Below are 144,179 nucleotides of genomic sequence, written 5' to 3'. Positions count from 1 at the left end.
CTGCAAAGTGCCTGGAATACACATCAGATCTAATAATACCTCCCCCTCCCTCCCCCCCCCCCCAAAAAAAAAAATGCAATAATACTAAACCTGATATGAGTAACATCTTCCCTTTACATACAAGTGTAGATCCTGTTTAATAGGCATTTGCCACATGACATGGACAATTCTTTTTACAGCGCAGCCAATTTTTGCAAGACACATCCTACAGTACCACCCGTCCTGCACGTGCAGCATTCTGCTTGCATCAGATACCTAACCTGTGGCTGTGACCAAGCCATGGCGGTGTATTTTTACACCTTACACCAGCTCAATACACAGACACAGACACATACACACTTACACATGCAAATGCCATACATCCTATCACCCACACAGACATAACTCTGACATAAGCACATTTCATGTGTCAACAACAGACAGTGAAGATGAGTGATGAATACCAGTCTTTGTATGGTCCATTCCATCGGATTCTCTCGATTTCCGACCTCAAAAAGCTGAAAAAAAGTTTACTTTTCAACATCAGGGAGATTCCACAGACCAACACCAAGGATATATTTGTGTCTTTGTCTTTGTGTCTGGCAATTCGTACATCAGGGAGGACAGTTTGGTCTCAAGTCAAGACATAAAGAGATCTCTGAAATCTTAGACGAAAACTCCAGGAGGATACCGGACAGAGATCACTGAAATCTTTCTTGAAGCCTCCAGCAGAATAAGGGACAGAGATCACTGAAATCTTTCTTGAAGCCTCTAGCAGAAAAAGGGACACAGATTGCTGAAATCTTCCAGGAAGAGTCCAGCAGAATAAAGGACAGAGATTGCTGAAATCTTCTAGAAAGCCTCCAACAGACTAAGGGACAGAGACCACTGAAATCTTCCAGGAAGCCTCCAGCAGACTAAGGGACAAAGATCACTTGAAACAGAATAAGGGAGACTTGGCAGCTCTGAGCTCAGCAAAATATTTCCATCATCTTCAAACAAGATGAAGTGGATCTGTACATGGTTCGCAAGAGAGGGTCAGTACATCTGGTTCTAGTCTGCAGGCCCCTAGCTAAGGCACTTTTTTTTTTTTTAATCCTTACTGCCTAGTTACGCATAGTCATAAGGGACTTGCTCATTTGCTTCTGTGTGCTTCCTGAGATGCATGTAAAATACATCCAAACACTCACACAAAACAGTGTATCCCACTTCTAAATGTGTATAACTTGTAGTTGTCACTCTGGCGTGGAGAATCTACGTGTGGCTGGGAGAATGGAATCATCTTCAGAAGACTTGACTTTCTCAGCTGTTACACAACATTGGTAGTTAACCAGTTACAAGTTCATATCGTTCTTTAGAAACTTTGTTGAAACTGCATTTCTCTGTAACAGCATACAATAAAACTTTACTTCAACACAAGTTTACAGTTCTACACCGTAGCCTATTGCATTTACTTTTTTGTTTGTTTGTTTTTACTTCATCCCTTGGAATTTTAACCTGATAGGCGGGTGCAAAATAAGTGCACAAATTACTATATTTCATGCAACATAATCTGTAAACTAATATTCAGCATCTGGTTGAGAATTCATTTGTTGAGTCTTTGAATATCAACACTGTATTTTTTTCTATGGTCCACAACAATGAACAACATGAATCACATACTTTGCCCCACAAAAGAGTGGTACAGCTATAAAAGCATGGCTGATTATTCAGACATCGAAAACGACTGCTCTGATGGGGTATTTGAAAGACATGCACGACCCACCAACATTAAAAAATGACAACACATCCAGCCACATCATAAAGGTCTTTTACAATTCAACATATATTGTTGGGTGGCAATGATACACAATTCTCTTTCTCAAAAAAGCAACAACAACCGGTAATTACATTTCTTTGACAGAAAGAAGAGAGACCTGACAGAGAAGTAAACAAGATCCTGCAAAGCATTTTGTGCTAGAAAAAAATCTGCAGTACACATGTAATGGTAAAAGACTTTGAAAATGATAATTATCACGTATTAATACCCGGTAATCACGGATCCTCTCACTTTGCAGCCGGTGTACAGGCAGTTTTAAATTTGGAAAACTTACACACTTTTACTGCTGACTCATTAAAAAAGAAACAGTAGTAATAACAATCGTACATTGTACTGGGGTGGCACAGAAATCTGTTTCCAATCTCGGAAACTTCTGTGAAGAGTTAGCAAACATACCACTCTTTCACTGCAAGCAATGTCCTCTGTTTTCTGCACATGAAGTATTCTAGAGAAAGTACGCATACCACTACATTCTGACAAAGTGGAGAAATACGTGTACTTCCACCATTTCACATATCAAGGCAGTCAACGCAATTATTATCCTTCTTTTCTGTCTTTCCAACCATTCCCATTAAACTTCTTTGAAAAACTTTCTTATATTTTTTTTTGTGCCCCACCCTCTCCCTTGCTCCACCCTCTCATCACTTCTTCTCCGGAATGTTTTGACAGAGATCAAACATCCCAGCAAAAGAAATGGTTCGTTCTCTTTGCGATGTGTGGCCAAAGAGCAGAGGGCGGACCTAGCTGAGCAGAGTCAATGCACCATTCTCAGAGATGCACTTCAGCAAACAAACTCAGCATCAATGAATGCAAATTTCACAACTGCACATCCAGTACTCAACACTAGGGTAAAATACCCGCCTTCATCTAAAACTGACACTTTTGTTTCGAGTGAAACCATTGTATGATGATGGATGTATCACCATGTGAGACAAGAGGGAAGGCAGAATCAAAGCAGAGCAATGTATTCTTGGGTTTTTTTCTCTTCAGAAAATATCTTGGACTCTTGTAGCAGCATAGACATTTTTCTTGCCCCACAGGCCAAAGTTTTGTCTCTGTGTCTTAGTGTTCTTCAAACCACAACATATAAGAACCAACATGGTCCTGGGTTTTGCACTCAAGTTGATTCGACAAGTGCCACGAAGCTATCTGCTCAGCATTATAAAATAGGCATTACAGAAATTCTTGTTAGGTGAGGGGGGCTCACAAATTAACAGCTTTCAGCTCACGATGTCCCAAGGAAGCATATTGTTTGCAATGGGCCAAAAGGGACCAAACTGGAATTCACAGCTCATGGGGAACGAAAGCGGAATTCATCACTCCCTTTTGACACCCTCTCACATGCATATTTTGTTCCGATCAGAGCAAGCAATCGGTCATCGATGGAATACATTCACACAAATTCAGATTCAATACCATTTCAGGTAGTCATACAAAACAGTCACACATTGACCTGAGTTACATGTAATTCATTCATCAAGATCATGGGTGCCGAATCCTATCCCAATGACCACATCTGGGTCGTAGGCTGGAGGCTGCTTGCCAGCCAGGGGGTGGGTATCCCCGGGCCTAGAGATGGGAATATTGTCTGTCGGCGTGGAAACACCACTCCCCGTGGAGTTGGACGCATAATCGCTGCTGCACTCGGACGGCGACGGGACGTGCTCGGCCTTGGATTGCTCCGTGTCCTTCTCGCGCCTCTTCACTATCAGTCGGAGGTTCTCGTTCTTCCGATCGACGATCCCACCTTTGCGGGACTCGGTCTCCGGAGGATCACTCATCCCACTGTCCTCCCTGTCCTTGTCCACTTCCTCCTGGTCTCGCGGCACGGGATCAATTTTCGGTTGTTCGGAGACTTCATGCAATCCCTTTCGCAAACTGCCGGCCTCTCTTGGGGAGCTGTGGCCACTCTCTCCCTCATTGGCGACCACTGTGCTCTCGCTGTCGTCTGTCACGTTTCCCGCTCCCTTGCCATCCTCGCTGCTGCTGCTCCCGCACTCGTCGGTCGTGCTGTCGCTCCGCACGGTGCCCTCTTGCTGCACGCTGTCTGTCTCATCCGACGCGCTCGACGCTGCAGCATGGGCAGAATATAAACTCTCGCTATCTACACTTCCCGCCACACTCGGCTCTCGTATACTGCTAGCGTCACTTTGTTCGCAGTCTATAGTTTCGTCGCCTTCGGCGACGGCAGCGCGCCAAGATTCAGCACGCAGGTCGATGTCAGGCATCTCAGTCTCTGACCTGTCCGATACGTCATCGACATCTGCTGTCACAACGATGCCCGATGACACTGAAGATGTTGTGCTTGCATCTGGTGCTATTGCACTATGAGCTATTTTAATGCTCGCTGCAGCATCCTCAAAGTCTTGCTGTATGATTGTAAGGGAACAAGGGAAATAAAAACAAGTTAATCCACACACTTGAACCCACACAGGGAAGCATTTGCTTGCTCTTCCTGAGCACCTAGTCTGTTTCACAATATCAGGATATATCTGTCCTTTTACCAGTGCACAAACTTAAATCACAACTCATGCTTACCAGTACAATTCAAAGGATGTTCTTGGAAACCAGAAAATTTCCTTTATTCTTGCCCAATAGAGCAAATTAAATTTAGAATGAATTGAAATGAAAAACCAATATTAAACTAAAACTTCAATCAAACCCTGCAAATGAATTTGATATCACATATGAAATTCAGATTTAAATTTACACTAAAAACTGAAACTGAAAGTGATCTTGAAATAAAATCTAGAACTAACACTGCAATTGAATTAATATTGATGTTGACAATTAAAATCATATTGAAATTTTAAAAAAAAAATGGAAATGAAATTGAAATTGTTTCCCCCTTATCTCACCAGCTTGGCTTGTAGCTTGCGCAGGGCCTCCCCAACTTCCAGAGTGGTGGACGGGGGTGAGAGATTGAAGGAGGCGAACTGGTTGAAGATGGTCGATGAATGCTTCAGCGGTTTGCTCTGGGAAGGATCAAGGGTTTGGTGGGGGAAAGGGCGGAGAAGTTACACTTACGACAACATTTTATAGGAAAGGCTGGCAGAGGATTACAAAATGCCTGTTACAACTTCTGATGCCAGTGCACTTTCCCCACATCTCTCACAAGTATCAACAGTAATAACGTGGCAAATTATCTACAAATCACATAATTGTGGTTCATAAAAGCACAATTATGTTGATAATAATGATCACCGTTATGATGATAGAAATAAAACAAGAGACATTCATCACCATGATCACCTTTTATCAGAAATGATGAATATACATCAAAACCCTGAATTTGTCAATACCACTGGTACAGCAATTCACACCACAAGCCATATGTAAATTTATGCATTTAACAGGATATTAAAACATTGCAATTTCAGGCTATCCTCAATGTAAATCTTTAGTGAGACAAATACCCATCAAGGGAGTCAAGGCTACCTGTGTTTTACAAAGCTTTATGAAGCGTAACTCAAGCACAACTTTCTCAATCTACACATAGGCATGTAACTGATGCACAAGAGGTATTGGAGCATGCAGAATCCAGTCAATAAAGCTGCACCTTCATGCTCATAATCCACAAGTTGGTGATATGCCCCAATTCGTGTCCATGAATTCATGAACTGTATATGTCATATAGCAAATCAAAGTGTTTGTGAATCAGGACTTCCCGACTATTTCATGAGTGGTTAAATCTATGATCGTGGAGTACAACAAGAAATTGAGATTGGCCTGTGTGCACACAGCAAATACCAAGACTTAAGGCCTACTAAATTGTATGATCAAGTACATTGTTCATGTACTGCATACTGCACATCCAGTACATGTACATGTACGTGTTTATGTCACATTCACGTTGGGATCACAGCCAAGATTTTTGTGTGCTGTGAAATTCCAGAGTAGCACCAAATTCTCCATATTTGCACAAATAAAAAATGTGCAAAATATATGCCATTTACAGTACATTTGGTTACGACTTGTTTCTTGTGGTGGCAATGGCGGCAAAACTAATGTCTGTTTCAATAATGGCATACTTGATGTCTCATCCAATGTTCGATTACTTTATGTTTATCTGACAAGTGTTATTCATGCCCCCCCCCCCCATTTTTTTTTTTTTGGTCAATTCACAATCATCGTCTACACTGCCAGGGGTGTGAGAGTCCTTGCACTGTTGCAGAAAAAAAGTCTGAAAAATCTGAAACATATGGAAAAAAGTCTGAAATGCCTTAAACTATAAACATTTCAGTGCATCTGAACTGCAAAAAAACTGAAACTGGGGGTTTGGGGAAGAGCTGAAAAAACCCCGAGATAAGGTTAATATCTGAGCTCTCACAGCCTTGCACTGCTTACACTGCTTCAACGGAGGATATCAGAGCAGAAAAGAGGGTGCAAAAAAAAAAAAAAAGAAATCACAGCTTTTCTCACCATCCATGATTTTCTCTTCCCCTTCTTCTTCTTGGTCGCCGCCTGAAAGACATCGTCGTCGTCATCTGACTTCTTGCGAAGGATGGTGAACGCCCCCTCCTCATCCCTGAAGGAAGCTCTTCGGCTCAGTGATGAGCCTTTTTGTCGGGGAAAATATTCAAATGGACAAAATAAAATAATGATAAGTACAATGTACTTTAATAGATAGAACACAAGTTCACCTTAATATTCATGTAGATTGAGTGAATGCAGCAATATCAGTAGAAAGTGAAAGTTTTGAGGAAAATAGGACAATCTGTTCAAAAGTTATGCATATTTTCAGTTTCAGTACCACCACTGCTGGATGAGAAGACTATACAGCAGTTTTGATTTCACAAGCATAGAGCAATAAAAAGAAAATATAAAGCAAATTCAATGTACTTTCACTTTTCTCACATAATAAAAGAGCACTTGACTTGCCTCTTTCAGAAGGTAATAGTGCTAATGTTACCGATGAGCATACACTTTTTGATGCACATAATATTCGCTGTCCGGTGCTTTTTGTGGTTCTTTAACCCGTTGAGGACGAGTCCTGAGTATACTCGGGCAAGTGTCCATGGGAAATTGTAGCAAAATCAGTCCGTCCTCAACGGGTTAATGTACCCCAGTGGGTAGCAAATGAATTGGGCCACCCATAAATTCCCCCGATACTAGGTCTTTTATGTGACATCTTTTATAAAATGAGACCCTGGTGTGCAGAGGTCTCGATGGAAGTGAGATTGGAAACCAACAAGACCCGCGTGCCATTTCATAAATGATATTAGGATGGCAACTCTTGCAGGAATGGCAACTTCCAATCACAACAGCCAATCAGGAAGCTGGATTCTTGCCGGTACTCTGACAATTGTCATTCCAGCAAGAGTTGCAATCATATCAACTTTTTATGAAATGGGACCCAGGGGATGCCCGGGATGCTTACCCGAGGACAGGGAGGGCACGGGGCTGGCCCCACTCTGGGGGCTTCCCCCGTCCGAGGACCCGTGCCCCTCCCCCTTCGGCAGGAGCTTGCTGAGGTAGGCTATGAGACATTCGATCTGCTGGCGCTCTGACGAGAACGGCTCGCGGGTGACCTCATACTCAAACCTAGAACACACCACAAACGCAAATATAGACGGACACATACATCACAGAGAATAGATACACACATTAGCAGAAAGTTAATGCCGAGAGAGAAAATTTATAATGCATCTTTTCTTGACACTAGCCTCTTTGCATACAATGAGCATGTGCATGTAATGACTAGCAGGGAAATAACAAGCTTTTAGAAGTAGTCAGATGAAATGTTTTGCTATTTAAGAATCATGGCAAAGGGAAAACATAATTGAAGAACATAGAGAAATTTGTGGTTTTTTAATGCATTATGTAAACTCTTTATGTCTAGGTATACCTATTTGTTATAAGAGCAAATGGTCTAATTTGAAATACATTGTGTAGATTAAACCTTGCTGCATGGACTTTCTTTGGAACTTCATGCTCCATTAAACTAATCTGAAAATAACACCTGAAAAATTTTGTGGAGAAAAGGACATATGTGATAAAATACCTGTCTCCAAGGTAATAAACAAAAAATGAAGTTTACTGGATCTGGCCAAGCAAGTAAAAAAAACAAACAAACAAACAAACAAAAAGCCCTTTATAGAACATGAATCAAATCTGATAGCTTAGAATTACTCTGTGAACTTAACACTGAAACAAATCATTACTGGCATAAGACTGGACAGAGTCAAGATGACACAATTTCATATTTGTATGTACAACACACTGCAATGAAGGTCAATCTTTCAGGTTCATAGTTCAGGAAACATAAGCTTGGATCAACTCTGCCAGGCCACAACATCAGGAACAACTGGAAATCTAATATCTGACATAGGATTAGACATTGTTATCTGACCAATTGCAAACTTCAAACGAATTCAAATTGGCAAAACATCACCTGGAGCCTTTGACAGTATGGTATAAAATCATCCTTAATCAACCCTTCCCTTCCCCCAATCCTTGTGATGGGGTGCTGGTCTCCGCCCCTTTGCTTACCATTCTCGTCTGTGATTGGCCTCCTGGGATCTCCGCTCCTCCTCCTTTCGCCTCTCATTCTCCTCCCGCTGGAGTTCGACGAACTCCTTGTAGTCGCGGCTCTGGGCCTGGAACTCGGCGTTCATCTGGCGCCGCATCTCGTAGAGGTTGTCAATTTCTACAATATTGAAAGGAAGATGGGCGCAGTCCCCATCAGGATTGCACATCGATAAGATTTTATATAAATATCTATCCTTCTTCTCTATTCTCCACTTTTTTTTTGTCATCTACTCTTTTTTCCTTCTTCTTCTGCTCTTCCTTTTCTTTCTTTGAATTGTTGTAATCATGATCATTACAGCAGTAGCATCATTATTTGCTTGTCTTTACTATCATTAGTATAAAGATAATTATCAGTCAAAGTCTTATTGTTATAATTACTATTTGCCAAGGTTTCTTTTTCCAAATATTTACAGCTTCCTGCATAGTCTCATTTCATGTCTTTTCATCATTTTTTTTTGTCACTGTTTTGTTTCTTTTTCAACCAAAGACCCCCAAACCATTCAATCACATCCCTTTCACACTACAAGTTATCCTAAACATACATCCCTCATCCCTCCCATCTCCATGGTAACCAACCATACCTTTCTTAAGCCTCCTCTGCATAGTCTCATTCAATGCTTTTTTTTCACCAGCTTTTGCTGTCAGCATTTTGCCTCTAAAGTCCATTTCAACCAAAGATGCCAAATCTCTCTATGACATCAATTTCAAACTAATTCCAAGTTATCTCAAACATATATTCCTCATCCCTCCCATCTCCATAGCAACAAGCCACACCTTTTTTGAGCCTCTTCTTCTCATTCACCAGCTCCCGGGACCGCGCCCGTGCCTCGTCCTCCCTGCTGTGGAGGCTCTGAAGCTTCTTCCTGATCTCATCCTCTTTGGTCTTCAGCTCTGTGACTTTCTTGAAGTAAATCTTTTTGTTGAGGTAAAGAGGAAAAAAAAAAAACTAGATATATCGCTACGGCTACTGATATGCCTCCGCCATAATGCATGGTTCTCCTAATAGGTCTATAGTACAATGTCTTGACAATGTGTGATGACAGTTTCACACAATTGGCAAAATATTAAAATGACAGGTTTGACACAAATGTGCTGAATGTTCACTTTCCTAGAACTAGGTTCAATTGGATGAATGATTAAAATGTCAGAGAGCAGGTATTTGGGGAACTGATGATTTTTACTTGACTTTTGACCCTTTTATAAGTTTATGCATTTAGTAATTTTCAAGGTATTGAGAAAAAGTATAATTTCAGTATCAAATGGGAAAACAGCATTATCTAAACCTGGTCTTTGACCTTTGACCTCACAGTTCCACAGAGAATCACTGTTTGGTAGAACATGCATAAATATGTAAGTTTCACGATGATACCTTGAGTTACTTTCGAGATATGGAGGAAAAAGTGCAATTTAGCACTTTCACTTTACCTTTGACCCTTTGACCTTTGACCTTTTGGCAAGAAACTTCCCCAAAAATATATATTGGGTAATACAAGCCATACATCAAGTTTAAAAAAAAAAAAAAAAAACCTTCCGGCATATTGCATTTTAAGGAAAGTAGTGATATTTTGAGGAGTTGACCTTGAACTTTGACCCCCTGACCTTTGACCCATGACCCCAACTTCCCTGAATAATCACTGCCCATCGGTACAAGCATATATACTAAGTTCCATGAAGATACCTTGAACCATTTGCGAGATATGGAGAAAAACATGAAATTTCAATTTTTTTTTTCACAAAATAACCTGTGACCTTTGACCTTTGACCCCGTGACCCTAAAATCCACACAAAGTATTATCCCCCAAGGATATACCCTCATACCAAGTTTGATGTAAAACCACCACACGGTTCTTGAGATATCGACAAAAACAAAACGGGACGGACGGACGTACGGACGTACGGACGGACGGACGGACGGACGGACGGACGGACGGACGGACGGACGGACGGACGGACGGACGGACGGACGACCCGAAAACATAATGCCTCCGGCCACTTCGTTGCGGAGGCATAAAAACATAGACAGGAAAAAAAGAAGAAATTGATTTACAAAATTTGATTTCACACTGAAGAATTCATAGCCTTTTTGACACTTCATTCATGGAATAAAAATGTCCGTCTGTCTGAGTGGCTAATCATGGAAATGTTCTCATCTTTGTGCACTGGCAAAATTAAAGAATATTTTGGAAATTTTCAGCAAAATTGCAAACACTTGATGCATATTAAATGCAGGTGTATGGAATATGGAATATATTTTCAAAATTCAGTCATATCAAAATAAAGAAAATTCATGAATACAAAATGTAAAAATCTGCTGTCAAATTAAAAAAAAAGTGCACATTTACACTAAATAGTCCCACTCACTGAAATTGATGTTGGTTGTATATAACATTGTTTTCTAAGATTCTTTTGTATTTTGTTCTTTGTTATCACATTGTACATCTTTTGCTGGTCATGCAATACTGAATCAACGCATATCAACTATTCAGATGTTGCTGGATAAGTTACTTTCTACAGCTCTGTATCCATACATGAAACACCAACTTTTACTGAACTTCACATGACAAACTTTTAGGCTACAGACAATTAATCCATACAAACACTATAACGTGTCTGTAGAGGTCAGGCTTTTTCTCTTCTTTTTTTTTCAGTGTACCAGTACCCGACATCTCTGGTCGCTTATGAAAGCTCATCAATTCCTGTACGACTCCAAGTCAGACCAATTGTCGTGACAATTCCAGACAAAGATCAATAATGACGAATGAAATGAATGCTTGACTTCTTTGGAAGGGCACTCATGCAGGGAAATAGATATCACAGACATGCCAGCTATGCAAAATATTCACCTCTGCATTAGTGAAACCAGGGGGGTGTTTCATCAACGTTTGTCAGCGCTGACAGTTGTCGGCGCTGACCAATTTCAGCAAAATCCTTGGTTTTGATTGGCTGAGATGCTCTGGTCACTGACTGGTACTATGGTGATTCAAGTTGTCAGCGCCGACAAACGTTGATGAAACACCCCCCCCCCCCCCCCCCCCCCCCGACGTCTGTCATTTTGAAGGTCGCATCTACAGCTTGCCTATGATGTGGCTGTACACATTCGATATCAACCAACCAACAGATCAATCAATCAAGAAATTAATCAATCAACCAATCAATCAACCAATTTGCCTGCCAATTAATAAATAAATCAATAATCTAAGCAATCAGTCGATCAACATGTCCCGGCAGATCATGCTGGCGGACATGTAATGACTTATGTAGGCCTACCTCCCGACATAAATCATTTGTCACTGTTCAAATATTTGCTCCATTTTACATTCTCTACATTTTTTGTTTGCTTTCTACACCTCTGCACATAGTGTGGGTTGGTGTAAACCCAAGGTCAATAACTTTCAATGAACCTTCACTTTACACATTGTCCATGACGAGCTGCAAACTTACACAAACAAAGTTCTATGACAATGTCACTTCCCTCCTCAACCCCCCCACCCACCTCTACCACAGCATTGATCAATGTTTTGCTTCATAACACCTCAGTTCACAAACACACACATACACACACACACATTGACACATACACAAACATAACACACAAACACACACACATATTGACACATACACAACATATCACACAAACACACACACACACGTGAACACTCATGCTGAGAGAGCGCCAGAAAGGAATTTCACGCTTTTATGGGATTGTGCAAACTACAGTGTACTTGTATGCGATCCCCCCCCCCCCACATGATGTCTTTAATATCATGTGACATTTTCTTTCACAGTGCCTGCAGACATAAAGATATGTTGCATTCAAGGACACAATATGTAAGGAACCCACTTTTAGCTACAATACGAGGAAAATACAATCTTGAAAAGTTGTCATTCAACGTCAAAAGCTATTTGTCGTGGGACAGGGTGTCACACTGCAACTCACTGTGGAGTCATTATAACGACTGATTTTCTTTCCTTCTGTCCTATATTGCACACATGCCTACAGCGCGTCGTACCTCTTTTTCAACATCATCTCGACGTGACCTTTTAGCAGCTCTGTACCAAGGCAGGGCTTAGATTGATTCCCTGTCTTCATGGGAAACACACATTTAAAACCCCCTAAGCACTATTTATCCCAACCTTGCCTTGCTACCAGCTGCATCTGAAAGTAAAGACATTCTCTAATATTCTCAGAACTGGTTCACATCATATGAAATTAATGAATTTTGCTGACTGTGTTGTGTAATGATCAAATACATGACAAAAAAAAAAATGCAGCATTCGAAATTTTAGAGTTGTTTATCTTGTTACTCTCAAGAGATATAAATATTTATGAACAAATATTACCATGATACAAATAGACTGTTTACAAACTGGTTTGTTTATTCTTATACTGCTGTTAAGGGGAAAACTTTGGTTAAAAAAAAAAAAAAAAAAAACATTGTTGATGGCAGATATTCACAATTTTCTTGAAACACAGGCCTGCCACAAAACAAAAAATGTACTGTGAACATATAAAGGCAAAGACCTCCTTAGTCATGAATATCATAAAGGCATAAATAAGTGAAGTTAGTTAACTGTAACAAATAACTGAAATATCTATGAAACAAAAAAAGACAGCTTAATGGCAGGTATTCACAATTTTCTTAAAACATACGTCTGCAGTAGGAAAAAAAAAGTGTATATTGGGAAAATTTAAAGGCAAAAAAAACCCCCAAAAACACCTCCTAATCATAAGTATCATAGAGGCCTATTAACAGTTGAAGTTAGTTCATTGTGACTCCTAATTGAAATATCTATGAAACAAACAAAAAAAGACAGCTTGCCACATCTACCATGTACTACCACATGAAATGCTGCGGTTGCCAGTGTTGTATGTGAGCCAATATACCCCCCCCCCCCCAATCTACTTTTCTTTTCTTTTTTGTGGGGGGGGGGGGGATATAAAGTAGACACCTGCCTTCAGGAAGATGGAATATGGGGGGGGGGGGGATTAACTGGGAGAGATATCCAAAGTTTCAGTCAAACTACAGGAAATATCATGACAGCCGGCATTTTCCTGCTGCTGTTCACCATGCTAATCTGGAGCTAAAATGCAGCACGTGGGTGCTCTTTCCAATGCCCGTTACACCAAGGAGGTGTGAGAGAACTCCTTGGTTACACCATTCTGGTGGAAACTGTCAAGGTTTGACTGTGAAAGGGGCTGCTCATTATATTTCCCTGTCAACTTCCTCCTCATCCTCCCACACCCACACAACATTTCTTCTTCCTTTTTTCCTTGTTTGTTTGTTTGTTTTCCGCTGCGTTTCACTCGGTTCCATGACACATTTGATTCTGCGACATTTGCTCCCATGAAATATCTGCATTCTATGAAAGCCAAACATAAATTCTACCCACAAACATGACCCTAACCCTAACCTTCATCCTCACATCAAACTAAAGCTAAAACTCTACCACAACCCTAACGCTAAATTACTGGAGAAAATAAGACCAGAGCAATTGCCACAGGAGCAAATGTTGTGCCACACATTCACTCATACATGGAAGTACATTGTAGATGCTGTTTTGAAATCTAGTAGTGCACATGCTCACGATACTTGAAAAGTAAGTGCGACAGAAGTTTTGCATCATATTCAAATTGTTTGATCGGATGTGCTGATATCATGCATGATGTACAGACTTTACTTTCTTGCTTCAATACAATAGTACGTTGGACTCTCATAAAGTAAAATACAAGTGGATTCAAGCTGCACGGCATTGATTTGACATGTGAATTGACAATCAATGGCTTCACAGTCTCGTGGGGGCAGACTCACATGGCACAGTCAGACATAGCCAAACACACATACATGTAGTATGCCAACAACAGGTTCACTAGATCCGGCCGAGGGGTGGCTTTCTCATTATACGTGTATGTAGACGCCATGACCTGTCAAATGAGTTACTGTCATTCATTGTGACGTTTGCAAAGCTATCTCACCACAGCATTTCTAAATGCCATTGACTTCACACAGTGTATTGTAGTTGCAAATGGGGAATGACGAAGTCGAAAGGCCTGATGCACAATGCATTCATAATACATGCCTGCTTATTGCTAAGCCAGGCAAAGCTGCACACAAAAGCTTTGCAATAACAGCAGTGAGTCATGAATAACTACAGTATGTACTGCCCATTATAAACTGCACATACCAACAGAATACAAGATACATTCGAAAATCATAAACGTGGTTCACATTGAATATGGGTGTGGCGGCATACCAATCTACACGTGTACCTTTTCTTTAGGCTCTTGACACAAATTTGCTCTGATGAGCATAAAGTCTTTAGACTAAAGCAGTGTGAATGGTTTGTACACAGATTATGAAGAACAAACAATTTAAATAGGCAAAAGCCTGGAAGAAAACCTAGCTATGATCATACAAGCGGTATGTTTTCATATCTGTTGTTTTTGTTTTCTTAGTTACTCTTGTTTATACTTGTTCTTTACAACTTTCATATGAAAATATTTCTCATATCCCAAAAGGGGTTGACAGAAGTACATTTATAAGTACAGTTCAAGTTCATAAAGTTCAAATTTTACACCCATGAGGGAATGCAGCACTCTGTCCCCAAGACAAGGAATACATTAACCCTCAAGGCACCAACACTTAATTGTTTATTTGTATACTGCCAGCATGCATGGCATTCGTGTTGCCTGTGGTGATGACAGACCTAAACCAACGCCTATACATCCTTGCTTAACCCATTGAGGAAGGGTTGATTTTGCTACAACACATATTTTCCATAGACACCTGCCCGAGTATACTCGGGACTCGTCCTCAACGGGTTAAACCAGGAAGTTCTGCTCCCTGTTTGTGCCCTTGGACCTCTTTGTGCCACCCTGGAGGGGGGAGTCCCATCAGTAGCATTCCACGTAGCTAGCTCTGTTGTGCAATTTGTCAGAGCTCTTGGGGTGTGCAGGGGCTTCCCTGCTGAAGATGGGAACAAGGACAAAGTTGTGTCTCAACACAGGCTTTACAGTCAAATGCGATTTACCTTGTCTTAGAAGGAAAACGATTCTTAAAGGGAAAACACAAACATCACACTTGTAAGCCTATGCCTGAAGAATTGTCGATTTTTGCTCTAAAATGTGCATTTATGCATTTACCTTGTAAATGTGTGAAAGAACGGCACAACAACATGACTTAAGGAGGGTAAAGACGAAAATGCAAAATATTAACCAAAAAGTTTCACCGGAAGTCTAAGAGCATACCCCTATCATGGTTGCTACGCCTGCAAGTTTCAATGATTGCTAATCCATAATCGACAAATTGGGCCGCATTATTATCCGCTGATCTTCTGAACTAGAGTGAAGCTGGTGTAGCTTGTTGGAAAGTATGACTGCTATAAAGGCACGATCGATCATCAGGTAACACGCTACCTACCCGCTATTGAATGGGGAGGATGCTTCAGGAATAAAACGTTGAGTGGATACGATCAAAATCATTTTACACTTTTGATCTAACATTACCAGCCTCCAAAACAATCCTTTTTAAATTTACACAACTTACAGATGATAAGAATTGAAGAAACTTTCTCAACGTTTGTCTCGTCTTGCCCAAACTTTGTCCAGTTGGATGTGAGGTGGTTGCGATGAATGAATGAAGCGGGTTCTTTTACGTGCATGAGTTGTTACTCTCTCATACACGGGACCTCCATTTTATGTCCTATCCGAGGGACAAGTGTGTTAAAGGCAAGTGTGACTAATGTAGTATGCAGAGTTAATACTGAGAAGCTGAAAACTGCACATGGCTGTTATGGAGTTTATAATGTTTGTTTCAATAGTGTGAATCAATTGGAACTGGGTCATGATATTACTATGGGTACGTATTAAAGGTTTTGTGCTAAGCCATTGGTCCAAAGAAAGTCTACTTGAGCAAGCCTTATATTGCAATTCTACATGTATCTTTTCCCCTATTCAGATGGAAAATGAACAAACAAACAAACAAACAAACCATGGAGCTACACTATGCAACAATTGTTTCTGCATTGTGCAGTGCATCACTGCAAGAAGGTCAGAACTATGGGAGAAGAAAATCTGGGAACCCATACAAAGATTTCACATGACCAGTTTATATTTCCAAGGTTATACATGAAAAAAATCTGAATAAAGCATTAAGGATTATCTTTGACCTTTGACCACTCTGACACTATTAAACGGAACCACGACACTCTCGACCGGCAGAAATTAGATTCACAGCCATGGGTGGGAAACCTCTCATAAAGTTCAACGATGGAACAGTGCCGACGACCAACGCAACACCCCTTTAAATCCTGAATCAGGCTGCATCTCCAGTTGTGGTCAGAGTGGCAGTGAATGGCACAAAACTGGTTCCTGTCTGTTCCGTAATTTTATCCGGCACTCAATGTTCTGACCCCAGCCGCTGCCTGGGCGGAATTAACAAAAGACTGAAAGAACATGCAAGATGTGAGCAGCACTTTTTTTTTGGGGGGGGGGGGGGGAGGCGGGCTGATTCTGCATCTAGAACACATGTATACCACTGGTCATGTGACATGTGCAAAACAATGCAACCATATTCTCTCGAAAAGCTACTGTATTTGCAGTTGACATCTGTTGAGCTCCGAGGTGTTGTATAAAACAAATAGTGCATGGTTTTTAATACTCATGTACTGGAACATGATTTTGCAATCGGTAAAGGATGAGGCGCACTATTCAACTTAGCTTCACCTTGTTAAATAGAGCACCTCTATCTTTCATCTCATGCAAAATCTTATAAATCAAATTCAATTCATGGTCTTATGTATTCAATCACCTTTACAGCCTTACCAGCTCAATTGCCACAATTTGACAAAGCAATGTAACAAATACACAAGCAATACAATGATGTAAAAAGTGATTTTCATGTAGATATGATATCAAATAATTGTTCTAGCATTACATTAGCAGTGTACTTTACTTGTATGTATATTGAATCATAAAACCTTACAGGGACAGATATGTTTACAGTAAAAATAACTTTATTTAACAAAATTACAACTACAGAAATAATGACACACTTTAATCAAGCACATGTACTTGAGAGGAGAGAAAATAAGGCTTGACATGCAAAATAGACTGGTTAAGTGCTACTTTTGAAGTGTTTCCGTTCTGTGTGGCTTTTATGAAAATTATTCAAAAAGAAATCGCAGCAGAGGAACTGAATCAAAATATTCTTCACGAGGGAAAGTGGAACCGTTGGGACAAACTTTCAATACTTGGCGGTGTACAGGATGTCTTGCCATTCAGAAAAACCCACAATGAATTGCCAGTAATGAGAATATCAAGATGTGTGATGTGGAAGTGTCACACAGAACAAATTGCCTCAAAAAATGTAATCATATATAAAATATGCAAATTGAGGTCAATATTGAGAACACTTCACATGAAATCATTTGCTACAAATGATATCACAAAAGGCAAAAACTTACATTTCTGTTTGTTTGTTTGTTTGTTTGTTTTGTTTTGTTTTGTTTTGTTTTGTTTTGTTTTCACAGGCAAAGTTTTAGTGGATGCAGGAAAAGTGAAATATGAAACAACTAAAAAATCTGTGATACATTACTTTCATTACACAATTTTTCCAGATGATGTAATTTGAAAACTTATTCACATCAATGGAAGTCAACATAGGCAACTTGATGTTGGGGGGACCATTTACCACTGCAAAAAGAGATTGAGCGTATTCCTGCCTTGCCAGTCTTGTTAAGTGATGAAGTACTGTTGCGATAAATCTGTTCTTGGTTCAGGATAACCTTCTGCTGGAGAAATTAATTACTATGTGTGTAGATTGTGGTTCTTTGTGTGTATGTGTGTGTATTTCTGGTGCCCTAGCATCATTAAATACATGGACAGAGCAGACGAACAAACATGTATGAAGCCACTAAAGATAGACATGTCAGTTGGAGGGGAAAGGACCCAAGGGTTAATTTGCGCATGAATCCTAACGAGGCACAGGGTCGGTTTCCGTATGTGGCGGTGGAGAAAGATAAACAAATCTGTCGCAGCCGAACTGCGCCCCTGGATCCAGAGTGGAGTGGCTGCGACCGACAGCGATTTGGGCCCAAAATGAATTTGATGGTCAGACTAATTTGCTGCATACAGGCAATTATCGCAGACAGTATTGACGGCATCATTCTATACACTTGCCTGTTTAATACAGAATGAAAGCTGTAATAGGAAGAAGGGACATCACACACATTTTCTGCGCCCCTTGTACCACACTTACAAGCGTCCTTTCAGATTTACAGAAATTCATGATCAACTAGGCATTTTTTTCTTCTTTTGCTTTGTTTTTCTATGAGGGAAGAAATCATCTCATTGCATTACTGGGGTAATCACTAGCCAGAGTACACCATTACCACATGAAAGAAAATATGGAGAACTGCTAGTCTAATACTTGTACCTTGACATTATCATTAATCCAGTCCCCTTGGTGTCCGCGTTCTCTAGTAGCACAACATGGCTGTGTCATAAAACATCTTCTAAGAGTCTACTGATTACAAGTCTGCCTTTACTTGTCAGCAAACACATTATCATCTCCAAAATCAATTGCCATAATCGCATCTAAAAATCATACAGCATGTGCATGTCCTCATGGGAGGGGGGGGGGGGGGATGTTCAGCTGTATGCCAGAAATGAGGCTTTTATACCAGGGAACTGTCGCAAAATAAAGCACTGCGTAATAGAAATGGGATTTATTTTCTCCTGAGGTTGCCACATAAGTCTGCAAGAAATTTAAGATTTTGTAAACATTATACTTCACTGGAAAAAAAAAACAACAACAAAAACAAACGAACAACGAACAAACAAACATTAACTGAGGATGTGCTTAAAAGTAGACAAGAGCATACTAAAAATTGCTCAGTGTAATTTTCTTTGTCATATGGCACAATATGGCACTATATGGCATAATAGGTCTGGTTGATACCGTCTGCTGACTATTGCTAGTCACCTAGTTGGGGGGGGGGGGGGGAACCATGAGGAGTCAGCATCATTCATTCACCCAATTTTCTTGCATGGATAGGTACCGGTAATAAGGTGGATCACTTCACCAGGTTAGCACCCTGCTATTTGCGATAGATGAATGAAGTGGAAATTCAAATGTACCCGAGTCAGGAGTATTTCACATTGGACCTCCATTTAATGTCCTATTCTAGAGACACAGTGTTTTTGCATCTTACCCCCATTCCACCCCCACCCCCAACAAAAAATGATAATAATAATAAAATGTGTGCAGCCATTTATTACCATATATCATTTTAACATTTACGATTTGTAGTAAAATAAAACTGTGTGACATTGTACACCTTATACAAGTGTAATCAGCTGCATGATATTGCTGGTAGTTACACACACAAAAACACACACACAAAAACACACACAAAAAAACACAAACAAGCACACGCGCATACATAACACACACAAACAAAAGCATACAACATTCATAGAGCCCTTTAACCACAAAGGACTAAGGTTACCTGTAATTCATACATTTAAAGACTGAATGCCATCATGACACATGTGATCAAATGGACCATATCCTCGCCTGAATTAATTGTATGTGGGTCAGCTGGCTTTCACACACCACCAATCAAATTCCATGAAGGTTGTTAAACGCCACACAAATGTCAAGGGGACGGGAACCATTAGGCATTCAACAGGGGAGAACTGTGGTCATGGGTGACTTAGATCTGGATTTTGGGTGTTTACAAAGGGGACGGATGGTTTGAGGCTGAAAGGTCCATGTCTACAATCCATAATAGATTTATAATTTCCTGTCTACTAGATACCTCAAACCACGAGGTTCTGCACTACCACCTATCAAATAACACTGAAAATTTAAAGCCTAAACATTTGATGCATGTATGAGACATACACAGTGTAGAAGATATAAAACAATTTGTGCACCTTTTGTCTCTGGGCAATGGACAAAAATAAAAACTTTCCCACCAATCTAGCTGCGAACATTCAATATCTATAAGGATTGGATGACTGGGAGGGTTCCATGACATTTGCTCCTGGGACAATCGCTCCCATGAAATATCTGCACGCTAAGCCAAACATAAATTCTACCCACAAACACTGAACCCTAACCATAATCCTAATCCTCGAATCAAACTAAACCTAGAACTCTATCACAACCCTACACTGACCCCAAGTCCTTGGAGAAAATAAGACTGGAGCAATCGTTGCAGGAGCAAACGTTGTGTAATCCACATGGAGTGATGCAGTCTGTGTGGCTGTGACCATTGAAATACTGTGTTAATAGGAATGGTATAGTACTGGTGGAGATGAGGATTGTGCTTTTAACTTTTTACGAGATACCAAAAAACCACTTATGAAGTAGTACAGAGCATAACATTCATAACATATTCATAACATTAGATGAAATTCAGTTTTGGAATGGCTGAGACATCCAAAAACAAAGTAAAACAAAGCTATCCTGATAAAAGGTGGGTCCCACCTTTTATTCGGATCGCTCTGTTTGCATATCTAAGCCATTTCAAAACCAATTTTCATCAAATAAACGTTGAATTCCTCTTAGAATTACATGCTCTTTCATATTTCATAAGTAGTTTCCCATTATCTCACCCAAAAATTTTCAAAATCTGAAGTTAGGTCTCAACCAAAACTAACGGTCCTTTAAAGACTGAATCACAGTTGAAGAATGAAAACTGCCTAGCAAACACAACATTTCTTGGCCTAGCAAAACTCGGCTTGTGAGCAATCCACCTCACACACCAATCAGACTCCAACACAGGGGAGCACGGAGCACTGTGCCACTTCCAACAAGGTCTCAACAGGTTAAGTTTCAATCCTCACAAAACAAATCTCAAGAGAGAGAAAGAAATTAAAAAAAGAGTTAATTCTTACATTTCTCTGCTTCTTCATGTCCTCCCTCTTCCTCTTGTCCGTCTCAATCTCCACTCTCTTCGTCTGGTACACCCTGGGATGAACAGAAACAGATATGTCTGTAAGTCTGTTATCAGAACTAAACCATTATTTGTACAGAGATGCTCTACACTACATAGAAGGAGCTTTTAAATACAATGCTAGATAATTCAAGCAGAAGAGTTTTTGAAAAAAAAAGATTTCACTACAGTGAATATCATCAACAAAACTTCATCGGGTCCTATTCAAGAGCAGAAAAAACCAACAAAGAAGAAAAGAAAGTTATGGATATATGAAAGTTCATATTTCAAATGTTTTTTCATGAACAAGAAAATCAGGCAAATTCACATATCACGCAAATTTAGTGCCAAAAGCGCCTGAGTCTTCAGTTTGCTTGCTCTATTAAAAGTCTCCATCAATTTCTTGATAACAAAAAAAATCTTAAGGTGTGATAAAATCCTTCAAATCCATTCTAGAGTTGAAAAAAGGTAAACACTTTGAATATGGGAGCACCATTTGCTTTAATCATTCACAAATTATTTCATATTTTCTACATAGTGAATGGCTTAATGGTTGCCTATAAAGAAGTTACAAGAAGGCCTGTTATCATAAGTTCAAAAACTCCTGCACTGTCCCAAAACCTCCACATGAATACTATGGGTTCACTTGCTGTCCTCAGGGCTTTAGTTTAAAATCAAAATCATACAAATACAGAAGCATTTGATGGATTTCCTACAAATTTAAAAAAAAGCCACATGGCATGTTAGAGACAGTAGCACATTTTATCTGCCGTCCTTTCATTTTTGTAATTCAATAATCAGGGTGGGAAAAAAATGACTACTGTATATGCCATATAATTCGAAAGTCTAAATTTTCGCGAATCGGGACTTCACGACAATTTCGCGAGTGGTTAAATTCGCGATCGTGGAGTCTTGTACTGAACAGAGAAATCTATACGTGTACGTCACATTCACATTGGCATTAGAGTCAATATTTTCGCGTGTTTTTAATTTCGCGAATAGCAGCTGACTCGCGAAATTCGCGAAAATAAAAACCTCGCGAAATATTTGGCATATAAAGCATAATGTTCACTCACACGACTTCCTTCTTGGAGCGCTTCAGGTTGGAGATCTCCTTCACGATGCGCGTCTCCTCGCGCAGCGTGAAACTGCGATTCTGGAGCTGGTACTCCAGCTTGCGGATGGCGTCGTCCACCGCCTTCTCCGTCTTGTAGTGGAGGTTGGCCTTGATGCGAGAGAGGGCGTCATTCTGGGAGGATGGACCAGGAGGAGATGGAGGAGGACAAAGGAACGATCGAAAATTTGAATAAACATTGACAGTGATTACATAATGGGAGAGAGTAAGAGATCAGAAAAGTATTGATGAGAGAAGGCTGGGGAAGAGATAGACAGAGTGTGTAACATGAGGATGAAAGAGACAAAGAAAGGAGAGAAAATGAAGAGGAAGAGAGGAGGAAGAGGAGAATTCAGTTCCAAAGTACCAGTTTGACTTTAAGAGTTGTGGTTGTTAATTCCTCACTAAACACTGGCATAATTTGTAATGTCATTTCAGAACAATTACCATGTTTTAGAAATTTACAAAAGAATGTAAAAGATTTTTTTTTTCTTGGACATTACTGTACTACTAAAGCTTAGACAGCACACAAAATTATAGAAGTTTCCATACAGCTCACTAAGCGGAGGGAAATGCAAGGTATGATGGAAAGAACAGAATTTCTTGATGAAATTCCATCTGTACGGATTCATTTGTCTAAAAATGACAAGAAAATCCGTTCAAAAGTTATAAATTTTTTAAGTTTTTGTGCAGTAACCGCTGGATGAAAAGACTACTGCAGCATATGATGTCACATGCATACAATGTACAACAATATAAGGAATATATAAAGAGAATTTCACAAAATTTCATCTTTTGAAAAAAGTACACATTCCCTTGACTCATTACCGACATATGTTATGGGTAACATTATTCCCCCTGCCTCTAGAAAGAGGCAAGTCAAGTGCTCTTTTATTATGCAAAAAAAAGTGAAAATATGTTGAATTTTCTTTACATTTTCTTTATACTGTTGTACGCATATGACATCACAAGCTGTAGTAGTCTCCCTATCCCGCGGTTCCAACACAAAAATTTTAAAAATTCATAACTTTTCCATCAATTGTCCAATTTTCCTCAAACTTTCACTGATGTGTTCTATTAATTTGCTGCATTCTCTTAATCCTTATGTTTATGAAGGTGAACTTGTCCTTTAACCCCTTTTGCACCAGTGACTTTTGGACAGTGGGCACAGCGGTAAAGAGGTTTTCTGTGGCAATTGCCACTCAAAACGCACAGGGCAGATGAGAATGTTCCCTCACATTTCTAGTGATGACCTCGCTGATCTTGTGGATGTGGTCGTCGTATTCCTTCCTTTTAACGATGGTTTGCTCCTTCTGCTCCCGGATTATGTTCTGGTCCCGCATCAACCGGTCCCTCTCCTCCATCTCGGCTGACACCACATCCTGGCTGGACTTTACTAGCGATTTCTGTTCACAGAATTTTACAAACACACACAGAAATGACAAATAGATAAATGAATTAATTAATAATAAATATAGTATGTATCACTACTGGAAATACACAGCATCAACCAGGAGAGTTGAGTCCCTTCACCCTTACCATGCACTTTTGTGACAGTCAAAAACAGCCTTCATTCAAAATGATGAATTATGATGATGATGATGAAACAGCATTTATGTAGCGCCATTTATCTGTAGAAACATTCAAAGGCGCCCAGCTCCCACAAAGTGTCACACATCATTCACAAAGTTGCTGGAAAAGATTTAGTTAGTCTTCAGTTCAGACTTAAAGGTATTGAGGCTGTTGCAATTTCGAAGCTGGACTGGTAGAGAGTTCCACAGACGTGGCGCAACAGAAGAGAAGGCTCTATCCCCATACATTTTTAGGCAGGTTTTGGGAACATGGAGAGTCTGCTGCTTAATATTATAAATACTGGTCAAAGAAGTGACATGACATATTCACACACACACACACACACACACATGCATGCACACACTAATACTTCTGACAGTATTAGAAACATTGCCCATAAAGAATTCAATAAAGGCCTAACAACAAAAACGGAGAACTTCTGCATATATGACAGCTCCTTGTAACATGCTTCCAAGAAGATCGTGAGAGGGGTTTAAGTATTAATGAAGTATTAGGAACTTCAGATGTAAACTTGTACCTAATACATGAAATAAACAAGAATCAAGAAGAGTCACAATTTAGAGTCACAATCAGAACTACAATGCTACTCTCACAGTCAGAGTAACAGTAAAGAGTCTCAGTAAGAGTCATGGACCCATACAGGGTCAAAGTCATGTTCAGAGTCATGCGCATAGTCAGAGTCAAACTGACAGTCAGAGTAAGAGTTACAGCCAACTTTGACTCATGGTCAGAGTCAGGTCCAGACTAACTATCAGTCGAGTCAAAGGCAGAGACAAATTCACTAAGTCAGAGCAACAATTATAGGCATCTACCTTGACAGAGAGAATCATGTTTCAAAACGCGTTTGGAATAGTGTTTGCGAACATGGTTTGAAACGCTATTCTGGGGTTGCCGTGTTTATCTATAACCATCATACAGTCGCAATTTGGGTGTTGTCACTGCGCAGCTACTTTGCGCCATTCGACCCAGGAAGTAAAGGTCAACTGTGTTCCAGCAAACATGACTCATCAGTCATACAAAAATACTGTAAAACATGATATATTTGCGGCCTTTTTCGTGGCATGAAATTTTTGCGAATTGCCACTGGCATTCAATGCATATACACTGTAGTGGAGACAAGAAATTTCACATGCATTTTAATTTAGCGAATCTTGGCGGTTGCGAATTTGCGAAATTAAAATGCATGCGAACATTCCTCATTTTACAGTAATGGGTAGAGAGCACAACCGGGAACAGCTGGGATTTGACCTTGAGATATAAACACGTTTCAAAACGTCATTGCATTTATCTACTCACAGAGCGGTGATCGTGGTCTCAAACGCGTTTCAAAATGCCACTTCTAAATGCGTTTAAAAACATGGTTGTGTTTATCTAACCCCTGAAAATGCCTCAAACGTGTTTAGGATCGTGATTCTGCTTCAAATTTTTTTTAGATAAATGCAGCCATAGACAAAGCAATCTTCCCACCTCCCTGAACAAAGAAAAACAACAGGGTCGCAGTCAGAGTCAGATCCCAGATTCATGTACATGCAGTCAATAGTAAGTCACAAGCTCAGTCATACTCAAAATCTGGTTGATGATGTATGTAGCTCTTACATTGTACAGTCAAACCTGTCTATAGCGGCCACCCAAGGGATACAGGGAAAGTGGCCGTTATAGACAGGTGGCCACTATAGACAGGTAACATGTATCATCGTTGTATACATCTATATATACTTACATGTACATGTACATGTATGTGTGTACGTATGCACCTGTGTGTATCATGCATAGAACAATGCCGGTGTTTATGAAATTGTTGCACAGTACATGTAGCATGTGCACAGTCACGAAGAATGCTTAACACTAGTGCCTTATTGTGACTGAACAAGGGATGAATGCAACGGTGGCGATCACTGAACGTTGCCCAGGAATGACTGGCACGGCTAACAAGCAGAAAAACACGCTGAATTATCAGCTCGGCTACGGCTCCATCGGGGTTTTGGCCGCTATAGACAGGTTAAAATCTACCGCGGGAAACAAAATTTGTGGCCGCTGGCCGCGTTAGACAGGTGGCCGCTATACACAGGGTCTTTAACATTGCTTTTCTCTCGGGGGGATTTTTCAGTGGCCGCTATAGAGAGGTGGCCGCTATAGAGAGGTGGCCGCTAAGGCAGGTTTGACTGTACATGTATACTAGTTCTTACTAGCTCAGCCTCCTTGGAGCTGATCTGTTCCGTCAGCATCTGAATCTCTCTCTCATGCTGCTTGCGGTTGGGCTGCCGTACCATCTTCCTCTTGGCCCCATCTGGGCAGGGGGGAAAAAAAATTACAAGAGAAATCTTGATAATTAAATAAATTTACAATACATTACATGATTAATGCAAAGTTTAGAGTAGAAGCTCATCTGTCTTGGTACTTCCTCTGATAACAGTCTCAAACTTTTCATCTAAACACACACAACAAACACAGGTATTAACTCATCAATCAGAGATACAAGTGAGTTATAAGTCTTTGTTGAGTCAGAAAAAACTGTACATTACACATTCAAAACTTTTACATCATTCAGTTTTATTCAGAGATGCATTTTCACTTGCAAACAAATACAAGGAATTGAAGATGATTTTGCATCAACAGCCACTCATAACATAACATATATACTTTCTCGCTATATCGATTCCAGATATGAGAGTTTATCTTGTTCAAGTGCTTAAAATCCTCGTTCAAATAGTTTATCAATTCCTCTGAAAACAGAAAGAGTTGGTTATTTGTCACACATGTACAGGAGAGGAAACAGTGTAGAATGACAATACATCAATATCTTTCTGTGTTTTCTTTTTGTTTCTCATGCAAAGTTTTACAGAATAGCCAGACCAGGATGTCAGCTATGTGACAAACAAATAAAGTACATACATATAAATATGTACTTCAAACATTATACACTGAAGGAACAAGTACTTTCACTTTTAATCAGACCGTTGCAAATGAAACAGAAATGGAACAGTGGTAGGATCTACAGACTCACAACTTCATTTGCTCAAATAAACTTGAAGAATGCTCTTAAAGGACAAGTTCACCTTCATAAACATAAGGATTGAGAGAATGTAGCAATATTAGTAGAACACATCATTGAAAGTTTGAGGAAAATCAGACAATCCGTTCAAAAATTATGCATTTTTGAAGTTCTTGTGCAGTCACCGCTGGATGAGAAGACTACTGCAGCGTATGATGTCACACGAGTACAACAATATAAGGAAAATATAAAGAGAATTTCACAAAATTTCATCTTTTGAAAGAAGTACACATTCCCTTGACTTGTTACTGACGTATGTTATGGGTAATATTATTCCCCCTGCCTTTAGAAAAAGGCAAGTCAAGTGCTCTTTTACTATGCAAAAAAAGTGAAAATATGTTGAATTTTCTTTACATTTTCTTTATAGTGTTATACGCATATGACATCACAAGCTGTAGTAGTCTCCTCATCCAGCAGTTCCAACACAAAAATTGTAAAAATTCATAACTTTTGCATCGATTGTCTAATTTTCCTCAAACTTTCACTGATGTGTCCTACTATTAATTGCTGCATTCTCTCAATCCTTATGTTTATGAAGGTGAACTTTTCCTTTAAAATGCAGGACAACATTTTATGCCAAAGTGATCAATGATAAGTAAATCTGCTAAAAACATGTGGTATGAACTGTTATCACAAATGTTGGCCTACAATTTATTGCAAAATGCATGGTAGTACAGAACAAAATTGCACTTGTGGAAACTTACACTGTACTTTTTCCCAAATACTACTAGTCTTGTCCATACCTACTATGAGCTTGTGCATTCAAATCTACACTGAGCCTACAAACACCAAAAACTAAACACCAGTTTACCAATGGTGATGGCACGGTTTAAAGACTAGTACTGTATTTAACAGTTCGGGCTGAAGTCATGTGGTCGTAAAAGGCATTTTGTGGGCTACTCAGGAAATGAAGCAAGACTGTGTGGGATCTGTCTGTCTGTCTGTCTGTCTCTCTCTCTTTCTCGCTATTGTCACACACATTTGAGACACTGACACTTTAGAAAAGAGGAACTTCCTACAAATACCAGTATACAGTGTATGTACCGCATTCATGCACATTATGGTGCTCTCACCTCTATTGGTAGCAAATTACTTTCATTTAAATGCATGCACAGAACAGATCCCTCTAAACTTGTTTACAAAAGCATTAAAAGTGCATTGCCAAACCATGCTGAAGTTCGACTTCAAATCCACGGAATATCAAAAGATAGAATGCAAGAAGTATCATCAGAAATATTGCAGTTGCTGGAGTACATGATGACTTTTGAGTGCTGCATGGATGCATTGACTGCTTGTTTGTTGTTGTTGTTATTGGTTTTTTTTGGGTGGTTTTGTTTTGTTTGTTTGTTTGTTTTGTTTTTTACTGTCAGCCAGTCATTAAAGAATGCAATGACCTGGTGTCAAATCAGCACTCACTGTCAAACAATGCTGGGTGCATATAGCTCAAATACCGGTAGACACTATCAGACGTCTACTATGGTACTACATTGTACTCAGACCTACTGTCAAGCTCATCAGGTTTCAGGTTTCCGGAAATATATCCTCTAGACCGGGCGCAGACAGTAAGCAATGTTTAATACATGTAATCATTGTTAAATACACACAATGTGAACAACAGTTTTATTATATAGTTTCAAGAATAAACCATCTACTTGTACAGTTATGGTTTATTGAGAAAAATAGTGATATCTCCCTATGGAGCTTTATTGCATTTTTTTTTAAAGATGGTAAGATGTTTTGTGATACAAACTGTACAACTGACCTACACATCTGACAACTCGCACATTTTTTAAATCACTGCTCCCAATGGTAAACGATACCTTTTTATTAACTACATGTACCACCACTATAAACCTACATACTGTTGTATGGTACATTGTACGTTCATTCTGCACCTTAGTGAACTGTAAGTCTCGATGAAAAATTATGAATTTTTACCCATTACCTTCCCTTCCCCCCCCCCCCCAAAAAAAAAAAAAAAAAATACAAACACAAGAATGACACAGTTAATTAGTAACTATGACAAAAACAAATATCAGTGAAATAAATTTGCAGTGTGATGGGACACAAATAATCATGGTTGCAAAAGTAAAGTTAGCTTCCACTTGTTCAAATATTTGATCGAATTGATTTTGGGCTTTCGCTCTTTGGAAAACTCTGCAGTTGCACACTGCAACGCTACAGGAGCTTCACAAATCGCAATTTGTGCCTGATCTGCCAAATTGCCAGCATACAAACCATGTAATAAACGTCATGTGCATGCAACGCAAAATGATCAAGGGCCTGTGTGATGCTAAAACAACAGCTCCGTGTGCTCAAAACTCGAACTTTGACATAATTAAGACTGGCAACGGCTTGGCTGGACCGAAGTTACACGTCTCCTAAGATAGTCTACATGTCAGACCTCCGGGAATATTTTCCAGCATTGGTGGTTTACAAACCTAGCACGATACTCAGCCTGAACAACATATACAGCTGTATGAAAGCATGATAAAAAAAGGAGGTACAGCACATGAACTGAAGCTACTCTCTGACATAAACAGGAAAATATTGAATGACTAGTTACTACCATCATGTATTGATAAAACTGGCAAACCATATGTAAAATGTTATCCACACTGCTGCTCTTGAATAGCTTGAACCATTTGCAAGCAAACACATTACATTGCTTGCCTATACATCAAAACTTATAATGCATAAAATATGAGATTTCACTCTGATCACAAAAGAAGGATCTCTTCGTAACTATGCTTCTGTTTCTCAGAAATTTGGGCTACAGCACCATTTCCGTTGCCCCGGCTTGATAATTTCAAGAGATGAACAGTGAGCACAGATAAACGGTACCTTGATCCATCTCAATATTGCGTGGCTGCAGATTGCCCCTGTACTCTATGGTAATTGGTACTTCTGCATTATGATTGAGGGATGTACAGACAGTGTGTAAAAACCAGCGACTATCTAAAACGTAATTCCTGTTTGCCTGTGCTGGTGTCATTGAGATCTGGGTCTCTAAAACCCACAACAAAGCCAGGGAAGGCTCTGCCACTTTGTGCAAATAGCCTTACTATCAGACTCTACACAATATAAAGGACCTACAGCTATACATTGATACTTTGTATGTCGTCTGTTGAGAAAGAGAAGGGCATTATAAGTTGTCTTGAACACTATGGGTTCAGTGGCAACTTAACGCCCTTATCATTCTCAACCAACGATACTACATTTCAGCTCTTACTGCAGGTTCGGAATATCACTTTGTTTGGTATGGTGAAAGGGTTTAATTTATGATAATTTCCCTTTACAGAGACAGATCAGGGAGGTGGAACACCTCCCTGGACAGATGGAAAATATCTCACATTACACTGTAGTTTTACAAATGGTTGTCCTTCTAATGATGTTCCTTTGTAATAGTCAAGGAAAGCTTGCATATATAAATAAAACTTTATACAGATACATTTGTAGTTGGAGATATCAAGGCATGTGGTACATGTATTGCTTCTTCAGCTGGTAATTTCATAAAAATAAGCTGCATGCAGAGAATAAAAATCCTGCAGTGATTTATTCCACTTTCCAGGAAAATAGGTCATACCATATGTTTGTACACTACTACAATCACACCCTGGCCGATATCCCTCCCTGTCAACGGCCCCGTTAATGATCGCCCTGACACTTACAGTACTTGAATATGACACCATTCTGAACAGGGTTCGAAATTGGCAATAGTCCGCTGGCCATTGGCCACCCAAAATCAAATCGGACTAGCTAAAAATCATAAAATTCTGAAGTTACTAGTCCGTCTGGCTAGCCAAAATATTGCGTCAGTGTCAAAATTGATTCTAAGTAGTCCGCCTGGCTAGTTGAAAAAAAAATTAAGTGCGACCCCTGCTGAAGCAAATAATTTTCACACAACAATAGATATATCATGTACTCTTAAATGAATCCCACAAGGATTGGAACAATCATCCCCCAGCATTCCCACTGATTCACACTGATCAGATACTACTAGCCATCCCCTTTAAAGGCTCTTACATTTGTGCTTCACCTGACTTGCGAAGAAAGATTGACACAAACGAGAAATAAAGAAGGGAGAAGGAAAGCAGGAGGAAAGAAGGGAGGCATTCTTAATGGACACTTTTGGGCCTCTGTGTATTGCAAACATATGCTGTTGGTTTTGTTTTGTTTTTTTAAGCTCAAAGCTGTGCTCCTCTCCTTGGCCATAAGCATACTCTGCAATTTCTCAGCTTTTCCCTGCTTATGTACTGTTCGTATAGTAAAAATACACAACACACCGTGGCATTGCATGCACCATGTCAAATTACAGTGTATACAGGGGAGCTCTGCAAAAAAACTAAACAACCCCCCCCCCCCAAAAAAAAAAAAAACATAAACAAAACAAAAACAAAAACTCAAGCAGGTTTTAGCTGTGTCTCAATAAATACAAAATAAGAGAAAATCTACATATAATTAATACAGTACATAGTACATAGTTCTTGCATCACAGGTTTACTTCCATGAAATTACAGGGCAATATTGGAATAATTTTACTTCTCAAGTTTGATTAGCAGTTTTGATCAATGGGAAAATACTTTCAACAAAGTTCTATACAATCCTACAAGTGTACACATGTACACACTGTATTAACATCCTGCTACACCCAAGAAATATTGTATAGCAGTCATATTTAAATGCATAGCAAATTGCAATGCGATACCAGGAAAATCATTCCCTGAAGGATAAAATGCATATTTACAATATACATTCATATCTTAAAACTGCACTTTCCTCGGGCCCAATTCTTTCAGATCACTTTCACAGGGTTAGCGGAGGAAATCCGCATCGATGTGGACCTTGTCAGCAGACGCTGACTTCCCTTTAAGATTCCTCGTAATATTCGGCTTCCTCCATTCTGGCTGACAGCCAGGATGTGACGAACACGAATCGAAGACCGGATTCTGAAATGTCCGGAACACAGCGTATCGCCGAATTCAGAGTGCACACAGTCCCTGGCCACAACCTACAAACACAATTAAATCATCTTTTTTTTCTTTTCTTTTCTTTTCTTTTCTTTTCTTTTCTTTTTTTTTTTTTTTTTGGTGGGGGTAGGGAGAAACTCTTTTGACATGTTCATCACTTCAATCATGTGACACAGATATTACAGGAACTTTCAATATTAAAGTTTTTTTTTTTTTTTTTTAAATACAGGTCTGCATATGCTACAGTGTATGTATGGATAAAAAGACAACATTATACTTGATTGCCATCTTAGTATTCTAATAAATACAGCCAGTATGAGGGCAACATATCACAATATATACCAAATGAAGGAAAAGTTTTGTCAAATCTTGCCTTTTAAAAACAAGTTACACATTTTCCAATCATTGCTGCCAGCCTGAAACATTAACAGGATGTAATGTCACTCTCTGATAAAATAAATTGTCCCCTTAACCTAATTTCCTGTAACTTACACAGACTATAAAAGCATTCAAAGTTCTTGTTACCTTGAGGAGTTATATGGCTTGCCCTCAATGTCAAATACTGTTTACGACTACACAATATTTCTACCCATACACTTTTACTGCTTTCTAAAAGCAAACATCAACAGATCACAACCAATATCAACCATTGAAATAATTTGACACACTCAACAGAAATTGAAAAATAAAAACAACAACAATTTTGCCCCTGGCACCTTGCGATCAAGATAACTGCAAGAATTTTAAAATCAGCCACAGTACGTTTTATAGCTAATTTTGTTCTTAGGGGGCCTTATACATTGTAGCTGCCATCTTTTTGTGAGCCCATACATGTATGTGTGTGTGTGTGTGTGTCTGTGTGTCTGTGTGTGTGTGTGTGTGTCTGTGTGTGTGTGTGTGTGTGTGTCTGTGTGTGTGTAGCATACAGACATTGTACATGTCCATGTGTACATGTTCTACTTTTGGGTACCGTATACCGGGTCTTGTTCCCTTCTGTTTGATGTATTTGTTCTCCTTTTTTTTTTCTTCTTCTTCTTTTTTACAAAATTCTTTCTTTTTCATTCGTAATATTGACAATAACAGTTAAATAAAATAAATTTGTGTTATCTTGTCATGAATTAATTTGTATATTGTTTATATGAAAAAGAAAGAAAAATAACAGATTGATAATTCAAACAAAAAATACCAGACACATTCGCAGCATGAAACTTTCACAAATTGCCACTGGCATTCAATGCATTGTGTAAAAAAAAAAAAAAAAGAAGAAGACTTTCATGTGCATTTTACTTTCACATGTCCTGGCTCCTTGCAAAATTTGTGCATGCAAAAATTTCTGCTTTTACATTTAATATTCTTTGTGCTCTTGTTGACTAATCTGCAGAACCCAATGGCTTGCTACACAGTGGACAATATTCTTACCATGTATTATATTCGCCTCTCCATTAACCATCGATGCATTGATTGTGATACATGTATCTCCTGTGATGTTGTAAAAGTTCCAACAGCAGCGGATGTGGAGAGAAAGACTTTATAAAACAGGTTTCAGTTTTGTTCTTGCTACTTTGTTTTTTCATAATGGCTTTGTCAAAGGGCAGATAAGAATGGAATATTTCACACTGAAGTCACAAGACATGTGATGTACAATACCTTTAAAGTCAAAGGTGACAATACTACTATCAGAAAAGTTTAAACAAAATATTAGTACAAGTCTGTACATGGGCATACAATTTACATGTGTACACGTTGTACACACATATACAAACAAACACACACACATACACATTCACACTGCATGACATTGTATATGTACACAGGCATACAAGTACTTTACAAACTTTGTACAACATTTGTAATGGGTACTACATTTGTACATACGTGCATATCACACTTATGATCTACAACTACTGGTTCATAATATATCATCATCATCATCATTAACTAAAATGCACAATGTGCCATTGAGGAATAAAGGACAAAAGATTTTTTTATCATTGGTACACAAAAAAAAATATATGAAAATATCCCCTCTCAAGTGATTCTAAAAGACGAGGCGAGGTACTTTCCCATTTTCACTTGCTGGTGCCCAGTCAATTTGCCATTATTATTTGTTTGTTTGTTTTTTTCCTGCTTGACACTATATTCTCATCAGCAAAAATTCCCTTCTTTTTTGTTGTTCTTTTTCTTTGGGGGGGGGGGGGTGCGTCACATGTCTCTACCTGTGCTGGCATGAGAGTTGGAGAAATGGTTGCTTTCCTTTACTTTCTATGTCTGTTTGTAGGGGTTTTTGTGACCAATTACAAACACAAAATTACGGGAAGTAGCCCGAATGGTTTCTTCATGCTTGTTTGTCGTTGGGTGTTGTTGTTGTTTGTTTTTTTCTACAGCATAAATGGTCCATTAAAAGAACAAATACATTTTATATTTAAGAAAAGGTTTTTGCTGATAATATGAATGGGCCTCCAGTCTGGAAACAGCCCAGAGAAGTGGAGTGTTGACAAGCCCGGGAAGAGATTCTTAGAAGTCCCAGCACCCAAGCACATGTCGTGGAATTTATCATGCCTTGGTAGTCTGCTAAATGCCTTGAGCAGGGTATAAATCAATCTAAGAAAGTATGATATTTCTTTAATTCAGGCACCACAATCATTCAAGAAGAAAAAAATGCGTTTGTGTGCTTATTAAAACAAGTAGGGCCTGTTGCAAAGCAAGCTGGCGGCCTTTTCTGCAGCATGAAATTTTCGCAAACTGCCACTGGCAGTTGATGCATAGGTCCCTATGGGGTAGACAAAAACTTTCGTGTGCATTTTAATTTTGCGAATTTCACAGGACAGCCAAGATTTCTGATTTTACACTGCATGTAGTCATACTAGGTGTTACAAAAAACATTTCACACTTTTGATCCTTACTAGTTCAAAAGCTACTGTAAAAGTGGATATTTTCGCGCGACTAATTTTTCGCGCTTGGCCGGGTGAGAAGAGTTTCGCATGTTTTTTATTCCGCGGAATCAAGACATCACGCACAGAAACATATGGCAAGCAAAAATATTCACGTGCTTTTATTTACGCGCTAGTTTCTGGTTGAGCGAAATGCGCAAAAATTTCCACTTTTACAGTACCGTATATCAGATAACACCGACATTGATATGAGTAATAGCTGAATAGTGCACAATTTTGTTGGAGGTAATCTAAAAATGAAAGCGTGACATGGTATTCATGTCTATTGTTCAGAGTCATTGTAACTCACATACACATCATTGGTTCTTGTGTACAGTTCACTTTTGTACAGAAGGCTCAAATTTGACCAAAATCTGGAACTTAAAGCTCTTTAAAATCAATCATGGATTTAAGGAAAAAAAATCACTATCACTATTAATGATCAAAAGTTGATTTTTTTTTTTTTCTAGTGTATTCTGTAGCAGCGGGGGGGGGGGGGGATGACAAACTTGCTGCAATTCTGAGAAGATCCTTGACAACTCACCTCTGGACAAGCATGCCTGCATTACCCGGGGTATTCTCTTTTTTTCCCCCCTCTGTATCAGTACACATTGTAGGACGATTTGTGTGTCTTGTGTTGACTGTTACTGACATGCCAACCTCATTGTTGGCTCTTCTACATAGTGATTTTATTAGACTGTACTCTTACAACATGTCTAAGAATAGCTGCATTGCTAGGCATGATCTCATTTTTCCAGTACTAGTATCCACTACTCATTCAACTATACATACAGTACATACAGTTTGTACATTTCAACACATCACACTGATGCACAGTTTTTCGACCTTACATCAACTCTATACTGTATGTTTCAATCGACTTTCACAGAAACAGAGTCTAGAGCTTTTACGAAAAAAGCACTCAAAGTGGATCCAACCATACTGTATCATACCAGACTGGTTCACATTGGTAGCATTTTTACCACAGCTGTACATAGCATTGTGCAGAGATAGCGCAAGGTCTCACAAGTTGAGTGCAGAACTTGTATCAGAGGGATTACACATTGTGTAGGAACAGGGTCAATCACTTCCCGCACCAGCGTCGTTGAAACATAGAAACAAATATTTGTATTGTATGTGCTACGCACGCTCTTCTCATGTCAACGTCAACTACGGATACAGTCCTCTTTTGGACCTGTTTCTTAAACTCAAGCGTTCTCTGCTGCTGTACAGGTACAATAAACTCTTGGACCACATCTGAAGTACATGTATACAGTGTAGGTCCCCTACTAGACTGTTTCACCATTGTTCGGTTTGCTTTTAAAGGAGTCTTCAAGCGCTCCTCTGGTACGAATAAAGTACAGTAAGATACGCTTTGAAAGAGCACTCAAATGCAGCCTAGGACATCTTTAGACAGATCCATATTACCGGTATTAGTACGTTACATCTGTACATTGTACAGGTAAATACAGAAAACATGGTTGCAAAATCACTGGACACAATAAGAACTGCAAGGTAGCCATCTTTGTCAAGTGAAAGGGACATTAAGGAATCCAATTTTTTCTTTAATTTGAATATGAAAAAAATTAATTTCCTTGTGCTTCACAAAATATGCTCATGGTGACCACAAATTTACCTCTATGAGCACTTTAAACTCAATTCATCAGTCTTAATATTTTGTCTCTTTTTTGCTACATACACATCACAATGTTCATAATTATATTCTGTATTCTAATTTAACTTATCTATCTTGTATCAATGCACAATTGTGTTCTATAAATCAGTGATTTTACCATGATACTGGAAAATACAGTTTGCATCTGGCCTTTTTTACGATCAGTGGTGTAACTTTTGTACTCAGAGGGTCAAAATTTCAAACAAAATATTTTTTCATTATTCTGTTTGATTCCTGTTGGAAAGTATTCAAATTTTTGAAAAAATAACATTTCAGACCTTAAAGCTGAAGAGTTATTGGTGTAATTTAAGGAAAACCCTGGCACCTGAAGTAAATTTAAGCAAAATTTTGTTTTCATGAATTGCACCATAATGACAAAACTGTGTAGTCAAACTTCACCATGCAAAGTTTATATGGTTAACAACAATATATAGTTTGTGAATCAAAACTATTTGGGGGTTGAATATAAAGTGAATTAAAAAAAAAAATACATGAGATTTACAAATTGTTGGTAAAAATACCAATTGACATGCAATTTTAAAGATTTTAACTATTTATTGGAGGGCAAGCCAGGTCAAACTCTATACTATAACAAGTCTTTAAGAAGGGCTACCTTCCTATGTAGGTTAAATGAAATTCCAATCATTTCTTTAAATCTTGGATTTTTCACACATGGATGTTTCGGAGGTGACAGTTAACATAATAGAATGTTTCGGAGGTGACATTAATATTAACACTCAGTTTTTCTGAGAATAAGTGACAATAACACAAAACTTCTTCTTTTTATCAATGTTTTTGATAATCATAACTCGAGAACAAGAAATTAACTCCTGTTTCAAGCAGATAAACCACACAGAACAAGTGTTTTTTTACACTTCATTAATTAGCATGGGCACCGGTAGTTTGCCTTCCATTTGGACGAAGGTTGTAAGCTAAATATTGTAATCTGAAGAAACATGGCATTCCATTTTCTACCTTAAATTGAGATGAGGGTGTGAGATCATTTTAGTAATGTTTCTTTGCTCTCAGAACATTTTATTCCACAACACCAGGGAAGAATCACTTCGTTTCGGAGGTGACATTCAATGTTAACATTGTGTTGAAATATTCATTTACAGTAAGAATATGACAGACATATTTAAAGCTAGATATTGTAACCTGAAGAAACATGGCATTCCATTTTCTACCTTAAATTGAAATGAGTGTGTAAGATCATTTTAGTAATGTTTCTTTGCTCTCAGAACATTTTATTCCACAACACCAGGGAAGAATAACTTTGTTTCGGAGGTGACATTCAATGTTAACATTGTGTTCAAGTATTCATATAGTATGTCCCCCCCCCCCAAAAAAAAAAAAAAAAAATACAATTAGACTTTTGCATTGATAGCACCCAATATGATTAAATCAGCTAAAATCTACTTTGGGGTCTTAAATTATAACATCTTAGCTCTATTTTGCAGAAAGCCCCAGTCAATTTGGTTAAGTGGTCTCAAAGAAATGTGGATTGTTATAAAGGATGTCAAGAGTCTGATTCTTCCAAGTTTAGCACTTGGATGCTCTTGGAACTGCATATTAATGTGTAAACACAATATACAGAACTTGGAGGGAAGGGATTCCTGACATGCTCTACAAAAATCCTCATTTGTCTTTGACCTCTGAAGCAAATTGAATGGGGTTTTCTGTAAGGTGTGGGCAATGAGTTATAGTTTCAATCCCTCAAATTGTATTTTAGATTGATTCACCATCTTTAAAGTTATCGTTGCGGAGGGTACCATTGTAATTTTTTGGTGGGGACATAGGTTATGAATGCCAAAAGCAAAAATTCTTATTTAACTTGTATTATGTTTTTGTTTGCACATAGTATTATAAATAGATTAATTCAAGGATGTTCATGAATTCTTCATCATTCTTGATAGCCACCATACAAATGTTATAATACTGGTGAAAGGTATTTGGTTCATCTGGGATAAATTTTCTATATACCAGATTCATTTAAACTGTTGACATTACTAAAATATATTTTATGTTCTTTCTGAATTGCTTGAAAATTACCAGCAAATCATATATATTAGTCACTTTTGAGAGTAAAAAGTATAAGATAAGAAAAAATCATTTTATTGTTTTGGAGGTGACACAACACAGAGACAACCCAACTTCTCAGGTGTTAACTAATACAATTGTGAACATTCATGTCTTTCCTCATGGCTGTAATTTTCAAATATAAGCTCTTTCTTTCAGTTCTTACTTGTTATTTTGTTTAGTTATTCTCTTTCATGATAGTGGATACCAGCTCATATTCTGTTTTAGATTGTAATTCATACTAATCTTTAGCAAGTTTTTACAGTTTGGTTAAGACAACAGTTTGTGTTTCCCAGCTGAAGAGAGCAGCATAATGCTTTTGTGTGAACTTATGGGGAAAATTTTTTTTTAGTTCAGTAATTTTACCCATCAACTTCACAGAAGGTCCCGGACACAAACTGGTCTCAAATAACCCTATAAGGGACCAAAAAAGGACAAGTTCACCTCAATAGACACGAGGGTTGAGTAAATACAGCAATATTAGTAAAACACATCAGTGAGAGTTTAAGGAAAATAAGGCAATCCGTTCCAGAGTTATGAATTTTTGAAGTTTCTGCTCAGTCAAAGCTGAATGAGAAGACTTCTATAGCTTGTGGTGTCACACATGTACAAGGATGATAGAGAAAGTATCAAGAAAATTCAACATATTTTCACTTTTCTTGCATAACAAAAGAACACATGACTTCTCTCTTTTGGAAGGCAGGGTGAATAATATTGCCCTAACATACACCAGTAGCAAGTTGAAGAAATGTGCACTTTTTTCAAAAAGTAAAGTTTTGTGAAATTCACTTATATTTTCTTTATATCGTTGTATGCATGTGACATCATACATTGTCGTAGTTGTCTCATCCAGCAGTGATTGCATAGATATTCAAAAAAAAAAAAAAAACACATAACTTTTGAATGGATTGTCCAATTTCCCAAACTTTCAATGATGTGTTCTACTAATGTTGTTGCATTCACTCAATCCACATATGTATATATGAAGGTGGACTTGTCCTTCAAGAAACCATTTTCTTTTCCTTGAAATTCCAGTACTTCAAGCCAAATTCTAAGATAAAACATAATAACAAAACAAGGTAAACACGTCATCAAAATTATATTGAGATAGAACTACAAATCTTGTTTTTGGATCTTTCCCTTTCCAGTCCTGGGGACTTGTTCCTCTGTTCACTTTAGTTGTCAGATAACTTCAATAATATTTAAAAATACAATGTCATAAACAGTTGGTTCAACTTGGAAAATGTAATAATTATTGTCATATCAAAAAAAAAAAATCACATAATTTTGTTTATGATTACCACGTTGTACATGGAAAAACAACAACTAAGAATTCAAGAACAAGTTGTGCACCAGCTATAGGCATGTGGCCTTTTTGTGGAGTTTGATTATTTTATGATTTTTTTAAGATTGTGGACTAGGGTATGCATGAACTGCCACATGTATCACTTTGGTATCAAGGGAATTCTGGTGAGCTAGGTATACAAAAGTCACTTCTACTGTGATGATTTTGTAGATATTAAATGTATTTGAAAATGTTAATAGATAGTGAAAAGGAACTGAAGTCTTGCCTTTCACTATCACATAACAATATGGTGTTAACAAACAATGTCACCTCCGAAACACAAGAAAAAGCAACCTACATGGAAAGCTGTGATTGGTAAATCTTCACAACTAAATTGCTTAAATTGGAAATCAAGTTTCTAAGATGAAAGCATCTATATGTTTACTTGACTAAAGCAGGAGAATTGATCTTGATTACAATATTATATTTACAACAGATGGGTGTATTTTGTGCATTCTCTTTGTTAAAAAAGTGAAAAAATGTAAATTTGCACTAAAACGTACAGTATAGTAATAAAAATAAGAGTGAGAGTGTGTTAGTTGATTTCTCCACTTTGAGACTTATGTTACTAAAATAAATGAAACCATTGGTGTACATGATATGGTTTCTCTTCAATAGAAATGAGCAAAAACTCTTGTTAACAGTGTTTTGTCACCTCCGAAACAGTAATTCTTAGTGTTTATCAGATCTTTTATTAATCTCTAGAAAATTCTCACTTCCTGTTGCCATATTACTATTTTCATCCAAAAGAGATTCCTGTCAATTGGACAGAATCAAACAAAATTGCTTTGTCTTCGAGAAATTATCAAATATAATACGCTTGTTGTTTCGGAGGTGACAATTGTTTCGGAGGTGACAAGTGTTAACGGAAAATTGTAAATTGCTCCGAAATGAAAACAACAGGCTATATTTCTACTACCTTCCTTCTTAGATGATGTGAGGGGATATGTTACATTTTTGTAAATGTAATGTATAACTGATGTCAAGAATAAAAAAATCAAATACATAAATCTGTTGTCTCGGAGGTGACAGAAATGTTAACGGAAAAGTTGCATAAATTTATAAACACTCACCAAAAAATGATAAGCTATTTGAATCAAATAATCTTTGGATCGAAGTTAAGTCAGACTGATTACTATTCTGTTTTGATGGAAATTAGCAAAGTTGAATTTTATAATTGTGAGCAAGAGCTAACTCAAAAGAGGGGTTAACTGTTAACGGAAAATGTCACCTCCGAAACATAAAGTTTGGACAATTTCAGTCTTTAAAGAAGACAAAGCAGAACCTGGTAAACATAATAGTTCTTAAGTTTGGATACCTGTCTATCACCACAACAACAAAAATAATGAAAAGGAATAAACAATTTAATATGCTAGGTCTGACAAAAAAACCATGTCAGAGTGCATACACCAAAAGTGTTGGATTTCAAGCATGTAAATGCATGCCACATCTGAAAGAAAAAGAGAGGAAAGTTCATTAAGGTACCCAAGGTAGACACTGTGGGTGGTAAGTTTATGAGAAAAAATAATGCATATCTGTCTGTGTATAAGAAAGTTATACACCAATTAGTGCCAAAACCGTGTTTTACACCACTGATTGTAAAAATGGCCATCTACAATGTACATGGACATGCATTGTACATATTTGTACATTATCTCTGAAACCTCAATTTTGATTTTCATGAATATATCACTAACAAGGCAAAGGCACAAATATCAAAAACAATGTACATGGACGTACATTATCTATGAAACCTCAATTTTGATTTTCATGGATATTACTAACAAGGCAAAGGCACAAATATTGAAAGCACCATTTTCAGAAGGGCATGAAATATTTCCCTGCTCTGCAAAAGCTCCTGATGTACTTTGGATATTAACCATTTTAGTAACTGAAGATTCTGTACATAATGGCCTTTTGTTCCCTGGAAGGTACAGCAATATTACTCTCATTTTGACAATTTTCTATGATGTATTTATTGTAAACTCACATTTTTATTTTTTGTCTCTAAGTTATGTTTATTTGAAAGCCTATTAAGACTTTACCAAGAGAATGGTGTGTCACAGAAATAATTCTGACACACTGTACTTTTGTTGACCTTTGACCTCTTTAAAATGACATTTATATTCTATCCTATATGACAACAGGTAACAAAATGATAAAGCATAAAACTGATTTTTTTTTTTTAAAAAACGGGCAATTTCGGGCGGTTTAGGAAGTAATAAGACAAGCAGTTACGGGTGTTTCAGTTACTAATGGCGTAACAATCCATGAGTATATGATGCAGTTTTAATATAGACTATATGTGAAACTGAACTTGAAAGTGCATAATAGCAATGTTGAATTTCTTATTTGCAGAGGTTCTGTAGTTTGCACACTGCACATGCCCTAATGCCGAGATTTCTTCTCACAACAACAGTATTTTGTCTTTATACCATGACACAGAACATCAGAACAAAAAGAAAGAACAAGATATTGTTGTTGTTTTTTTAAGTTCATACACAGTATGAACGCAGGCAGTGCTAGTCAAGATTAGTGCTGGTATCATCAATACAAAGTGAACTTTCCCTTCTTCATAAAATGGTTTTTCATACTCATTTCATAATACATGTAACTATCAAAAGAAAAACATGCGTACAAGATGAAATAAATAGTATTCAAATCCCTCAATTCAATCATTTTATTACATTGAAGAATCATTCTGATAGCAAAGTGGCATTACAGTACAGCCTCCTTTCATGTGACATTTCCTAAAATGTTGCATCTAAAATCTACAATTGCTTTGCCGCAAGCAATTCAATCATGAAGAAAGTCACTGCTTAATCTTTCATGCAATGACTTTTAGCAATATGAGTGCTTGACTTAGTAGTTCTTCACTGCTTCACGATTTCTAAGAAATTATTTGAATCCATTTTTTTTTAAAGTGTAGATTATGCTGATCAAAATAAATAACAATGCAATGTAGTGCATACTTTCTGCACTTGTAAATCCAGTCTCCATGGAAATGCAAGCATTGTACTCAAGTGGGGGGGTGTGGAGAAAAAATAAACCTACATCGTACCATGGAACTGCACACTCTTGTATGTTTAAACACTCTGAGATAGCAACAAATTCTTTTTAAGGTAAAAGGAGATAACATATTTATTACAAGAAATCAAACGATATACATGATTTTCCACACCTACCTTGCACACACATAAGACAGGTGAAACTATCAAGCGATTTCTGAGCATTTGGTCTCATATTGGCGTATCAGGACACAAAATGTGTTTTTTTCTTTGCAACATCATTTAGTAACCCCGCAGAACAGAAATAGCCAATTTTGACTGCCACAGGCACCCGAGTATCCGATCTATACCAACGCTCACTTTCAAATGTTTTGGTCCTTAGATTAGCCGTCTCACTTCTTTCAAAAATAGAGAAAAGAAATAACGCAAGCAGCCAGTCGTAACAAGCTGCCTCTTGTCCCACTCTCATATCCTGGGGAATCTTGGCACTGAAGATGGCCATTTACTGGATAGAGACTTGCTGATCTTACAAAACTTGCAAAGATTTGGTGTATTATATCACCGAGATGAACACCAGTGCCGACCTAGATGTTATGAATTGCATAATTATTTACACAATAAATTTTGTAAGAGTGAAATTTGAGTGAAGGATTACAATGCGTACATAAACACATGAAGATTTTACGTAGTGTATCAAGTACAAACGTACATGACATGTTCTTTTGGCAAGAGTTGATCTGCGAGATGACTGGTACATTGCATTGTTATGATTGATGGGGGGGGCACAGCAGGGTGGAGTTAAAGGGAAGATAAACCCCAAGAACAATGTGGATTGAGTGAAAGCAGCAACATTAGTAGAACACATCAGTGAAAGTTTGAAGAAAATCGGACAATCGATGCAAAAGTTATGAATTTTTAAAGTTATGGTGTTGGAACCGCTGGATGAGGAGACTACTAGAGGTTATGACGTATGAGTGGACTACAATATCAAGAAAATATAAAGAAAATACTACAAAAATCCATTTTTCATGAAAATTACAAATTCCATCAACTTGATATTGACATATGTTAAGGGTAGCAATTATTCCCCCTGCTTTCTGAAAGCGGTTGGTCCACTGCTCTTTCATAATTCCAGAAAAGTGAATTTTTGTTGAATATCCTTTATATTTTCTTTGTATTGTTGTCCACTCATACGTCATATCCTCTAGTAGTCTCCTCATCCAGCGGTTCCAACACCAAAACTTTAAAAATTCATAACTTTTGCATCGATTGTCCGATTTTTCTCGAACTTTCACTGATGTGTTCTACTAATGTTGCTGCTTTCACTCAATCCACATTCCTCTTTGGGTTTACCTTCCCTTTAAATATTCGGTTCAGCATACTGTAAAACGAGGAATGTTCAGGGGCATTTTAATTTCGCATACTTCAAGAGCGGCGAGATTCGCGATATAAAATGCACACAAAAATTCTTGTCTACACTATATGCACTGAATGCCAGAGGCACTTCGCGAAAATGTTATGCCGTGAAAATATCATGAAACTGTGTATGTACTATAGAAATATGTCCACCATGATTGAATCCTTGTGAATTTGTTTTATCGAGATAATTATGTTGTGTCGTCATATAATCCATGCATACTTCTCAAACCCTTCCCCCTACCTCTTTCTTTGTTTTGTTGTTGTTGTTGTTGTTGTTGCTGCTGCTGTTGTTGTTTGTGTACCATTGTGGTTTCACATGAGAACCCTGTCTAGATGTAAAATGATCTTTCTCTGGCTGGGAGCCTACCAAGTTTGTGTAAGGGTTGCAGCCAAATCTTTGTCTGGGGCCGTTCTTACTGCATGAGATTGGAACATTAAAAAACAAAACAAAACAAAACAAAACCAAAAAAACTGCTGTGGTTGAGCTTTCTAAACACACAGCAAGATACACTACAATGTGAGATGCATTGCAAGGCTTTTCGCCACGGTATTAATGCACATTTGGCTCTGCAATCTTTCATGATGATACTATGGATACAGTTGTAAACAGTATGAACACCTGCACTGTGGTTGGGAAGAGGAATCTACTGTACAACATGACATATTCGTGGCACGAAATTTTCGCGAATTGGAGCCGACGGCCTTTTTCATAGAAAATTTTTGCAAATAACTGCCACTGGCCTTCAATGCATATAGTGTAGACAAGAAATTTCGCGAATCTTGGCGCTCGCGAAATTCGCGAAATTAAAATGCACGCGAACATTCCTCATCTTACGTTAATCCTCGAGTGGAAGTCAGTTGACAAAATTCACATTGCAAAATACCACCTATTTACAAACAAACTACGCAGGAATTTTCTTCAAATTTCACAATGTTTTGGGTGGCTTTTCGCACAGTTGCTATAGTATGTTGCACATATTCCCGATCTGCTCACATCCCAATTTTTCACGCAAAAAGTGGCCAAAGTTGAGCCCTCTTGCTGTGAAGGATGATGTTCACTATGACGTGTCCTCTGTAACTAGCACAATGTTTAGAGTGGCTTTTTTGATCAATTGCATTCTCAAAAGAAAGGCAGCACTACAGAACAGCCAGCTATACAATGTACTCTTCAAAATGCATGTTTGTTCTTAATATCATAATGTCCAACTACATGTAGCCCTTTCCAGTCCTCATCCCATGGGTTTTATTCACTATTTCAGGTTGAGTAAATCCCTGTAGCTTATGTGTATGTAGGTACACATGTTAATGCACTTGCAAAACACAAGTTTGCATATTATTTCAATGACCTTGACAACAGACTTCACTTCTACCTTTTTGGTCACAAAACTTCCCTTGTGCCATGAACAAAAACAACAACAAAAGCCAACAAACAAACCAGCCATACACAAATGAACCCAACTATTGAAGGTCATTCGCTACTTGATTGGCACAACTGATACTCTGCTCTAGTTTCTTATACAGTTGTATGACAAAGTCACCAGAAAGGCATTGAAGCACAGAATGTCCACACAATTTCACACGTATACACATGTACACTGCAGATGTACAATGTAGGCCTACAGCTGTACATGTACAGTGTACATTGTATACAGTACCAAGGAATTATGAAGTAACAAGTCCCCCCCCCCCCCCCCAAATCTGGCTCATTGTTGTGTGTTTTTGACGACAGAGCAGCATCAATCACTTTTTCATGGGGTTTTTGGTTGTTGTTTGTTTTTTTTGAGGACCTTGAAGCAATTATTGTACTACAGGTAGTACATTACAGTGGCACTTGAGGTAGGGAACAGGATATGAACAGTGAACACAGCGACCTATAAATCACGCACCGACTCTATCAGCAGCACCAATGTTCAGTCACTGCACTCTTGAACGTGATCCCCTATGATGCACTTTTAACCCCATATACATTGTAGCATGTGTGCTTTCTGTGCCGATTGGCACAGAAAACACCATAGCATTGAACACACTGTCTAAAGTCCCTGACACAAAAGACTCGTCAGTCACAGGTGGCCATCATCAACAGCCAAGGGGCATAATACTGTATCCAAGGAGGCAGTCCTGCCTATAAATGTCACGGATGGTACAAACCAAGACCTTTGTATTATGAAACAATATTAGCATAACGTTGAGGATTTAAAGCACCGCACACATAGTCATAATGTCAGACATCACAACAAACATATACTGTAATATAACATGTGCACTCATATTCTATTTGGTAACATCTATACAAAACTATGACATGCACACACAAAGTGGGTTTACGTGGCATAATAATATTTTATAAGGTCATCTATTCATGCCTATAGAAATGTTGAATGATTTTAAATTACATTCAAAGATAAAACTGGTTCATATCATACAACTGTACATTGTGCTTCTATTATGCCTACTTTAGTATTATCTGGATGAATGTTAGCACTATTAAATAAAATAGGTCTACTCAGTACATATCCAAAGTGTGTACCATACAATGCAAGTCAGCCATGGGCAGAAGTACAACTTTGTACCTGTACATACACATGTACAAGTACAATACAGCACTGGTCTCTTTTGGCTACCAAGTGACAATACAAATACATTGTATTGTTTGTTCAAATTACAACATTAAAATACATACAGTGTATTAGTACACAATGTAGACAATATCCTGTATCAGGTACCATACTGTATACGCCATATATTTCGAGAGTCTAAATTTTTGCGAATCGGGAATTCCTGACGATTTCGCGAGTGATTAAATTCGTGATCATGGAGTCCTGTACTGAACGGAGAAGTGTACACGCGTACATCACATTCACATCGGAATCAGAGTCAATATTTTCGCGTGTCTTTATTTTCGCGATTAGAACCTGACTCATGAAATTCGCAAAAATAAAAATCTCACGAAATATTTGGCGTATACAGTACATGTAGCACTGACAGCAATTAAATTGTAGATTGGACCCACAGCACAATTACTTGTTATATTGTGCATGTATGAACTACCGGTATTGGTAAATAACCATTGACAGCATGGTACGATGTATCATACAATGTGCACATGTAGCAATTACATGTACAACTGAAGGGGTTCATCGATTTGCAGCATTGTTATTACCAAATTTTAATGCAAAGAGGTCAGTATGTTGTACATTCCCGTTTACGCACACTTGACAGCTTGTCAACCATGCTGGATACACATGTCATACATACAGTACATACAGTTTCTTCTTCAGGAAGATTCAACTGGAAAGGTGTTTTGAAAAGAAGCAGTGAAACATTACACAATGGTTCAGTGAGAAAAGAGCTCCACCCAGAATGCGATCTCACATTGTCATTTGTAAACATTTGCTTGTCATTTAAGATACCATGGAAGTTTGTGATCTTGCATGCAACATGTTACAGCTGTGCTGCTTGTTTGTCTGGTATTGCAAAAAATATGACTTATTCTTCAGGAATTCAACTTTCTTTATCTACAGGAAAAGCAGATACAACTATACCGGTATGTTGTACACTGTATGTACCCTCCTGTGTACATGTAGGGCCCTAGATTGTAAAGATGAATGCAGTACATACACACTGCAAAGTACATAACTCATGACATTTGCACACAGTGCCATATCATGTACACAAAGTGAACAAAGATTGCCCTGTACAAAAATGTACATGCGTCACCACACCAGTAGTCACATGTCCACTACTGTTATTTCAACAATGTCTGTCAGAATGCAAACCCTACCAAGGTCTGGAGAATGATATACAGCCATACAGTTGGTCTATAGTAGAGTGCTTCATATTTGACAGAATTATTTTTTGCGGAATTCCAAATATTTTGCCACTCATGCAGTGCTCTCAATTTTGTTAATTTTCTAGACACTTCTGCAATCTTCTCTCCCCCACCCCAAAAACAACAACAACAACAACAACACAACAACAACAACAACACTATACACAGTACTTCCTTTGCGGTTCAATCAATAAGCCATTCAAAATTTTAAAAAAATTAAAAAACTCCTTGTGTCAAGGACATTCGCTACCATTACCAGTATTTTTTCCCCTTTTGAAAAAGACATATGTACATGTACAAGATGGCCATACTTGACCGACCCTTGACCTCTAGTAAGCTAATCCAGACAAACTTGACTATTAAAAATGAGTTAAGTAGCAGAGAAGGAAAGATCCCCCCCCCCCCCACCACCACCCATAGCAGAGTCATTACCATGGATACACTTGTACATTGTACAGAGACCTTGGTCCATGGTGGTACCAAGCTGACATCTCTCTTCTTTGTTTATTGGCAAATTAATCACTGTCCAAAAAAAAAAAAAATTATCTTCAGGTGTCTCCTCTACAAATTTGGTACTGCAGATGGGCCCTACGATAATTATACTATTATTGCATCATTACGCTGTACTGAATACTGGACCCTGGGAAGTAGCAGCCCACATAGGGAGATCTGCAACTGCACATCGGCAACAGTGTTGTTTCCGGGCAGAGTGTCCCAAGTAGCACCCCCTCCCCAGCAGCATAACAATAGCACAGTGGGGTGGTGTTATGACCTCATTTCAATAGGGCCACGTGTCCTTACCTCTTCTCACCCTCAGAAGTCCATCCTCCCTTCTTTTTGTCCCTTTGTCTAGCTGCCCGTACAGATTACACCATCCAGCTCAACCCTGATGCAATAACCTGTCCACTTTACAGTACACAGGGCTGTATGGCATTTTGGGTGAGCCTGGACTACTGGTAGTCTCTTCAATCAGACCCTTTAAGCAAATAAAAACAATCAGTACACTTGTACATTTCCACTGGATAAAGGGAGAGTCTGATGTACTCACAGGTATTATAATGAGGTTAAGGCCTTGCTGGAATAATCTGCTATTCATTAGGGATACAGTGTATACAATAAATGACCTGTGTAATCTGTATTAAGAGCTAGACATTGTCATATTTTGATGCATCACTGCATCAGATGTTCTCGAGATTAATATTGTTCATCATAATTGTTATCACCATCCTTTGTCTGTTTCGTTTTCCATCTGAGAAGATGGCTGGATAGCCCATCCTGCACACTTGTAGCTGGTTTTCCATGGGGTCTAGCATATATGTGAGGCAGAACCACAAGTTATACAATGAATTGAGTGAAGAGGGATAACGTGCATGTTGTGACCCTCTCACACACGGGACCTCCATATTTTTTTTTTTATTAATATTTATTATTTATTTTTTTTTAGCCCTATAGATCCAAAGGACAGTGTTTTAGCCTCTTATGTATTAGAGGGGGCGGTATGATTACACACAACACTGCTTGGCTACATAATAATAATAATAATAATAATAATAATAATAATAATAATAATAATAATAATAATAATAATAATAATAATAATAATAATAATACAGGGTACTTATAATGCACCAGTTCCACATAGTTAACGTGCTCAAGGCGCAGTAGAAGAAGCTACATGTGCAATGTAGACTTGGGAATTGAACCCAGGTCCTTTGGATCAGGAGGCAGACATGCTATCAACTGAGCCAAATCACCACCCTAAATTTAATCTGATAATATACAGTACCTAATGTACATGTATGCATTTGACTTAAAGTACATGTACCCAGTACAATCCAGTAAGAGGAGGGTATACATACACATAGCTACCCATATGCACCGTTAATTTATAAAACTATATCTAAATGAACAATTTGAAGTCAACCTGGTGTATACAATGTATGCAATCACATCAATCAATGCTCTTGGTTGTCTTTTACTCATACAGGTGTATAACATAAAAACAGGTGCTCTACCCACAGGCTGTAATTCTAGACTATTTTGTGGTAGAGAAAGGAAAGTGATGTACACCTACATTTGTACTGTATGCCATCAATTATGAGCACCGGTATATCAATTATCACAACTGCTGGTAGACCACTCTCCGTACAGAGAACATACTTTTGCAAATTCATTGAATCAACAATTACAGAAACCAGGGTTATCCAATCCAACAGAAGCAATGCTCCACTTGCAGTGCCTAATTGATTACAATCCCCAAATCTGACATTACTTTTAAAATGTACAATGCACAAATATACAGGCTATAGTCCTATATCATTCAGTGTGTGTAAAAATATCACTGCATGAATGATGTGAAATTACACTACTTTGTACATGATATGTGACAATTGTACATATGAGAATACATGTACACACGTACTACATTCATACACTGTTGTACAGTACATTGTAGGCGTACCTGTACAGCTGTAGTACAGTGTAAGGTTGAAAATATGCTCAAATGTAAGGACCTTCTACAATTTGTACTACTATTACCAAGATAAATCACTCAAGTTGAGTGATTTAATGAAATGAAAATGAAAGTTCATGCCCACCCTACATGCATACATGTACATGCAGAATTGATCTTTTAATTTTAATTACTCATGCTGCACATGTCGTATGCATGTCATGGCTGACCAAATAACATTTAACTTTCTATGATGTACTCAACTGGCACAGTGTGCAAATATTGTACAGTGAACATAGCAGGCACAATCACACACACTGAAAAAGAATGATTCAAAGCAAGCTTTTTGCGCTCTGTTCACACATGTCCAGGAAAAGAAAAACTGCACCGGTTCACGAAGACAAAGCGCAACCCAAATCGCGCCGGTTCAAGCAAAGCCAAACTGTGCATGCCTGAGTCTTGGCATCTGACCTGACTTTGAATGATATGACTGTCCTGCGGGTGCGACTTAAAAAACTTCAATCCCCAACACAGTATAATTTGTTCGTTAAGACTGCAGTACTCTACACCGTGTTTCAAATAACACATACAGTATACAGAGCTTGTACATGTGATCATTATATTAAAATGTATGTACATGTAACTCTGTCCTAAACATTCTGTTGTACAATGATTTACATCCTGGATACTGTAGTACAACTTACATTGTAAGTGTGCAGACATTGATATCAAGCTCGTTAACTTGGATGGGTCTAAAACCATCCAGGCACAAGACTAGGAGTTTGCACACACACACACACACACACACACACACACACACATAGGGTACAAATGTACCGAGGTACGCATCTGCACAGCCCATTTGCTCCTGTAGCACAGTTACCAGTATTTGATGAAAATATACCAAGCACTGACGTGTTGAAGACAATCCACTCTCTCTCTCTCTCCCTCTTGATTGATCTCTCCTACATGTATCTTTGCTGTTGCTTGATTCAAATTTGCCTGCATTACTGTGAAAGCACAAATTTCCGCAGTACATGTACATTCATTTTCACATATTTCGTGCAAGTTTAGCTAGCACAAACTCAAAAAACCAGCGGAAATATCTTCACAATTTTCTCTGCACATGAGGGGCAGGTTGACAATTGCACAGCACAAATTCACGAACCTGCAAATATGTTTTTGAGCTGCTCAGCGCAAAAAAAAAAAAAAATCGAACGTCATTCTCTTCTTAGCAAAAACAAATTATATCACGCAAAAATATTGGTGTTTACAGTATTTTGATGTAGATCTGAGCGCAGTATCAGGTTCAAGATTTTCACAGATGAACAAAATTAACTGACCGATACAACTTGAGTTCATAATATTACTCTCTAGCCTAGCAAATTCTTTGAGTGTCCCTTAAAGTACAGAACAAATCATAGAGTTTTGTTCTCAAAATATCATCTGTATTTTACACAAACTGTACACTATAAATGGTACATTTCTCCAGCTCCGCTAGGACTTCGAATAGAACACAGACAAAGCAAGATATTAGCGTAGTCACAACACAGCTATCAAAAATAAGAGCATCTTGCAACAGTGTGGTCTGCATATGTAGACAGGAGACAGAACACTGCAAATGTAGACTGTATATCTCACACAACACTTACATTTGTACTGCATAGATAATGCAGAAATCCTACACTACATGGTCCCACCCATGCATGTACAGTATGTGTGTGTACTTTATTTGTCAGCCTCCAGATAGAATGTTCTGACCAGAAAGATTCATTTGTAGAAATTTCAACATCGACCAAGCCTAACTATCTAGCAATACCATCCAGGTAAGTCACCTTTACCAATGATTACCATATAACAGTCAGTATACAATGGGCATCATTTTTACTGCACATTTATACTGCACGATAAACAAAAAATAAAATGTATTTTTTCTACTGCATACGGTGAACTGATATGACAATGATGGCCAATATTATGTCTCTTTTGCACTGTGTGAACTCCCTGAATGAAATGAGACTGAATACAATGCAGTTACTGCTACAATTCACTTTATTATATTTTGGCATGAGATTTGTTCAGTCATACGATGTACTGTACATGTATGAGAATAATATGATTTATTGAAGTTTGCAACGGTATTGTGAACTTGGAAAATGTACAAAACTAGTATAAATACAAAATTTGTATGATTACATTCACAGCCACTTGTGATACCAAACACCATAATCTAACCTCTGACACTGTCACGGGCAAAGATGATGAATGAACCGTGACATTCTCTGTCCCCAAAAATGATCCATTTATGTGAGTTGGCCTTATTACCCTGGACATGCTTGTAAATTGTATTGTATACAAGTCACCACTCAGCTACAGTGTACGGCAGTAGAAAGAGTACAATATTGTACAGGCTCACCACTGTTCAACAGCTGACTTCTGTACATTTGTATCAAAAAAAAAAGGAGACAATAGAGTCTTGCTAATACAAATAATGGGAGACAAGAGCTTAGAGCAGTGTACAAGACACTACATGTAGGCCCTACCTGTACAAGCTACATCCCTACACAGCAGCCAGTGCAAGTTCATGTATTTTAATATGGCTTCACCGACATCAACTGTTCCAAGCTTTTCAAAACAAAAGATGAGAAAGTTTATCTTCAGGGCCACAACTTCACGATCCAGAAACATGCACGCGCACGTCTGAACATCACGAAAAACAACTTCACTCACAGGGTAGTAATAGGATCTCATCACTCGAACATGCTACCAAAGTCAGCTGTGGAAGCTTGTAAGGGGAATAGTAGATCGATTATGTAGAACAATTACGATAGTAGATCGATTATGTAGAATGATCACGATCACGATTGGTGGAGATCGATGTAAGAAAAAGGAGAGGGGGAACGACGATGTAACAACGAAGAGGTAAAGCTTGTGTGCCGTGTCGGCAAAAGTAAAAGAGAACAGATTGCATATTCCTGGTGTCGATATCAGTCATTCTGTGTGTTGTCTAACGAACCCTTCTACATTTGGCGCTGCGAGCAGGGTCAAAATACGTCATCATCTGTACTTACTGTAGTGTAGACCCTAGTAGTGTTATGAATTTTGAAGACATTCTATTAGCATGATCAGTACTAATACTACCTATTCTTTATACCAATCACTGTAAATTCTGAGACTCTACACCCAGTATGACCAATTTATGGGGAGGGTGAGATCACTGACCCGCGAACATCCCCCCCCCCCCCCGTAACTATACACAGCCCTGTCGCTGTACACAAGTGTAAGTCGCGACAGGGCTGTACGGTGTGGACACTCCGTAATCTCTGTATTCGGGGCGCCGACGCGATTTTGAATTTACTGCACCATATTTGTTACTATTAAAGACTACATAAGGTGAAAACTTTATCTATTTAGCTACCGTTTTCAGCTATTGATATTGATATACTCATTTTATAACTTACCAAAAATTGCACCTTTTTTAATCCTGTACGCCGCAGAAATCGTAGAAATTGCAGAAATGATTCGAAATGTCGGCGCAGCACTGGGCAAAGAGGGCGCTGTCGACTTCGCGGGCGTACAAACTCTAGCAGCGCAATTTGCATCGTTCAAAGCTGGGAAAGGTTTATTTTGAATGGCCCCGCGATGATCACAGCATTCCAGTGTATGTTGCGTGAGGGCTCACTATGGACTGAAATACCATGCTCATAGTCCAAGTATCTCAATTCACGTGAGTGATTCGTAAAATGTGTGAAAAGAATGTAGAAATTGTCAATAGTTTTGTTGTTGTGTGGCCGTGTTCGAGGGGTTTAGTAGACATGTGTATGCGGTTCCGTAGATATGTGTATCACACACCGTCAGACCCCGTGCTAGCTTAGCGCACTGATCTGGTCGGGCTACCCCCCCCCCCCCACCCCCTGTAAATAAAACGCACACACACATAGAACATTACAATCAGTGTATGCTAATCTATATGACACAAAATAGGTATTCTGTAATTTGCCCGCACTCTATTACATCTGAATATGTCAAGACCAATACTCATGCAAAATATGCACACAATCATCAGTGATCATAATCATGAACTCAGCGACGCCGCGCTGTCGACTGTCGTTTTGAACCGCCTGTCACTTTCCATAGTAAAATATTACTGTGACTGTGAGTATCAAGTATCAGGTTCATCTGTTCAGTGTAAATTTCGCTCTTTTGTTTGCTTGCCTTATATAAGCCTTGCGACACGACAGTGACTCCAACAATGGCTCTAGCCTACTCAAATAATTAGCTACACGTACCTGAATGCTCGAAAACACGACGTAGTTTACCGTCTTCGTCGCTGGACTCGCTAGATGCTGCGGCAGCAGCTGGCTCAGCCATAGTTGATTACTGCCCAGTCGCCACGCCTGTAACTTCCAGTGGCTGTGGTCGCAGGAAACTAACCGCTAGCTGCTCCCCAGTGAAACCCCCTCGCTCGTCCGGTGCAAACACCCAGTCCCGCGTTGCTTTGAACAACCTTCTCAGTATCGACAAATACTGTGTTTTCTCTCGCCGTAAAGGCATCCATGCGTGTATAAATCCTTCTATGTACCCATGAGCTCTTTCCTATCTGTTGTCAATCTTAACATTCCTAATACGTTCCATAACGATGGATGGTTGTTTCAGCCAGATACAAACTCGAAGTTCTCGTCGTCTTTCCAATGGCTGTAAACTGATACCCGTCAACCGACCGCGACGTGCGTTTTGGGTACAGGTTATGCACAGTGGAATTATGCACTGTGCAGGGCTCATTCACTCATTGTGTGCACGGCCGGCCGCCGGTGACCCGGGCCCGGCATTTCCATATCCGGGTTTCAGCGGTGTTTTTATGGTACATGGTATGGTGTATGTACGGCGTTCGGATATCACCGATCGCCGTTCTCGGATCCGATGTACGATGTCACGCGCGCTTGTTTGTTTGTTTGTTGTTGTTGTTTTTTTTTTTTTCTCCACTTGTTACATTGGTACGCCGTGTGTGCTGCCGTCATTCTTTTCCTCAACGAGTTTGCGTGAGTGTGGGATACACAGTTTGCTTTACGGGTTAAATTAAAGAACTCGTTACGCCCAGAAGTCAGTCACGTGAAATAATATACTTTGAGTACTTACTCGTAGTACGCGCTCGTCGTCGCATGCGTGAGTACTCTATGTACTTTGTCAAATCGTGAATTCGGACGTATCAACAGACAGGCTGAGGCCGGAGGGGGGGCACTTGCCCCCCCCCCCCCCCCCCCAGTGCCGTATATTAAGAGAGTCTGGCCAACTCATAAATTGGACGCCATGTCGTTACCCATCGTACAGTGCGCTTATGGTTTTAGCGTGTGCGCTTGGAGGGTTAAGTGTGTACGCGCAGGCGTCCCAAAGGCACGGTGTTGCCACAGAACTCTTAGAGTTCTGTGGGTGTTGCTTGACTTTTCTTTCTCTTGCCCAGAGAGGGAGAGAGAGAGAGAGAGGGGGGGGGAGGGGGGGGGGGAGAGAAAGGGGGTAGGTTGAGGGAGGGACATTCTTTCATTCCATCCATGTTGAACAAAGCCAACAAATCAATCATTTTTACACATTCAAATAGACACAAGCACACAGGTATACCGTATAAATAATAGGGAAGCTGTCTAAAGGACATAATTCCTGAATATAAAAAATGATGAATTATTGCTGTGAAAATAAAAGAAGAATTCACAGTAAGTCGTATCGTAAACTTTCACTAGACTGTATGCTATGTATATTGTATTTAGCAAGTTGTCCAGGGAACAAGAATATTGTATAACAACATGATGTATTATATAAATTTACAATTCTAGCTGTGCAGAGGATAGACGAATTCCACAGTTATTACTGTTTCCCACGTAAATACATTGTAATCATCAATTACCATAGTCCCATATATGTATGAAACTGACATGAAGGCCGATTAGTATGTAATTCAAAAGGAATACACCTATGTACAATGTACAACATGAAAAAGTGACGTCACCGATATTAAGGTATATGTAAAATGATCTAAAATTGTTTAAAAATAATATCTAAAAAAAGACATGTTGAACGAAAGCACAAGTACTTTACCTGGATAACATAATATGAGGGATATCCTCAGTGACATCTGTACCAAATATAAAAAAAAAAACCACACAAATAAAGATGTCCTAATGGCGACCGGTATTCCTCCGCCATATTACATTGTTCTCTTAGCAGGTGTAGAGTACGTCTTGACAATGTTACACGACAGTTTCACATAGTTGGCAGAAAAAATGGCAAATTTGTCATTAAATTTAATGCGTCGAATGTTTACTTTCCTTGAACTAGGTATGAATGGATGTCTTTTATTGTTTAAGAGAGCAAGTATTAAGGAATTTGAGCATTTTTACTTTTGCTTACTTCTTCTCACTACTTTTTACTTACTACTATTTTCATGGCAATACTTTCAACGGTTATTTTAAAAGTATATAGAAAATTCTGTCATTTTAGAATTGCACCTACCTTTGACCATCATGGCCAAAATCTTTCCCTATCACGCGTCATTGTGTAGTAATGATGGCATGCAAATACGTGTACCATATTTGGTTTTAAGTTTGTGAATTGGGTAATTTCCAAGGTATTTAGGAACTGCATGGGTAATAGTATTTCCACAATCAATAGAGAGTAGAATTTTAATATTACATTTTACCTGACATTGATCCTTGACCCTTACCCCCCTCCCATACCCCCCCCCAAAAAAAAAATAAATAAATAAAATAAAATCACGAGAAAATCACGGTCCTATAAGCCCTATAAGCTAAAAACAAAACTTCGTCCACTCACACAAGCATACATGTCAAGTTTCATTACCTCAAACGGTGTCCACAATATTGATTGCGATATGAAGGACAGACGGAAGGACGGACGGACGACCAAAACAAATGCCTCAGGCGACACTTTCGTATGTTATGGCGGAGACATACAAATGTGAATCAAAACTTGGATAGTCTGAAAGACACCGCGAGGAATCCAAAGAAAACGAATCAGATATATTTTTCCCGTCGCACTCTGATTTCCCGCTTTTTCCTTTGTTTAAGATCTGTCGGAAAGCGGTGCATCATTACACTAAGAGCCAGGTCGGTTCGCGCAACGCCATGCTGCGCAGGAAGGCATGACTAATCTTCAGTTTATGGCAATAAGATATCAAAATATCTTTCGTGTTGTACCTTCTATATACTTAAATAAAGTTGACAACCTTACGGCAATGACATATCCCCACTGCACCATCACTGATATTCAGGGGAAGTCCCCAAGGCAAGCAATATTAGCGCGTAGCTGCGCGTAATGAACAATGGGCACTGCGTATGAACTCTGCTCGCGCCCGCGTGATTGACTTTGGTAACAACATGGCGCCTGTAGGTCACGGGACCAGCTTTTGACCAATCACAGGCTTCAAAACACCTAAGCCGAAAACCGAGTTGGCCAGACTCTCTTAATATACGGCACTGCCCCCCCCCCCCCCCCCCATTGGCACTAACCTTTTTTTCTTTTTTTACAAGTGCCCCCTGTAGTAGGGCAGATATGTAACAAAAATTGGTCGAAATGCTCACATCCGGCGGAAAGTATGAAATTTTGCATATAGGGGTAGTTTGGGGCGCTGATTTCAAATATTGCCGGATCCAAGAGTTCTGACCACGGGGTCGGCCGCCATTTTGAATTCCAATATGGCCGCCATCACAAAACAAATCCAAAGATCCCTATCTTCAGTTCTGAATGACCAGTGGCACCAAAATTCGGCACACATGAGCGTTTTGACATATTGAATTTGATGACAGATTCGGAGTGTCTGACAAACATCGAATGGCCGCCATTTTGAATTCCAATATGGTCGCCTCGACGAAATATTCAAAATTCCTATCTCGATTTCTAAGTGGTGAGTGACCCTGAAATTAGGTGTAAACAAGTATTTTAACACAGTGAGTTAAAATAATAACTGATGTGATGTGTCTGACAAACGCAATGCCTGCTATTTTGAATTCCAATGTGGCTACGAAGACAAACATCACGACTAACATTCACGGGCATGTCAAAAAGTGCAGCAAAAAGGAAGCATAATGCACCTTTCACTGACGTCACAATGTAAATACATCAGCGCGCACTCTATCAGTTACAAACGCGCGCTCAATCAGGTAGCCTAATTTACAAACCCGAAATAGAGATTTTCAACACTCCAACATGGCAAATATGTATAAAAATTCAAATTGGCTGCCGTGCAGCTTGTCAGACAAATCAAAGAAGTCTGTTATTGAAGTCATCATATCACCATGCTTTTATATATCAAATTCCAATGGCTAATGTCATTAAGAACTGAAGATAGGGATCTTTGACGGCGGCCATATTGGAATTCAAAATGGCGGCCGACCCCGTGCTCAGATCTCTTGGATCCGGCAATTTTTGAAATCAGCGCCTCAAAATACCCCTATATGCAAAATTTCATACTTTCCGCCGGATGTGAGCATCTTTTTCACATATCTGCCCCACTACTGTAACAAAATTAATAAAGACAAAAATGAACAATAATGGCAAGCACTTTTCTTGTCTAAAAGTTGTCAATTTCATAACTGAAAATGTGAAATTTCGCTCCTACGGGGCGAAAATCAAAACACGCTATACATAATCTATACACTAATATTTACTGAGTATAAAAATTTCAGGGCCGGCGGAGCGTTTTCAAAAGTGTGGGGGCCCACTTCCGGGTTTCATGAGCTGACAAGCAAAAAAAAAAAAAAAAAAAGGGGGGGGGGAGGTCCTCATTTCCGGGTTTCTTCAGCTGACAAGCAAAAAAAAAAAAAAAAAAAAAAAAAAGCCCCCCACGGTTCCGCTGGCCATGAATTTAGTGTGTAGGTGGGAGCCTCGCGTCCTCGAGTGTGCCCCTTGAAACATACCTTTAGTAAACCTTACATTTTCCCTTTCTTCTATGCTTTTTGGCGATATCAGAATAATTGTTATTACTCGAACAATGCGATCACGTTTAAGCTTTTAGTGAATACATTTCAGACGAATGGCAAAGTGAAAGTGGCTCGCTCGCTCTGCCCGTTATAGTAAAATGAACAGTTTTCGTAAGTTATGATCACAGGCCTTTGCAGTGATTTTTTTTAAACTATGTTTAATTCCCTAGAAATTTGAATTAAAATGTTCAGTAAACGCAACTTTAATACTCTGTTTTTACAAAAGTCCCTACCGTGATGCCCCCCTCCCACACCCTCCTCCACTTGGTCGCTTCGCTTCCTCGCCGAGGATCTCACAACGCCACATAATGCGCCCCGTCGAGATTTTGCCCCCCCAAACCAGGGTCCCGTTGCATAAAACTTTTTTAGCAACCTTAAAAAATTCAAGTTGGGATTTGCCCAACCTGAATTTTTTAAGGTTGCTAACATAAGAATGTAAAATCCGTTGCATAAAAACTCTGGTTGGGTGCTTCCAACCGGAATTTTGTGATTTCAACCGGAAAAAAAATCCGGTTGGAGTTTTATGCAACGGGCCCAAGAAGTGTTCCGGCGCGCTTGACGAGGTGGCTGTGGCGGCAGGCCCCTGGGAGCTTGGGGTGTTGAGGGTTCTGCAGCACCCCTGACTTTTGGGAATGGGGATGCTACACACCCCAGTGAAAGATAACAGTTGGGGTGCGGAAGCTCCGAAGAAAATCATGATTTCTGTGGGAAAGCACCCCAACTTAGTTTTTGTGCAGGCCCTACATGTTATTCTTGTAATGTTGTCCTCAATCACAATGTGTTCATCATGCACCGTAATCTATATGGGCATATTGAAGTAGGGCCTATGGGTAAATATCAAAATATTTAGATATCTGTAATTTTGGTGATTATGTGGACGGGATAGCAGACGCTCTTCCTCAAAATAGTTAAGCATCACTTTTTCTTTAGATTTGACTATCATCTTTGTTTCACAATTGGATGAATGATCAAATCGAGCAACAACTAAAGAATTAAGTTTGTTTACGATTCTTTCTTTTGTTTGCTAATTAAATTTATTTTGTGTCTTTGATGATCGGGGCTTACAAATACCGATGCCGCCGTCTTGCTGAGCGATCTGAAGATTCATTTTAACAATATATTGGCTATTTGCTTGTGTGTCAGATTAGTGCCCGGGCATGCCCAGTCGAGTAAGCCCTATTAATCATGTTCATTTTTATTTCATTTTTTTTCCTTGCACAATTTCTATTCGCGCATCCCTCTATCTTTAGCATACGCATGACCTGTCTTAGGGATATCGAAAAGTAATCACTATCACAAATCTTTAAGGCGGCTTTTAATTTAGCACATTATGTGCAGATGGAACGTGGCTTTAAAGGAAATAAGACAGTATATTGCACGGCCGGCGCCACGTTTAGGTTGGGGGGTTATGGGGGGAGGGGGCAGTTTACATTTCTGGTGACACTTCCGGGTTTCATCAGCTAACAATAAAAGATAAAAAAAAACTAACTAACAAAAAGCCCTCGGCACAGCCTAACTTTCTGGTGTAACTTTCGGTTTCTTCAGCTGAAAATAACATATGAAGCAAAAAAAAAAAGTAGGGGGGCAAAACTGGTTAGACCCTATATTATTCCCAAAAAGTAGGGGACCCCGAGCCCCCCCCCCCCCCCCCCAAGTTCCGCCGGCCGTGAGTTGTGACTCCATTCTCTTGAACCTCCTTGGCGATACAGGTAATTTAATTGAAGGTGAGCACCGTCTATAACCTCCATGCATAGAAGATACCCATGCAGCGAAGATGCACTTGCGGAAGAGCTATACAGATCATGATGTGGCCATTCATATTTTTCTTTAACTCTCATTTTTCTTTTTCTTTCAAACATGATATAGTCAACTCACATTTCTCTCGAGTATCTGTATTGTACTGTAAGTTTGTATCACGCCGTTGAATTTCAATTCTATAACAAGGAAAAGTAGAAATTACGCGGTGCGTAATATATGTCCCCGCCGGAAGTAGCATTTTGTAGCAAAATGTACAATATAGGTCAAAAATAAAGGTCAAAGATCAAAGAAGTCAAAGGTCAAAATTCTGTGTAGAAGTTTTGAAGCCCTCACCTAGTGCCATCACATAAAGCAAACGGAATCGAAATTGGGTTAGAAATGACGAAGGAGTAGCATTTTGTAGCCAATGTACAATATAGGTCAAAAATCAAGGTCAAAGGTCAAAGAAGTCAAAGGTCAAAATTCTGTGCAGAAGTTTTGAAGCCCTCACCTAGTGCCATCACATAAAGCAAACGGAATCGAAATCGGGTTAGAAATGGCGGAGTAGCATTTTGTAGCCAATGTACAATATAGGTCAAAAATCAAGGTCAAAGGTCAAAGAAGTCAAAGGTCAAAATTCTGTGTAGAAGTTTTGAAGCCCTCACCTAGTGCCATCACATAAAGCAAACGGAATCGAAATCGGGTTAGAAATGGCGAAGGAGTAGCATTTTGTAGCCAATGTACAATATAGGTCAAAAATCAAGGTCAAAGGTGTTACGACCAAAATCACTCTGAGAATGATCGCACAAAAGAAACAATCAACTAATGTTCAGGCGGTTTATTAACAGTGATATTGTGGGTACAGACTCGTAATCGGTTTTCACATTAGTACAATAATGATCAATAAAACAATTATAAATCGGTAGTGAAATAACTTACAGCCAAATTTGAAAGCAAGTAATCCTTTGATAGTGTCCAGATACGATGTTCGATGCACCGATGAATGATCCTTGACGCACCGATGAATGGTTCCTCCGACGTAACTCCAAAGGCACTGGTTGCAATAATCCACTTTATAAATCCAGGGTAAAGCCCACGATAAACAAGGTGTATGTCCACGGCGAAACGTGCAAAATCCAAACGTTATGACGACCACGTCCAGTTGATGCGTTGAATGATGATTCACTTTATAATGTCCAGCAAAGAAACCAGCCCGTCAACAGCTTTGCCGTAATAATGTCCGTTGACACTAAAATATGGAGTCTATCTCCAACGTAGGCAAATTAATTCTCTGCAGGCAAAATGTCAGCAGGCAAAATGTCTCCCAGGCCTTATCTCCACAAACACAGTTTGTATAGCAGGTCAGTAGGTAACACAGGACTGACTATAACAAGTCGCTTCAGAGCCAGAAGTGACGTAACTCTCAGAGCAGAGGTGTTGGGTACTCTGCCTACCTCAGAATTTCTCCGGCTTATATATTCATTCACCCCTTTCTAGTACATTCTGTAATTTTCTCCAACCTGGGGCTACATACCTGAACATACTAGCAAGTCCAAATTCCAGGAATCCTGGATGACTCACTGCCTAATATGTGCATAACATCATTACCAAAATTAACTACCAATCACATTGGGCTACAAGGGCAGTGCCTCACTCAGCCAGCACTTCCTAGAATTTTCTGGAATGGGTGAAATCATTCTAGATTGAATGAGCTATAATGTATTTCCTGTCACATGCATACAATCATGTACTGTAGCTACATTGTATACCATGTAGAAAATTCTCCACTGATCTGGTCAGCCTGTGAGTGTACTATATCTATATCATATAGAATGTTCTCCATTAATCTGGTCACCCTGTGTACATACACATTAAAACAACCATGCATACAGCCATGATACATGTACATAACTACTTGTGTGTACATTTGTGACAAAGGTCAAAGAAGTCAAAGGTCAAAATTCTGTGTAGAAGTTTGGAAGCCCTCACCTATAGTGCCATCACATAAAGCAAACGGAATCGAAATCGGGTTAGAAATGGCGAAGGAGTAGCATTTTGTAGCCAATGTACAATATAGGTCAAAAATCAAGGTCAAAGGTCAAAGAAGTCAAAGGTCAAAATTCTGTGTAGAAGTTTTGAAGCCCTCACCTATGCCATCACATATAGCAAACGGAATCGAAATCGGGTTAGAAATGGCGAAGGAGTAGCATTTTGTAGCAAAATGTACAATATAGGTCAAAGGTCAAGGTCAAATGTCACAACTGAAATTCTGTGTAGAAGTTTCAAAGCTCCCATGTAGTGCTATCATATAAAGCAAACAGAATCAAAATTGGCTCGTAAATGACAGAGAAGTAGCAAATTGAAGATTTTGATCACACACGGACGAACACACGGACGCACGGACACACACAAATACGGAGCCCGTTTCATAGTCCCCTGCTCGAACTCGTTCGGCGGGGACAATAATAATGCAATATAGCTCCCTTGTGTGGAGGAGAGATACCCATACTACACCATTCCGCTCTTAGATAATTTGATTACTAAATGACAAATCATAAACACTTTCATTTAGTTGGTTCTAAAATTTCGTCCTTAACCTTCTTATCGCCTTTTCGATTGAAAACTTTCCAAACATTCCTCCCAATGTTCTTTCCTGATGTGAGAGGCGATAGGCCCCTCTAACACCCTCCAGTGCTTGGTTAGTGCACATGGATGATGCGCTTGTATTGGATTTCAAATAGGTTGATCACTGTTGATGAGGAATCATAAAATTATAATGGCACTTATGTACATTTATAGCGTGTCTCGATCTATACCACATGTTTTCACGCGTATTGTAAAGGTTGATACTGAACATTGCTGAAAGTTGTTATGGACGTATGTCCTCTCAGGTTGAGCGGAAAGTCTGACACTTATACGAACACAAATCTAGAACTGAAAATTTCATTATGCCCCCTTAAAAAAAAAATCAAGAAAAGACGGATTTTTAAAATGACCGCCAAGAAGTGCAGAAAACCCTCAACACTCAATCCTTCACGTTTCAGATTCTTTCCTATATATTAACCTATATTCTCCTCTCTACTCAATATTAATTGTCTATAATACAACGCGGCCATGCACTATTGAAATTGAAGAGGAAATCCATCCAAAAAATTGAATAAATTTCAAAACAAAGAGAAAAATATTCAAAACAATACAAAAATGACAAAAATCGGATTAGAAATAGGAAGATATGAAATTTTGAAATGTCACATTTTTTTTTCGGAAAACATTTCTTGACCATCAATCCTTTTTTTGAATATTCAAATCAGTGAGTTGACAATGTCATGCTCTCACAATTTCTTATCAATTTCATATACTCTCAAAAAAAAATCGAGTGAAATTTTTCACTCTTGAAAGAGTGAATACAAAAAAGAGTGAATTTAGAGTGAAATTGGAGTGAATTTTGAGTGAAAATGTTCATTTTCACTCGTTTTAGAGTGACGTCAGGGATCACTCCAAAATCTTCGAGTGATCCCTGAGGTCGCTCCAAAATGAGTGAAAATGAACATTTTCACTCGAAATTCACTCCAATTTCACTTTAAATTCACTCTTTTTTGTATTCACTCCTTCAAGAGTTAATTTTTTTCACTCGATTTTTTTTAGAGAGTACAGAAATGACAAAAATCTCATATTTCAGCTTTATCATCTTAAAAAAAAATAGTCAAAACCACTCCAAGTAAAAAAGAACAAAATAATCTTAAGTAATATCAGTATCTTGGTATGGTAACATGCTTGTATTATTCTTGTATTAGCTAAAAATAACATTTTTCTGGATTTCATATAAAACATGCATGCATGCAAAAATTGTGAGGGTATGACATCATCAATTCATTTGAATATTCATTAGGACTGGTCAAGAAAATAATGTTCGAAAGAATGTGACGTTTCAAAATGTCATATTTCCCTTATTCTTATCCGATCTTTTTTTTATTGTTCTATACATTGGGAATATTTTTCTCTCTCTCTTTTGAAGTTTATTTATTTTTGGGATGGATTTCTATAAAAACCACAGCTAGGTCGACATGCAATGATAACGACCCCACGTTCATCACTCGATACAAGAGCGGATCCAGTAATTCTGTAAAAGGGGGGGGGGGCGCAAAGCAGTTTATATTTCTGGTGCCGCTTCCGGGCTTAATCAGCTGACGGCAATGAAAAAAAAAAAAAACTTTCATTGGTTTTATTTAAAAAGGCAAAACAAAATGAAAAAGCAGTTTATATTTTTGGTGCCGCTTCCGGGCTTAATCAGCTGACGGCAACGAAAAAAAAAAAAAAAACTTTCATTGGTTTTATTTAAAAAGGCAAAACAAAATGAAAGTGGGTGCCTCACTTTTTAACACAATACATAAATACAGTTTGCCAGCCGATGAAGAGCGGGAACGTTTTTTTGTTTTTGTTTGTTTGTTTGTTTGTTTGTTTTTTGTTTTTTGTTTTTTGTTTTTTTTTTCTTGTAAGCTGATAAAACCCGGAAGTGGCACTAGAAATACAAAGTGGGCCCCTTCCCCCACATCCACCCCCCCCCCCCCGCATCCACACGTAGCACGCACTTTTTACAAAACGTGGCACCGGCCATGAGAAAGTAAAATTGCTTCAATACACGACCATTATCCTCCATTATCCTCAATAAAACCAATGCAGGCAACACAACAATAATGTATATAGGCCTATTATATAACCTCACGCATGTTCATTATCACCACACATTTTCGCCCAATGTGATGGTAAAATAATTATTATGTTACAGTAATATACAAGCCAAAACCACGTAATAACGAGAACATAATTATCGACAAAGAAAAAGAATTTATTGTCAAAAAAAAAAATTAAGTACGACTGGTATATCTGTATACGATTTTAGTTATAAAACATGGGAATTTCCATCTATATAGCCTTCACAGTCGGTTTTCCATGTTTTATTTCATATTCGAAGAAGTCATTTTCGTCAAATTTGCTCAGGCATCAAAATATCATTCAAAATTGTTTTTCCTCGTTCAAATTGATTTATATAATTGATATGGCACCACATTTCGCAATTTGACATTCTAATTCACTGAATGAGCATACATTTTGACAATGGTTATTCAACTTCGTCTCCATCGCAGGGCCGGCGGAGCGTTTTCAAAAGTGGGGTAGGGGCACTTCAGGGTTTCATGAGCTAACAAGCAAAAAAAAAAAAAAAAAAAAAAAAAAAGGTCCTCAGCTCATCTCTCCCCTTCCACTTCCAGGTTTCTTCAGCTGACAAGCAAAAAAAAAGGGGGTCTTCTTCAGCGGAAAAACATCACCTAACCACGCTAACACTTCAAGATCCATCTCTTTTTAGTGCCACTTACGCGTACTTCCGGGTTAAAAAAAGTGGGGATGCCCAAAGTGATGACACCTTATGTATTCCTTTGTATGGTGCACAAAAAGGGCCCCCACCCCCCCCCCCCCCCTTCCGCCTGCCATATACATCGGTCGCCAGCTCTTTCTTATAACGCACATGAAATGGGCAAATAAGTTCATAAAAGAAGCATTGTGGGACAGTATACAATGTCCTTTATAAAGTACTAGACCTATACTCTTGTACTGCGTGTTAAATTGAATGTCAAAATTATGTCTATAGTGTTATACACCATTAATGACTCATACAACATGATGATGCAAATAAGTATATGTAATATGAAGATCGTAAAGCAGTATCGATGACCATAGAATTGAAATAAAGATGTCATATGAATATCATAAAACAAAACTATATAGAATTAGAAATTTGTCAAAGCTGAAAAATCCGTTTCATTTGTGATCGGGAGCAATATTGGCCATACATGCAATTTCTGATATTTTTGTCATCAGAACACATGTATTCAAGCTTGAAATCTTGCATGCAGACGATAAAGAGATAACGAGTAACAAGTCAAATGTTAACAAGGACATAATTATATTCAAGTGACTTTTTCACGATAATGTCGCCATGACATTGAATACTAAAAGTAATTATAATTTTCGATATAGAATGTAATAAGCTATACAACATTACTGAAATTTGGGTACATTGGTGAAGGATAGAGAGATACGCTCGGGAACTTGAAATCTGATGACGTCATAATAAAATTTCGTATTTTTCATCCATACGGGAATTTGATAACTTTAAATCACTTTGCAAGACTTGTAAACCTAGCGAAGTTGACAAGGCCTACCACTCATTAGATTTCTGACTACGTTTTTAGGGTTTCCTTCCGTCCTAAAAAATGATCTTGCTATCATAATATACAGCAAGTTTAAACTTTGGATTTTTTCTGTACATCTTTTGCACTGTGTATATCGACATTGACGCATGCACGCAAGAAATTTCAAATTTGACGGGCCCGTATTGAGATTTGCAGAAAATATTTTCAATGAAATTGGGAACAGATTCCATGAAAAGGAAAAAAAGATGCTGAACAGAAACGTAAATACCTTGTAAGTGCAAAATAAATGACGCGCGAGCGGACGTGCGCGCGCAAACTTTGAAACGTATCTAATCATAATAGTGCCAAATGGATTTCTAGCTCTATATTTTTGAAGCATTTTGAAATTTTTACCCGCGTACGCCGCGTACGTTCACTTCATGGCATCAAAATATCGAAATTATAGACCATTTCTATACACACACACACAAAAAAAAAAAAATGCATCTCCCAATTTTCATTGAAAAATAACATTTAGAAATGGAGCTATAAAGTTTTGTTTCATAAAAATTAATGACGTCATACTGACGTCACGGTTGAGTGATTACTCGGAAAAAATGTCAACAGCATATCAAGCAAATCATGAAAGCCATAATCAGTGATGACATGACGAAATGAGAATTTTATTGAAGTTTACCTAAGCGTGTTTGGCAAAAGAAGAAATGGATGTTCAGATAAACAAAAAACAAAAAATGCTGATCATAGATGAACTATAAGATTCAGAGTGAAATTAAAATTTTAACAGTTAATGATTAGCTGAACAATCACTCCTGAATAATATTCATAAGTATAGTTCTATACGTGCACTACGAAATTGAATGCTCAACATAATTGTGAAAATCGCTTTCTCAAAAACGAAATTGAAAGTGCTTTTTAGTGCTTAACAGCCCATAGCACTAATTCAATCCACAAACTTGGGAATCCATGCCCAATATCTAATATTCAATGCTTACATCCGAATTTGAACTTGTGACCACAGATTTGTGTGCAAAACTGCCAAACTGGGCTTGACACGCAATTTAAGTTCTCTTTATATAAGTGATATTGTGGCAGCAAGAATCATGATAAACAGCAGTTGCGCAATATTTCACTTTTCACATTAATTCAGAGATAATATTCACCGAACCAAACTCAATGATAAAACTCTTCTCAAAGAGGCATGTATTTTACTAACTTCGATGCTAAAAAAGCAAAATAGGGCCTTTTAATCAGCAGAACACAGCATTATAGTTGGGTGATGACGCTGGTTTCGAGCCCGAACCTTATTTTTTCTGAGATCACTGGATGGCCCCAGGTAACGTTGTCCGCCAAAACGGAAATTTCGGAGGTGAAATTGTAAAAACGTATAATGGCTTTATACTCTATAAAATTCAATGGTTCTGAATCCGAGTCTGGAATTATTGCCTGTGGCATCACTGAGAACTTTTAAAGGGCAAGTACATCTTCATAAACATGTGGATTGAGAGACTGCAGTAACATTAGTAGAACACATTGGTGAAAGTTTGAATAAAATCGGACAATCCGTTCAAAAGTTATGAATTTTTAAAGTTTTAGTTCCGGGATCGCTGGATGTGAAGACTACTATAGCTTGTGATGTTATACAATGTGGAGAACGATATGGAGAAAATACAGAACTCACTCCTTTGACTGCAGTGGCAATCTTGTAGTTAATTTTTCTTCATCTGTCCGTGACCTTGGTGTGCTTTTGGACAGTCACCTCAACATGAACAGTCACATAAACAACATTTGCCGTCGCGAATCCTTCGCTTTGAGCAAAATAGGGAAAATTCGTAGTTATCTCAGTAAATCCATTATACTGAAATAGTGGTCCACGCTCTTGTCTCATCAATCTTGGACTGTTGCAACAGTCTCCTCATTGGTCTGCCGGACAAACAGGTCTCCAAACTTCAAAGAATTCAAAATTCCGCTGCCCGCCTTGTTACACTTGCCAAGAAACGTGAACACAAAACACATAACCCCAATCCTTCAAAATTTGCACTGGCTTCCAATAAGGTATCGCATCATCCAACACAAGATTCTCCTCGTCACTTTCAAAGCGCTATCACATGGAACAGCCCCGCACTACATTACAGAACTCATAACCCCATACAAGCCTTATGTCTCCGATCCTCTGCTCGAAACTTATTTGTCGTAGCCACTATGCGAACAAAGTCTTCGGAAAGGGTTTTTTTCTTTTGTCGCACCCACTTTATGGAATTCTCTGCCAGACCCACTGAGAAGTCAGATGCCAACAGACAATTTCAAGCAAAAACTCAAAAATTATCTGTACAAAGCAGCCTATGATTGTTAAATTTGAAGTCATTAATGCAGTTGTCTCAGTACTACTGGCAACTCTAATATATTGTGCTTAGTAATTTGTAATTTCTGTTATATTTTGTATTATGGTATAATTTGTTTGTTTGTTTGTTTGTTTGTAAAGCGCATTGAAATTCTTTTCAAGTTTGAAATGCGCTATATAAGAATTTGTTATTATTTGTTATATCCAAACACTCAGTAATGTCACCCATAGGATGTATACCTCTATCGAAAAGGCTGAGCTTCTTTGAGAGAGGAAATTCTGAAAATAGAATTATAATGAAAAAAAAGACATGAAAATTTCTGTAAAAATGGCATGCAGTCATGCAGGATAATGGTTTTTAAGTTGTATCAGTAGCAGTTAGTTAAGTGTATTATGATTGCCTTTCACGCCAGACCACCATAATGGATGAGTTCTTTTTTTAAAGATATATCCCAGAGCGAGATTCTCCGATGAATTTTTATTCGTTTGTTTTCTTTTTACTTTATTATTATCATTATTATTATATATATATATATATATATATATATATATATATATATACATATATAATCGTTTGTTTGGGGTTTGGGTTTTTTAATTTTTTGTTTTTTGTTTTGTTTTGTTTTGTTTTTAGCTGGCCAGTGATGATTATACTTATATACTGCGTAGAGTGTATTAGTATTCTATCTCTAGAATCTACGTTTTTCAATCTGCAATCAGATTAGAAAACAACATTTTCTTATGTGTTTTTCTTTTCTTTTTTTCATGCTACCATCATAAATGCTGCTGGTACAGACCGTGTACATGATGTGCATCATATCACCATCATCGGTTGCTCTTTATTCATCCGCATTAAAATAAAACTTTTCTAGGATAAGGATTTCCAACAATTTTTGTTTTGCATATATATTTCTTTACATAAGAATTAGGTTGGGACATAAAAACATGTCCAGGATTCAGCACCATCAATATAATGAAATGTAACTATTTTCTTGACGATGTAGGAATTTCAGAGTGGTAGACCGCAGCACAGTGCATTTCGAAAAGTATGTTTGGGCGGGAAACAAATTAGGGACGCCATCTTGCGCGTCGGTCATCAAAAATCGTTTGCCGGATGTGGATTTCAACGCGAAAAACCGATGAAAGGAGCTGATTTAGGTCGGTGGAATGTTTTGCGGTCCACTGGAGAGCGTGGAATTTTGAATCTGAGCTCAATCCTTCAAAGAATGTAAGTTTCTATCAAATCTGGAGTACTGAAGGCGTACAAAAGAGCTTTTTCAGGGATATTTATTTCTCCGATCCGTGCGAGAGCTCGACCGACTGCGGTGGTCTCTCGTACAAAACTGCACAGGGTGTTGTGTGCATGCAGTAGCAGGGTTCGTACCCTTCTGATTGCGTGTGGGGCTACGGTGGATCGCTTTTCGTGTTTGGACGTGTTGTAGCTAGCCGTGTGTTGTGTGCAGTGCTGCAATATGCGTGTGTGGGGATAGCGTCTGTGTGATGGCGCCGTTGCTTCTTTTCCTTGGTCGAAGAAGCAAGGCTTAAAACAGTTATAAATTCAGCATTTTCTTTTCATTAATAGGCTTGAGGAATAGATCAAGTCTTAATGTAATTCTTGATAATCATGATATACAACTGTAGGGGCCGTCATGGGAAAGTTTAATTTGTTTAAAGAAGGAATGTGGCCTTAATCAGTGGGATTTACCTGGGCTGTCTCGGCCATCCACTCACTGCTGTGAGTGTGTGACTGTTTGTAAAACAGGGTCTGCAATTATATTACGTTTGCAAGAGAATCTACAACACTAACAGTTAGCAATCGGGATTCTAATTTGAATTGAGTGCCAATACGGCAATAGAATAGCCATAAAGTGGGTGCGACAAAAGAAAAAACCCGGACCCCAAAAACCCTTTCCCCATAAGACTTTGTTCGCATGGTGGGTACGACAAGTAAGTTTCGAGCAGAGGATCAGAGACATCTAGAAGGCTTGTCTGCTTCAGATTCTGTCAATCAAGGACAAAGACAGGAAAAAATAAATCAGACTCTTCTGAGTTCTGTCTTGGAAAGTATGTCTGTCATGTGCTGGCTCGGCGTAGACATCTTAGGACACGATGCATGGATTTCGCAGAGAATGATAGGTCTAACTCGTTAGGGTAAAACTCCCAGTAATCGGTCATGATCGCCTTTAACTATACACAGCCCAGTCGCTGTACATGGTACGTCGCGACAGGGCTGTACGAGTGCGACCACCAACCACTAGGAGAGCGACGTAATCGTATCACGATAGCTTTGACTTTTGATACTTACGATCATTTTTGTCACCTCAAACTCATCGAGTATACTCTTCAATATTTACTCTACATCTGATGCTATCAGTATTCAAATGTACGTAATGAAACTTAACCGAAATTGATCATCATATCCAGCATGTCCACACCGTACACAATCTTTTACGCCAGGCCAAGTTTAGATATCGGGTGGTCACGTGATGTGAATGCCCTTTCAAAAGGTCGCGCTGTCGACCGTGCTGCTACACTCAAGCAGCGTACGCACGGTTACTAGTATACAGCTATAAACTGTACTGGGCTTGGCGGCGGCTGGCGTCTGGTCGGGCGAGGAACATTGAGCTCCATACCACGGTTATTGTGTAGCAGACGCCAAGGTTTGTTCGACACTTTCAACGCACACGCGCTCGCTCAGGAGCACATCCGGTCACGCATGCGCATAAGTCAAGGCGCCATTTTGAATCCTGCAACGACGAAGCCCGACGGTCAGGAATTGCGCCAGAAAGTGTCATTTATTTGTTCCACGGACTTATCGCAAGTGGTCTCCATGGACCCAGTGTGGCGAACTATTCTTCTGTAATAGAAACATGCATTTAACGTGAGTAAAGTATTCTGTTTAAAGGAGAAAAGATGTATGTTCCTAAGTTTTGTAGTTGTGTTGAGGTTCCTCACTTCGAGGCTGCATGCAGTGCTCGTCAGACGCTGTTTTCGCGTAGCGTAACAGTGTCTGGTCGGGCTAGATCGCCCCAGAATATGGTCAAGGCGATCAGAATTCAGTCAGGCAATATGTGCATTTATTCTCAATGCGTATTCAAGGCTGCTGAAAAATGTGCTGCGCCACACCTTGTCGGCGCAAAATTGCATCGTGGATGTTGTGACACCCGTTGGTGACCAACTTTTGGCAAGTCGGTGCTTGTAAATTGCATTCAACCTTTTGTGGTCTCCTGTAGACCCTACATTTAGTCACTGCATCAGCACGTACGGAGATTTTGTGTGTTTCTTTTGCATTTTTGCGGATACCATCACACTCTGCTCTGAAAGGAATGGTATTGGTACAGTATTGGTGGAGATGAAAATTGGGCTTTAACTTTTTTGCAAGATACCAAGAAAACGCATTTGAAATAATACAGAGCATACCATTTTAAGAGGAATTCAAAGTTTATTTGATGAAAATCAGGTTTGGAATAGCAGAAACATCAAAAAAACAAAGTAAAACAAAATGATCGTTGGACGTAATATTAATAAAAAATGTGGGTCCCACACTTTATTAGAATCGCTCTGTTTTGGATACATGTAACATTGTACAATGTATCTCGGCCATTTCAAAATCAATTTTCATCAAGTAAACATTGAAATCCTCATAGAATTACATGCTCTTTCATATTTCATAAGAGGTTTCTCACTATCTGACTTAAAAATGACAAAAACCTGAAGTTCCAGTTAAGTCTCAACCAAACTATATGCCCTTTAAAAGTGTATTAATTGATGAAAATCAGTTTTGAAATGGCTGAGATATCCCAAAACAAAGCAAAGCAAAACAAAGTGGTCCTTGTAAATGGTGGGTCCCGCCTTTTATTACATGTAGGACCGCTTTGTTTGGGTCTAGACTTTTCTATGTATGACACACTTTGTCTCAGAATCTGCATTGTACATGTATGTCAGCAGCCTGACATTAGTCCATCAAACTTCACAGGGAAAAGTATATGTGGTGTTCAACTAGTATTATCAAACTTGGTGGACTTGTGCTAAAATTAAGAGTTGTCACGTGTTTTCTGTGAAGTTAAGCCTGTAAAACAAAAATGCTATTGGTTAAGACATCACTAGGTCATTTTGCAAGGTGCATTTTCCCCCCATCATATCACCACCCTTTGCCATTATGTCTTTTGTACTACAACTGAAATTTCTCGAGGAATAGTTATTGCCGGTGCAGAGAATTTTATGAATATTTGTTTGGAGAATTAAGTTGAACTCTCATTCTCTCACTCTTTGATTTGATATTTAGTACCGGTATGTGCTTTCTTTTCTGTATTGTCATTTACTGATCAATACATAGTATGAAGTTTTTGATGTCTTTGGGTTTTAAAAATGAAATTGAATGGAAAGGTAAATGAATGCAACTTCGCTGTATTATCCAACACATTTTGTATGAGACTATTTCTAATTCTCATGAATTACAACCATGAATTTATACCAGTACTGATTACAGCCACATTGTGTACAGACACTGCATCAGTTGGTATCACCTACAATATGTACATTGTAATATTCATCTTTACGTCATTGTAGCATGTGCTAGTCAGATTGTTATTACCTCCGCCAAGGAAGGAGGTTATGTTTTCGTTACCGTTGGTTTGTGTGTTCGTTCGTTTGTTTGTTTGTCCGTGTGCAAAATAACTCAAAAAGTAGTTAGCGGATTGGGATGAAACTTGCAGGAAAGGTTGAGAATGACACAAGTAACAAACGATTAACTTTTGGTAGTGATCCGAGAATTTTTTTGGAATTTATGAAGGATTTTTGATATTTTGGCAGGTAGGGTCAATGAACTTGGGAGTTCAGGTTGCGCGTATTTGAGGTTTGCATGCGCGCACTAAAGTGCGTGCTCTAGTTTCTGCTAGGGTGAGGCGCGCTGTGCAGCCGAGGGTTTATGACATAACAAAGGCGTCTATATTGGGAAATCGGGCGACTTTCAGCACACAATGCTATCTATAGTACGTATGGGTGGAAATCACTGATATCTCTATGGAAGAACAAGATCAGTGGTGGAAATGAGCTGCATGCTTGGCAGGAGGTCTGCGCTCTCAGAGTGCTTCTCTAGTTTGTTATTTTTCATGCAGCCATACTTGATCCGAATGTCTCTTATTACATGTATATTGGAATACATTTTGTAGTCTATATTTTTGTATTTACTATACTTTTTCTCTTTTCTTGTCCTCTTTTCTCACTCTCAGTTTTACATAATTTGAAATGTGAATGATTCTGTTTGCCATTAAAGTTTTTTCTCATTTTCTTCCAGCACGCCGAACACACGCATTCGGATTCTCTAAAGGGATAAAGAAAGTCTGCAGTATTTTGAAGCTGAGTAAGGCGGAAAGGAGACACCATGTTTTACGCACACTTTGTGCTCAGTAAGAAGGGCCCCTTGGCCAAAATCTGGTTGGCGGCCCACTGGGACAAGAAGCTGACCAAGGCCCACGTCTTTGAGACTAATGTGTCATCATGTGTTGACAGCATCATTCATCCAAAGGTAAGGCCAGTTTTAGTCCTGTACCAGTGAAATAAGGAAGGATCAATCATGTACTGTAATATTCTTATCCCCCAATAGGTAAAAAGACAGTGACAGTATCATTTGAAAAGCTCTTGTACACTCTAGTGTTTATCCATACATTTTGGTATAACAAGTTTTACTTTTTTTTTTTTTTATGAACCACCAGAACATTGTCTTTAAATGCGATTCCCAAAATTGAGTGGCACTGGATTTCTTGCTCAGTTGTTCACACATGGTGACCTCACTTTACTCTGTGTGGAATCTGAACTACTTCAGAATGCTTAGCTTACATTTGTTTTAATTCTTTCAAAACACTCATTGTACGACTTGTGTGTAGCTGACCCTCTTCCCAATTGCGCCCCTGACATTACTCCATTGTTACTCTCTGTTCCAGGTCAAAATGGCACTCAGGACATCTGGGCACTTGCTTCTCGGCGTCGTCAGAATTCACAGCCGAAAAGCGAAGTACCTGCTGGCAGATTGCAATGAGGCGTTCGTTAAAATCAAGATGGCCTTCAGGTAGGCTCCTAGTCAATTAAGTGAATGACTTTACAGCAGTGTAGGCTCAGGATAAGGGGAGAATGCTTACATCATGTATGGTATCTCCAAACAAAATATACAATTTAGTCCTTGGCAGTTTCTTACACTGTATATGCCATGTATTTCGCAAGTCTAAATTTTCGCGAATCGGGAATTCCCAATGTTTTCACGAGTGGTTGAATTCGCGATCGTGGAGTCCTGTACTAAAAGGAGAAGTTAACACGCATACATCACATTCACATAGGGATTAGAGTCAATATTTTTGCGTGTCTTTAATTTCATGAAATATTCCGCATACTGGTATACAGTATACAATTTACAGTTTCTTATGTACTAGTATAACTTCCATATTTTACAGTAAGTCTAGATTTTTCATATCTTTGTGGTTTGCTTTTTTACTATTCATACTAACGGAATTCTTCAAAGATGCACAGGTCTGTGTCATGTAATCATTCCTGAAAGCTTTGAAAGATTTCAAATGGTTTACATTTGCTTTACTATTCTAGAGATAAACACATCGAATGTAATAATGAGTCAATGTTCATCAATTTCAGTTGTTTATTATTGCTTGATATTGAAACTTATGAGACAGTGTACATTCTTTACACAGGACGGTATTTCTTAAAAATATCAAAGTTGCCTTTGTTAATAATCCAGATTTTCAATGTCAAGCACTGCTCCGTGCTAACTTTATTTTCTGTCATTCAATCCGAGTGTGACATACATACAGCTGTATAATGTAAGTACTTTTTCAAACATAATGTTAATTTCTCTCTTGAAAGAGATTCCAGAATGAAGACTAAATATGCCAATACAAAATGATCAATCAACTCTTCCCATTCCTGTCTAATTGAAGGTGTGATATTTGCTTTGAACTGATGAAATGTATCAAAAATATGATTTTCATGGCTGGATCTTAATGTTGACCAATCTGGAGCATCACTCCAGTGTGGTTGTTGGACCTTGCCAAAGTCATTGCGTCTGTTGTGGATGCGCAAATTGTGTATTGAGTGATTTTGTGATTGCTCTGCTAGGCCCGGTGTTGTGGATCTACCAGAGGAGAACCGAGAGGCTGCCTTCACTGCCATCACATTGCCAGAGGTCTTTCACGACTTCGACACAGCTGTCCCAGATCTCAAGTGAGTGGCCACTCCTTTCCAATATTACTCAACCACATCAATCTATGACGATTAGAAGCAAATGTCCTTCCCAGGGTTACTCAACCACATCTATGACGATCAAAAGCGAATTTACATTGGAAAATATTTGTTTCTCTACTTTTCTTTCTGTTCAGAGATCAAAGTGTTGAATAGTTGTGCACTCATTTTTGCATCTTTCATATTTTCAAAGCAGAGAAGACTGTAGCTAGCACCTTGTCAGTAGGTTACTACTGTTTGTTATTGCACAGCAACATTCTTGGCTTCACTGTAGTGTGATGGTTTCATACTAGCAAAAAGGGACATCATGAAATAAGTGTGTCTGAGTGTCTGAAAATTTTCTTGTTACTCCCCATCCAAGAAGTACCCCAGTGAACTGTCTTCTTTCCTGGTTTCTTGCAGTGACGCCGAGGTTCAGAAGCAGTTTGCCCTGAATCAGAGCCGAGTGGAGGAGATCACAATGAAGGAAGACTTGGGCAATATCACTCTCACACAAGACGATGCATTTGGTAAGTCTGTCAGTTCATCCAAGCCTCAGCTTTCAATATGGCAATTAATCATATTATTTCTTAAAATCGAACCCCCCCCCCGTGTGAATTCAGATACTGATTTAGTAGTCGCGTTTCTTATTTTTAGTAGTCACTTTCACTGTTGCTTGTCCTTTTGGAAAGTGTGGACCGTGCGTGACATAAGTACAGTCAAACCTGCTTCAGCAGTGCTCTTGGTATGCATTTAAAGACCACAAAGTTGATCTCTGTCAGAACAGTCCATTTCTAGTTGGAAAGGAGTATAAAGACCAACTATCTTCTAATTGCTTTCTTTTCTCTTTCCCTTGGCTAGTTTCCAACATACTAGTATTTGACAGTGATGAGAAATTGATATAAATTATTTTTTTCTTCTTTGTTATTCCACAGTTACCAATAAGGGTAATTATCTTGTGGAGAGAATTCAATGCAATTTAATTCAATTCACATTAATTCAATATGTTGTGATATAACTCTTCCTCTGGCAGGTGACATAACATTCGACGACCGCGAGATGATGAGGGATGGTCCCCACATCGACGATTCCCTCTACAAGCGGTCAGACGAGTCCACCATGCTGAGCGACATCGGAACCCGGAAGGATGCCACCATCGACAACACGCTGGACAAGTCGATGGACCTCGGACTGGACGAACCGATCAGAGACGACGGCTTCGGTGCAGAAATGGGAATGGGGAGTGGTATACTAGGTAAGACTTTGTGGGAGTACAGATTGTTGCAACTGATTTGGAAAATTGCCCCACATTGACGTAACGAAGCGCTGGATTGATCAGTGTTTAGTAGTAGCTATGACAGAAGGAATTTTATATTCGAGCAGGATTCAAACCTACAATTGTATGACCTCCTGATTATGTCGATGTGGGGCAATTTGTCAGTCAGTTGTAATAAAACAACTTGATGCAAGAATTTCATCAATTTGAATACAAATTGTTGTGGAGAATATCAGTTCCAAAGAAGAGAAGCATCACTTTGTAAATGTGATCTGATGAACATCCATTCATTCCAGTTTTTCTATGTAGGAATTGGGAAGTGATGTTCTATATAAGACATTATGAAAATATAAATTGTTGTTCGGGATATCTATACAGTACCAAAGTAGAGTAGCATCATTGTGTATTTGTGATCTAGCAAATGTTCATTCATTTCAACTTTTAGAAATTGGAATGATGAAATGATATTCTATGTAGATTGGAATATCAATACCAAAAAAGAGAAGCATCATTGTAAAAGTCTGGTGAATGTCCATTTATTTCAAGTTTTCAAAGTAAAAATGGGTAAGCGGTATTTTGGATTTGTGGGAATACATACTGTTGCCGGGAAAATTAGTACTAAATTGAGAAGCATCAGTTTGAAAATGTGTCCTGATGAATGTCAATTCATTTCAACTTTTCAAAGTAGGTAGAGATGGGAAATGGTATTCTCTGTTAGCCTTTGTGGAAAACATATTGTTGAAAACATCTATGCCAAAGTAGAATCATATCCTATGCGTGTTCTGTTTCTGCAGGGGGAGAGTTCATGGGGCCAGAGGATGGGCTCTTTGACGAGCAGCCAGAGATCCAGGCAGGCGAGGTGTCCATGGGAGGCCACGCCTCAGGGGAGAGCACTCCAGAGAGACCCACCGAACCAGAGAAGGAAGGTAAAACCGCCCTCAAAACATGAACCGTACAGTGCACCCTGTACATTACACCCAGCACTGTTTTAGGTTGCTCCATTGAGAGATGATTTTGTGTGTGTATGTGTTTGTGTGTGCGTGTGTGTGTGTGTGTGTGTGTGCCTAGCTGTTACTGGAATTGAAGAAAAAAAAAAATGTTGATACCTGTGCTAAGGCCATTCCATCATTCATTTGTCCAGTATGTGCTGGAACAAACTCTTAACCCTAAAAAGACTGGGGGGGGGGGGGGGGGGCCTAAAAGGCCCCCCCCCTCGACATTTCGCGCGATTACTCAGCAACAATGCTCTCGCGGCGATGCTCTATGACTTTTTTCTTTCGAGTTTCCCGCACATTTTGACGCCAAATTTGTGACGCCCGGGGGTACGGTTCTGAAGTTACATAACTTTTTGTACATGCACGTGAGACCGAAAATGGCTCAAAAATGTGATTTTGTGTACAAAGTCAATACAAATTGAGTTTTATCACATGGTTCATATAAATATGTTTATTTTTACTCTCAATGGCTAAAATCAATTTGTTTTAGTAGTATTATGCTTCAAAAAGGGTCTGCCACAAATTTTGCTGAAAAAAAACAACAAAAACCAAAACGTCATAAAAACAAAGAAATACATAAGAAATTCATAAAACAATAAAATAAATAAGAAATTACTTTTGATACCGAATTTTTTTTCAAGTGCATTTGCTAAGAATGCCACAAAGAATATCTAGACCAAAAATGAACACTTATGGAGCTTTATTTACTGATTTAGATCAAAAAGTCTGATTTCTTGCATAAATTAGCATAATTAATCAAAATAAAATAAAAGAAGACTATTTTGGAAAATTTAAATATACGATCTTGTAGATTACATCGCACACTACCATTGTGCAAATTTCCGCGGTGATCGCGCGATCCACGGCCGAGATCTTAAGGGGGGGCCCTTTAGGCCCCCCCCCCCCCCCCAGTCTTTCGAGCTACCAAAATAGCCGAGTCTTTTTAGGGTTAAAGGAAGTATCTGCACTGTTTTCCAACATGTGTCCTGTCGTTTTTGCCCTCAGCCCCAGCGCCGCCAACGGGGGAGCAGGTTGAGCAAGCCCTGGCAGACCAAACCACCCTGGTGCAGAACGAAGAGGATGCCTTTGCCTTGGAACCCATCGATATCTCAGGTGTGTGAGCACAGCCTTTATGTCATTAAAGCCAAAACATAGTTCTCAAATGCCAGCAGAACTGATTTACCATATTGCTGTAAAATGTATGCTTATGCATAAGAAATGTGTGAAATATTAGCCAAAATGGTTTACCAAAAGTCCACAATTTGAGAACTAACCCCATCATGGATGCCATATAATTTTTCATAATCAGTTATTGGTAATCAACAAATTCAGCCACTGTGATAGCCATCGATCTTCCATGCTAGAGCGAATCACATGCAGCTAGTTGGAATATACAATTGCAATGGCATGGCCGATCATCACATTACGTTCCATCTTCCTACATTGCTGAATGCAGAGCTAACGGGGAGGGCTCTGCCAGAATAAAAGTCGTGTACTGCAATCAAAACAAAAATATTCTACACTTTTGATCTCAAAATATTTCAAAACAACTCGTTATCCTGGCAATTTGTGTCAGCCAGGCGAGTTCCTCCGCAGACCCTGTCGATGTTTTGGAAGCAAATTCCAATTGGTGGAAGATGAATTTTGAGCCCTTCCGACAAATATGTTTGGGCTTCCAGCTGTCCTTATTGAAAGCTGAAATCATGATTGCAATGGAACTCTGCAATGATGGTAATGTACACAGAATTCACCTGTGCACACAGTGATGTGCTTACATTCTGTCTCTATCTCTCCTCATCTTCACCTCTTGTGTGCAGCCGGAGTGAAGGAGACAAGGCAGAGGCGGAAGCGGAAGCTGATCGTCGACGAGATCAAGGAGCTGGCCGGCGACGTCATCAAGTCACAACTCAAAGACACCTCGGACATTGTCTCAACCCTCGACCTTGCCCCGCCCACCAAGAAGCTGATGCTGTGGAAGGAGACCGGAGGGGCGGAGAAACTCTTCAGCCTGCCCGGCAGGCAACACACGTCAATAGTAATCCTTCAGGTGAGTCCAGCGAAGAAAGAACTTGTTTCCTGAATTTGCTGCAGTTTAGCAGTAGACTTCCTTGCCACTTTTCATTTGGTTTGTGATGGCAGAGGTCGGCAGACATGCATTGTTGTATGTATGTTGTGTCACCTGTGTCTATTGAATGGCGTCTGGTCTTGTGTGAAAATGCTGTTTCTAGCGAAAATCTGTAGCTGTCGAGCAGCTTGAATAGTTCCTTAACATAACTATAACCCAAATCCTTATCCTCAAATAAAACGACCTAAAACCCTATCACAACCCTTTCTCTAACCCTAAGTCCTTGGAGAAAATAAGACCTGAACAATTACTTGGAGGAGCCAATGTCATGTCACCCTTTTCAATCACTTGTATGGAGTACAATTAGTAAAACTAGCCACAGAAATATAACTATGAAATTATACATGATCATAAAGAAAGCAAAGAAGATCCTGCAAAAAGATTTTCTTTGATGGTTGGTTTGAGTTTATGTTCAAATTTCAAGGAAGTCATGTAGGATTAATTATTTCATTCTTCCTCATTTGTCACGAGACACCTCCTCATCTTCTCTGTCACTCCCTTTTCTCCCAAAACAGATATACAGGCGGAACCTGACAGCAGACATTCCCAAGGACCTGAAGATCGTCAGGGACGAAGACTTTGAGCCAGAGGAACCAGAGGTGCAGCGCAGGGCAGAACCACCCAGGGACTGTAAGTGTGATAGGCTTGAATGGCTTTTGGGTTGATCAGTTGGAAACCAACTAAACACCCTTGAAGATTAAAAATTGGGAACACTATAGCATGAGACAAGTCCAGTAATTATTTAACTTCACTGTCATACTCACACTGTTAAGACAGTTCTTTGTCTCCCCACCCACCCCCACACACCCTTGCCCATACACAATACACAAATTCATAATATGTAGAATTGTGGGTCAGAAGTACATATGCACAAAGAATATCTCAAGTGAAAGGCCTCTTTTAAAACAAACTAAGTGATTTATCTTTACATGGGTGAGGGACTTTATTTCAGCTTTGTAGTATGATTACTCTTGATATGTTTGTTCGACCTTGTTTCAATGCATATGAGCTGTTCAGACATTGTAAGGAACTTGGGTTTGGATAGATAGATATGAGAAGAATATGTGAAGTTGCAGTCAGTTCTCAAAACTGTGTCCAAATGATTACCAACTATATTGAGTTGCAGTCATACTCGTAGTGCATAGTCTTATAACCGGCTTTGCAACGCACGTCTACTCTTTGACAGTCACTACCGAGATCTCGAGAGACCAGACGTCGCTGGCCATCGATGAACCCTCACGGATCGAGGACCAGCCCAGCACTTCGGCGCCCACTCCTTCCAACAACCCCATCCCGATGTCGAGACGGTCGTCGTCGTCGGACGGCGGGGACTTTGGGCTCTTCCAGGACAACTACGACGACGACTACGACATCCCATCAGTCCAGCCCCAGTCGGTGGGACCTCAGGAGGCATTCCAGGAGCCAGAGGAGGAGGAGGAAGAGGTGAGGGCTGATGACAGATGTTCAGATATGTTAACCCTATCTCTGTCACGGGCCGATTAAATCGGCCCAAAAACTGCAATAGAAATGCTTCGGCCGATATTATCGGCCCTATTTTGATTGACAGATTACTTCAAAGGCTATGACACTACCACTCTATAAACTCATTTGTGATTGGCTGACAGTGTAAGGAAACGATTTCCAGCGTGAAAAAAGCTTCCCCACCTTTAACCAATCAGGACAGCTTTCTCAAAGTCCAAGAAATTGTGGTGGCCCCGCCCATGTTCATTTGCATTCAGACTGCAATGTTTTGTGTACAGTTGTGCCATGTGTGGAGAACTTACACGAATCTGTATATGTGGGACTGTAATAGAGATCGCCGCGAGCGATGAAAAGATCGTACACGTGGGTCAATTTTCATCTATTTTATCCAAGTCAAAATAGTAAAACATGAAGTGAAAACATTCAGATTAGGGATTTCAACATCTCTGAATTCTGTGAAGGGGTATAGTCTCAGTAATATCGGCCTCATAAATGATCTGAAGAATAGATGAACACTGCACATTCGGTGCAGCAGTTGCAACTGTTTACTCAGCACTAACAGCAGTGCAATGGGTCTCTAGTTAGCCGGGGCCAGCGGGGCAGGTGTAGGGAGCAAAAGGGTTACAGTAGCTTCCTGCTGGCGGCCTGAAGCTGTACAGTCTTGATGTTGGGGTATGTTTGACTGTTTATTATTATTACATGATGAAACCGTCACTATGCGAAACTTCAGTTCAATGCATGTTTATCATAAAGAAAATGACTGCTGTGATAGTTAATTCTGTTTCAATAAGGAAAGTGCAGAAAGTCATAGACTAGCATAGATGATCAACTGGAAGGCATGGACACTCCAACGTCTGAATATTTTCAATAACATTTTTTATCCTTAGGTTATCTTATCATTATGGCATTATTATAGGACAAGATTAATATAAATTTGAAAGAAAAAAGCACAATTCAATTTATATGTTCAGCTTGACAAGATACAAACACGAATTGTCTACTTTCAGGCCAACATCAGTCACAAAATCAGAAATTACACAATATGTGTGAAATCTAGGTTGTAATTGCCACAGACTTTTGTTCATAAAATGAAAAGTACTGATGCTACTGATGAAAAAATCATACCATCTGAAAGCTGAATAAATTCTCTACAACATCTATGAGACCTTTTTGTGATTCAAGCTCATGTTGTATGGAAAAATGAGGTGGTAACATGTAGAAATAAGTCTGCATTGATAATTATGTGACATAAGAGGGCGTCCTACTTAAAATTGAAGTGCGCCCTCACTCAGATTATTATGGAAAATGAAAGTTTAGACCATAAGCTTTCAAATGATGTATAACATGACACATTTATGTCAATAATAATAATCAGAAATGGCCATCAACAATCTTGTGTCTGTGCACTGCAAAATGTCTGAGCAGTCTGGCTACGGCGTATGTGACAGATATAGGGTTAATTGTTACTTTTTCGTGGTATTTTCACCGTTTTAAGATTTTTTTTTTGGGGGGGGGGGGGGTGACAAAAATACTGCAGGTTTCATGGAAAGTACTGTTTTCCTACCCAAGATTGACTTACTACAAGAGAGGTAAAAATACTGTTTTTTTTTTTCCACCGAAATTCACCTTTTCAATCCTCAGAACACTGCAAAGCTGTTTCCAAGGTTAACTTCAGTGGAAGTTGATGACACTTGTATTACGGTGGTGACCAACAGTCATGGGGATGTTGATGAACAAATTGTTATTGTTGCACATTTTATATGATTATCCTATGTTTGCAGCACAAGCCTCTATCAGATGTTTGCAATTGCAGAATTGATATTATCTCTATTGCCATGTTTAAATACCAGCACATGCTGTCAAAGAGGAATTCCTGACAATTTTCATAATTTCATGTCATGTAGTACAGAAATCAATAGTGCCATGTATAGATCAGTGCAATTTATTGTAGTCCTTGAGCAGAGAAACCAATACTCTGAAAAAAAAACTAATACAGATTTTTCTGTGAAAGTTAAATTACAGTTAAATCACATCACTGCATTGCAAAATTTCATTGTGTGGTTGAGTAGTCATAGCATTGTAATTTGCTACGACATCATGGATGACTTCTCCCTGGGATGTACCCATATTGTTCATGGTTTGTCCCGTTTTCTCAATGAATGTGCATCATCTCCACTGTGTTTTCTTCTTACCTTTTCCTTCCTTCAGCTGAAAGAAGGCGAAGACCAGGCCGAGCATGAAGAAAGGAAACTGAACAAGAGGGCACACAACATGCTGCTTGCCATCAACAACAGACTTCAGACGTCATCAGATGTCTCATTCAAGGTGAGCTACTTTTCCAGAGGGTTGTGTCTCCAGCTGAAAGGGCTTTGGCCTCTCAGAAGCTGCAAAAAATCTGCATGTGGCGTCCACATTGACTTAATAATAGTTTGGGATTGTTGAGCATCAGACTTCATAACCCCCCCCCCCCCCGGAATACTTTTCTTTTCCTGTTTGTGTCATATTCGAATTACACAGGCCATTTGTGGATATGTATTGTTAAATGGCTGATCTGGTTACTGTGTGTGGTGTAAATGTCCAATTGCTTGCATAACAAATAAAGCAGAAGTTTGGTAACGAGTCTGAGTGTCACACACTGCAGAGCTGCTAAGTCTCCCTGATCCTGCAGAAGGCTTCCTGGAAAAAAAAAATCTATATCTTATGTATAGATAAGAGAATATCAAAATCTCAGATTTTGGCATTCTTTTGCCCATTGAAATGCGTGTATTAACCCTAGCTAGGTTCGGGGTGGGGAGGTTTTTGTGGGTGATGGACTTGGGCAAGGTTGACTGTATGTTGTCTTTATGCCAAGAGAATGGCAAGAGAGAGATCAGTGATTTTGACCCCTTTTGACTCCTGTATCCCCTCTGCAGCATGACCTTACGGCGAGGCTGAACAGGAAGCAAGCGGCGGCCAAGTTCTACACGCTCCTCGTCCTGAAGAAGCAGCAGGCAGTGGACGTCTTCCAGAACGTCACCTACGCAGACATCACCATCACCAGGGGTCCCATGATGGAGACCGTCATGTAACACCCCACCACAGCGTTGCGAAGACGTTCCTGTTGTGAAAAAAAACTTTATCCGTTAAAAAGGCAGCCATTGTGTATGGAACTACTGCAAGACTCCATTTCCAGTCACAGACAGCAAAATAGTCTTTATTTGTGGTTCAGTGTTTTTGTCACCATTATCAAAGCGAGGCTCGAACAATATGATGCATTTGCTCCAAACCATTTCAAGCTGTGCTTTGGCTGCAGCTTATTCCTAAGGAGTCAGTGTAGGTGACGAGACAAAGACGTCTCGTTCCTCTGCTGGGAGTATTACCGTGCTGCCTGTAGATTTCAAGACTACAGTTTCTGTGAACCTCGTGTTATGCTTATTTGTCACTGCAAGTGTGCACTGATTTCAAACAGTAGACATCTCAAAGCTGGAATGCTCTTGTTTTGTGCAGCTCGGCATGAAGATTGTCATGTCCCATTTGAAGAATAGGTGCTCCTGTCTGCCAAAAATAGGTTTGAAGGTCTTGAGAAAGGAAATTACGTTCTGGGGTAGGTGGGGGGAGGTGGGAGAACTACCTGACTTCTAAATACATTGCAAACCCTGCCACTTCATGGAAAATTCAAGGAATCCCAGAAATTGGTTCCACTTTCCTTGAACAGTGCGTTTCTGCCCAGCAATCCCAGGAGGATTAACTACTCGTGTCTTTCCCATGGAAAGTTCATCACCATGTACTGTGGAGGATGGAAATTTGCCATTTTTCCCCCCAATTATACCATGAGATTTAACTGTAGTGGCATCCTATTTATCGAGATTCAGATAGCACTCGTTTTGATCTCAAAGCTTCTGTGTTTTCTTTCATGGAATATTGTGTATTTCTGCTTGGTATGGGTATTGTTGCTGTTGGCACACAAAATATTTGGGTTATCACAGCAGCAGAGACAGATGAAGTCTGTAGATGGTCTAGTTAGAGTCCACAGAGTTGGTGTAGTGCCTCCAGGTAATATGATAGTTGTAAAAATAGAAAGATATAAGAAAATTACCAGAGGACTCTTTTTCAATGTATTTCCTCAGCAGAAAAACAAAAACAAAAAACAATCTCATATGAATATATTTTCTAAATTGTACAGAATGCTTTTAAATAGACAGAATGCCTTTAAATTATAAATTTTTAGCACCACATGTACAGACAAATAACAGTGTGAAGAGAATTTACAAATGGTATTCTTTATGTAGTGAAGATCACATATAAAAGCAGGCAAGATAGGTTTACATAAAGGGGAACATTAAGGAGTTGAAAATTAAATGCTTTGTGCATTCATTGTGTTGATACCGATGGTCATGCTGGGGTTTGGTTTTTGTTTGCAAGGAAGACAATTTGGCAAATATTCATTTCAACAGTATTTTTAGAGTTTTTTTCAGAGTTCTCTGATTGGTATGTTTCCAGTAGTGAGGGAGGAGGGTGGAGAAATGTGGAATTTATGACATTGCAGTTCCTTGACTGACAGGATAGATAAGAAACTTTACAGTGCCGTCAATGAGCCAAACAGATGCACACTTGACTGGGCCAGTGCTGTATATAGAGAGTCTGGCCGTCTCGCTTTTCGGCTCAAGAGTTTTGAACCTTGTGATTGGTCAAAACTGGTCCCATGACTTGTAGAGCCATGTCGTTTCCAAAGTGCGCTCATACGCAGTGCCCATTGTTCACTGCACCTTATTTGGCTTGGTCATATTGGTACATCTGAGTACACACGCTAACCCTCTTACACGTAATATGCGCGGTAACGACATGGCATCCAATGTAGTAGTTGGCCAGACTCTCTTTATATACGGCATTGGACTGGGCTACTTGGCTTGATGATCAGAAAAGTTGGACTGGCTTCACGTTTTCCGTCACAATGTGTATTAGTGTACGTGTGTGGACAGGATATGATTATGTCCAAGTGTTGTGTGTAGCGAACAACCGCAGGACTTTGCCACTCAATACATGATAGTTCATGCAGAGAACTTCAACAGCCGTATTGTCATGGTCACCAACCTTCACACAATACAAGAGATATTTTCTGGAGACTGTTCACTACTGCAAGGTGTACAAGCAAGATTGTATAGTAGTCGGCTAAGTACCTCTAGTGCAACAATCTTTGTTGGTGCTGCTACAGTGGAACCTCGTTATGCAGAGGTCGTATGTAACAAAACCCTCATTTAACAAGGTCATTTTTCAAGTCCCAGCTCTTCAAATTTCTGTGCTTTTGTACTCTGACATACTTCAGTTGTGAGAAATCTGATATATACCTATGACAGGAAATTGTCATAGGTTGTAGGCCCTCGTGATAGCAAGGTAGTAGTGTAGACTCTTCAGGGAGCTGCTGATAATGGATGAACTCTTACCCCACAGGATGCAGACCGTCCAAAATAAGTCTTCTGTTCTCCCAAGTGACACAATTGTGAGAGCCTCGAACCTTTCTTCATTTCTTTTTTGACAGAGAGGTTTACATGATTGTTGCTCATTCAGATTGCCCCTCACACAGTGACGTGCTTAACATAAAAAATGACGTCAACTTTGCCGATTCACAGTGTGAAGACGTGATAAAATGAGGCAACAAAAATCACCTACCGTTGTAAATACCTAGAGATTAGATGTTCGAGTTGGTAAATCTCTTTTTGGAGTACAAGGTACTCTTCTAGTCTCTTTCTTTGTCATGCCTTTTTTCGTGAACTTGCATATTTTGGTATTTTACCCATTGCCTTTCGTTCCACACTTAGTCGCCTCCTCTGTTATTAGCAGTCTCAGAGTTCGCTTGTGGATGAATTGTCTTCGCTTGAGTTGTGGGATAGCCAAACTGTGTGCTCCGTACTAGACACTTTTTGTTTTCATATGACCTGCCAGTACTTCCGCGCCTTTAATCAAGCGCTCTTCCGTTAATAAGGTGATGCCTTGACGAGGCTTGACTTTACACCTTAACTTTGATGGGACACAAAACAAGAAAAGCCAGAAATGCTGGCTAGCCAACATTCCGAACCTCAAGTATTTTACTTTATTTGTTTGTTTTATAAAATCTTTTCAAAGTTGTATTTTCTGAACAAAGGCGAGAAGATGAAGGAATGCGTATGATTTAGGCCTGTACACCTAATAAAGTGCAAGTGTCTGGTGCTTGGCTGTCCCGTATGGCTTTTCAAAGTCCCCTGGTCTGCTGTTAAAAGGTGCATATCGCCCTCTACAATGACAATATTTCAAAGTACAATGTAACTGTCATGGGCTGTGGCCTTTGTACAGCCAATAAGCATGAAAAGTGAGAAATTTACCAATAACAAGTCGACAATCAGGGCCTCATTTCATAAAAGTTGATACGATAGCAACAGTTGTCATGGTAACAAGAATCCAACTTTCTGAGTGGCTGTTGCTATTGGAAGTTGCCATTTCCAGCAAGAGTTGCTATCCTAACATCTTTTATGAAACGGGGGCTCAGAACTCTCGTGCCCATCACAGAGACAGCTCACACTGAGAGGCAGTACCTCTGGCAGGTCAGTGTATTAGACATTTATGTCTGAAGTGGTGTAACAGTAAATTCTAGTGTCAAATGATATTTGTCTTGTTTGTTTTGTTGTTGTTTTTTCATAGAATGGACTTTAACTTGAAGCATGGGATGATCTTTTCTTCTTTTTTTTTTGGGGGGGGGGGGGGTCGATTTCAAGCATACATATTTGAAAACAAAGCTCTGTGAATTTGTGTAGTCGATTCAAATGTAATCATTTTTCCACTTGATTCACCATTTTGTACGGAGTTATATTATCAAATGCGGCTATATTATGTTCTTGTTACACCTGTGCCGTTACACAGCACCCTCTCAATATGGTTCAATCTTTGAGTTGTCATTTGCAAATATTGATATTCCAATGCAATTCACTTATTTGCAGTATTTGGCATGGCATTTCGAGGATTTCAGTAGATCTATCTCAGTTTGCAATCAGTTACAAAACAACAGAGTTCCTAAATAGACTAGAATCTTTATTGGGGGCAGGGTATATAAATCAAACCTACAGAAAATTTCTTGGACACACTAGTTCTTTCCTGACTTGTCACGGTTGTTTTGTAGCATGGTGATCTTCTTAAAATGATGTAAATATTATTTTGTACAGAAAGACAATTACTTGTACTATGGTTTGGTAACTAAATGTTTGTTGCCAAACCACCAGAGTTAGCACATTTTTAAAAGACACTTTGCTTTCTCTCTTTTCTCTTTTTAAATAGGCCTGTCCTACTTTTGTTCTCTGTGTTTGAATGTTTATTGAAATCTAAATCTGTACAAAGTTGTAAGTAAATAAATATGGAAAACAAAATAAAGGTATTCCAGGTTTGGATTACAATTTATATTCATGCTGTTTTGTCTTCAGCGTTATTTGTATTTGCTTTGCTGTTTGATTGATTGATTGTCTGTTTCTTTGTTTGTTTGTTTGTTTGTTGGGTTTTTTTAGCTCACCTGAGTCTCAAGTGAGCTATTGCCATCACTCTTTGTTCGGCATTCGGTGTGCATCGTGTGTAAACTTTTTACATTTTTCATCTTCTTGAAAACCCCCTGACAGATTTTCACTTAACTTGGCAGGTAGCATTCCGTGGGGGATAGGATCTCAATTGTTCAAATGGGCACCATGCTCCCCATTGGAACCCCAGGGGGCCCAAACCTCCCAAATCAAGGAATACTGTATTCCAAAATATTCTTCTGTAGAAGCAGATGTGATAGAGCTTCAATTTTTTTGTTTTTGTTTTTCAAACTTCAAAGTCAAACTTTGTAAATACAGTGTACATGGCGGGTAATTTTACTGGTGTGATGGAATATGCAAATGGACACCATGCCCCCAGCTCTCAACCTGCCTGCCACCCCCCAAGTTTGTAATGTTTTCAGGTGAGAGTCTGCAAAGAATTGTGCGGGAGGTGAACTTGCGATATTCAGGTGAGCGCGAGACCCGGTGGTCTATTGACAATTACCTTTGATTTTTCTGTGCTGATCTCCATGCCCATAGGTACTTGCTCTTGTGACAAGTGTATGTGAGGTCTTGGAGTTCCATGTTACAGCCTCCCATACCAAAATTTAATTGTCTCTTCCTTGTGTCATTATCAACTTTTCCTGCAAATTTCATCCAAATCTGTTTGCAACTTCTCAAGTTACATGTATTTTGCACTCGAACAAACAAACCAACGCCGATGAAATTGTAACCTCTTGGCAGAGGTAAAAATGCACTTCACACTACCTTATAAAAAGCAAGTTAACCAAAGTATGTGTGGATTGAGTGAATGCAGAAGTTACACATTTTTAAAGTTTCAGTGCGGCTAGCGCGGGATGGAAAGATTACAAACAGTTTGTATTGTCACTGCATCACAATGATATGAAGAAAATATCAACAGAATTCAACATACATGTATTTTTATATTTTCTAGCAAAATGAAAGAGCACCTGACCCTCTTTCAGAAAATAGAGGGAGTAATTATGTGTTAGTCAGTTGGATATGTCTATTTTTCATTTAAAGAAAAATATGTGGAATTCTTTATACAGTCTGTATCTTCTTTATATCTTCTTATATTGTCTTGCAGTGATGTCACAAACTGTTGGTGTCATGGGTATTAATGAAACTTCTAAAATTCATAACTTGCGAACAGAGAGATTTTTCCTCAAATTTCACTGATGTGTTACTACAGTGCACTCCCATTCTAATGAACATGGTTACTGTATAACTAAATTCTGGTTACAACAAAAGAAGTTCAGGCCGCAACATTTTCAGCTCTATGTTCTTCATTGTTTACTTGTTCGGTTTAAAACGAAATTTCGATATTAATAAAAGAAAACTGCCCGTCCCGAGGACTTCGTTATAACGGGAGTCCACTGTAATATTGCTGCATTCACTCAATCCACACTTCTATTTGTGTTAACTTGTCATCTGATACAGTGCACACTCAACATCACAAGATCATGAAGTAAAGTATGCTAATGTTTAAAATTACATATGTGAACGGACAGAAGCCAACCAAATCATTCATACAGACGGATTAAAGAAAAGAAAATCACCTTTTTTCATTTTTCCTGCTTTTCACAATGCATATATTTTTATTTTTATTTTTTGTCCATATATATATACAACAGACACTACTTACAAATCTTCAAAGACGCTACCTTTCGGGAAGTTACACAAGGCAGGCCATGCATTGTACAGACAGCGCTCTAAAACAAGCAACAGGCACAGTCATACTGAACAGCCTAAAAACTTTGACCAGACCTATCTGCTTTTCCTTGAAAACTACCACAAGCCCAAAAGTCCACAATGATGGTGTTTATGAATGTTTACACAGCCTGTAGTCTCCTACTGTATAACTAGAAACATTTGATGCATGAAATTTGGGCGACGGCCTATTTCGTGGCATGAAACTATTGCGAATTGGACGCACTGTGTCGACATCACTGCTGCGTGCATTTTGCTTTCGCGAAATTTTGGCACCTTGCAAACTTGGCAAAAGTTTCATGCACATGAAAATTTCTGGTTTTACAATACACTGCACATTTCATTATCAAACCTACCAACTTGGGGGGGGGGGGGGGTAATTAAGACAAAATTTATTTTGCTTACAGTATTCCAAAGAAACATGAAACACAACATAGTCCACCAGGAGTGTATATTAATACCATTATATCGACAAGGTGCAAATGTAATAAAGACAAACTTGGGGGACTCTTGATAGTAAAAATTCCAAGAAAGTTGCCCACTAAAATTACCGTATCTTGTCGCAAGACATTCATTGATACCAAATCACATGTGCCTACAATTGTATACCCTGCTTTGCATGATAGCAGACAGTATTTTTGACTTGGTTGGAATTACTTATCAATCGTCACTTATCTTATTTGTGTGTGTGTATGGGTGGGGGGGGGGGGCATGATCAAGTCCACTCATTCAATTTGCCTGAAAGGAAAAATATCTCACTAGTGGATTTAGATTACCACATTGAACTCTTCAAGTGTAAAAAAATAAATTCAATCTATTGATAAAATGTGGCAATATGTAAATATCTGATTTTGTAATCTTATAAAAAGAAAAGAAAATATACTGTACAACATCAAAGCAATTATAATTTGATAAGAATCTTAATCTGACTTATGGTAATATTGAATCCAATTCCAAGAAGGAAACGAGAAAAAATGACATGGTTTTGTGCATGGAGAGTGGTACAAGGGTGTTTGTTGAGCATATACTACAATCTTCATGAAGAAACCACTTGCTCTAAAAGCCAATGGAATGAACACCATTCAGTTCAATCCAACCATACAGTCAAGCCCTTAAACAGAAAGCAGAATTGTCTTTTGGGAGGTTTTGCCAGCTTTAGACACATCCCCTGAAAGTTGATAAGTACTGGGGCTGTACACAGGAACACATACTCTTGCAACTTCACAGTTACAGTATGATACTCTTTTTGTTACCATGCAACAAGCCAGTTGGCAATTAGCTCATGTGCACATTTTCCAAATGATCTTTCGTTAATCTCAGTTGGTTATGCACTTCACTTGTTTTCAAAGCGACATAATACTTCAGCTTGCCAGACATAATGATGTATGGAATTCATGTTCAAACAAATATTGAACTTGCGTGAACCAGGTGACCAGAATGGCTCGTCAATTAACATTTATATGAAGCATTCATTTCTCTATTGTGTATGGAATGCATTTGCATTTCATTTCTATTATTACTGCCAAAAATTAAACTTTATTAAAATAATACTAATAATAATAATAATAATAATCTTTGCTATTATTAGGAGGATGTACTGGAAAACATCAATTACTGTAAAAGTGGAAATTTTCGCGGTGTTGAAATTTTCGAGCATTTCGCGCAACCAGAAACTAGCGTGAAAATAAAATCACGCGAATATTTTTGCTTGCCATACGTTCCTGTGCGTGATGTCTTGATTCCGCGGAATTAAAAACACGCGAAACTCTTCTGACCCGGCCTAGCGCGAAAAATTAGTCGCGCGAAAATATCCACTTTTACAGTAGAAGAATTCATGAATACTCTTTAGGACTCCCTACATCACAGACATTTATCTCAGTAAATTCAAAATTAACATACCAATTGTCAAAAATAACCTTTTTTTTTTGCTCATGCACAAAGTGGAACTACAAACTGGCTTACAAGCTGTTGTCTCTACCATTCCAGCCATGTACATTATTTGCTGCATTAAAAATGGCACATTATGACACTCTACAACCAGACATTGGTTAAAATGGCACCATTTTTGGACAATCAATATCGAAGGAGTTCAATGCACTCTAAGGGCTAAATACCGACTAGAAAATACCAATGCAATATTATTGACAAGCTTCCTGTATATCACACGCACAATGCATTGCAATGAGGACACACAATCCTAACTCGCTACACAGCTAAAACAAGCAGACAAATCAAATATACAGACTGGAAAGATTCCCGTCCTCGGTCATTTAAAGTTTTGTGCAAGTCAGGTTGTGTGGGCAACTGTGTCATGAATGAATGCCAAGACAAAGTATTTTCCCTCTTTGTGGACTTAATCATACAAGCACAAGGAAAAACTAGAAAATTAGCATAAATGCTCCCTTTGCTTTCACTTGATTCCTATTTCCCTAGCCCTATTCGTCACTACCCCCAAAGCAAAGGGGGGGGGGATGTGAATCCAACTGAAATGATACATAAATATCTAAAATCTAGTACATGTACATACTACTGAATTGCACCCACCAGTTCAGGTAGACTGATCATTCCTTGAATACATTATCCCATGCATTTTCTCCTTCATTTATTTTTTCTCCTCAGATGAGCAAAGTGAGATGTGCAGTTTTTAAAATCATATAGACTAGTCCGAGTGAGGTAATGCAGGCATTATAGGAGGGAAGACAAACAGGAAGAAAGAAACAAAAAGAACTAAATAAGTCACTAATTTCTGATCACATGGAGCATTGTAGCGTTAGAAGACAGTATTTACGACAATAGCATACTTGCTAAGAACAAAGTCACACACTGCAGTTTAACCAGCTGTCTGGCGTGCAGCATCACACTACACTGGACAATTATCATTTTTATCATGGAGAAGCGTGGAGGCTAAAGGACGGAAAACAGAGAGAAATATCTTTTGACGAAGACACTGATCCCAGCGGAAAATCATAAATCCATTGCAGCAAGAAAGAAAATGTGTCTTCCCTTACTGTCGATGATAGTAACATAAACGCAAGAAGCATAAATGAAAGAAATCAATCTTGATGTTCTGAAACGAAGCAATAAATCTCAAAGAGAAACTGTGACAATATCATATCAATCCTTGGCCAAAAAGCACAAGGGGATTAGCTTCCAGTGAACAATATGTAGCGTTTACGGCTTGTTCGCTCTGTTGTGCGATCCACTACGCTCACCAAGACTGGGCCATTAGTAGCTAATGGTGTAATTTTTGTTTACTTGTATCAGTATTTGCGTCAAAACTGAAATCTAGGTCTGAATCATGGAGTAATCGTCGTGATCGCATCGGATCTTGACGTCAGTCGTGGCAAACTGCGTTGATCGTAGACAATTTTTTAACTGTCCAAAACTTTTTATGCTCAGTTATTGCCACAACTGACTTTAAAATCTGATAAGCTCTGATACGATCCTCACGATTACTCCTTGAGTCAGACCATGATTCCAACAGCAATGTAGAATGTAATGGAAATTCCATGGTCAAACACTAGTGGTCGATCATGACGTGCGTAGCATATCGCACAACAGTGGGAACAAGCAAAAACAACTTTCTGCTTCTCAAGTAACACACACGCGAAATGTGATGCAAGGAACAGAATTCAGGGCATACCCGAGGCAGAGAACCCTGCAAAGAAAGTCAGACACAGGTATGATTGCAAAAATCAAAAAGGTTTCAGAAGAGAATTACCATCTGAGGATATACGAACGAGTTTTCCACACGACAGAGAAGCCTGTAAGCTGACGTTAAACTCCAGACATGCAGCTGCGTCATTATGAATCAACGCACCAAATAATAATACCCATAGCAAAATAAATGAGACCACTAAAAGCAACTTCACAGATGTAATTTCACTGCGTCCTACTAAACATCCACACCCATTTCCAAAGCTTTACACAGAATTGATTGAATTGGTATATTATTGATTGCTATCATTGAAATATGTTTGTTACAGATCCAGCTATGATACATTTCTGCAAATAGCCATTCAACACATGGGGGGAAACAAAAAACAATTTTTGCTGTAGGTTTCATTATCACCATTCTTGTTACATGTGGTACAAGAACCAATTAACAACTCTGCAACTCTACCTTAATGTGGTAGACAAGTTTGATTTTCAATTTTTTTTTTTTAAGCAATAGTCCTATAAATGTACAGTCTACCAATGTAGTACATTATCACCAATGGTACAACGGAAGCCTATGTATAATGTAGCAAAACATGACTATGCCAAATTACCCTGGAATCTCATCAGTAATGCCAAGTTTCCCCCAGCACACAGGCAACTAGTCTGTCCTCTAAATGAGCCAATGGACAAGAGGTAAGTTTGACAAAACAAGTGGGAAAGGAATCAACTGGTTCTTTTTTTGGCACACCTCTCGCTCTTGAAGATAATTAAAAAGACATAGCAGAGATTCCCCTTACAGAAACAAGTCACTGACCAGCATATTGGCATATAAACAATACAAAAGGAAAGAGAGAGAGAGAGAGAAAGAGAGAGATCTACTCACAATTTTTACATCTCACATTGATCAACAATGCTCTAGAGATGACATTTACACTACAACTATGCAGATTTGGTCTGATGGTAAAAAAAAAAAAAAAATTCTTTAGATTCCTTTGCAATAACTTTCTACACTATTGGCACTGGTTCGAGCCATCTTCCTCTTCCGAATATGCCGACACTTTCTTCTTGACTGAAGATGTTTGACATGTTCTAAAGAAGAATTTACGTGACAACAGCAAATTGCACTGAGATATGTGGCAATTGTGTAAATACAGTGTCACCAATTCAATGTGTACATTTTACAAATATCAAAGCTTGTTGAGTAGACATGTTCAGGAAAACAACAGATGCACCATATCCACAGAGGGAGAAAGCAATGGTCACCAATGCAATCACAAAACGCCAAGATGTACACAAAATAATTTCAGCATAGTTGACTAAAGAACCATGATTTTGAAGCTTTGTACATAGATGTACATAAATGTACATCTCGGCATGGACTGCGAATCTTTCCCCTCGAGTTCTTTGTGCGGGTCTCCCAGCCAGCTGAACCGCCTACCACTGGGCGCCGCCCCTGTAATCGAAGTCCTTCCCCCTCCTGTGCGGAGGTGGCACGTCACGGGGCCTGCCCCGCGGGTCGGGCATACCACCCCTCCTCTTCCTGTGGGGAAACATCCCACCGCCCTGCCTGCGCTCATCACGGTGATACTCCTCAAAGTCCCTCCTGGCGTCGTAGGGCCCCCATCCTTCCGGATCCCGCCTGCGACGGGGGTCCTGCCTCGCCTCATCCCTGCCCCATGGCCCCCGCTCATCTCTTCTGTCGTGGCCCATGGGTTCCCCCCGCCCCCACTGTTCTTCGCGCCTCTCTTGCCGGCCCCAGTGCCTTCTGTCGTCCACGTCGCCACCATGGAAGCGGTCCTGCCGGTGATCGTAATCTGTCCTGGCATCAAAGTCCTGTCCCATTTCCCACTCATCTCGAGGATTGAACGGATGTTTCCTGTCTTTGTCAGGCTCCCTTGGCTGATTCTGTGGGGCAGACGATGGACGGTCCTTGTTGCCAGGTTCGCCGTGGTCGTCGTCATACTTCCAGCCTTCAACCCCCGGTGGAGGAGGCTCCAGCTTGCGCTTCTTTGTGACTGGGACAGCTGGAGCCGGCGGGCCTACCGGTCCCGCTGGATGGAAGGGATGGCGGAGGGGCCCTTCTGGATGAGGGGCATGGTGCTTGGCAATGTCCTGGGGATGACCCTTGGGCCCTGGAAACATGAAAGATTGAGATGGATCTGGGTGAAGTGGAGCCCCCGGGGGCTGGTGAGGGAGTTCTGGACGGTGGCTGGGATCATGACTACCAGGTCTTGCGGCCTGTTGGTGCTGAGGCCAATGGTGAGTGGGATGCTGATGTTGCTGCTCCTGGGGTGGTACCTCATGGTGTGGCTGGTACTGACTATGTGGACCTGCATCCCACGTCCCTTGCAACTCCATCTGAGAGCTGCCTGTTACCTCTGGTCTTGCAACAATGAGTGGTTGATTTGGCTGGGACTGTGGTAAGTTTTCTGGCACAACATCTTGCCTGTCCTTGTTCTCCTGTGTTCCAGTTTGCCCCATTTTCCACATCATTGCATCTACAGCAAATTGGGGCAATTCTGGCGGTGGAAGAAGGGGTGGTGCTTGGGGTGTACTGACCGAGCCCTTCGGCACCTCTTGACCTTCTGCCAATGGTGCACTGACGAGGCCACTGGATGAGTCGTCCTTTGGTGTCATGGTGCTGGAATCAGCCGGTGCAAGTCTCACATCGGGGGATGTGCCCGCATCATCGGCGCTCTCCTCAGCATCACTCTTCTTACCAGCAGCCTTGTTGATCTCCGACTGGAGAGACTCAATCTGCCGGTCCAGGAGTGCCTTCTTGGCCTCCTCCACCTGCTTGGTGAGCTGGATCAGCAGCTGCTGCTGCTCCGACAGCCCCGTCTGTTCGCTGAACGCACTGAGCAGATTCTGTGAGGCGTCGGCTGCCACGCTTGCAATGTCACTGGCACGCACATCGCTCTTCTGCGGCTCTGCAGTATCGGTGACTGACGACTGCGCAGGTTCATCCTTGCTGATGGTCACCTCCAAACCCGGGATTGCGGCAGCAGTGGTAGCTGGCGGTTCTGCAGGCTCAGGTATCACAGCAGAGGGGGGCATGCTGCGCCCCGCACTCCAATCGTCCGCAGGATCCGATGGGTCATAGGGAGCCTCCCGCTCCTCAATTGTGGGGGAGTATGGCTCCTCCAGTTCAACCTCGAGTTGTTTGGGGTCTGCATTGGCATACTGCGCCACGATTGGATCGACCAGCTGGGTGTCGGGAACATACACCTCTTTGGTGCGCAGGGGAACCTGCGACTCTTTGTCCTTTATGATGTCCGATATCTCGCGGATGTTCGGCAGGGCCATACTGAACGATGACAAGGTGTTGGCCGGGGGCTGGATCTCCCTCGCGGGCTGGGGCTTCTTCTGTGGAATGTGCTGAGTTGGTGGTTCCTGTTGCTGCCGTCCGCTGGGCTTGGTCACACTCTCCTCGTCCAGGCTGAGCGATCGGGGAGGTTTGTCCTTATGTCGGACAACGATGCCCAGTAGGAGGTGAGGTCGGGACGGAGGCAAACCTGAGTAAGAAATATCGAATTCCAGCAACTGCAGTTAGGATTCGACTCATGCAACGAAGTATTGAACAAAGACAAAAGATGACTTGGTCATGAGTGCATACCTGCCAACCTTAAAATTCAGTAAATAGGAATAACAGAGAGAAAATGATACCCAAAATAGGAATTTGTACTCATCTCGAATACATCACTATTAGCAGAGTAAATAATAAAGACAGCACAAATGAAACTTCTTCTTTTCTATGAAATAAAAATGTTCCTATCAAATGGGAACACCTGGTTGGTATGCTAGTGAGACAAATATTGTCTTGAAACAACAAGATTTATATAGTTCTGCAAGGCATAATATTAAATTAAAAATTAAAATTGAATCAAAATTACAACATAATCATTGCTATTTGGCTGGGCTAATCACATACCAACTTTTGGCATCTATTGCGTTATTGCATTGCCATTTTGAATCCCTGTTGACAAAGACTTGTGTTTAAACTGATATTAAAGTAGCAGAAAAAGTGTAATGAATGTATCCATACATACTCTACAAGCAGACACTTTCACGAAACAGATATTTTCACAAATTGCTACTTGTCAGAAATTTTTTCGTGTTGTTAATTTGGCAGTTGCGGGTATCTGTTATTTGATCAGTACTTGTTACTTCATCTTTCACAAAATAAATTGTAAATAGGAATGGGTAACAAGTGGCAAAATGCTAGTAAAGCCTCCTGAATGTTTTCACCTAGTGATTCCCTGTACATGAACAAGTAGTATGCTCTGCATTTGAAGTACTGTACTAGCTTGTTGTTTAATACACCCTACATATCGCTACATTATGGCCCAGGCAGCATGCTGGATCTACAGTAGTCACTAGTGAAACAAGATCCAAAGCTGGCATGGCTTGATTTGTTTAATTTTTAGCGAAGATATTTTCATGTGTTGTTTTTGTGCATTTTCATAATTGCGAATTGTTATTTTCACAAAATTCACAAAAGTAAAACCATTTCAGCTTGTATACGTAGTAATACGGGGCCCTGAAGGCAAACATCATGCTCACCTGGTCCATGAAATGGCAAGATGTGGGATGGCACTTTGTCCGTAGACGGGAGGGCCAGCAGGTAGAAGTCCTTCACGTGGCTGCGGTTTTTGCCGATGACACCGATCCGCTGCCGCGTGTAGAAGTAGTCGAAGAGGGAGAAGTATGCCTCCTCTTCATCCCCCTGCCACACGTGGAAGCGCATGACGGTCATCTCGGTCGACTGCGACTGCTTGAGTTTGCCGAAGTAGTCCCAGACCACAGGGTATGGTATGCGGCCACAGACCTCCAGGGTGTCTTGCAAGTCCTTTGGAAGAGGTTGCAAAGAAAGGACGAGATTTACATTGTATATCCGCTCCCTGCCATTCTCCGTTCATCCATCAAAGTTTTCATCGTTGTAGCTTGCTTATGAGTCTGGACTAATTTTATGTGGAAAGAATAATGGTTGGATTTTTTTTTTTTTTTTTTTTTTGGGGGGGGGGGGGCAGGGTCATAATAAATTCACTGGAAATCTATAGACTTGTTTCATTGTTAGAATTTTGCATAGCTGCAGAATAATGTCTCCCAACATCATGTATGAAATCTTACAACAGTAAAACTCAGTTTGTAAAAAAAAACAAAAAAAAAACAAAAAAAAAAAACTAAATCCATGTCGTCGAACATACACTCGCCATTTCTACTGCGAAAAACGGTTGGAATTCTTCTTCTTTTTTTTTTTTCTTTTTTTTTTGGGGGGGGGTCCTAAGAAATTCACTGAAAATTTAAAGCATTGTTTCCCCTCTATCATAAAGATGTTTATCTGGAAAAAAGGTCTGAACTGCCTACCTCTACACTGCACCAGCTAACGAAAGGAATGTAATTTTCAGGGTTTCAAAAGGGACACAAGAACTATCAAACAAACTTACCAGGGGGATGGTGTGGGCTGGACCTGAGACATGATGTGCCACAGCCACAAACTTGGCCACCTCGTGCATGAAGATGAAGCCCCTCCAGGCCGGGGTCGATGGGGTCGCAGCCGAGGACGACGACCTCTTGACCTGCGCAGGTTGCGTCGGCTTTTCTCGGCCCGGCTTTGGCAGGGTGCGGACGGTGGGCGTGGGGCTTCCCGGTGGCGTTCTGATCATGTTCAATGATCACAAACAATAAAATGTTTAAATCATAATAAAAGGTGATTCCATTTCACATTGAACGGCTTTGGCAGGGTGCGGACGGTGGGCGTGGGGCTTCCCGGTGGCGTTCTGATCATGTTCAATGATCACAAACAATAAAATGATTAAATCATAATAAAAGATGATTCCATTTCACACTGAATGACTGCTAATCAATTGTTCTTTTTTTTTTCCTCACTTCTACCACGGCAAATTAATCATGTAGCGAGGAGAAGAGCTGTTTAACACCAAATCAATAAAACAAATAACTAATAGGATCACAGAAATTACTTTTATCTAGACTGCTACAAGAATTTTTTTTTTTTAATGCATCCAATAAATAGTTCTGCATCTCCATATTCAGCAGTAGCCTTCAAGTAACTCAGTGAACAGACCCCCACTGCCCCTACACACATGTTGTGGGGGTACAGGTGTGTGGAAATCTGATTTTCTTTGCCACATTCAGATCACTCCTGTATCACTCCACACAGCAACTTAATCACCATGTAGACATATATATCATCCATTTGCCTAAACTCGTGCAAAAGGGCGGGGGAAGAATATACACAGCTTCCTTTATTGGGCGACGGTGGATACTGCATGGGAGTTTTAGGTCCTAATGACTTGTACCCCAAAATGAGAAATGTCCAGTAATGTTACCTGGCCTCATCTTTAGGTGCCCTGATGATCACTGTATTCTCATCGTCGTCATCGTCGTCGTCGTCATCGACACCCTCTGCTGCCCCACTCACTGTCTCCATGAGGTCGTCGTAGAGCTCCTCGTTCACCGACTTCGGCCGGTACTTCTTCTCGTCCGCTTCCTCTCCGAAGAACTTCACCGGCTTCTCTCCCGTGTGCGGCTCCTCATCAAACTCTTCGGACACCCTAGAGGTCAGCTTTGGGGTGTTCCTCACGATGGCCTTCTTCTTGGATGCCTTCTCCTCCCTCGGAGCAGGGATCTTTCCTGGAAGATGGAACATTAAGGTGCAAGGCAAGAACTTCGTAAGAGAGTCAGAGGGACCAAAGCAAAGAAAAAGCCAGGTATGCGCAATTATTTTGAAGAAGTCCACACACAGTCACATGAAATGGAAAGCAAAAGTTGCTCACAGAACACGCAAGAGTTTGATAATAGAAACATAAAGGTAAGTCAAAGTAACAAAAGAAAGGCCTTTTACAAGGAAAAGCACCTCCATTGATAGCCAATCATAGATAAGAGATAAATATTACACATACGACAGTGGCGGATCCACAGGGGGGGCGCACCGGGCACGCGCCCCCTCTTCAATTTTTGTCAAAACAAAACAACTAAAAAGAAAAAAATGAGGGGGCATGTGCGCTCCCCTCCCCTCCCTCAATTTTGTAAAGGCGTCTTCCCTTTACGGAATTCCCGGATCCACCCTGTATAATTACCAGCTTCCTCCTGTGTGTAAGAATATCTATTGAGGGGACTTTACAATGGTGATTTAAGTTGTCTTGACACAATCCTAATGCAGAAAATGAGGAACAGGGGGACAGCGTGTTCTCACCTGTACAGATTTTGCAATTGAGATCAAAGAGATGGGCCTTGTGTTGGTCCGTGGTATCCACGAGCATGGTGGTAGGGGTGGGTGGGGAAGTGGGCGTGGTCGGTGAGGTGGGGTCAGCACTGTGGAGCCCAGTGGGGGTGGTTGGCGTTGTGGGCATCGCTCTTGTGGGACTCCTCAGCTCGCCGAGTGGGGGCGACTTTTCGTTTTTCGCAGCCTCTGCATCAATTTCCACGTGGGGCTGTGAAGGAAATTCAGAGTTCAACATCCAGTTAGTGTGCACCTGCTTTAGTACAAAATCACAGGACGGGTCAAACATTGAGCCACGCTGTTGAGAACGAGTTGATATATTGTTTGAAGTTTGGAAATAATTAGCATTTTGAGGTATGAGTTTTCTTCAATTTGTCTGCCCCCTGTACAAATGACACTTGTAAGATCGCAACTGCTGATTTACATTATTAAACAAACATGTTGGAAAAAAAGAATCAAAGGGAATTGAACCTGTCATCTACTGCTGTCTGGCAGCGACACTACCACCAGGCTATCCCTGCTTGCCGGCAGTGACACGCTGAACTTAAGAAATGAGCAGACAAATATAATATATAACAATTTGAGATACAAGATTTTGTTACCCCAGGGACGATAGGGCTTTCTCCCCCAAGAAGTACTGTAAATGCAGAAATTTTTGCATGCATTTCAATTTTCGTGAAGATTTTGCGAGAGCCAAGATTTGCAAAATCAAAATTCACACAAAAGTTCTCGTTCACACTATAATACATTGAATGCCAATGGCAAATTGCAAAAAAGTCATGCCACAAGAAAAACCACATGCTCCAACTCGCGAAACTTTCATGCCACAAGTATTTCTTGCTTTACAGTGTGAGTGTTACGGCTTTGTTTGCCACGATTGGCAGAGGGCTCACCACCAAATCTCCCAGCGTCTCCTCCCCAAGCTCCACCTCTCCTTTGTGGGTCTTCTTGACAAATGTCATCGGCATCGACTTCTTCTCCTTCTCCGTCTGCACTATCATGTCCAGCTCCTGGTGGGTAGAGGAGAGAAAAGGGGGAGGGGGTAAAGAATTGCAGACTTTTACAGAATTGATCCTTCCTTTTCTATTTTTGACAATGACAAAAATGGTGAATATCTATGGTCTATTAGCATAGAATGCCAAACTGGTCGGTTGACAGTTACAAATGCCTTTACTGTTAACGGTGGGGTTTCTACCATGAGCGTGAAAATATATTTTTAATTTTAATTCACTTAATTGATGAAAGCAAAATAATCATGCATTTATGAATTTTGAATGAATGTACAATTTGCATTGAAATTGCACATGAATTCACATTTTTGAGCAATTATGCTTGGACATGTTTGTACGTATTTATGTGTAACTTTAAAACCGTGTGTCAGGGTATCACAAATTTGGTGTCAAAAGACACGAAAAACCCGAGATAGAAAAAGTCTTGAAACATTGTGGCTATAGCCTTGGGCAGTGGCGACATATCACACGGAAAATTGAAGGGGGGGGGGGAAGGGGTGCTCCCAGGCCACCCTGGGTTCGACAATAGAAACAGGTGTCTCGCACACGTGCAGAACACCATTTTCTGCCAAATTAGCATCATTTTAGCGTTCGTGTCACAGATCTACGGTTGTGTAAAGCTCGGTAATGCCTCCAGTGACACTAAATGGCGGAGGCATTAAAAAACACAAACAAACCCTACCACTAATATATTTAATGCTTCCATGTTTACATAACCCTGTATGATTACACGAGGATGTACATGTATGTCACACAATAGGCATACAAACAAAGCATTACATACGCAGCCCATTTAATGAGATGATGAGACACCCATCACTATCTCTCTCTCTCTCTCTCTCTAGGCACTCACATTCTTGGCCTCCTGCTCCCTCCACTTCATGAGCTCCTTGGAGGCCAGCTGATCCGACGACATCCGCACCAGATTCCTCGGCGAGATCTCCCCCTTTAAGATGTGTCGAAACAGACCCTGGAAAATGAGAAAGAGAAAGCGGGGGATTGGAGAGCATTAGGTGATGACATCACAGTCAGAGTTCCGCCTACCCGTGGCAAAGGTCATCCAAGTTCCGTTCTTTGTCATATGACCACCTGGAAAGTGTATAGGAATAATGTCTCAACCATAGCGATGCCATTTAGGGAGAAGTAGTTGCATATGTAATGTTTGATAACGTATGCTGCACATTGTGCAATATGAGTGGGGAAAACCAAAGTGTTGGCAAGGTCTGAGTCACAATGAAGAGAAAAGAATGCAAAATCATTTTGAATTCATCTCCATGCACCGTCTCCTGAAGTGGAAAGTAAATGGTGCACTCAAAACACACTTTCGCAAGTTTTAAAAGACCAATTTGAGAGAACCACTTCCATCCGAGTTCAATTACTTTCTTGAAAGTTATACAGACACAGGAATCCCTATACAGGATGCTACAAAGTTTCACAAATGTGCTATGCAGCATTATTTAACACTAAATAGCACATCAAGCAGAGACCAAAGTTCAACAAAACGGTATAGTATCAAACTTTCCTCCACTGGAGGAACGATTACTGACTCAGAGGAGGAAGAGAATGAAAACGAGAGTAAAGCAGGAGAAGAAGATGAAGAACGAGAAGTTAAAAGTCGTCATAGCGACAAAACGAACAGTACTCGGTCGTTCCTACCAAATTCTTGGTGTCCTTGATGTTGAAGATGAGGGTGCGGTACTTGGCCTTGTACTTGGCCCCCGTGTCGTTGAAGAGCTTGTAGAGCTCAAACTCGATCTGCTTGGCCACTTTCTTGACCTCGTCTGCTGTCACTCCCTTCACATCTGGCGCCTTCTTCACCCTGTCATATCACAAGAGGTTTTATACTCTGAATTATTCACATCACTCTTCATGTTTTTCCTCCACAAAAACGAACTTTCCTTCTGTTTCCAGTGTACAGTTCCCACAGAGTGAATTTTCACGCGTGGGATGGAACGAGATTTTTCATGAGGTGAGAGTTGAGACGCCCTATTCAGTGGGGTACAACAGCCTCACGCCAAAGCTGCAACACAGTTATCAATCCACTAAAAGTCTCCACTGCCTAAATTGTAATTTGACCACTGATTATCCGTCTGAATGCACTGTAAACTCTTTAGTGTTACACATTCGCATGCCCACCTCAGTCAAAGGCTTGCCAACTTCATCACATATTTCACTCAAATGAACAGCCACACACAATGGGATCGATAGATGGCAATATGGGACAGAACATCGAAAGCATCAGCTACAGCTTTGTAAATACAAGTGACATCATAGCAAAGTTTGCAACTCGAATATAATTTTTGCTGTACTGCATTTCTAGCATGAACACTTCAATAGAAAGTTACATAGCTTTGAAAACAATGTCTTCCAAAAGTACTCACGCATTGCGGGTTCAGAATGATGTGACATATAGGGGTATACATCATGGCACAAAGAGAGTTTATTACCTCCGCCAAGGGAGGAGGTTATGTTTTCATCACCATTTGTTGGTTTGTTTGTCCATGTGCAAAATAACTCAAAAAGTAGTGAATGGATTTGGGTGAAACTTACAGGAAAGGTTGAAAATGACACAAGCAACAGATGATTGAATTTTGGTAGTGATCCGAGAATTTTTTGGGAATTTATGAAGGATTTTTGATATTTTGACAGGTAGGGGCAATGAACTTGGGAGTGCAAGTTGTGCGTATTTGAGGTTTGCATGCACGCACTATAGTGCGTACTCCAGTTTCTGCACGAGCGAGGCGCCGGGCAGCTGGAAGTTGATGATGTAACAAAATGTTTCTATATTGGGAAAGTGGGCTACTTTCAGCATGCACATATGAGTGGAAATCACTGATCTTGAGGAAGAACAAGATCAGTGGTAGATAAACCTACTTGGTGGAGGTCTGCGCTCTCAGAGTGTTTTTCTAGTTATTAAAATTGATGAAAAGTGAATTCTTTGCAAAGATGGAGATCAAGGGAGGCTCAACCTCTCACCTGGTGAGGAGAACTTCCAGCAGGGTGCGCTTGACGTTGACCCTCACGCTCTCCGAGGTCTGCTCGGCCAGCTTGCTGCTCTCCGCCTGGAGCCGCGCCCTCTCCTCCCGCTCCTTCTTCTCCCTCTCCCGCCGCTCCTTGTCCTCTTTCCTCCTCCTCTCCTCCTCCTTCCGCCTCCGCTCCTCTTCTTCCTTCTTCTCCTCCTCCCGCCTCCGTCTCATCTCCTCGATCCGCTGCCGGTCCCGCTCCCGCTCCTGGGCCAGCTCCTCCTCCCTCCGCTTCATCTCCAGGAGTTGCCGCACCTGGGAAACGGACATCACCGCAATGATAAGCAGATGCTCAAATGTGGCATCTTAAAGGTAAAATTTACATCCTGTTGCATGGTTTCATGCCTGCTTTCCCCATTTTCTCACCAGAATTTCAATAATTGAGACAGTTTAAAGGAGACCTCCGGATGATTTTCAAATTTTTACATTTGAACATATATAAATTAGCTATACTGGGTACAGAGTTTCAGGATTTATAATGATTGGGATGAAAAATAAGAATGTTTTCGAAGTTTATAACAAACGGCAATGAACAAGGATGATGACATGGCAGCCTCACCATAAGAATGCATGAGATGTGGCTCAAGGAAGCAGCACAAAAGGAGAAGGCATGCATAGATTACACACAGGTGAGCTTGCAAGCATACGGTATTGAAATGGAATGACACTGCTACATTTCTGAGATATGTGAGGCTCCTATGTCATCATCTTTGTTCAGTGTAATTTGTTTAAGGTTTTTGAAAGTACTGTTTCTCTGCTCAAGAACCACAATAAATTCTACAAATCTATACATGAAGCTGTTGATTTATGTACTACATGATGTGAAATTATGAAAATCGTCCGGAATGCCCCTTTAATGTGCAGGACATCTAAAAAAAATTAATGCAAAAAAAAAAAAAAAAAAGATCGACCAATTTGATGAAAAACGGATATAGAACCTTTTGCAAAGGAACTCTTCACATATACATACTATATAAAACACTATTGCCTAATGTATAAAAGTAGGGTGGTGGAGCAAGTAACCCACTTTACTATAGAGATTGTACTGGCAGAAAGCTGGAGTATACTAGTTTTCATGCCAACACATGTAAAGTGATGGAGCAGCTAGCCCATTTTACTGTAGTTTGTAGAACCAGAAAGCTGGAATCTATTCATTGCCAAGATACAATAGCTGTGGGTACACAATGTATTCAGTATGACCATGCAGCCAGGAAGATGAATGAATCTATGAAACAAAGGTGGTAGATCGTGCCTAGCTTGGAGGTTGAATGAGTTTATGAAACAAAGGAGGTACTGCCACCTTACTTGAATAGTGGATTTAGTGGCAATGACTGGACAGTGACTTAAAGGTGGAAAACCACATTAAAGTGGCTTGTACTGTTTTATGTTCCTTTGACGTTTACCACCTTTGTGATGTCATACAAGATCCAGAGTGCAGCATAGGTGTAATATGATTTGTATTACGTCTCTTTCTCAATCTCCCTCTCTATCTCCCTTCTGCTCTTTCTCTCTCTCTCTTACCATTCATGGTCAGTTTTTTTACAAAGTTTATCTACAAAGTGTCTCTGAGAAGGATTAGACAAGAAAGATTGGGCATGATACAAGAGATGAGTATTATGGGATAGTAGGAGCAGGAGAGTATACATTATATATTGAGGTTGATACATTGTACTTCAGGTCGCAGTCTCTCTAACCAAGCCCTGTGAAGTAGAAGGACGTGTTCCTGTTTCTCTGAGACCAAGCTGCTACATTTGAATACTTTTAGTGGAGGAAACCCAGCTTTTTGCATTTACATGAAGCTCTATCCTTGCAAAACTAAATCATGTCTACCATACATCAGTTCAGATTTGACCAGATGCTTTTAATGATATTTCATGGATGCTTTGCTGTACATTCTGAGCCATATCTCTTATGTTGGTTGATCTGAGGAGTCGAATGACTACTTAGTACTTTGTGGACCAGACTTGCAGCCTTCAGAATTTGCAGCAAGCCTGAAAATAAGTTTTATCTGGACAGGGACCCCTCCCCCCCCCCCCCCCCCCAACTGTGGGTCAACTTGACTCAGACATGTCTCTGGGCCCCGTTTCATAAAAAGTTGATATGATAACAACTCTTGCTGGAATGTCAATTGTCATAGTAATGACAAGAATGCAGCTTCCTGATTAGCTGTTGCTAAGGGAAGTTGTCATTCCAGCAAGAGTTGACATCCAAACATCTTTTATGAAACGGGGCCCTGGTCATCGTTCATGGACTCTCCTCACTTCATGAACCGAGCGCTCCAACAAGATTTGCCAGTAAGCATGCTGTAACCTCATTCAGCTGCAAGGACTGTTCACTTGAGTGCACTTTGCGCAAATATTGAATTGTAGAGACCCAATCCCCTTTCACTAAATATCAGAGTGGAATTTATGTAAGTACATTCTTACCTCTGACCATTATTTGTATAATTGATCTTTTTATTTCTTATGATGCAAGGAGAGCGAACTGGTCTCTCCAATGCTATATAAAATGATCATAATTCCAATGCTTGAATTCACATAAATCTCAACATCAAGGTGATCAATGTAATTCGATGTGTGCTGCATTGTCTTTGTCACTGCTTTGACACCCACATATTTGATTTGTTTAATAGTGATGTTTTCGGTGATTTATATCCATTTTGATGAAATTATGTCTTCTGGATGAGAATGAGCCACCCCGACATGTGACTTCCATTCTTTACATCCCTTACATAAATTGGTACTAAGATGATAAGATTGTTTAGACTCATGTTTAAACTACTGACCGACTCATCCACACTTCTAATATTCTGATGATGATAAACACATTCTTACCTTCTCCCGTCTTTCTTTCTGCCGCTTCTCAAGGCTCTCGCTGCTCGGCGTAGCCCCGTCCTTGTTGGGGCTCGTTATCTGCTTGGTGCTAACCTTCTTCTCCGAGTCGGAGGCAGACGATGTACGGCTGCGGTCGCTGTCGAGCGACGCTCGGCGCCCGTCTGGCTTGTGCTTGGAGGATCCCTTCGCTGTGTATTGAAATTTGCAGAATGACGCAAGTGTCAACACCATTGATCTGAGAACCTGCAAGAAACACTGCCAATGCTAGGGTTGTGTCTTGTGAGACAGTCGCCAGAAAGCACAGCACACTGAATGAGTCAAGAGAATCCTTATGCCTCGAGAGCATCTCTGCAATGTTAAACCTGGCATCACGAAATAACACTTCAGACTGTTCAGAAGCCCCCAGTAGCTTTACTGAGACTTCAGAATCAACAACTCCTGTGTTTGCTTTGAGAAGTCAATTTACTACCAAGGCAATTTAGAAGCAGAATGTATTCATAGGATATGTTAATTCCACCTGGCCCTATAACAATTTATTTTTTTAAACAAATGTATAATAATCAAATAATGGTCACAGAATTAAACAGATCAGATGCGCATAAAGCAAATGGACCAGCACGATATCACCCTACCACACTTCAGGCTTCATCATACAGATTACGAAAATGATAAAATAACTGTCAGAAGGGATACTGATGACTTGCAAAATCTGATGCAAAGTCTATGGGAGAACAGTGCACTAGCACGCTAGCACCAACCACCAACGCCATACCTGAATAGAAGGCCGAGGCGGTGTATCCATGCTTGATGTTGGGCCGCAGCACTTCATACGTCGGATGTCTCCCCAGCCAGTAGGGGAGCTCCTCGTAGGTGGGGGCGGTCAGTCCGGTCCGGAGACGTCCAGTGTGCCTCTCGATGACCGAGATCCTGTCATCCTCTCTCGGTTTGGTGGACTGATGGACAAAAAATATGACAGACATTTAAAGTATGAAACAACAAGCAGTTTATTCACAGTTTTACACCAACTAAGTACAGGCAGAATCTGATAAAAATGTATCACAAAAAGTCCTATGCTACTGTAATGAAGTCAAAAGAAAAACTCCACAGAAGTGTGCCAATACCAAAACAATTAGCATATGAATAGAGGTGTTTGTTTCCTAGTTTCTTCCCTTTGTAGTTTGCACTACAAAATCTGACATAAAGAAACCTGGGCAGTGTTTGCAAGATAAAACTGGATAAAGAATCTGCTTTCTTGAGCCCTGCACTATTGTAAAAAAACTCATCACAATGCCTTCATGTTTCGCAACAAGTAAATCTGTTTCATTTTTGTCTTCTGGAATTATCATCTATTTTTGAATGACCTCAGCTGAAGACTAGTAGGGTGTTACCTCTGTATTCTCCAATGCAATTCTGTCTGAAAAATATACTCTGTTTTTTAATCACTGGCTCACAATAATATCTCAATGGGGACTTTGAAAGCACCATTGTCTTCACTGCTTCTTAACTGACAATTATGTTTCCTAAACAGTGAAGTCACATGAATTTCTCACCACTGATGACACAGAGGACGCCCCAGCGGAATCCCGTCGACCCTTGATCCCCATGGCCCGCTCCCGCTCCGCATTCAGCAGCCTCATGGACTCCTTGGCATGCTTGACGATACAGCCAGGACTGCAGTACACGGAGCCCGACCGCGCCCAGTTGTCGCACCCGGTCCCGATGCAGTGCTGCTTGGGGGGCGGCGGCCGGAAGAACTTTAGCCGCTTCTTCTTGCTTGGAGCAGGGCCCTCCTCTTCTTCCTCCTCCTCCCCCTCATCCTTCTTCTTCTTCTCTTCCTTTTCCCCTTCCCTCTTCTTTCCACTTTTCGGGGTTTCCTGTCAAATATGGCAGACTAACAGCTGAGCACCAATGCATCATCAACACAACTATACCATTAAGTAACTCCACTTTGCATTACAAGTTATCTTTGCATCACAATGTTCATGTACTGTATACGCTATAATTTTCGCATACATAAATTTTCGCGAATTGCTGCTGTCACACATTTTCGTGAGTGGTTAAATTTGTGATTGGGGGACCAGAGAAAATATGAAGTGGCAAAGAAAGTGTGAATTTTCAACTTACTCGCAAATAAGAATGATACTAGTTATACACTGCATGAAAAAAACTTACCAAACTCTGCGAACTAGTAAGTTAGAATTCAACATTTTTGAAGTGGTTAAGTCCATCACGCTAGATTTCTGACGAGTGGTACGAGGGGTTGCGATAATGGATTGGCTCTACAGTATTCGTAAGTAGATGTGGACTAGCCCGACCACCCCAGACGCTGTTAATACGCTGTGCTGTGCGAATGCTACTTACAGCGACTGGGCCACCCCAGACGCTGTTAATACGCTGTCCTGTGCGAATGCTACTTACAGCGACTGGGCTGTGTATACTAGTTAGTAGTTAGACGTGGACGTGCTATATGTACGTAAACAAGCTTAGCCAGTATGGTCTGTTCGGTAAGCCTTGACATGGCATACTAGTACTGAAATGTTTGTATCATCAAGGCAAGGGATTCATTTTGGAAGGTAATATTTTCGCGTGTTGTTAATTTTGCGAATAGCTCCCGACTCGCGAAATTCGCGAAAATAAAACCCACGCGAAATATATAGCGTATACAGTAACTGGGGATATTTTCCATGAAGCAAAAACATAAATCCATTTGAAGAGAGCTTCCTTCAAACCAGAAAGATTCAGCAGCACTTTACATTGTACGTGTTTACTAATGATTGAAGTAGCTGAAGTACCGATGACCCCCAAAGTTTAAAATGCACTCAACTACTTTAGTATACAAACAATGCCATATATGTCATTCTTTCTCTTTCACATGCATTCCCCTTTTCCAAAGGCTCGGAATAAATTCTCTTCTAGTTTAGTTCACAGCTCTGCATACTTTCTTTTCTGCCATGGCACAAAGGGACAAACTTCATGAAAATGAAAACCTGCTATAAACAGCACTATCATAATTGATATATTACTACTATCATTGCTAACATGCTAAAATTCAGATCTTCTGCTACAGAAGAATCACTTTCCCTATAAATGATTGCATGTTACTATTTTTAATCTATGATTCAATTACCTCTGCTCCTTTCTTGGCACTTGCATCGCTCTTTCTCTTGGAGCCAACCTTCTCCCTCTTCTTTTCTTCCACTTCCTTTTGCCCTTTCTCTTTCTCCTTCTCGCTCTCCACCTCTCCCTTCTCCTTCTTCTTCTTCTTCTCCTCCTGGCTCTTGGTCTTCTCCTTGTCCTTTGGCGTCTCTTCTTTCGGCACCTCTGCCTCTTGCTTCTTCTTTGTCTCTTCTTTCGTCTTCGCTTCTTGGTCCGGCCCTTTCTTTGCTGCTTCTGTAAACGAGACAGAATTACCATTAATCCTCCTTGAAATCATCTACTGGTGGAAAGGACCATTTAGACATTATCTTTTTTTGCCATGCAATATCTGTTCTTCTTCTTTCTTTTTTTTTTAATTTCGTCAACCATTTAAACAACTCGATCATCACATGTTCACAAATTCATATTTATCACAGAATTGTGGATCTTGGTGCATCCAATACTGTACAGACATAAAAACTTAGTCTTTAATGACAGACGGTTCATTGTGAAGAGTCAGGTGATGTACCTTTGGGGTGGGGAGGCATAAAAACTTGGGTCTGCATTGATAGATTGATCATGAGGGGTTGGGTGACGGGGGGGGGGGGGGGGGACGTGTAAATGATGTCGGTTTATATTGACAGGGGGTTATCTTGAGTTGGGTGACATGGGAGGGGCAGAAGGCGTACATATTTGGCCTTCAATGACGGGTGGTGGTTTAATTGTGAAGAGTTGGGTGACATGGTGGGGTCAAATAATCTTGGTTTTTATTGGTGTGTGTGTGTGGGGAGGGGGGGAGGGGTATATTTTGATGAGTTGGGTGACATACCTTTACAGTTTGGGCACACCCAGCTCAGGTCCTCCTGTTCCATCCGTTTGCCTTCCTTCTTGGAGATGTTGACGCATTTCCCGTGGAACCAGTCCTCACACTTGTCACAGCAAATCATGAACCTGGACAGTTGTGGGCAGAATTTTGATATAATGACTGCTAAACTGTCGCTAACTTTCGTATGACTGCAATGATGCCAGCAGACCAACTGAGGCTTACAATAAGAGTCAGAGGGCCTCTAGTCCCATATATATTCTGCAGAAAGTGTGCTATCTATCTTATGCTTTCCCCTACTGTAGCAGAGGTAGGGAAAGAACCATTGTTATGCCTTAGGATTACTAAAGTGTGATGTCATAGCCATTCATCGCCACGGAAATTGGTTTCAAACAACCTCAACAGGTCAGAGTGTTTATACATGCACCTGGCTCCAATCCAAGCTATGATAAAATGATAATAATGATAATAGTTGATATTTTCATAGCACCGCATCCTTTCTACTGGAAACAAATAGTCCATGGGCCAAGAGCCGAAAAATTGGTTGTTGGTACCATCCGAGGGGGCAAAACCTTTTTGGTGTCATTTTGTTTGTCGGACATAGATATGCTTATAAAGCTATGATAGCATTTCCAAATGAGTAGCTTAGTCATAATAAATGAATTTTTAACCAATTTGGTCTCGTTTTTATATCCCTACACTTCTGAATCGAAACTAACCGCTATACAAATACGAGCGCTGCCTTCTGCATGTCCACAGGTGTTCTGTTGTAAACGCGATGCGCTTAGTCTTTATTCAAGGCAGGGAAGGGAATATCCAAAGGGTTATGATGTCCACAGCTGTCAGGCGGTGCGCTTAGTCTTTATCTAGAACAATGTACCGTTAATCATATCTAAAGTTCCTAATAAAAGGGATTATCTATACTGTTTTTATACCACCCTCTCAACAAATACATCAGTTTTAAACAAAAATCACTCTGTTCATTTACAACATTATTAATTACAATGTATCGTAGTGTACCGGTACATTGTTTTTGCATAATCTTTCATTGTTGGATGAAAATAAAGCGGCATTGGCGTGGTATTAGCGTTTTCACTGTAGCGTTTTCACCGGAAAATGATAAATAATTGAAAAATACGCTAGAATTCACTAGAAATTGCTTTTTTGTTGTTGTTGTTTTCAGATAAAGGGATATACACTGTATTATAAGCTTTGGGTATTCCCTTCGCAGTCTTGAATATTAGACTAAGCGCTGTGGACATCATAACCCTTGGATATGCCCTTTGCTGCCTTGAATAAAGACTAAGCGCACCGAGTTTACAACAGAACACCTGTGAACATACAGAAGACATTGCTCTTCTTTGTATAGCGGTTGGTCTCAATTCAGAAGTAGAGGGATATAACAACGAGACCAAATTGGTTTAAAATTCTTTTACTATGACTAAGCTACTCATTTGGAAATGCTATCACAGCTTGATAAGCATATCTATGCCCGACAAACAAAATGACACCAAAAAGGTATTGTCCCCTCAGATGGTACCAATATCTGGCCTGGCCCATGGACTAAAAGCACTTCACCGGTAAAAGACCAACCTCCCTTCAATACTCTATGGTTACTTTTATGACTTTTTGGAGGGAAATCTAAACTCATGGATACACCTGTTCCAAGGTAAGTTGGTGTTATTAATAAGGATGTTTATTGTAGTTCCTGCAAAGTTGCACAAGTTTATTATATGGCAGCATGCAAATCAATCGCTTGTTCTACATAACCTCCTTGGAAAGCCTCAAGAAAGCTATTCACATGAGGATATGACATCTGGAGCACAGAATTCATCACAAAACATTACAAAACTGCTGTACACAAGGCTATCAATTGCCCAAAACACACCCAATCACACCTCACACATGGTTGCAAGTCCAAGTTCTCCATTTGATGAAACTTCTATGCGGTAGTTTAATAGATAGCACCCAAAATCAAGATAAGCATTAATTCCTTCACCTTATCTACACATTCAGGAAAAAGTACTACACAATGATGCTCAGTTTACAGGTTAGCTACAACTCTTCCTACTTTGCCCCTGATCACCAGTGCCAGCCTTTGAATCTGTACACCACATGTGTCACACATACCGGCTCTGCATGGCTGCACACAAAACTCCTACGAGCTGGGAAGCTCTTGTCACAAACCACTTGCTGTGCTACCAGCACAAACTTCAAATCATCTTAAAGCTTGATGATGATAAATCACAGCCAGAATCAGAAGTATGCAGTTCCAGGGGTGTGAGCAAACTCCAGGGTCTCTGGGGAGTACGTACGAGTCTCCATTCACACCCAACACATGCAGCAGGAGCCTGTGTCCAACCCATGCATCCCCAACCCCCAGCCCATATCCCTTATTCCTAATGCTCTGAGCTACCAGGCAATATCAAGTGATAAATCAGCCAGTTCACTGGTAAATGTAGGCAAATTTATGGATACTACTGTTCTTGCAGACTGCTCACTGAGTTATGCCATTCACCTGCTTCTACCATTAGTACCAATAAGGCACTTCTCGCCGCATGGCACCACTTTGCATGCTTCAGCTGTTGCTGTATTGGGAGGAAATTGGTGGGCAAATTTTTTGTTGTTGTCAGTAACAGCCTCAGCAGCAGGGGTATGCATAAAATTCAAATATACTACAATACTGGTCCACCTGTCTTGTAGTGGGGCAACTTTACAGGTGCATCCACACTGATGGATGTGCACACTTGAGGATCGAGAAACAAGCACTTGAATAGGCTGGTTGACTTGCGTATTCAAATCAATCACTATTTTCCTTTCGTGGCCATCAACACACTATTCCATCCACCTGTACATACCCAATACCTTTCAACACTTGGAATTTGCATGTATCAGTTGTTGCTATGCCAGGCAATGGGTGGGGGGGGGGGGGCCTTGAACAAGCTGTCTGACTGTGAGGAAAAACCTCTGTTATCATGGCAGGCTAAAGTATGTATATTACGTTGGTAGACAAGTCAGTTCACCTGTCCTAATTCACAGTTTCCATGATGTTCTACAATTGATGGCTGCTCCTTTTCCCACAGCCTTGTAAAGAGCCATCCTATTCGTCTGCTCCCAGCAAATTAAGTTTCTTAGGCAGGAATTCACTTAGCATTCATCAATTCTTGCTATGCAGGGCAAGAATCCAGAAAGTTTTGTGGTTGTGAAGGCAATGTTCTGTGATAACGATCAATGCATGCACAGAATTTGAATACATTTTGATACTTGGATTCAGATTTCCAAGCATTCTCAGGGCTCAACAGTTGAATTTTTCTCTCTGGTGGCCCCTTTGGCCTACTAAAATATCTAAATTTGACATTTTGATGGCCCAAACAAGAAATGTAGCGAGTCAGAATCAAAGGAAACATAACAATCCATTATCCAGTTGCCCAATTAGGCCATCAAAACATTTACCTTTTGGGAAATTTGGTGGCCCGATATCAATGTTTAGTGACCCTTGGCCAATGGGCCACTGTTGAGCCCGGAAGGCTTACAGGTCAAGTTCAAAACCGTGTTCTTAACATTTTTTTTTTCCTAATTTGGTATCTTTACTTCCAACTTACTTCCCATCATGAGGCTGTTTGCATATGCACCAGAGCTTTTCCGGGTCGTCGTCACTCGTCCACTCACTTCCCGAGTCGTGCTCGCCCGCATCACGCTCGTCGTCCTCCTCTGACGAGAACGGAATATCACTCAGCTCTGCCTCATCTGGAGCAAGGTGAGGGAAGGAATCGGTAGGAGACATTGAGGGACATGCTTTAAATTATATTTAAAACTCCTTTGAACTTGACACTTTCTCCCATTCAGACACAAACTCTGTCAGAGAAATGTCAGATAAAATTTTCGTGTGGCCCATGGACCTTTCAGACACGTATCAACTGTTTAGATGTCGTATAGGTATTAAAGGCGCATAGTCCCGGTAGTGTAGAGGGTGCTGTTGAAGATACTGCCGATCACCATTAGCATTGATACAAAGATTACCGAAGTTGAGCTGTCATCAAGAGTAAAGTGCCTAGGTCAAAGTAACGTTGCCTTCGTTGTCTTCTCTGAGCATCGCGCAGTCTGTAGTAATGCCAGGGTGCGTGCATATGTGCTTCTTATTATGGCATCACAAAAGAAGTTTGCTAAAGCTGTCATCCCCCTCAGCTGAATCATGAGCCGAACTGTGATCGGACCACTGACTACAGTGGATTAGACTTCTTAGGACTCGGGGAAGTGGGCCACAGCGTAAGCGCTAAAGAGGAGTCGATAGCATAGGTCTCTATAGGAAACTTGCGCCGTGCGCCGGCGTATGCATTTGACTGAACCACCGGGACCATGTACCTTTAATGGTCACCACATACCCTTGCCTGGCCCTCACCCATGGCGCCCTGCCTAATCATACCATTCTATGGTTGCCACACGTTCAGACACATTCCGAAAGATGATCCATTGTCGAGTTCTAGTTCGAAACAATGCTCTGACATTTGCTTCATAATACAGTTGAACCTCTCGTATCCGGACAAGTCGGGACCGGGGCTCATCCGGTTAAGGGATTTGGCCGGATACGGGAGACTCAATGCTTTATACATGTACATATACATACACATGTACTGATGTAGCCCATTGTAGCACCACATGTAGTAATGTGTATACTGCAACCTTTTCATTGTTACACTCAGTAACAGACCCCAAAATAGAGGGTCGTGTTTGCAAGAATGAAATCATTTTCTTTTATAAATTCTTGGGATGATTTACCTAAATAATTATTAAGAAATGTATCAAGTATATGTAATTCATTTGTGTTTGTGTAGGAGTTCTCAAGGAGTTGGGAATCCCCCTTTCCTCCCGTAATTCTTAAAAAAAGATAAAAAAATCACGGCGAGATTGCGTCCGGATAATAGAGAGATCCGGATAAAGGGAGGCCGGATAATAGAGGTTCAACTGTACAAAGTTTTGTTATACAATGTTTCAGCATTCAGAAACATTAATCCACTGTATAGCTATATTGTTTGGTATAGCTCTACCATTTTGTGTAAATCTGGGTCTTTCTTTTTTGAGGGGAGATGACATTGTTCTAAGAGATTAATTACTGGAAGAAACATTTCTAATGGTGAACTTGTTTTTAGAATAGTCTATAAAGTAATAAAGAATTTCAAATCTATTAAGTATGGTGTGGACAGACTTTGGTAACAAAACTACAAGAAATATGTATATAAAATGTGATTGGAAAGCCAATGTTATCACAAGGATTAAAATCAAATAAAAATTAATTTGAATCATCATTTTTTTTTTCCGAATTAAGTCATTCTTCTTTCCTTTACTTTTTTTTCTACTATGAAATTGTTCTACATATCCTTGACAAACTTAAAAATGAGAAAGAAAAAAAGACACCAAACAACTGATGCAGTGCACTGTGTATCTGGCATGCAGGTGATCAGCATGCAATATAAATAGAATCAGTTCATCTGAAATGAGATTACACCTTCTGTCTTACCAAGATGCTTCTTCTTTGCATCCCTGGATCTCCGAGATGATCTCCTTCCCTCTGAGTTTTCTCTTCCTTTCTCCTTATCCTTCACTTTCTCCTTCTCCTTCTCCTTCCCTTTGTCCTTCTTCTCTTTGTCCTTCCTTCTTTCCTTTTCCTTCTCCTTTTTGTTATCTTTCTCCTTTTTGTTATCCTTCTCTCTTTCCCCCGATGACTTGGACCTGCTCCGCCGACTTCTCCTTTCTCCTTCCTTGTCCCCTCTCTCCTTCTCTCTATCCTTGCTGCTGCCTCTTTCTTTGGATGATTTGGAGCGGCTCCGATCCTTTCCTTTCCTCCCAGCACCATCGCTGGGGGAGTGCTTTCCCTTGTGATGATGCTTTCGTGTCTTCCTGGTGCTCTTCCCCTCCTCCTCCTCCTCCTCCTCCTTTTTTCCTTCCTTCTCTAGCTGGTCCGTTTGTTTGCTCTTTGATGACGCTTGCGACTTGTCATCTGCCTTCTCCTCCAGTTTGCCCTCCGCCGCCACCGCCGCCTCCTCCTCCTTCTTCTTCTTGTTTTCCCGCCTCGCGCTGCGTCGCGACGGCTCTCTGGTCGTGGCAGTGTCCGGGGCCGGATGGGGAGGGATCACCTTGGGCGTGTTTGCGGCGTAGCTGTGGTCCATCCAGTAGACGCTGCTCTCCTTATGGTCGTCCTCTTGGTCAGAAAACTCACCGACCTCCTTCTCCTCCTCGTCCTCCTCCTTCAGCTCTCCCTGTTCAGCCCCTTCCTCAACTTCATCCCCCTTCTTGGCTTCCTTGTTGGAAGTGCCCTTCGCCGTTTCAGCTCCCAGCTTTGTGTTATCAGAGACCTTTGAATGGGCCCCTTCCTTTCCTTCCTTGCTGTCCTTGGGGGCATCTTCAACCTTGACACTCTCTGCGGTCTGCCCACTGAGCAGATTCTCTTCCTCGCTCTTTTTGATCTCTTGGTCGATGACGCTGAGGTACTTTGCAATTTCGCTCGTCAGGTCCATTTCTGGTTTGACAACAGCTGGCTGTTCCCCGTCTTTGCTCACTCCCTTCAGCTCTTCCTTGGCGGTTTCACTCTTGGATGTCTCTGGGCGGTCACCACTGGAATCTTTGACCTCCGTCTTGACAGGCTCCTGTGCTTCGACAGCTTTCTTGGACTTTTTCTCCTCCTCCTTCTGCTTCTTCTTCTGTTCCCTCTCCTTCTTCTGTTGTTCCTTCTTCCGGATGGCTTGCCTCAGAGTCAAATCATTGGCTGTGATTTTGGCGATCCTTGCCGATCTTCTCTTCAGGCTGTCCTCTCTCTTCTTACTCGGGGTCGTGTCGCTCGTCGACCCACTCTCCGTCTCTCCATCGCTGGTGGTCGAGACGACCGTTGCCGCAGCCACCAAGCCCTCATCCCCGATGGCGTCCAGAAGGAGCTCGCTGCTCATGACCTCATTCATGAGGTCCTTGGTGTTGAGGCTGGTCGCACCGATGTCGAGCATGTTGTCAAAGTTGAGCGAGTCGTTGGAGGCATTCAGCTGCAGCTTCTCCTCTGCCTCCGTCTCTGGGGCATCATCCAAAGGACCAGCTTCCTCCATCTCCATCTGCTCCAGGCTGTCCTGAGGGGTTATCAGGGGGTTGGCCGCCATCTTGTCCTGCTCAGACTTGAGGGCAGCATCTATCTTCAGGATCTGGTCCTCAGTGAGGATGGTCGAAGAGCCGATGAAATCAAAAGTTGAGCCACTAGGGGCTTCTTTCCCCTGTAGTCAAGATGAAAGAAAGGATACAATGTAAAGATCTTGAACTACACAATCATACTTTGCTCTCCATGAAATATGTGATGACTTAAAATTGTAACACATTTTTCTGGTTATTATGCAGCTAAAAGGGTCAAAACAATAAAGTGGTCAAAATGATGAAACAAATTGAACAATACAAAAAATGTAAGTATGTTGATAAACCATTTGGTGAACAAAAGGTTATTACAGGAAGAAAAATCTAAGAAGAGCTTTCTTCAACTTTAAATAGGTAATTTTTTTTTCCCTGCAATGCGGTTAGTTATGACAAAGACTACTGAACCTTTAAAAGCTAAAACCATACACAGGAAATGTTTTGCTGAATATGGAAAGTTTCATGCAAACAATTGGTTAACTGTACTTTTTTTCAACATCAATTCATACCATTATAGCAACATGATAACAAAAAAGTGAAAGCAGAATGATGCAAAGTCCATTTTACTTGACCAAGATCAAAACATCAATCTTGTGAAAATGTCCACACATACACTGTACATGTGTAACTCTCCTCTGTACAGTGGACTCCCGTTATAACGAAGTCCTCGGAACCGGCAGTTTTCTTTCGTTATAACGAAATTTCGTTACAACCGAATGAATAAACAATAAAAATACATAGAGTTGATAATGTTGCGGCCCTAAATTTTATTTCGTTGTAACCGGAATTTCGTTATAACCGTGTTCGTTATAACGGGAGTGCACTGTACTAGAAGGGATAGCAGAAAATGTTCAAAAGTTGGGATACAAGTATCGTTTCAAGAACATGAGGAGAGACTAATGAAGAATACTGCCATGTAAATGTAATATCCACAGGTAAATATTCCATTTGACAAATAAACAGCTTTTGATTTTGCAAATCTTGTCTAACTGGCAAAATTCACAAAATTAAAATGCACATGAAAATTTCTGGTTTACAGTATCTTTTTGCGGCCTGGTCAGGCACTTAAGATTCAATATTGATTGTTATATTTCTGTTTATACCAGGCCACTACATTTTTTTTTTTTTTAAATATCAGGCCACCAAATTTCGGATTTATAGATTTTACTGGCCCTAATGAGCCATCAGAGAGAAAAAAAAATAAGTGTCAAGCCCTATAAAAAACTGGAAGATGATAATGCTGCCTGATGAATTACTAGCCATTTGAAAAGGGACAAAAAGCTACATAAGTAAACAACTAGCAAACTTTGTGAGTAGCCCCACACTATTTAAACTGCATTTCAAAAAGACAGATAAACTGCAAGGTACACACATTATAACATGAATATAATCAATTCTAATTGTGTTAAAACGCTTTCCAATACCCAAATGGTTGACATCCCGATAGGCAAAGCAGCTTTGTTACCATTAGTTAAAGAATACATGATTGTACAATGTATGTCACATCTCAGAGTCATGCTGAGATACACGATATGTATGATTTCACCACACACAAAAGACACACTTCCGTATTAATGCAACTGAACACTATACTAAACAGCTCTAATGACCAGTATAAAGCAGCTGTCAAATGTTTAAAGGGGTAGTATAGTATTGGTTGAGGTGAGCATTTAGCTTTTAACTTTTTGCAAGATACAATGCACTTAGACACCATTTTATGAAATGTTAAATAGCAAACAATTTTAAGACGAATTCAAAGTTAATTTGACGAAAATCGGTTTTGAAACGGCCGAGATATAAAAAACAAAGTAAAATAAAAAGATCCTACTAAAAGGTGGGCCCACTTTTTTATTAGGGTCGCTTTGATCGGATATCTCAGCCATATGAAAAACGAATTATATAAAATAAACTTTGAATTCCTCTTAGAATCATACATTCTTCCATATTTCAAAAGAGGTTTCTCATTATCTCAAAAAATCATCATCAAAAAATGCAGGAAAAGTGAAGCAAACTCAACCATCCTGTACTATCCCTTTGACTACTGGAATATTGTTTGTTAGTAAGAATACTGTTCTACATTTTCTAAAGCTGTAAAATAACTACTGAATGTATTAAAGGGGATGGCTAGTAACTAATCAGTGGGAATCAGTGGGAATGCTGGAAGGTGATTGTTCCAATCCTTGTGGGATTCATTTAAGAGTACATTATATATCTAGTGTTGTGTGAAAATTATTTGCTTCAAAATGGTCTCATGAATATTCAAGTAATGTGCAGTTTAATGTTTCCAGGTTAGCATGCCTGGTCAGTGACGGGGCATTAATCTGCCCTAGAATATCATACTAGAATATGAGACCGTTCTGAAGCAAATAATTTTCACACAATAGTAGATAAAAAATGTACTCTTAAATGAATCCCACAAGGACTGGAACAATCACCCTCCAGCATTCCCACTGATTCCCACTGATCGGTTACTAGCCATCCCCTTTAAAAATGGAATTAGTTTTAGTTCAACAGACTGGAGACCCTACTTCTGAATTATGTATTCTGGGGAAGCCACTTTTGGACATCATGGTTTGTTTTGGTATAATTTGGTAAAGATTTATGAATTCAAACAACATGTGTTGAGTTTTTGTAAACAACAAAAACATTGTTGCTAAATTGCAACGACTTTGTAAGCAAAACCTGACTAAGACCATGTTTTCAACCATTTCAATATATTTGAACAAGTACTGAAGCATACACTTGTTTTCTGTTTCCACAAAAATGCAACAAAAATTCGACGGCGGACATTTTGTTCTTCAACAAAAAAAATCATGATCATTTTTTCTTATACATACAGGGCAAACATTGGATAGATTTTTTCATTTTGTCACGACCTGCCTTCCCCCTGACAGTTGCAAAGTTCTGTGACTTGCCCTCAGTTTTCAAAACCATTTTGAAATGACAAACAATGAACCATATTAGAACTGTGAATGATTTGAAAGCAATGGTGCAACACTTTAAGCCAGTAACAAAAGTACACAGCAACTTTTAATGGCCAAAAATGTCCAATGCCAAATGGAAATCAAACACAAGAGTGGGCATTATGTAAGATTGGCTCTTCTTCAAAGACAGGGATACTGTATACGTCAAATATTTCGCGAGGTTTTTATTTTCGTGAATTTCGCGAGTCAGCTGCTATTCACGAAATTAAAAACACGTGAAAATATTGACTCTGATGCCGATACGAATGTGACGTACGCGTACACATTTCTCCGTTCAGTACAGGACTCCACGATCACGAATTAAACCACTCACTAAATTGTCAGGAAGTCCCGATTCGCGAAAATTTAGACTCACGAAATGTATGGCATATACAGTACATATAATGCAATATTCGGTACCCTAGGATACCAAATGAAAATTCACCATTTTGTTGATTTTTTTTTTCAATGCTGTACCTTGGGATACAAAAAAAAAATTGTAAAAATATTTTTTTTTGCCTCATCATGCATAAAAATGTGTTCTTGTTTGTGATTATGCAACAACTTAAGCATGCAAATAATAACTTGTTTTTTTCTCATTTACAGTGTACGGTCCTGTTGTAATCTTCACTGTTTAAAAATTGATGTGGAAAATGGGCAATGGGATCGTTATTGCCATGCTGACTTATGCCGGCGCTAATGACGAGAAAATAGTTGCCATGACAACATTGCAGAATTGTATGATAACGGACACGAGATGGCACTTACACAACACCGTGCCCTAGGTTACGACAGTATCCTGGTGTACGGCATGCTGAATCATATGAGCTATACACAATATGACATGCAATTACATTTCATGATAAAACACCTTGATTCAACAAGTTATGAGCAATCAGAAAAGAATTGTATTTCAATGCCTGAAGCATAGCAGCTAATACAGAATTTTTTAAAGGGACATTTCCCCAAAAATATATTGTGGCAATGCAGAAAGATTTATAAAATGGGATTCAATATATTGTCTGTTTTTTGCTTTTTTTTATTGTATACAATCCTTTCAGCTTTACAGGACAGGGTAACCATTATTCTTTGTGCCTTTTACAAGAGATGGGGCAACTACTCTTTGAATATCATAGAACATGAATTTTTAATAAATTCCTTTTATATTTTCTTTAAAGCATTTTACAACAGTGATACCACAACTTGTTGAAGAGAGGGTTGCACATGTAATGAATCAAATCTTGTACAAATTCACAATTTTCAACTGTCTGGGTATTTCCCCCCAAACTTTCACTTCGTGTTTTCCCAGATCTTTCTGCATTGGCTGAACCAGATGCATACACTATATGGTCCAAATTCACAAAGGTGGTTTGAATTTGGACCCTGGTATAAATTACGTCCATGGACTAAAAAAAGTGTGAAAAAGGCGTACCTTTGACTTGCGTGATTTTCATTGGACGTCTATCGCCGTATGCAATCTGTCATGTGCATTTACACAGAAGAAATTTGCATAAACCAAGGTCTAAATTTAAACCACCTTCATGAATGCTGGCCTATAGATGTGTTTGGGGAAACTTCCTCTTTCGGTGAACACATGCAGTCTAGCGGACTAAAAAGGCGCAAGATGTGTAAAGGGTGTGGGGTAGGGTGGGGTGGAGTAGGGTAAGGTGGGGTAGAGGTAAGGAGGGGTAGAGGTAAGGTGGAGCAGGGTAGGGTGGGAAGGAGTTAAGAAAAATCTAAACCAAACCAATTAGATGACCACATTCCATTGATAATGTCGATGACCCTATGCACTTTTTTGATGATCAAGCATCGTAGTCCTATCATTTAATGCTCCGAAGTTGGTAGAAAGGTAATAAGTTAACAGCGAAATACATGAAGACATGTTGTTTTCTTCTCATACAAGCAATTTTCGAATGTTGTCTGCACATTCAAAAGGTAGCATTCCTCTGCAGAAAGAGAAGGATTTTGCTGGAGGCATAGAACAGAAATTGTTGCCTCAATACAGCTTTTGACAACTAAAGTTGCTTGTTCCATCTCATATAACTTCTATTCACAGTGTACCACATGCCAAACAAACTAAATCTGTCAAGCTTAAGGCTTGAGAAAACTCTTATACGAGTCAAAGAATAGGTGAGAAAATTTCAGGAATCTTTCGCAATTCACTTTCTCCATAAGAAACATGTAGGTACCGGTAGTTTGAGTTGACAATTTCCTGAAACGAATTGTAAACTATTTAACTCTTCTGAACTTGTGTGGTGAAATGTGTAAAAACCTGCCACTGCAGATATTAGCTAGAGTGTGAAAATAAATACATATCAAGATGGCCAATTTTAAGTCTTTACCAAAATCAAATAAGTCTACAGACATAACCAATAGAATGCGGTAATTGTTAGTTGCTACAGGGATTACCTCGTCTAAACACACAACCAAAGCAAACTGCAATGCTGGCTGATAAAAAAAAAAGGGGTGGGGATTGAGAATCAAACAAACTTCTCTATTAGAATTTTTCCCACTACAAGGGGGAACAAGGAGAATGTAGCAAATAACTGGAAAGGAAGTTTGTTTCGATCTGAGACCAACCCAATAGGACATCGCAGCACTAGCCTCATCCTCATAAGCGCAATTCGACGGCTGAATGGCAGGAGAAGGGAAAGGGAAGGGCATTACCTCCCCCTCCGGATCACCGCCCGTCGCTGTCAGGTTCCATGTCAACAGTCCCGCCCCGACCCTCTCCACGACGACGTTCGGGGATGTGCTGATCACGCCCACGGAGGGCGCCGGTTCCTGAGTCGCACCGGAGGACGGCGAAGTCTTGTCTCCTGGGCCGACCGCATCTCCTACAGTGGCCTCCGCTGCTTGGTCTTTGCCGCAGGATGCCTTGTCTGCGGCGGATTTCGTCGCTTCTTCATTGCCCACCACCTTTTTCTTATCCTTCACCACTGCTGCAGTTTTGGAGGGTTTCTTGTCGTCTGCTGACGCATCCCCACTGGCTTCCTTTCCACCACTGCTCTCACTACTTGTTTCCATTCTCTGCGATGATTCTGAAATCCTCTGGGAGCAACGAATCCCATCAACTTGGCAGAGGAAAGCTACAGTTTGAGAGTGGAAAAGAAATTATCACACAAGTTGATTTGCTATATTAATTGCTCTTTTCTTGTAACAGGTTTTTAGGACACATCTCTGTCCTGCACTGAGGTATGATCACCAAATTTATTATGTGTGAATTAAGTGAAAACAGCAATATCAGTAGAGCAAATCAGTTTAAAGTTTCGAGGAAAACAGGACAATCTGTTCAAAATTTATGAATTTTAAAAGTTTCAGTGCTGCCACTGCTGGATGAGTAGACTATAGTTTGTGGCATCACATATGAAGAATGATATGAAGAAAATTCAACAAAATTTCATTTTTTTCATGACAAGTACACATGCCCTGACTTCTAACTTACAAATGTTAAGGGCAATACTGGTTGGCAACAGTGTGCCTACTTGCGGCAGGGGCAGTATCATTCATGGATGAAACTGCCAAGTTAGATGCGAGAGTACTCACACTTCCCACGACACGAGTAACTCCTGCTTCTGTTCTATGTACAAACTGTACGTGTTATGTGGGACTAAAACTCTCTATAGCTGAAAACAACTGGAGATCCCAAAAGGAGCCTCTCACGTCAGTGAGCTTGCAAGATACTAGTTGGTAAATTTAAGGCTTTATAGATATACATCAGTCGATCTTATTATATATACCGTATTGTGTTTGGGAGGAAGAGTTGATATAAGAGAGTAAGAGTGACTTTCTACTCCTAATCACTGCAAATACATACATGAAGGATCAAACTAGGTTTACTTGTAGACTTGCTGCACACTATACGACTCACGACTAGATCTAACTATGACTGACAGACTAGACTTTTGATCTGAAATAAACAAGCGTGTTTGTATTGTGAGGCTATTGTGACTTATTTCGGATCCAAAGTCTGTCAGTCGTAAGGTCGTGAGTCGTATAGTGTGCGGCGAGCTTTAGGGGAGGCAAACAGCTGACAGGGCAACGATAGAGGGCGGTGCGTGTTCCAGTCAGACATGCATTCACTGCATGCATGCCGTCTGATTGTGCTGCATGCTGCTGTACAACCTGGCCTCTTTATCATGCCGCCTCTTGCCCCACGCCACAAACCAGAAGTAGAACTCTCCCCTGCAGCAAAATCAGACACACTTCCGCTAACTAGCCCATACCTTGCTGCAAAGAGGGACAAGCTGACTACACACCAACTCGGCTGGTCACTCTTGACCATGTGAATTCAATGACCTGATATGGGTGTCCTGCATGTGGAGGGAGTTGCGTTTGTCGGAGATATCGTAATTATTTCACACATCATCACAAGAGGCATGACTGATATGGTAATGTTCTTCATAAATTCAACCATTAGAACAGTGCAGTGAGGGCGCTTCAGCCAACAATCAGGAATGAAAGTCATTAGAATCTACAGACCATATGATCAAAATTATTTCATACTTTTGATCTACCACTACAGTAAATTCTCCATAACAACTCATTTTCCTGGCATATCACATCAGCCCGAGGGCAAAAATATGGTAACCCTACCTAATAATGTAGGTGTCCTATTGACTCCTAATGCACTTGTCAATGTAATGACTCACCCCACTACCCCCGGACATGGGTGCGTCATTTCCTCGTTTGGTCCGTCAAATTTGTGACCAAGGTGTTCGTCATTTATCACCTTTGTCCGTCAAATTTTTGACCGAGGGGTGCGTCAAAATCCCATCATTGTCGGTCAAATTTGTGACCGAGGGGTGCGTCATGGTACGTCACTTGGCTATGGAAAATAACACGCATTAATTATTCTGAACCGAGGGGTACGTCATGGTACGTCACTTGGCTATGGAAAATTGCACACATTTTTGCACGCTAGGACCGGATACACGTACCGCGAGTGAAATTATAGTGAGCGCTTTCCCGCGGCAAGTGAAAATCAAAGTCGGGAAGCATTTTGGAATAAGAGGGAAAAATGCTTGCCAGAATCTGGCAAGCAAATAATTTAAAAGCCACCCTTTCTCCTCACATTTTACCTCCAACAAACCCATGAAATCATGCATACTCGATCTCAAACCAGGGACTGTTCAGCGATGTAACAATTTCAACCTTACTAAGTTACTATCGAACACCTTAGTGCCTATTGCATATTGCGATGCAACACCAACACACACATTGCTATCGAAGAAAGTTTGTTTTATACAATGTGCGTCTAAATAATGTTCTGTGGTGACAAAGGCGAATTTTTGACAGTAAAAGAAGCGGCAGCAGAAGAAACTGCCTACCGCATGCCATTTTCTGCTCGCGGGATGCCGATGTCCGGGGGTAGTGGGGTGCGTCATTACATTGACAAGTGCATAATGACAAATGTTGAGAGCCTATTCGGCTTTTGTCAATAGGCCTAAATCCAGTTAAATTTAGTTAAAGACTCTACAGTTAATCAGATTCCAAATGGTGGCATATGAATTTGTCGACTCCTTTCATCCATGACATCACGTTTTCATTACGGAATACGGTTAGTTGCTCTTTTAAACAATTCCAGCTCAAGTTTTTCATGCATCGATCACTGCACTATAGATCTAGTATACTTAGTATTAGTATCGACGCGGTCCATTGACGCGCGCTCTAGTCATTGCTAGTACAAGCACAACACAAGCGGCCAAGCAGGGCAATCCTGGGTTTTAGGGGCTAAATTGTAGCAGAATACGGGGAAGAGTGTGGTCGGGTCTACTGCGACTGGGGACTGAATTTGCAGCCATTCAAGTACATGTAATTTTACTAACGTTAGTATGCGGCCTCGCCGGATCGCATGATGCATATTATGCGCATACACATGTGGAACTCTCCATAGCACCGAGGCGCACAGTAGGCCGAGCCAGAAACGTCCGTGCGACGAACACAAACACACACAACCACCACACTCGCATTCCCGATGAATCCTACCCATACCTCCAGTCCCACGTTCTCGCAAACCAAAGCGAAACTCAACGACTTTAAAAATCCATCCACTTTCTTGCCATATCAATGCTTCGTATCACGAACGCACCTACCTTGCTTAACCACCGATAGAATGTGTCCAGCGAAAAAGATTTATCATCCGACCACTTTAAAGGGGAAAAACAGGGATAAAGATTTTCTCGAGGTATCGCGAGCCTCAGTCACCAAAACATGTCACCTGCCATGTTTTACGTCCTCCGAGGTCAGCAAAATTGATGACCTCCAGCTCGTCGCGCGCGCGCTCGCTACAGCGAGCTGTGGCGAGCTGCTAGCTGTGCGCGCGCTGTGTGCTAAAGCGCGTGGGAGGCGTGTGTGAGACGAGAAATCACCAGCTATTACGTAATAATTATGATCAATTCTTGCGACAAAGATAATACACGTGTACATCAAAGAAAACAAATGATTTTGCCTTCTTCATAAGATGTAATTATGTTTGATGCATGTCATGTTTGATGCATTGCCTGCTGGCTTCTTAGAGGCATTATTTGCCACTTGCATACACTAGTAGTAGTAAAACAGTAGCGCTTCAAAATAATTCTAAAATATGAGTTGGGGATAGAAACAATCAATGTAAAAATTTGAATCAGTATATTATAGTCAATGTTAAGTGATGTTAAATATACATATTGTGAACAATAGTTATGATAAAAATGTTTTTAGACTAAAACGTGTAAAGTTATGGTTTATTGAGAAAACAGTGATATATTAGTATCCTTATATTTGGCTTCATTGTGAAATTTATATATGGTAGGATGTTTTGTGATATACAACTGACCTACACAAGTCATGTGCATTAATGTGAGATCTCGAACATTTTTTATCTAAATCACTGCTCCCAATGGTAAACAGTACCTTTAAGTCCTAAAAACATTCATAATGACTGCAATTCGTGCATTATCTTTATGTAGGCCTAACCATGATTTATGTAATCTCAGATAATATGTTTGTTTGTGTTTTCTTAAATAAATAGAAATGGATTGATGTCTATGACTTGCGAGTACGATTCAAGATGATCGAGTAGGCCAGCGGTGTAATAAAATGTATCAGACTTTATTGTCCACTCAGTTTCGTCTATGGCGCGTTTCGTATGATGTTTAGAAATGGCGTGTATACCATGTTCAAGATGATCGAGTAGGCCAGCGGTGTAATAAAATGTATCAGACTTTAAAATTGTCCACTCAGTTTCGTCTATGGCGCGTTTCGTATGATGTTTAGAAATGGCGTGTATACCATGTAGCGACTGTGGTTTACTTCGGCCACAATGTATTCATAAAATCAAATTATCATTTTCCCCTGTTGTTTTGGTAACTCCAATTATCACAGCTCACAATAATTGATAAACTTCTTGAATGATGAAATAGGACTCCAGCCTCGACCACACTCTTTATGTGGATTATATTGTGTGCTTAATTCTCTACACTATTTCTGACCATGATGTATTATAATCTCCAGCGCAGTGTTGTCTGACGATGCTAGATTTTCCAGGTCTTCTCAAATTTTTGCTCTCTCCGCCCTAAATATCAACATACTCGATCCTTGACCTTTCATCAAACCGTTGAAGGATGGTACAGGATGGGATGCATAGTGAATATGATGTATTATGCAAAAGACTTGTGATGATAATAATGTCCATGTCGTCATTCATCAATAAGCCGGGGTGAAGTAATTTATCTCATTTAAAAAAAAAAAAAAAAAAAAAAAAAAAAAAAAATATATATATATATATATATATATATATATATATATAGATATATTATATATTATATTTATTATATATATATATATATTGATACATATATACATATAATTCATGACCTATAATGACTTTTTAATGTACATGGATGGAAAACAAAAGCTCAAATGAGTTGAATTGAATTGAATTGAATTGAATTGTACCTTTTCCGTCTACTGAGTATATTACCCCATATTGGTGCTTTTCCCAGCTTGTAACTGCCATCACGTCATGACGAATTGTGATTATAGGCACGATGAAAGTAATGTTTGTCAGCAGAAGTCATTTAGCACGCCTCCCTGTGATGCAGACCTATCATAGTCTCATCACCCATTAGGCGAGAAGTTCAGGGGTCTTTCACATGACACTAATCCGCCTAACAAACAAAAAACAAAACAAAACAAAACCAACCAACCAACAACAACAACAACAACAACAACAAAAGAAACCCGCTACGGGTGGATTTCCAACTATCAAAATGCCACACACACACACACACACACACACACACACACACACACACACAAAGTGACCAAGGACCATGGTGGGACAATTATTTTTTAATTCTATATTCAGTGTGAACCAGATCTTACTAAAGGCTGAAGCTTATTTTGAAAGGAGGAACAATCCCTCCCCCACCCCTGCACCCCTCGCTCCAATACCGAGTCCAGCGGAGCCTATACTGCTCACATTTCGCACACATCAGCTCCCCGATCTCTGACCTTGGTATTTCTGATGATGCGTTAGTGCTGGAGATTTGTAATCACCATTAACATAGATAACATAGATAATGCATCATCAAGACGTCAGTACTCTCCACAGTCAAAGAGAGTATTGCACAATCAATACGTAATCTAGATGTTTCCATCTTTTTTCATCATTTGATTTTCATAGTGTCGGGTTTTTCATGCATGCCGAGTCATGCAATTCAACTGCGCGAAAATGGCCATGGTGATACCAAATTGGCAAATTTAATTGACTTTTAAAAAAAGAAAGATAAATACTCCCATGCTAAACGAACGTTGCATTTCTAAAACAACAACAACAACTAAACTAATAGTTCGGTCCTATATAATTCCTAAATTATACAAGTAATAAGAAGTATAATTAGAATTCTATTAGTAATAATGAAGTATAAGTCGAAGAGGTTAGCATTTCCCAGGTGTTTAAGGCAGTGAAGTCACATAATGAAATTCAAAGTAGGTAAAAATTCCAGGCAGTCCCAGTTGGCTATAAATACCCGTGTCAGTGAGCAGTAAGCATCTTTTCAAAGAGAATACGGCTTTAAATAGACAGACCAGCAACACCATGCAGTATTGGGTGCAATGCAGACAATTAGCTCACTGGTCCTTCTCGTCATACAGACAAGCAATAAGTAAAGCACAATCATTGCTGTTCCAAAGGCACGGAGCATTCTTATACGTATGGACATCTCAAGTCAAGCAATTAAGCAAAACATCAGTATACAGTATAAGGGCCCACCAGTTTTGACTTCTGTTCAGTGTTGTAAAGGGAGGGTTCAGAACTGAAGAGTATCGATCAAATGAGATGCTGGGTGGGAACCTCTTCGACTTATACTTCATTATTACTAATAGAATTCTAATTATACTTCTTATTACTTGTATAATTTAGGAATTCTATTACGTAATACTCGTATAAGTCTTCAGAGGTTAGCATGTTCAAAGTTCCGTACAGAAGTCAGTCTAGTGGCACGAGTGAGGGCAAGAGGACAAGAAGGATGATGGACAGTTTTCACAACAAGGTTGAAACTTTGGTCATGACTCCTCATGCATAGAGAATATCTATCGATGGTGACACACATTGTCGCAAACAAGAGAAGAACTCGAGCAAAGTTTGCTTGAGAACCTACTAGTATAAGGTGCAAGGCATAGGTTTTGAGTATGATATCATTTTGATACCTTGCGTGCTTTAACTGGAGCAGGATTAAGCATGATAGCGCACAGACAAGTTAATCAAATACAATGGACCTCTTGTACCGATTTTCCAATCAAGACATAATCCTAATCATGTTCCTTAATATTCATGTACATTTGAAGGAAGAATTAGACATTAACCAGTTCATACTCGGCATAGTAATATTGCAGCAATAATTAGAGGCAAGTCCATTGCATTTTGGGTTGATATTAGAGTTTAAATTCATCAGTTTGGTGGACCGAATCTCCTAAACGAGTGGCCGAATAATGTGTCGCCATTTTCCAATGCACAACGTAACGTGATTTATGGTCTTGTGTCTTATCTGACTCGTATTATGACATTGTTCTTAACTGAGATACTAATATACAGGTATATACACATACTATCACAATTTACATGTATCTTTCTAACTCAGTAGAACTGAGAATTGTTGAACTAATGTGGAATCAATTGTTAGAAGGTAGAAGGTTCAAAATGTACCAGCGTTCGTCCAGTCAGTTGTGGACAAGATTTCATTATGACCTTTATACTTCATGCGCGAAAGTTTAGAAGTTGCGGCGCTTCTGTAGCTATGAGCTGAGAATGTGATACCACTTTCATATTAGCATCCGTGGATGTCTTACCAGACCAGAGTCTGGGATGAACGCGGGATGACTGTGCTCCCAAATCCTTATGTATATGAGCACGAGGTATGTACGTCCTGTGGTACCCTTTCATACTGATCTCGAAGACAGATCAAACTCGGTACATGTTCCCATAGCAACAATACATTCATACCTAATTGTATGCAACAGTCAGTACAGTGTACAGGGATGTACACGTACAGCTAGTGACAGTATATTAGTTATATTTTAAGTGTTTATACAAGCAGCTGCGAGGGACTGGCTTTCAGCCTCCGCTCCAAGATGCTTGTCGTCACCGATTTGTTGGGATGTTTCGGAGGAATTATGAGTTTGCTTTCTGAACTTGCTCGTTGGAGATGTTCTGTGCATTTAATATACTCATGAAGAGTTGATCGGAACACAGAGTTTTAGGGTTGGAGGTAAAAGAAGGCACTTTAATTACCTGGTTAGAGATATACCTTCCATATCTCTAATGTGCAAACGTGGCATCATCTTCCGGTAATGTCATAAGAACTAGATGTCTCAGCATTTGTGTACGTTTTGCCGAAACGAGCTAGGAAAATTGTTTTTGGCTCAAGGCACTGAAGGAGTCTATAGTTCATAGGTATCTTGAAACGATAAAAAGTGATTCAAAACAATTGAAACATCCCCAATGTTGTTGTATTTAGACTTGCGAGGGTCGGAGTTAGATACGCCCTTCATAAGTTCTGACTATAGGGGCTGTTTGCCTATGTCATAGCTCTCGGTTTCAGGTAGTATGGAAGACCGAGCAGGTCTATGAGTTAATCGTGGGGTGGGCTTTGTTGAAAAGCTATGCTATAGGCTTAGATGTTGACAACGTGTTCTGTAGACGGGTTAAAAAGGATCACAAGATTGTTCAGAATACAGACATTGCTACTGTCTTCAAGCACCCTCATTTGTTTTGTTTATTGGTATTGTCTCGCCATGACGATGAGAGGAGCTTTGCAATGTGCTGCGATGTGTCTGCCACTTGTCATCGCTAGCAGAGAGCACCCATGCAGGCGGCTAGTGTGAGCTGGAGGCTCGTCGGTGGGTGAGGGTGTGGGGCAAGAATTTTCTCTAGGAGTAATAGAGGTGGGGCTATTCGCATTTTGAGCGATAATGAGGCCCATGGCTGCCGCCGCCATTGGGGCAGTGAGGATTGCTCAGGTCACCTTGTTCAGTTGAAGCTTGTGGAGGACTGAAAACGTTCTAGGGTAAGGAAAAAGGCATCAAAATTCAGGGCAATAAAACTTGGCTTCCATTTGACATGAGGAAAGTTGCTAATCCATATGTAGAGTTTGTGGATTGTGTGGTGAAAAACATGTAAAATAGTAATTAGTTGTTCATGTCTCTGCGAGACAGCAGAAAACTTAAGAATTATCTACATCTGTTGAATGTGAAGCTGATATCCAATTGCTAGACACCAATTCCAATGTTGGCCGTGAATTCGTTCGGGTCAGGTATGCTACTAGCTGTAGAAATGTCTGACCGAATTATGAATAAGCACATTTTTTGTACACGAGCCACACAGGGCTTCAAGATCGTTCTGAATTGCAAGAGGTTCACACACATTGCTATGCGGGGAATTCTGTTTGGCACTCCAGACTCTCTGAGCAAAGGAATTGTCATTGTTCAGAATTAACTACTCTCCATACTGGGATGCAAGCATCGCTTGAAATTATCATGCTAATGAAGGTGGAAAGTAATTCTTTGTCTTGCGAGACAGCCACCACCAAAGAATGTTTTGTATCGCATGACTAGATAACGACACCAAACTTCGTGTCGATGTCATCTTCTGCTTTACGCAGAGCATTAGTCGATTTATTTTTTCTAGTCCTAAGTGACGAGAATGTAAATTTCTTTGTGGAAGGCATTAGAATCCCGAAATTTGGTTTCGTTGCCATACAAGATTGAATTTCCAAGGGCAGTAACCTTGTCAAGCTTGTTCTGAGGAAAAAACTGAAAATCATTTGCTGGGAATTAATATGAGAACCAAGGAAGGTCTCGACGTGCTTTGGGTTGAAACTGGATTTGTCGAAATCCTTACTGAAACTCTTTAAGGGTGACAAGTTGATCATTGGCTTTGTCAAGACACTCTTCTCTGGTGTGAGAAAGAATATGGATATCATCGAAATAGGTGATTGTTGTAATGCCACTACTCACCGAGGCAAAGACAGGTTTCATAACTTTAAGGGAATTCTGTGGGGTCAAATTAAGGCCAGATGGAAGGCACTGAAGGAATGCAGTGAAAATACTACTTAGTATTTCCATTCGAAAGACTATGCTTGATGAACAAGGTGAACGGATACGGATAAATATGCACCCTTTGGAGGGGCAAAATTAAGGCCGTAATCAAGCGAAACTGTTCCACTCTGAAGTGTTCGTATCTTACAAATTTGTTCAAGTTTTTCAGATTTATGATTGGACTTAGACCGCCGGTCTTTGGTAGCGCTAGAATAGAGTTGATACTCCATGTGAGGAATCTCTCTAATAGCTTGCTTTGCGAGAATGTTCGGAGACAATTCTTCATGGGTTGCCTTTTCCTCCTCGGTAGAATGTACACTTTGTAGAGGAAAAATTTATTGGTATGGGGTTGAAATGAAATTATTGGCTTCATAGCCAAATATTGTGGCCAATATCCAAGGCTCGGGAATTATTTTGACCAGTCATCTTTGGAAAGCTTGAGATTTCCAGCACTGAGCGGTCTTGGACAGTACTCATCCCTTTTTTTTTTTTTTTTTTTGCTGGCTTGCGTAGAGACATTCATGACACACGATGTACCGCTTATGTGACACTTGTCAATTTCTCTCAGATGTCTTTCTGAACAACTTTCTACCAAGTGGAATCGACTTGCTGCGCAAGTGTTGCTGAGAAGGGTTGAGAAGGGGTTTTAAGATACCTCGATGGTGCATGCTCGGATCATACGATAAGCAAAGCCCGGGAGTGTCAGGCCATCGATGGTGACATGAGTTGTTACAATTCTCGTTGTGTCAATTGCATGGATGATTATCCGTGCATGATATGTGAATTTCAGAAAGGATTTATCTATGTGGTAGAAGTCCCTTCACTACATTTTGTTGTAGAAGTTGGGAGCTCACAAGACCCAAGGCCTCGTGAAGGAGGATCGCCCGAATTTTGCTCTCGATTTTTGGTGTGAGAACTGCTTGGGCATTCGATGGCAATTGAGCATTTGCTTCGCGATTTTATAGAGCACTTACCTTCTGATATGGGCAGTGTGACTGCCTTCATTAGCAAATCAGCCAATTTTTAAATTTGGCCCAAATGAGATCAGAATTTAAGTTAAAATCAAATTTGGTACCAGGCTTTGAAAGAGTTTGGCTGTAAGGGCATGGCATCCGGATCAATTCGGTTGTCAAAATGACCATAACCACAAGGGCAGAGTCAAGGCCACCCATACAGGGCAACGCAATCAGTTTTGCCAGGAAGGAGGCTGACATGAGAATATCGTCGTCTGTTGAGCTGCCGATGGGGATGGCTAGCTCGCTGAAGTCTTCGATGGGCGGGGCAGCGCCCCTGTCCCCGCGGACATGGCTCGCATGTCCGGACTAATCGCCGGGAGGAGAAGCTCTCCTGCACCAGCTGGCATGGCTCGCATGCCGTTTGTCATTACCACGGTGTGCCGCCGCCCTATCCATGAGGCGGGAGAGTATCTCGGTCTCTCTAGCTGAGCTTCAAGGCGGCCTTCCATGCCCTGATCTCCCCGCGGGGATGGGGGCTGAGAGGTAGCGTCGTCTTCCTGATCACTAGACATTGGAGTTCGAGATGTATAATCACGGAGGTGTCTCACCTCCCTGGTATAATTCACTGCCGTCACACTTGAAAAAGATGCTTACTGCTCACTGACACGGGTATTTATAGCCAACTGGGACTGCCTGGAATTTTTACCTACTTTGAATTTCATTATGTGACTTCACTGCCTTAAACACCTGGGAAATGCTAACCTCTGAAGACTTATACGAGTATTACGTAATAGAATAACCCTGATATCGAGGAGTCCGATAAGAAGAAGCGCTCCCTCTGCGACGAAATTTGAGACTCCGTTCTTGGTGGCACAAGGGCTAGGGCCGAAGGCGTGCTCCAGTCTGTTTTGGAAATGGAATTCAGCGGTGTATTCGTATAGCGGGTACAATCTCTTTGAAACGTAAACTTGGCAGTGTGATTAAGTTGAATAGGTAAATGACAAATTTCCTGAATCAGGATTAATAATAATTAGCTTTTCGTAGAAATTGACATCGTCTGTTATATCGGTCAAATTGAAAAGTAATTGTACGATTGCACCGTCGAGACGCGTCGTCTCTACATAGTAGTCTTCAATCTGTAAGCCCTTCAACGCTTCTAGTTGATCTTCTATCACACAATCGCATGCTGTACCAACATCATTTTCTGTCCAAATGTCATCACAAGGAGATTCATCATAGATATGACCTAAAAAACAGTAAAACAAATTTAAGCATAGAAAATGTTAAAACAAAGAAACAAAAAATGGCACACGTTGAAAGTCAGAGAAAGGTCTGAGACACATTAGTCTGGCTTCCAGACCCTCTGCCCATACTATTTCGCTATCCATGATATTAACGCCCTCAACGTCGAAAACTAGTATAGTTTAAGTTGATTTTCTCGGCAAAGGCGGCGACTTCGTCGAGGGGCGGCGACTTCGTCGCCGCGGAGTCCAGTTGGCAAAGGGTCTGGAAACCAGACTAGAGACACATCAATGTAGGACCTATATGTATGATCATTCGATGTCTTGATTTTTTCCCCTTTTTATATCTCGTTTCTTTTCACGACAACGATCGTGAAAAACGACACGATGCAGTGTTAAACCCGTCAAGTTTCAGAATTCACTGCATTTATGTGTTTTGATGCTGTCATCTTTGGCTCTCAGTATTTCACGCATTAGATTTTTATGATCCTGATAAAGGTAATATATATAGCATTTCATAATGACACATCGTATATTAATGAAAGCTTCTCTTTCTCTTGTATACAGAATGATGGAAAAAGTCTTAAACTGCGGTATATTGCGGATTCTTTAGATTGTTGACATTATCTAAATATATTAATGATTAGATTTTTCTTTCTCAATTTGTCTCTTTTTCTCTTAATGAAGAAATCCACTCCCAAATATTATTATATCAATTGAATACGAAAGAGAAAAAAACATCTGATATTTCGGCGGTATGAGTATAAACATTGCCTTATAAATATAACCACATTAAAAAAATGTTAACTCTGATATAGTTATTTTAGTTTGGCAATATGCTTTTAAATGAATAAGCTGAAAATAACAAATTTACCGAATTTCATCTGTTTACATTAAAAATCGTTAGGGCATGCTGTCATCAACTCGCTCGTTTAAATATTCATAAAGACTGGTCAAGATTAATGTTTCCGAAGAAATGTGAAATCCAAAAATGTCATACTTAACAATAATCCGATTTTTGTAATTTTTGGAACATTCTGTAGGAACATTTTTGGAACGTTCTGTTGTTTTTTTTCTCTTTCTGTGTTCATAGACTATTTATTTTTTGGGTGGATTTCCTCTTAAAGAAGAAGTTTCCCCAATTATACATGTGGATTGAATGAATGCCGCAACACGAACGCATCAGTGGCAATTTGAGGAAAATCGGACAAGTCGTTCAAAACTTATGAAGTTTCATTTTTCTAACATAATGAGCAATGTTATTTATCAGCTTAGCTCTTTTAAAAGAAACCGTTGATATAACAACAGTTCAAAGGAATGCACGGTAGTTTTCATTTTTAAAAAATAACATTTTGTGAAACTCTCTTTATCTTCTTGTTATCATTGTTCTGCAGTGATGTCACAAACTGTAGCCATATCATCCAACGGTAGCGGCACTCAAATCTTAAAAATTCCTTACTCTGAACGGATAATCCAGTTTCCCTTATGAAAACTTTCACTGCTGAGACTTTCTAATATTACTACACGATTCACTCAATCCACATAATTCGGGGAAACTTCCCCTTAAATTTCGTGCGGATTGAATGAATGCACATACAACGTAGCTCCATCTAATCTTTCTCAGTACATAAAGGCCAAGACGAAATGATAATTACTGCAACGAAATTCCCTCCTTTTTTTTTTTTTTTTTTTTGTTAATACAAGGATGAGTTCATCGAATCAGATGAGTCGTGTAAAATGAAAACACCGAAACCAATGTGGTGTGAGAGCTAAGATATGGCGTCAGTGTTGCTCATGTAGTGGCAAAGTGGCTATAATCACAGTTCCATGCTGATACATGTACTTCCACATGGAATACGATATACCACATGCAGAAAAAGAAAGTAATTATGTTATTATTGACATATGAGATGACACTATTTCCTACCATATGACTCAGATAGCATTAAACATTGTTTCCTATCACGTGTACTGATGATACATGTATTGGTGATGGCAAGGAGTCTACATTAAATTCACTATTATCATCAGGGAGATGAAAATAAAAGAAAAAGGTATAGGCCTACCACCTCTCTGACGTTATCTTTCTTTCTTCCCTTCTCATTCCCCCTGTGCTTTCCCCGGAGGGCTTCATCCTCCTGCTCCTCCTCCTCCTCCTCGTATTCCTCCTCAACCTCCACTTCCTCTCTGGTCCTCCCCTCTGTTTTCTTCTCTTCCACCTATAGAGATCTCCTTCCCTTCTTCTACCCTCTTAAATTCCTAGAGTGGTGGATCCAGGGGACGCCCCCATACAGCCGCCTTTAATTTTTTTTCCCAAAAAAAAAAGCAAAAGAAAAAATGGGGGCGTGCGCCTCCCCCTTTAAGTTTGTTAAGGAATTAATCAATTAATTATTTAATTGAATAATTGATTAAAATTAATAAATTAATTATTTTCTTTACGGAATTCCTGGATCCGCCCCTGATTCCACGTCGTCGTCTTCATTCTTTGCATGCCATTAAATTTCTGCCTATCATTTCATTCATTATGCTCTTCCTTTTATCTTTTTTCATTCCTTTATTCAATTCCTTTTTTTTTTCTTCTGACTGTATAGGTCACGATTAAGAAAATCATACTGCCTTCTTATCAAATCATCAGGGTTTTTGTCAGCCTAATGTTCGAAGAAAATCATAGTGGAAAGATTCTCCTTTGATTTGATTTGGTTGAGATCTGCATTCTTCAAATAATACAAACTCAGATAATTATTTCTTGATATATCATACTTTGTAAAAAAAAAAAAACAAAACAAAACAAATCAAAACACGATTCTGGTTAATAATGTAACAGTAAAGGCATATTGACTGAAAATAATTCCGAGTCATATAACATGGCCTAATCTCAAACAGCAAACAAATAAAGATTCAGTTCTTGTCTTGGCACATTAAACTTACGTATGAGCAAGGTTTAATCCCTAAAACCGTTAGGTATTAATCTGAATTTCTTTGCATAATATTAAAATCAATGGATTGGACAATATAAAATTATGGTTCACTATCTGAAATAGTATTCAGTTTTCGTTCTATTATTAGCAAAATAATGTTAACAAAATCACCAGGTAATGCTATCCTTGGTGAAAATAGAAAATCAACTTTAGTAAGTGACAAAGTCCACTTTTTTTTTATTTTGTCGAGAGTTATTTATAGTGAGAGTGGAGCAAATGTATGGCTATGCGATTCACATACATAACCAACTCGTCTACTATTCTTAAAGGCCATTTTTTTTTTGCCCTGTATATAATAAAATAGGTACAGAGGTTAAAACTACTGTAGTATTATGATATAAGGTCTGTAACATGAGACTATATTGATGAGGGGAATAGAGAGAAAAAGGAGTGTCAAGACAAGTGTGAGTGTTGCTCAGCAACAGCCGCGCAACAGCCGTGACTGCTCAGACGACTTGTGCGAAAAGTTTATTCATCACATTATCTCCACAGGAAGGTATAATTACAGGAAAGTCAGGCCCCACACCTTGTTCACAGCAAGCTCTCTTATTTATTTCATGTTTACAAAAAACAAACAAACAAAAATGTATACGACCGCATTATGTAAAAAACACAAACAAACAAAGACGACAACGGTGTCAGCTGTGTGGTCCTGATAACCATCATTGCGCCTGAATTTGTAAAATGCACTGACATAGATCTCATTTTGCGAGACATCCAGTAAAAATAGGCTCGCTGTTGGACCATAATGGCAACCGGCACCAAAAATACACAGCGACATCATCATGTACCTTCACAACATGGCATTTTGGCTCGGTAAACACACGTACAGTAACTATTAGCTGTTGTTCTACAATATTTATATCAGGTGACTAAAAAAGGAGGGGTGGGTATATACAGAGTAAATGAACAAGTGTTCCATTTCCTTCGTTTTGACTCCATGCAGCTATTCCAAAACCTTCTCAAGATAAACTTGAATGACCGTAACAGCGTGGTAGAAAAGGACCTTTCGCATGAGAAAAGGCGCAGGAACCTATGGCTATGTATGCCTATATAGCTGCTATACGGAAACATGAATATGTTAATTGTCTCTTTCTTGAAGAGTTATGCGGCTTCTCGCTGACGGGAATTTGACTGACCTAGCAATCAGGAGCGTCGATCGGGGGGGGGGGGGGGGTAAACATATGATTTGCTTCCCCCTCCCTTTGCTAATGCTATGTTAGCTTCTCCTCCATATATACATTGATTATGACTATACACTTTGGGGATTGACAATTTTCCCAATATTTCCACCAAAAGTGTCCACCGGATTGTTGAATCGCAATCATAAAAAAAAAAAAAAATGCGAAAGTCCATGGGGGGGGGGGGGGAATACCTCCTCTCTCTCATCCCTCCCCGCTTGGTCTCCCTCCTTAGATGACAGACTTACTACTTGCACTTCTCTGATACAAATAATTTTTGGATATACTCACACAAACTGTGCGCCAGATCCGGTTGAATTTCAATTCTAAAAATGCAAAAGTGGATTGGCGCATGATGTCTGCAAATAATGTTTGCACATTGACTCAATACCTACTACATGTAGTAGGCCTAACAATAAAATTTGATTTGAACCATCCACCGTTAAAACGATATAAGCCTTGGTGTCTTCATGCATTATGCATTCGCCACGCCTTCTTGAGGATCGTGCAGCCGTGACGATTCAGTGACGTCATCAGCCAGTTTCCGCGTAGCGATAATGGGAGTGCACGACGTGGCCGGGAATACCCCGGGGAATAGCAATGACGTGTAAGCAAGAGTAGGCCTAGTGAATGTTTTGTGCAGTGACGGAATGTGATTTGGTGTTGTCTGGTAGCGAGGAAAAAATAAATAATGGTCAAATCACTAATGTCGCATTGTGGAAGTTACGAACTAGTTTAGGGGCACACACAAACACACAAACACACACACACGCGCGCGCGCACACACACACACACACACACACGCATCACTTGTATTACATACATTATACTTGGCCATCTGTGCAAGGGGGGGGGGGGGGGTGTCTCATGTAACCTATTTTGAAATTGAACTTCACTCCCAAATGGCAGTGGGCAATTTGTTGCTTATATACCTCAGTAAAGAGAGGTTGACATTTTGAAAAATTTAATGTATCTCTTCATCACAAGCATTAACAAGTTAGGTTAGTATAATCTAAATATCATGAACTGTACAACTC

General features: G+C 39.9%; 3 protein-coding genes across 3 annotated transcripts; 1 reads left to right on the top strand and 2 right to left on the bottom strand.

Moving 5' to 3' along the window:
• Nucleotides 1–3,267: 3,267 nt before the first annotated feature.
• LOC140239989 (uncharacterized) lies at nucleotides 3,268–55,434 on the bottom strand. Its single transcript, XM_072319798.1, has 11 exons — nucleotides 55,027–55,434; nucleotides 26,165–26,265; nucleotides 23,624–23,791; nucleotides 22,348–22,520; nucleotides 21,234–21,306; nucleotides 9,104–9,242; nucleotides 8,291–8,447; nucleotides 7,179–7,342; nucleotides 6,221–6,357; nucleotides 4,657–4,773; nucleotides 3,268–4,167 (listed from the first exon to the last, which is right to left on the bottom strand). The coding sequence occupies exons 1-11, from the start codon at nucleotides 55,106–55,108 to the stop codon at nucleotides 3,268–3,270; spliced, it is 2,211 nt and encodes a 736-aa protein (XP_072175899.1). The 5' UTR covers nucleotides 55,109–55,434.
• Nucleotides 55,435–71,092: 15,658 nt separating this feature from the next.
• Nucleotides 71,093–90,511, top strand: LOC140240072 (double-strand-break repair protein rad21 homolog). Its single transcript, XM_072319881.1, has 13 exons — nucleotides 71,093–71,236; nucleotides 75,305–75,535; nucleotides 75,951–76,075; nucleotides 77,131–77,235; nucleotides 77,656–77,762; nucleotides 78,266–78,487; nucleotides 79,303–79,434; nucleotides 80,509–80,616; nucleotides 81,321–81,550; nucleotides 82,144–82,258; nucleotides 82,815–83,071; nucleotides 85,319–85,435; nucleotides 86,023–90,511. The coding sequence occupies exons 2-13, from the start codon at nucleotides 75,392–75,394 to the stop codon at nucleotides 86,176–86,178; spliced, it is 1,818 nt and encodes a 605-aa protein (XP_072175982.1). The 5' UTR covers nucleotides 71,093–71,236; nucleotides 75,305–75,391; the 3' UTR covers nucleotides 86,179–90,511.
• Nucleotides 90,512–96,987: 6,476 nt separating this feature from the next.
• Nucleotides 96,988–127,066, bottom strand: LOC140239755 (uncharacterized; the record flags this gene model as incomplete). Its single annotated transcript, XM_072319575.1, has 17 exons — nucleotides 96,988–99,527; nucleotides 100,576–100,861; nucleotides 101,460–101,670; nucleotides 102,363–102,666; nucleotides 103,229–103,466; nucleotides 104,149–104,265; nucleotides 105,119–105,235; nucleotides 105,922–106,084; nucleotides 107,242–107,543; nucleotides 110,123–110,310; nucleotides 110,895–111,075; nucleotides 111,673–111,996; nucleotides 113,250–113,512; nucleotides 114,087–114,208; nucleotides 117,683–117,827; nucleotides 119,596–121,330; nucleotides 126,875–127,066. Coding segments are annotated over 17 exons (6,969 nt in total), but the record flags the coding sequence as incomplete, so codon positions are not given.
• Nucleotides 127,067–144,179: the final 17,113 nt, after the last annotated feature.

The sequence above is a fragment of the Diadema setosum genome, chromosome 16, assembly GCF_964275005.1.
Source record: "Diadema setosum chromosome 16, eeDiaSeto1, whole genome shotgun sequence".
NCBI classification, from domain to species: domain Eukaryota; kingdom Metazoa; phylum Echinodermata; class Echinoidea; order Diadematoida; family Diadematidae; genus Diadema; species Diadema setosum.
The sequence above is the reverse complement of the archived record's forward strand: the minus strand, read 5'-3'. Positions and strand labels throughout refer to the sequence as shown.

Bases quoted from the DNA above. Each gene is read 5' to 3' on its own strand.
- LOC140240072 (XM_072319881.1), top strand. From the start codon at position 75,392: ATGTTTTACGCACACTTTGTGCTCAGTAAGAAGGGCCCCTTGGCCAAA. The intron at 75,536-75,950 runs GTAAGGCCAGTT...TCTCTGTTCCAG, and splicing joins ACAGCATCATTCATCCAAAG to GTCAAAATGGCACTCAGGAC. The intron at 81,551-82,143 runs GTGAGTCCAGCG...CTCCCAAAACAG, and splicing joins CGTCAATAGTAATCCTTCAG to ATATACAGGCGGAACCTGAC.
- LOC140239989 (XM_072319798.1), bottom strand. From the start codon at position 55,108: ATGGCTGAGCCAGCTGCTGCCGCAGCATCTAGCGAGTCCAGCGACGAA. The intron at 22,521-23,623 runs GTGAGGGAACAT...CCATCCTCCCAG, and splicing joins GCGAGGTCATCACTAGAAAT to AATGACGCCCTCTCTCGCAT. The intron at 6,358-7,178 runs GTAAGCATCCCG...CCCGACAAAAAG, and splicing joins CGTGCCCTCCCTGTCCTCGG to GCTCATCACTGAGCCGAAGA.